The sequence below is a fragment of the Antechinus flavipes genome, chromosome 2 (assembly GCF_016432865.1).
Source record: "Antechinus flavipes isolate AdamAnt ecotype Samford, QLD, Australia chromosome 2, AdamAnt_v2, whole genome shotgun sequence".
In the NCBI taxonomy this organism is placed as follows: domain Eukaryota; kingdom Metazoa; phylum Chordata; class Mammalia; order Dasyuromorphia; family Dasyuridae; genus Antechinus; species Antechinus flavipes.
The window spans coordinates 366,137,172-366,281,350 of record NC_067399.1 but is presented as its reverse complement, the minus strand read 5'-3'; the positions used below and the strand labels follow the sequence as shown (position 1 = coordinate 366,281,350).

Genomic DNA, 144,179 nt, shown 5'->3' with positions numbered 1-144,179 from the left:
TGGATTTTCATTACTGACATAGTAAATATAGGTTATATCATTAAATTCTCTGACTTGTCACAGTTATCATTTTATTTTGAGAACAAAATTTAGAGTGAATGGATATTGTTTAAATAGCAATTTTCCCCCCAAAGAGTATGTTACTTATAGTTAACATAACTCTATAAAAATTTCATTAAAATACAATTAAAAACATTCAGATGTTCACAACTTGCTTCTATTTTATTCTAAATGACTCAAAGAATGAAGTCAATAAAGAAAAGTACTAAGCCACCCCTAAAAAATAATTCTGTGATTTTACAGAATAAACTAGCATAAATATACTTCATGAAATTTCTTTCTCCCTCTCAGGTTATTAATAATCAATTTATTAATTAGGCTAGCTGATAATAAATTGATGGTCAGTGGTTTTTCTTAATAGGCAAAGATGCCATGAGAAACTCTGAAATGTCCTAAATGAGAAATGTACTTTCTTTTCATATTTTAATAGCATTTTCCCCAGTTATATGTTAAGAAAAATTTCAGCATTCATTTTTACAAGATTTTGAATCCCCTCTTCCAAAGATGTTAGGCAGTTTGATAGAGTTCATACATGTGCTATCACATAAAGCATATTGTCATATGTGACTACATATTTTCAACTTTGACTACACAGTTGCTTCACAAAATTTCTTAACTGCACACTTTAAAAAGTGATGTTGAAACTATAACTATTGAGATTTCATTAACAGTAAACAGCACATTGGTTCTAATTAAAATAAGTAAATTTAAACATGTGACAATTACATTAATTATCTAATATTATTATTTTATACAAATTCTAAAAGACATTTAAAATCACTTTGATATTTAAAATGATGGTTCTAAATTTTCTTCATGAATTTTTCTAAATTTCTGAGTGTAACAATTTACTAATGTTCAATCTTTCCAACAATATGTTAGAAATGCAGCTATGTCTAACTGCACTAAGCACTGGTGAGTCTTTTAAATATCTTGCTTTCTTTATCAGATTGTTCAGACTTCTTACAAAGATAGATTGAATGTTGGGACTTTCAATACTAATATGTTTTGGTAAATTGCTTTCTTATCTAAATTGTATCTTTCTTCTTTTCTTAAAATTCTTCTAAAAGTGACTACCTGAATTAACCAGTAATTCTCACAATCAGAATTTAAGAGAATTCTTAACACACACTAACTGCATCATTGTTTTATGCTATACATTTCTACAGACTAGGGAACAAAGAGGGGACTATTTAGGACCAGTTGAAAAGAGGAACTAAGTTCATCAGCTTATTTTTGTAGAAGTTCAGTTTTGTTAGAAAGAGAGGAAATTATCTACAGCTAAAATCCTACTATACTGTACAGGGTTATATAAGTAATCCATTATTAAATGCAAAATCAACTGATTAAAAGACATAATTGATTATAATTTTACAAGATAGCATTTCCATCATCCAGTGTATTACTAGAAGTATCTTAAAGATGTTCTCAGTGAACCTTCAAAGATGAGTTTATATTCCAATTCTTTTGTTCAATTATAAAAATCAGTCGTTTTATCCTCTATACCAACAAGGTATAGAAAATTAAATATAATAGAATAAGAGCAGGATAATGACATCATATATTGCCTTATATTTTAGTGGAAAAAAATGAAGGCATTTCCTAAGAGTTCTTTCTTCTTTTTTCCTCTTCATCTTACCTAGATATCTTCTACCATTATTTTCTTTTTGACTCCTCTCTTATGCAGGGTGACCCTTTTCTAGATCAAAGTGAACTTCTCTTCATGTAATAGTGATCCCATTATTATCTTCTCTTCTCCAGTAGATTGCATCTCTTACCATCCCCACTGCCTCATTTATCTTCAAGTTCTCCTTTTCTTCTGGTTGCTTCTATCCTGTCTTTGATTACAAGCATGTCTTTCCCATCCTCTAAAATTCCTCACTTGATCCATCCAGCTAATCTGCAATTATTCTAATCTCATTTATTTCCCAGGTCATCATCACTGCCTACACTCTCCTCCCTCCCCCATATTGCCCCTTGGTGAACCACTTAACTCAACACCATCCTTCTTTCTCAATCCCTTGCTCTATTATATATATCTTGCTCCAAGATCTTGACTTGCTAAACTCCAGTCTTACATTGCCCCTACCATGTTGTGTCTTTGCTTTTACTCTCTTTTATGAGACTGAAAGAAGCTAGAGAAAATCAAGAAATCTTGCTGACTGGGTTCACTATAAATTGTGCTACATGATCCTATTTAGGCCATTACCATTACCACAGCAATCCTTTACATCTCCTTAATCAATTCACTATCCCACTCAATCATAGTACCTTTTCAAAACCTTTTTCATTCCTCCTCAAATGCCCCATTGCTTGCCTTTCCTCTACTTTATCAGCTGACAACTTTGCCTCATATTTCTTGGAAAAAAATGGATTCATTTGCAGAGATTTCCCTCTTCTTACCTTTTCATCTCACATCACTCAGTTATCTTTCTCCATGATTTCCTTCACCCCTTTCTCATATTAAAAGTTGGCCCTTCTCCATGTTAAAGGTAAATTATCTTCAACAACAATACTGTATGAGAATGTATTCTGATGGAAATGGATATCTTCAACAAAGAGAAGATTTAATTCAGTTCCAATTGATTAATGATGGACAGAATCAGCTACATCCAGAGAAGGAACACGGGGAAATGAATATGGACTGCTTGCATTTTTGTTTTTCTTCCCAGGTTATTTTTACCTTCTGAATCCAATTCTCCTTGTGCAACAAGAGAACTGTATGATTCTGTGTAACAACCGCACTAGCACCCAGGACAACCCAGAATCAGGAGTCAGGATAAGCAAAAGTACGTCTTTATTCTTGGTCTGAGACGCAGGATTGAACAGGATGGAAGCAGAATCTCCATGACTGCCTTCTCCCTCGTCTACCATCAAGAGTGTATCTCTGACTAGCTTTACTCCACCCCCTAATCCCTCTTTCAATCCTCTATACACCAATTATTGAGCCAGCACGGATTGTGGAAAGGACCATTTTCCATGCATATGCCCATAGAGTATTGTCCAATCAGTAATTAGTGTCAAGTGCTCAGCAGTCCTGATCTCAGTGCAATTCAATAGTTTCAGCCCTTTACATCTCCCGCTTTCTTTAGTTTTAGAACACAGGTGGTCACACCATCCCTGACTTCTCAGGAAGAGAAGTGAAAGCACTAAAAAGGAGATAATCACACCCTCCCTGACATCTCAGGAAGGGAGATGAAAAGCACCAAAGGGAAGTGGGAATTGCTAGCGGGTTTCTGGGCTGAAGGCTCTTATTGGAAACAAGTATGCACAAACCCATCAGCATGGGAATATTACACAAGCACATAGCAATAACGCATAGGCTATTAGTGATGACTCTCCCCACAACCAGTGCAGGCTCAATGTGGTGCAACAAACATGAATTGTATGTGCAAGTAGTGATATCACAAACAATATAAATCAATATAATATTATAAGAGATTTCCAGAAGTCCTAGAAAGAGGATATGTAAACAACAGTCACACATACGCCTTCTTCAGCAGCCAAGAAATAGTCCAAAACCAATCTATTGTCCATTGCTTCACATGTCAGGGAATCCAATGATCCCCACAAGTTTTTGAAGTCCTGCAACAGTCTTATCATTTCTCAGAAAATCCAATGATTCCTGAGGGTTTTCAAGTCCTACAACAATTTTATCCTTTCTCAGAAAATCCAATGATTCCTGAGGGTTTTGAAATCCTACAATAATCTTATCCTTTTTCAGAGAATCCAATGATTCCTGAGGGTTTTGAAGTCCTACAACAATCTTATCATGTCTCAGAGAATCCAATAATTCTTGAGGGTTTTGAAGTTTAACAATTTTTGATGTCCATGAGTCAAACACCATAACTGCCACGCTCTTTCAGTGGTGGGCACAGTCAGCAATGGAACCATTCGATGTTTCTTGGGTCTTCTCCTTTGTTTCAAGGGTCTGCTTTGTCTCCCTCTAATGGACAAGGCAAATATGGCTCATTGGCACTCATCTGATTCCTTCTCCACCTGTAGAGATACAAGCAAACCCTCTCCCCCAAGCAGTTAGCCTATCTTGTCCTTTCCATTCACCACTTTCTGGGTCTCTCCACATCACCCAGCGATTATCTAAAGATAGTGGAGCTGCTCGCACTGGACACTGCCCTTCCAGTGGGTTATAAAACCTGTCTGCCGGAGCCAGTGCATCTTTGTCAAAAATCAAAAAATTAATAGTATAAAGAACTAGATTTAGAAGTTCTCTAGAGTTACCTGTGGCTCCCCCTTTCTTTTGTTTTTGGAGGAGCATCTTAATGTTTCTGTTTCTCCTCTCTACTATTGCCTGTCCTTGAGGATTAAAGGGTATGCCAGTGGTATGTAAAATCTTATGCTGTGCACAAAAGTGTGCAAAATGTTTAGAAGTATATGCAGTTCTGTTTTTTGGCTTGTGGTACACCCATAATTGCAAATGCTTGTATAAGGAATTCAGTGACCACTCGGGCTGTCTCTTTTGCTGATGGTATTGCAAAAGTGAATCCTGAAAAAGTGTCTACCACAACATGGATAAAAGATAGACGACCAAAAGATTTATAATGGGTCACATCCATTTGCCAAATTTCACTGGGTCTCAAACCATGAGGGTTTTTCCCTGGAGGCAGTGTAGGAGTGGAAAGGAAGGCAAGCTATACAGGCTTTTACTATGCTCCTAGCTTTCTCTCTTGTTATTCCAAATTGCAAATGTAAAGCTTGAGCAGCCTGATGATATTTAAAATGAGATTCTTGGCTTCTTGAAATAAGGGAGCATTGGCCAGCATAGTTAGAAGGCTATCTGCCTTTGAATTATCATCAAAAATTGGATTTGGAAGTCCACTATGAGAGTGGCCATCCAAAATATAAATCTTACCTGGATGCTTTCTCACTTGCTCTTGAAGTTCCTTGCAGAGCTGATATATATTAGAGGCTACAAATTTTAATTGGCTGTGGCAATTCTTTGTACCACACCTACTGAATAGGCCAAATCAGGTATTATATTTATATCTCCTGGATAATAAGTAAGAGCTAGAATGATTGCATACAATTCATTCTGCTGAGTGGACTGAAAAGGAGTTCTGACTACTCTCTTTATAGTTAAGTCACGAGAGTATACAGCACAGATATTATGTTTAGATGTATCTGTAAAGATAGTTGGTCCTTTAAGAGGAAGTTTAGAAACCTTCTCTTCAAGAATCCATTGCCAATTGTGTAATAGTCTGGTTATCTTTAATGGAGACCATGTGCAAAATTTGGAGCCATAGCCAATAAAATTTGCCATTCTGGGATGGTCTCACAGCACACAATTTGTGCATCAGTATAAAAGGTGTATATCTTGTTAAGTCTTATCCCAGATAATTGTACTGCTTGCTTAATGGCCTTTAATAAAATTCTGGCCACAAGCACTTGGTAAGGAGTAAGGCTTTGTTCTGGTTGTGCTGGGAGATTCACCCACTCTATCACGCTTTCTTCTTGATGAAGGACTGCTATGGGTGCCTCGTGTGGAGCAAAAACTGATATTTCCAAGGGTTTTTGAGTGACTCTTTCAACTACATTGGATAAAGCCAGTTCAACTTCTCTCAAAGCCTCTTGAACTTCTTTTGTAAACTGGTGTGGTGAATTTAAAGCACTGTCTCTCCTTAAAATATCATATAATGGTTACAACTGATTGGTAGTTAAGCCTAACACTGGTCGCATCCATTGGATATCTCCTATTAATTTGTGAAAATCATTTAAGGTGTTTAGCTTCTCTGTTCTTAAGGACAGTTTTTGTACTGTAAGCACTTTAGAATATACTTTATATCCTAAATATTGAAAAGGAGCATGTCTTTGAATTTTTTTCTGGAGCTATGTACAATTTGTAGTTCCTTAGTGTTTCTATGGTCTTTTGTAGACATGCTTCTAGCATTTGTTCCTCAGGTGCACATCCCAATATATCATCCATATAATGTAATAACATAACTTTTGGAAATGCTTTTCTTACTGGAGTAAGAGCATCAGCAACATACATTTGACACATAGTAGGGCTGTTTTTCATTCCCTGTGGCAAAACTGTCCATTCACATTTTTTATAAGGCTCAGCTAAGTTAACACTGGGCACTGAAAAGGCAAATCTTTTTATATCCTCCTAATCTAGAGGGATAGAATAGAAACAATCCTTAATGTTTATAACCCAAAGACGCCATTCTCTAGGCAATTGAATAAGAGATGGAAGCCCAGGCTGAAGAGTTCCCATAGTTTCCATCTGTTCATTTACCTTTCTTAAATCAGTCAACATCCTCCATTTTCCAGATTTCTTTCTTACAACAAATTCTGGGGAATTCCAAGGACTTAGAGAAGGTTGTAAGTGTCCTCAGTCGCTTGCTCCTATACTATATCTAATAAGGCCTAAATTTATTGCTACCTAAGGGCCACTGTTCTATCCACACTAGTGTATCAGTTTTCCATTGGATAAGAACAGGTGAAAGTGTTGGCAGGCCTTCAACAGCAGCCCTGCCTAAAAAACTGAGGTACTCATTTTTAATCCTAATTGTTGTAAAATATCTCTTCCCCACAGATTGATGGGGATTTTTTCAACTATAAAAGGAGTAAAAACTCCTGTTTCATGTTCAAAAATCCATCTCAAAGGGGTAGCACTAACTTTAGCTGCTATTGATCCTCCTACACCAGACATGTAGGTGTTTGCCTTAATCTTTGGCCAGTGACTGAGCCAGTTGGGACCTCTAATGACTGTACAATCTGCACCCGTGTCTACCAATCCTACCAATGCCATTTATATAGATAGTGAGCATAGGTTGGTCAGCTGCTTGGAGTTAGAATCTAGGCAACTATCACCAGATTGCTTATTAGGAGTCTGTACTAGTAAACCTGATGCTACTACTTCTTCTGGGTGATAAGTCACACATTGTCTACCTGTATTAGTGACTGGGATGTTATCTACACATTCCCCAGTTTCCAGCATCAGTGTGTGTATGGATACTCTCAGGAGGTGAAATGGTCAAGTCTACTGTGCCTGGAGGCAAGGGATCCATAGGTTGGAGAGGAACGGATGTCACCTCTCCAGGGGTATTTCAATTGTCCCAGCTGCATACAACTCTATTCTCCCCAATTGTAATCCCTTTCTTCCATCAAATTGCTTCCTGGCTGATTGGTCATATCTGGGTACTGGACTTCTAGGCACTCTTTGAGTATAGCATCAGCTACCTTCATGCCCCAAATATTTTTTTTTGGGCCCTGGGGCTGGACCCCTCATCCCATTTCCCTGAATCAATCTACATTCTGAGGTCCAATGGAAGCCTCTGTTGCATTTTGGACATGGGGTTTTGGGTCTTATTCTCCCACCCTGTTTTCTCATTCTGTCTCTATGCCAACATTGAGCTTTCACATGCCCTACTTTACCACATTGAAAGCATTGACAAGTCTCTCTGAAAGTCCCTTGCCAAAAGGAACTCTGTCTTCCCATGTTGAGATTTTGGGAAGTCTGCATCATAGCCTGGCTATAAAAGGCATTTGTGCCCACTGTTGCACAGCATCTTATGATCTCCTCTAAAGGAGCATCCTTGTGTAGTCTTAGTATAATTCTTCTACAAATCTCATTAGCGTTTTCTTTAGCAAGTTGCCTTATCATAATGTCTGTTACATCACTTTCACCATTAGTACGTACGATAGCTGTCTGCAGACATCCCACAAAATCAGCAAAGGATTCATTTGGCCCTTGTGTTATTTTTGTGAAGGCTTCACGTTTGTCATTTTTATTGGGGAGCGAAGTCCATGCTTTGATAGCAGCAATTTGCCCAAAAGCTGCTATGGAGTAATTAATCTGTGCTGAAATTTCTGCATAAGAACCTACACCTGTTAGTTGGTCACAGGTGATTGGAGGATTAAGTCCACTTTGACTATTTTGTTGGGCTTGTATCCTCCAGAGCTCACTATATTCAGAAAGCCACAAGTAGTTTTGTCCAGGTTCTAGGCATATCCTTGCTATAGATTTCCAGTCATTAGGGGTCAAGATTTCAAAAGCCAAATTCTGTAGTAACATCTTAACATAAGCTGATGTAGCCCCATAAAGAGTGCAAGCCTTTTTCAGGTCTTTGAGGATTTCCATATCAAAAGGAGTGTATCTTCTATTTTTTTGACCTGAAGAGTCAAACTCTTGAATCACTGAATACATTTCCATTTGCAAATCATTTAAACTCTGGCATTCTTCCCTGGCTTTAACTACTGCCTTTTGCAATCTAGTCATAGGAGGGGATGAATTCAGGGGGGGAGGTGCTGGTGGTATCACCGCTCCTCCCATTATTACTCCTCCCCCCTCCATCCCGAAGGTAAAGTTGATGGGGGTGTGTCAAGAACCAGTTCCGGTTTAAATGGGGTTGAACTACTTTGTGAGATAGAGAATCACCACGCCCTTCACCACACCCTTCATCCTCACTTAATTCCCCATGCCCTCTGTTAATTCTGCCTTTGTCCTCCTCATTTTTTTTCACATTTCCTCATCTGGCCATTTTTAGAATTTTCCTTTTTTCTATAACTTGCAGGATTCTTTAAGGCCAATTGTATTATGTTGTATGTATAGAATGTCTTCTTGGAAATTGAACAAGGATCTTTATCATTGTAGTATTCGCATAATTGCTCTTCTACCAGCTTACAATTATCTAGCCCTAATCTCCTCTTTGTTTAAGAACTAAGGGAATGTACGTTTTAATGTACCCAACAGTCTAGCCATCTGCAACCAAGTTACAATTAATCCTTGTCCCTTGATCAGCTTAAGCATGCTTTCTATAGCACCTGATTGGGGCGGGGGTGGGTGTGGGGCTGGGGTTGGGAGGTGGATCTTTTCCCAATATCTGCCCCATTGTAGCTAGAAAAGGTTCCTAGTTTAGCCCTTAACAAAGTTAAGTTCCCTGTTTGTCTATTTAAATACGTACTTTATTTCCTGTCACCAGAGACTTTTTCAGTGAAGTTAGGGTCCTTGGTTCCCACGCTTGGGCATCAAATGTAACAACCGTGCTAGCAGCCAGGATACCCCAGAATCAGCCAGAGTTGGGATAAGCAAAAGTCCATCTTTATTCTTGGTCTTAGATGCAGGATTGAACAGGATGGAAGCAGAATCTCCCTGATCACCTTCTCCGTTGTCTACCACTGAGAGTATGTCCTTGGGTTGCTTTACTCTACCCACTAGTCCCTCCTACAATCCTCTATACACCAATCATCGAGCCAGCATGGATAGTGGAAAGGACCATTTTCCAAGCATATGCCCATAGAGTATTGTTCAATCAATAATTAGCCTCAAGTGCTCAGCAGTCCTGACCTCAGTGCATTGAATTCAATAGTTTCAGGCCTCTACAATTCTGTACACATATATTGTATCTAGGATATACTATAACATATTTGACATGTATAAGACAGCTTGCCATCTAGGGGAGGGGGTGGAGGGAGGGAAGGGAAAAGTCGGAACAGAAGTGATTGCAAGAAATAATGTAAAAAATTACCCATGCATATGTTCTGTCAATAAAAAATTATAAAAAACCCTAAATCATCTACAATAATAGTTCTAATCTATCCTGTCTTCTTCAGCAGATTTCCCCTTCTATCATCTCCCATCTCATTGATGTCCAATCTCTTCCTGTCTACCTGCTGCTTTTCTATAGTCTACAAACATGTCCATGACTCCCATCCTCAAAAATCCCTCACCTGATCTTTCTACCTCTGTCAGCTATCATCCTTGAACTTTTTGAAAAGCTATCTATAGTTTGTGTCTCTATTTTCCTTTCATTTTTTTGTACCTTTGTATTGATTTTTTTATCTCATTCCATTGAAATTACTCTCTTTAAAGTTAGCAATTATCTTTTAATGACCAAATCCAATGGCCACAGTTCTTATATTTCTCAATTTCTCTGCTTCCTTCAAAAACTGTCAATCATACTCTTCCCCTTTATACTCTTTTCCCCTAGGATTCTGTGATACTCTTTTCTTTTGGTTCTCATCCTACCTACAGGTAGACTGCTTCTGCTTAGTATCCGTTGGTGGATCTTCATCAAGATTGTGACTATTAATGTTCCTAAGTGCTCCATCTTGGACTATCTTCTCTTCTATTTTGTATTCTTTCACTTGGTGATTTCAATAGCTACCATGGGTTCAATTATCATATATATGCAGATGATTTTCAGATCTATCTGCCCAGTCCTAATCAGATATGGATATCAGAACAGAATTTCTTATAAACAATTTGAAACTTGTATGTACTCAAAACTGAACTCATGGTTTTCCCCTGTCTCCTCTTCAATCTCTTTCCTCTTTAGAACTTCCCTATTTCTTTTAAAGACACACTATTATCACCTAGTCTCTTACCTAAGTGTTATTCTTGATTCTTCACTCTCTCTCATTCCTTATATCCCAATGTTGCTAAGTCTTTTCATTTTTATTTTCATAATATTTTTATGACTACACCCCCTCTTCTTACACTATCACTACTTTAGTGCAGGCCCACATCACTTCAGGCCTGGATTATTGCAATTGTTCACAATCTATTCTGTCATTTTCAGTCCTGTTTGCCTCTTCATGACTCCATTTTGGGGGTTTTCTTGGCAAAGATACTGGAGTGGTTTGCCATTTCCTTTCCCAGCTCATTTTACAGATGAGAAAACTGAAGCAAATAGGGGTAAGTGACTTTTCCAGGGTCACACAGCTAGTAAGTGACTGAGGCCAGATTTGACCTCAGATCTTCTTGACTACAGGCCAATTTGACCTTCTTAAGTGCAGATCAATGCATATTACCTCACTAATTCAGTCAATTCTAACAATTTCCTATTACCTCCAGGATCAAATATAAATTTTTTTGTCTGTTTTTTAAAGTGCTTTAAAATTTAGTCCCTTCTACCTTTCTAGTCTTCTTATACCTTACACTCCCCACTTCCATGTATTCTGCAGCCTAGTGACACTGACTTGCTGTTCCTCAATCATGACTTTCATATCCTGTCTCTGAGTTTTTTAACTGGCTGTCCTCTATGCTTGGAATGCTCTCCTTTCTTGCCTCTACTTTCTGACTTCCTTTAGGCCTCACCTGTAATACTACCTTCTGTAAGATTTCCCAATTTCCAATCCCCCTATCTTTTCCAAGTTTTCCTCAAGTGTAAGACTTTCCCTCTGCCATTATCTTCAATTCATTCTGTTCTATGTCATGTTGTCTTCCTTCTACTTCTCTCAAGGAACTTACATGGGCTGTGAGTTCCTTGAAAGCAAGGACTGTTTTGGCTTTGTTTGTCTGTTTTTGTCTTTCTTTATATCCTCAGTCTATACCAATAATTCCTGGAAGATAGTCAATATATAATAAATGATGATTGACTTGATCCAAGAGTGTAATATATAATTTTTCCACCAGGTGGCACTATGTAAAAGCCACCAGTTCAAAAAATATTTTTTAAATAGAATCTATTGTGCCTTGGAGCAGCCTGGAGAAGCTTGGAGAGTACTGCGATGTATATTCAGGTGCCTTCCTGAAAATTACAGTATCCTCACTCAGAAGACAAACTATTTCTTAATCTATTTTCCTTTATACCTCAAGGAGTCTCACATAACCCATCAGATAGTGATGAACCTGTTCCAAGTTCAGTGCATGACACATTTATTAAAATGGCGATTTCTGTGCTTGCTCCTGACATGACTGGCTGGGAGATTTTCAACTTTATGGAAGTTGCCCCCATATGAAGTGTGTGTGTGTGTGTGTGTGTGTGTGAGAGAGAGAGAGAGAGAGAGAGAGAGAGAAAGAGAGACAGACAGACAGACAGACACAGAGACACAGACACAGACACAGAGACAGAAAGAGACTGAGAAACAGAGACACAGAGACAGAGACAGACAGACAGACAGACAGAGACACACACAGAGACAAAGACAGAGACAGAGAGAGGAGGGAGGGAGGGAGGGAGCGGGAGAGAGAGAGAACATTCTGCTCAATCAAATAATAATTAATATTATGATAGATTATGATAGTTAGAAAGACAAAAAGGAAACAGTCCATTCCCTCAAAGAACTTACATTTTTCTCTGGAAAGAAAACATGTATACATATAAATGAATACAAAATATGTATGTACAAAGTCAATACAAATGCTCAAGAAGCATTTATTACATCCTTTTTTATGTGCCAGGTGCTATGCTAAACTCAGGGAATACAAAAAAGGGAAATATATCTCCTACCCTTGAGGAGTTTACAGTTTAATGGTGGAGACAACATACAAGCAATTATGTACAAACAATATGTTTACAATGTAACTTTAAAGTCATCTCAGAAGAAAAGTGCTAACATTAAGGGAAGAGAGTAAGGGGTCTGGGAAAGGCTTCTTGTAGAAGGTGGGACTTTATCTAGGACTTGAAAGAAGTTGGGGAACAGAGATGAGGAGGGAGAGCAATTGAAGTACGGGAGACCATAAATGAATATACATAGAATCAGAAGGATAGATTTTCTTGTTCAAGGAACAGACAAAGAATCCAGTGCTACTGGATCATAAGTATATGCAAAGTGTAAGAAATCTGGAAAAGTTAGAGGAAAACATTTTTAAAAAAAACCAAACGGAAGAGTTAATATTTGATCCCAGAAGTAACAGAGAACAGAGAGACTAGAGCTTTATTGAGTGTGTGTGTGTGTGTGTGTGTGTGTGTATGAGCACGCACATGTATGAGACACACACAGACACAAACATTCAGACAGAAACAAAAACAGACACAGAGACACACACAAAGATAGACAGAAAGAAAGACACAGAGAGACAGAAAGACAGAGACACAGAGAGACAGAGACAAAGAGAAAGACACACATAGACAGAGACAGAGTAAGACAGAGATATTTCTTTTTTACCCTTTCCCTTTTTATCTCTATATTTCCCTTGGTGATCTCATTTGCTCCCAGGATTTCATCCATCATCCTTTTGCATCGAGGAGAACATTTGACTTCAGATAGTCTTGTCAGTGAGCATGAAGGAGCCTCTAGTCTCAGGCCCCTCTCACCTGGTTGCCCTTTTGGGACTAAATCTTGTCTTGATTCCTCTCCTTTGTTTTTCCTCAGAAGACCAATAGGCCCCGGTTGTGACCAGTCATTCCTAGGAAACTGGGAGAGTAGAGACTCTTGTATTGTGGCAAGAACACTAGAAGAGGAAACAGGAAACTTGGGTTCAAATGTGCCTTCTACTCCTTATCTACTGGTACCTAAGGGTCTGTTAAGGTCTCTGCACATCAGTTTTCTCATCTATAGGACTAGTATAAAAATTTGTACTACTTACCTCCTCAGGCCATTGTGAGGGAGCCTTGGAACTTAACCATGGTAGAGAGGGGAGAGGGGATATTTGAGGAGCTAGAAACTGGTGGTGATATTTGTGTGTGTGAGGTGGGGGAGGGTGTCTTCACCCTGAGAAGCTAAAGAGAAACACAGAAATTTTAAACAGATTAACCTTAAGTGCTGGGAGGGTAATAGCCAGTCTTCTTGTCCTTTTCCTTGTTGACTTAAGCTTGGGCCTGGACTAAAGGTGACTCAGGCTCCTTTGTAGGGCTCAAAGTCTGAGAGGTCCTAGCTCAAGGCAACACAAAGCTTGGCAAGAAGGATGCTGTGGGTGCTGGTGGGATGAACGTGAGGGAGAATCTCTCTGGCTGCAAGGGATAATTGCTAATTAAAAAAAACAGAAACAAACCGACAGTACCCTAATCCTAATGAGGACAGTTCTCTGGTTAAGTACATGACCAGAAGGGTGAACTTGTTAAAAAACAAAAGGAAACAAATCTCTTTCCTGTATCCCAGCCAATGGGCCGGAGCAGAGCTAGCTGGGACAGGATCTGATCTATTGCTGGATGACTGAGTTTCATAGACAATGGCTCACTGGGGGGAGGAAGGGAAGGGCCATACTTGGCTACCCACGTCTGTATCATTAATGAGTTTGCATTATGGAGTACATCTGCCCTCAGGCCCCACACCTGAACACTCCTTTGGACCTGGTTCCTATGTTACCTCCTCTTGGGGTTTGGCATTAGGGCGGCTCTACTCCTTTCAGGCTTATGTGAAGCTTCTCAGAGACTGTTCTGAGAGGCAAACAGCTTGAAAGCAAATCCCCAGAATTTGGAAGGGGTGCCTGCTGCTGACTCCCTAGTGGGATGCATGGATTTCCCCCTGCTTTCTATGTAAGGGCTGATGAAGTCAGAGGATGAAGAAGAAGGGGACCTGGGAAGGAAGAGACACTGAGGTCTTATGGTCTTTCCTTTTATGTACTAGATTTGAGTGTTTCTCTAAAAATAGAAACAGAGAAAACCAATAATTGGATTTTAAAAACTTGGGCAGCAGACAACTTAATCTTTTAAAATCAGCCTGTAAAATAATGATGTACTTTAAAAAATATTTTTAAAATTCTGAATTTAAACACAAAAAGAAGCATTTTTATAAACACACAAGAACACAGAAGAGAAATGTATATAAAACAGAGAACCTCTTTTTCATTGTGTCTTTTAAATATATATGCATATATATGTAATAAATTCTACTGATTACTTTCAAAGCTATTCTATCTCTCTCTTTGTTTCTCTCTTTTTCTCTTCCTCTCTCTCTGTCACTCTCTCTGTCTCTGTCTCTGTATTTCTCTATCTCTGTCTCTCTTTCTCCCTTCTGTCTCTTTGTTTTGTCTCTTTCTCTGTGTCTCTCTCTTATCTTTCTTTCTTCCTCCCCCTTTCTTCACTGTCTCCCTGTCTCTGTCTCCCTCTTCCTCCTGTCCTCTGTTTTTCTGTGTTGTTTCTGCTTTTCTCTGTCTCTGTTTTTCTATCACTCTCTGTGTTTTTGCTTCTGCCTCTGCCTCTATCTCTGCATGTTTCTATTTGTCTCTGTCACTCCCTCTATTTCTGTCTCTTTCTTCCTCCTCTTTTCTTCTTTCTCTGTCTTTCTGTTTCTCTCTCTCCCTTTCTATCTGTGATCCTGTCTCTTTTTTCCTCTTCTCCTTTCTTTTCTCTCTCCCTCTCTCTCTTCCTCTTTTTCTCTCTGTCTCCCTCTGTCTCTCTTCGTCTCTCTGTCTCTGTCTGTCTTTCTCTCTCTGTGTCTCTGTTTCTCACTGCCTCTGTATGGTGTCTCTATAACTCTTGCTCTATCTCTCTCTCTCTTCTCCTTTCTTCTCTTTTTTTGTCTCGTCTCTCTTATTCAGCTGTTTCTGTCACTCTCTGTTTCTTTGTCACTCTTTCTCTGTTTTTTTTGTCTTTCTCTGTGTCTGCCTCTCTGACTTTCTTCCTCCCTCTTTTTTCTCTTTCTCTGTTTTTGTCTGTCTGTCTATGTCTCTTCCCTTTGTCTCTCTCTTAATCTCTATCTCTCTGTCGCCCTGTCTCTTTCTCTCTTCCTCCTTTCCTTCCTCTTTCTGTCACTGTATCTGTCTCTCTCCCCCTTTCTTCTCTGTCTCCCCATGTCTTTTTCACTGTCTCTGTCTCTCTGTCTCTCTCTGTATCTCTGTTTCTCTGTCTCTCTCTCTTTCTCTCTCTTCCTTTCTCTTTGCTCTCATCTTCTTCCATTGTGTAAGGCCTGGAACAATCCACAGTAAGCTGGTCCTGGCTAGTTACCATCATGGAGCCAACTCAGAATCTTCCTCCAGCCCTAAGTGCAGACATTGGGAATGAGGAACTGAAAGAAAGTGGGGCTTTCTTTGGTTATATCTCTGGTGGCAGAGAGCCAGATAGTGGCTAAGACAGAAAGATGCACTGGTTTTCAGTCTTTAGAAATGAAAGGATCATAATGATGACAGATCTTGACCTGATCTTATTTTACAAGTGAGGAAGACTCTGAGAGCCAGAGGTTAAAACAGTTTGATCTAAGTCACACATATAATGAACAAAAGAGATAAGATTTGAACCTGGTTCTTTTGACTCTAAAAGCAATGCTCTTTTCTCATCCAGTGAGAGTTTATTAAGCTCAGGGCTCCCTTTAAGCCCAGAGATGTGGGAAGAGGAGCTCCTTCGGACCTAATAGCTAATAGCTATCTGGGTGAAAAAAAAGTAACAAAAAATGAAGACTCATGGATATTGATGAACAGAGATGAAAGAACAGGCTGGAGATTTCCCTATCGCCACCACGTGGTGTAGTGGGCTGAGAAAACTGGGAAGGTGCTATTAGTCCTCCCTTTTACATAGCCCAGTTCTTGGATAGCCAGAAGGGATATAGCTCCTGTTGCTGTGAAGCTTTTCTTCCTGTGACAGACAGCCTAGCCTCTCTGCTCTCTACTCTGGACCCTGAGACTTTGCAATTCTAAAACCAGTCTCAGTGCCTCCATCTGTGCAGGGTAGGAGCTCAGATTCACAATGCATTTTATGGGAAACTTTTAAAGCTCTTTAGCTAAAGGCAGTTAAGTAAATCAGGCTCCAAGTGATGTCTGAAATAGTTGACAAAGGTCCAGGGGAGGGAATGGTTTTAATTGAGCAAATCCACTTTCATGCCTGCCAGACCCAATTGGTTCATACCTGCCTACAGGCTGCCTATCCTCCCATAGCTGGAGTCAGGAGTGTTTTATTAATACTTTCTTTTAATGTGGAGTTGGTTCCAGGAGTGGTGTCCCTAAGGTGGGGGATCAGAAAGTAGTCTGATCCAGTAATGACTGACCTGAGGTTAAAACTCGCCCCAGTTTACCTGTTAAATTCTGAATGAGAACAGCTAGGATTTCAGAGGATAAATGGATGGTTGGACCACAAACACTTATCCATCTTTCCCACTGCATTTTTCTTCATCAGAGACTTATAGGATTCAGAAATAGCTTGTGAGTCCACAGAGCATGAGGAAGGAGAAGAAGGGAGGAAGGCACCATCTCTCACATGCAGCCTCAGGGCTGAGAGAGCCTTTCACTTCTGGGCAGATTTTGAATTTGTTAGTCAAACTAAACTTTTACCAATCCAATAATGGGCATTTATGAACCTGAGGGCTGTTGTGTTGTGAGGGCTGTTGTCCACATGTAGCAATGGGGGTGTCATTGTGTGACTCAAAAGGAAGCAGAATAGGCATCTCTAGCCCTTCTCCCCCCACCCTTCTCCAAGGGAGATTAATTACTGCCAGGCAGGGAAGAAGGAAGTTGGGGACCAGAAGCTGACTGCTTACTCTTTTCAAAAAGAGGTCAGTCTAAAAGTACATGTATGTGTTCTTTTAAATATTATTAGTCTAAGGGATATAATTTCATGTTAACTTCTGATCTTTTTTTTCATTACCTGGGGGGAAAAGAGGACTCCAATTTTTATTTTCAAAGATTGACAAAGAGAATTTCCAACAAATACCAGTTCCACAATGAACACACATAGGAATTCTCAAAGAAACTAATCTATCCAATTCAATAGCAAAACAGATATCAAAAGTATTATCTCTTAGAGAACATATACCAGACAATAGAGTGAAGCAGCACTCAAACTCAGCTCATCTGAGAAAGCGGTCCAGATTTTACCCTAGGGGAAACCCCTGGAAAGTTCTAGTATAGCAAGCTAGGAATAAGGGACTTGAGGAAGAATGTTCACTCCTCTCCTATTGGATTCTTCATGGTATTTTCCCTTAGAAGCCTCGAGTGGGATTCAGTAGTGCCTGAAGCCCAAAGAGACTTTGGTGACTAGAGCTCACCTCTCTCTCTGACTCTTGCCAACCTTGCCTTTCCCCTCACATGGATACAAGGCTTTGCTCTCTACCAGTGAAGTAAAAGCCCTACACCAATGGCTTTGGGATTAAGGTTACATGTGTTTTAAGCTTTTCAGGATTCTTTAAATGATCATATTTGATTCTTATAACAATCTTATGAATTAAGTGCTACAGTTACTATTATCTCTATTTTACAGATAAAGAAACTGAGACTGAGAAAGATTAAGTCACTTAGAAGAGTCCTTTCCTTCACATGATCTTTTTGGATCTTCCCAACAGCCTTGCAAAAGACACAGGGATTATTATCTCCATATTACAAATGGGGAAACTGAGGCATAGAAGAAAGAAAGTTACTTTCTGCAAGTCAGAGTGAGAAAACAATGAGTTCATGACAGAGCCATACCTAAAATCCAAATCTCCTGATTTGACTTTGGGGATCAATTTGTTATATTATTTGACCAATGGAAACAGGGAGATATTGGGAATGCTGTTTTCTAACCATCATCTGGAAGGAGCACCTGTGCTTTTGCAGTTGAACTCTCTCTCTCTCTTTCTCCAGGGACTAATTATATGACTTGTGAATTGCTCAAGCCTCTCACTGCTCTTCTTTTTTCCCATTTTTCCTCTTCCAGGGCTTGCTCGCCTTTGATTAGCTTCATTGTTGCCTAATGCATTTCCCTGGAGAAACTAGCACACTACAGACACCTGGGGTGGGGCCAGAGGGAGGTTTCTAAGGTGACAAAAGGAAATGAGACTTAGGTCAGGTTCCTCTGTGACTGGACATGAACAAAATATTAGTGGGGGAAGAAGCAGAAAACATTTGGAACAAATTAGACTCATAATTTCTGTAAACTTCAATTATTCACGCTCTTTTGCTAAATACAGTATTCAGTATAGACTACTGTCTCTGCCATTTATTTTACTATAAAGTTAGAGATTGCTAAGCCTGTTTACCACAAGCTCCCCCTGTTTTAATAATTGTATGACAGCGAGGATAGAGAGAAGTTTGAACAGTATGAATCTTTTTACCCTGAAATTTCCAGGGTTTTAAAAATAGAATAAATCTAGGATTTTCACATCCTTACTACCTAGTATGTCGTCTTTGAGGAGATTATGCTGGTAAACTGATCACTATGTGGTCTATGAATTTTTATGGGGAAGCAGAACTCCAAGGATGGAAGGTCACGGATAGCTTATTAATGCATTGTAGGAAAGAATACCTACATCAGTTACATTACAGATTTTTAGAGCATTGGAACTAGAATAACAACTCTAAGGAAGGAGCTGCTCTTTTCTGTTGTGTAGTATTTTGAAAAAAGCATGGGATTTGAAGTCAAAGAATCTCAGTTCAAAATCCATCCCTTCCAATTAATATTGATGTAATTCTGGGCAAGTCATAATGTTGAGGTCTAGCTTTGGGGTACCTAAATGAAATTAGGGTTAAGGTCTAGTGGCAGGTTTGGGGCACAGGTTCAGCGCAAGGGGGTCTAGTGGCGGCGCGAGTTCCCAATAAAAACATTTATTGGCCCGGAGAGCTAGATTGATAAAAGAGGTTTATTATTGGATAAGCAAAGTTAAAGTATAGGCGAAGGTAGAGATAAGGAGGGCACTGGACAGAGGGTCCAGTGATCAGAGGGTCCTCACATGGTAGCCATGTTTGGAATCTCTGCAAAGAGGGGTTCCCAGCGTGGCCTTTTTATAATAGGAGACTTAGCTCGAGGGGCTTTCGGGTGTAGCCCCAAAATTGGCTCACATCCGGGTGGGGCTGGGGACAGGTCAGATCTTCTATTGGAATTCAAAGGGACCGGGATTTGTGAGTTAAAGGGCAATTTACATTATTAACTAGGAGAGGGTGGGAATCTAGAAAGGAATCTTTCCCGCATGAATAACCTCTCCTGGTCCCAGTGTTTTCATCGTAAAATCTAGGGGTCAGACTCAATGGCTCTTCCAGGTCTAAATCTATAGTTCTGAAAAGGAGTAAAATTTTATCTTCTAGGGTTATTGTAGGAAAAAGGTCTTTATCAATCATAAAATGCCAAAGAAATGTGAGTCATCTTATTATAGACAAAGTAGAAGAGAAGATCAGTGAAGATGAAGATAATAGTGATTTTATAAATTGTTCTTGTTGGTTCTCAAGGAGGACGAATGACATCAGGAAGGTGATGTCTTGACTTGAAAGTGAATTAGATTTAAGTGAGGGAGGGATGTGCAAAATCATCAGCCTCATTCTTTCCTCTAGCACCATCTGGGTCCAATGGCAAGATATAGATTGGGATGACTGGAGATGGCCCTAGTTACAGTATGAGACGTTGGCCTTTTTAAAGCCTTTCTTAAGTCTCAATATGTCTAAGGCACTGCCCTTTTGGTGATTAAGACCAGGTAAGAAATGAGGTAAAAATAGCCTCTTTTATCTACCAAAATAATAATAATAATAATAATAAATTTGGTAGGGGAAGACCTTCAGGGTTTCTGGCCAAAACAGAAAAAAATTTTGCTTTTTACAGTCATTCTGAGCCATCAAAACTCAAACAATGATCAAGTGAGGCTTGGGCTGGACAATCAGTGAGAGCTAGAGTGATTTGGGTTTAAGGCATAGTCAATTAGCTCCATTTGAGTCACAATTGGATTTATTCAAATTTGGTTTTCTGCTGCTGTTTTTTTCAAATCATAAATGAAACTACATGAGACAATAGAATTAATTGCTCCAGGTTTTTTTTTTTTTTAAAAGATACAATAAATAAGTAAAGAAGAGGGGGAAAAGTCTAGCCCATAAACCCCCAAACTGCAAGGTTTCAGCAATAAAAATTCAGCAAAAAAATTTATATTCCTTTGGACAGAGCAGCTGCTGATAAAGATACGGTTTCCTATGTTGGGCTTTATGAAGAGATTAAATGAAGTGGTCTGGGTTACATATAGATATATATGTGTGTATGTATATATAATATGTATGTACATATATATACAACCAAAGAATCACTAAACTTCCAAATTTCTTTCTACTATGTGACTTCCCTTAAATTATTTTCATTCTTCAAGGCTCAACTACATTTTTAATGAAACCTTCTCAGGCTGTACCAGACTTCATGAGCTCCCCCTTTTCTTAACTCTCTTGTCTCTACTGGTCCATATCTTAGCTGTCTGAGCCTTTTTTCTCCAGGGTCAATCATCTGACTGGGGCCAAGGTTGAGTCTTCCTTGTATTCTCCACAGCATTCAGCACAAGAATAGGCAAGCAGTGACTAGGCAAGCAGTGACTTTATCTGCTAAATCTGATGGCCTTCTTTCCATCTCATCATTCTTGACTTCCATTCAGTTTTTGACTCTGTCAGTCATCTCCTTCTGGATTCTCTCTAGATTTTATGGATCCTGTACTTCCTTAGTTTGCCTGTTACTGAATGTTCCTTTCCAAGGTCCTTTCCCACTAATGTTAAGCCTTCCCCAAAGTTCTATGCTGCTCCCTCTTTTCTTTTCCCTCTATATTCTCTTGTTTGGTGATTTCATTAGGTCTCAGATAATTAGTTATCAACTCTAGACAGATCCTTCTAAGAACTATTTATCCAAACCTCACCTCAATGTAGAGGTAGTCTTACCTTATTAACTGACATCTCAAACAATATGTCTCATAAGTATCTCAAAGTCAGAATATTCATTACAGAATTCATTATTTTCTCTCCCAAATCTTCCTCTCTTCCAACATTCCCTATTGCTATAAAGAATATCACCTTTTCCCAACACCCCAGACTTGAAACCTCAATATCATTCTCAATTCCCCTCTCACCCATACCGCATATCCATTCTGTTGCTAAATCTTGTCATTTCTACCTTTACAATAGCTTTCATACATGATCCCTTTTCTTCATTCATGTTGTTGCCACCTTAATAGTCTTTGTCACCCTACACTTAGATTATTTCTTTCTAATTTGTATTATTGCCTGAAGGCTCTTCCCATTAATTCATCCTCCACTCAGTTGCCAAAGTGATTTTTCTAAAAGCAGGTCTAACTAAGTAACTCCTCCTCCACCCCCACCTTAAACTCTAAGACTCACTATCAGGATCAAGTATAAAATATCATAATATTATATTATATTATCACAACAAATATAATAATATAATATCAGATCAAATATATAACCTTCTGGTTAGCAATAAAAATTCTTTCCAAATTGGATCCTTTTTACCTTTCTAGTTTTATACTTTGTTCCAAGGCTGCCCACCATGGGGTGCCTTCGTCAGAGAAGATGCTGTGCTCTATTAGCAAAACAGAATCAAATTAGCTCAGAAGAAACCAAAGATACACAAAATTAGAGAATCCACCCAAAATGTTCATAGCATTCCAAGCTTATATTCAGCCTTTGTTAGACACACTAACTTGATTCTAACATAATAATGTCATTTTAGTCCCCTCTAAGAATGAAGGACAGCAATCAGCCATGATCAATGACAGTGGTTTTATTTTTTGTTTTGGGGGAGTTTTTTGAGAGGGCCATCATAGTTAAGTGACTTGCCTAGGGTCAAGTATCTGAGGCCAGATTTGAGGTCCTTCTTACTTCAGAGCTGGTGCTCTATTTCCTGTGTCACCTAACTGCCCAGCATTAGTCTTCTTGTTGATCAGCCCCTCAAAAACATTAAGTTTTCACTAAGGGTCAGGCATTGTATTACTCTTTGGGGATACAAAAAAAGTCAAAACAATCCTTCTCCAAGCACACAGTTATGTACAAGCAAAAAATATCTGAGGTTATTTTCAGGTAATCTCACAGGAAAGACACTCAGATGCAGGAGAACTTATAGAAGGTGAAATTTTAGCTGAGGCTTGAAGGAAACCAGGGAGGCCAGAAGGAAGAGGTGAGGAAGGAGAGGATGTCAGGAACAGGAACCCATGAGTAGAAATATACACAGAATCAGGAGATGATATTTCTTGTTCAAAGAACAGCAAGGAGATCAGTATCACTGGAGAGTAAAGTACAAGTAGATTAGAAGGATGGGCAGGGAGGTGGCCCCATAGTGCATAAACTGGCAAATCAATTAACCCTGTTTTGCCTCAGTTTTCTCATCTGTAAAATGAGCTGGAGAAGAAAATGGGAAACCACTCTAGTTTCTTATCCAAGAAAGCCCCAAATGGGACTCAACAACAACAAAAGACTGGAAAAATAGAAACGGGCCAGGTTAGTTAAGGTTTTTAAAAACCAAACAGATGATTTAGTGTTTGATAGTGGAGGCAAGGAAGAGCCACTGGAGTTTCCTGAGTAGGGTGGTGAGTAAAGGTAGCTGAATTGGAACACAGACTGGAGTGGGAGAAGACTTGTGGCAGGGAGGACAAGCAGCAAGCTGTTGCCACAGTCCAGCAGTGCAATGGTGTGGGTCTCCAGAACGGTCTCAGTGTCACTAGAGAGAAGGTGCAAATACGTTCTGAGATTTTGAACTGCATGTGTCTTATTTGTACAATTATTTGCATGTTATCTCCCCAGTGAGATGTGAGATTCCTGAAGGCAAGAGCCATGTTTTTGCCTTTCTTTGCATCTCTGGTGCGTCTAGAACATGCTAAGTGCTTAATACTGACTGACACAAGAGGGAGACATCACTTGGTCCTCTGTGGGCTGATCCTGATTCACAGTTGTATATTAGGGGAGTCGCATTATCCAAGCAATCTTTTCTTCTAGATTGTTCCTTTCACGTGGGGCATGTGCCAGGAAACAAAGTAAAAGGATCTGAAATGCCCCTACTTCCATTATCCTGCCAAAGTGAATGAGATCACGCTCCATCCTTTATTATGAGCTTTATTATGAGCAGAAACTGCAAGCAGGATGTAGAAAACCTTGAGATAATTTCACCTCTGGACATGTCCTGGAAAAAGCTGCCAATTCACATCATAGAGGCAGTAAATGTATCAATTGCTCAAAACCAAACAAGTTTTTAAAACAGTCCTGAGATAATCAGGTGGAAAATCTGATTTTCGAGAACTTATTTCTAAAGAAAGCCCTGCTGTGTTCAACCCTCTTTAGACATACTGCTCCAATTCTTTTTGACAACACAGCTGAGTCCCTGCCCAGGAGCCCACAGGCTGATTTATGTCTTAATAATATGTTATTAAATCACTGGATCCATGAAGCTGTTTATGGGTTTAAGGCGTGCCTCATCAGCAATAACTACAAAAAAAAATATGTGTGTGTGTGTGTGTGTGTGTATATATATTATATATATATATATATATTATATATATATATATATATATATCTTGCACCTATGGCAGGAAACCTGGGGCTTGGGCTGAGGGGAAGAGTCAGAGGGTGTGGTGAGATGGTATGGGGTGGGGTTCTCTGGGCTTGAATTAGAGAAGAAAAAAGAGAAAAAAAGGTATGATCTAGACACAAACTCAATAGATCTTGACACTAGTGGAACCAACTTACTGTTTCCTACTAGACAGCTATAATTCCCCAGGATCTGCCCACAGGAGCCTCTTTAAGCCTATGGGCTCTTCATAAACTCTGAAGAGACAAGGACCATAAAGGTTATAGCCTCCTCATAATTCTTAGAGGAGCCTCTACTTGAAAGGGTCCTTCTTCCTCCCCATGTGGGCTTTGCTTGTTTGAGAAATTATCTTTCAGTACCTCTGCTAACTTTCCCAAGCTACAGGAATTAAAAATCCTGGTTTGGGAAGTCACCAGGAATTTGGGAAAGAGTATTCCAGCTACTTTCCTCAGTTTCTTCTTTTCTGGGGTATCCTAGGAAATGGAGCCTAATCATGAATTAGCCCTACTGTGTTAGTGTTAGTGAAGCCCATGCTATCTTTATCGAGTCTTGTAGCAAACACTACTTCCCTTGCCCAACTCCCATGTCTACAGCTTCCTCCAGAGAAGCCTTGGCTAAACTAGCATAACTTGACAATCAAAAATCATTACATGATACTTTTTCTTAAACAAACTTCAGTGAAACAACAACTTCTCTGGAAAGGAGATTAGACTTGGCCTTGGATTTGGGGGACAAGAGGACCTCATAAGGAAATATAGAAATAATGCTTCCCCATGCTGAGGACTGGAAAACAAATATGTTCTTGTTCCAACGTGGGCCAAGAAGAGATCTTAGCTTTTGACCATTCTCTATGTGACCTGAAGGGCTCAAAGTAGTAGAGCTTTGCTATAAGATGAGCAGGCAAGTGATAGATCTGAAAAGATCATGAAAATAAGACAGTCACCTTATCTGTTCAGCTAGAAACAGAGAAGGAGGAGATGAAGCAGCCACCATTACCGACTTGGGATTTCTTGACATTATATTCTCTCCCGCTGTACTCCATTCCTGAAGATGATAGGAAAGTGCCTAGAAATACTAAATGCCAGTCAGAGGAATAACACTTTTCTGTCCAGTGAAAATATGATTTTCCATAGTGGGCGATGGTCCATTCCCATCAGGCACAGGCCACCATGACTGATTCTTTCTTCCCATTGATGGTTCCGAACAGGATGTGTGGGCTCCTGGCATGGCTCTACAAATGCCTACCATGAGCATCAGGATTTTCCTAGCAAAGCTTTTGCATACTTGGCCCCAGGCCGTGCATGGCCTGGGCCTTCTCTCACGCTCCAAAAATGAGTGAGCTGAATTCATTTACTGTGAACAAATCCCACACAAGCAAGTGGTATTCCTTTCCTGCTTTCTTTGTGAGTTTGGTCAATCATTCATTCACCTACTCACCTTCTGTCCCCAGATTTTGAGCTTGCTGAGGGCAGGTTTGCTTCTGTCCTGTCCCTCTTTCTCTTATTAGCTCACTGAAGTCATGGCCTAGGGATGCTCTGGTTATAGCTTTCTCAAACTGTGAACTCAAGGGTATAGTGTTGCCTGTGCTTTTTGACTTCTTCATCCACCAACCAGTGGAGTTCAGCATTGAGTTCAGCCTATCTTCGTGTATTCAGTGAGTACTTACTGAATTGAAACTGTGTTATGGTGTAGCAGATAGTTGTTTTTCCTCCTGCTGTTTCCTTCTTCCCTTCATCCTTGCAGTCTTGAAGGTCCTCTGACCTGCCTCCCCAACCAGAGTGTTGACGTTGCCCTGAAGCAAGTGTTCTCTAGTTTCCAATTACTCAAATTACTTTTTTATATTCTGAACTGTCTAGAGAATAGAACACGTCTCTGTTTCCCCATATGTCCACACCTGGTGCTCAGAAGTAATGGGCAGTGGGGTCCTAAGCAGGTCATGTTTCAAATGCACTCTTGGCTCTGGTCCTAGCATGTGTGAGAACATCTCTCAGCCTGGGATGGGAGGGGGGATTGGTGGAAGCTAGGCCAGGGAGTGAGTCACTATTTGGGACTGATGTTAGAATCCTTTGTGAGTTTCTTTGTCTCTAGGGTCTGGGCACTGGGTCGACAGTTTGCTAAGAGATCATAGAATCACTGAAAAAAAAACTTCTTTGTTCCCGTGTCTAGCAGAGCAGCTTCCCTTCTTCCTTACCCACATAGCCTCACAGAAAATCAGAATAGCTAATATTGATACAGTGCATTAAGGTTAGGGAAAAAACTTATAACAGATATCTCATTTTATCCTCCCAACAACCTCACTTGGGAAGTAGGTTCTGTTACTGTTCCTATTTTAAAGATGAGAAAACTGAGGCTCATTGAAGTTAAGTGGCTTACTGAGAGTCAAACAGCTATGAAATATCTATGGCTAGATTTGAATTCAGGTTTTCCTGACGCCAGATCCATACTCTTATCATCCTTAGGTATGGAATCATAGGAACTAATAGCTAGAAGGGAAGTCATCTAATCTGTTTCCTAATTCATTCTCTTCAAAACAGCCTTGACAAATGACAAATCCCCTTCCCATTTAGCTTTGTTAGGAAGTTTTGGCCCCCAGTACACTTCAGTTTCTAAGTCTTCATTAATTCTTCCCAACAATCCCCTCCCGGGGCACGGTTGCCTGCTCCCTCGTCATCGAGGTCACTTTCCTTTGGGTAGAATTATCTGTCAATATTCTTCCTAAAGTGTGATTCCCTTAAACTAAGCATAATTAATAACAGAGATGTTCTTCTGAGCAGGGCAGAAGATAGCAGGCTATTGCTTCCCACCTTCTGAAGAAGATTCACATGTGTGATGCTTGTCTTGAATCTGTGCAGATTCCGACTTTCTACTATTGTTTACCACACGTGTCCTCCAGAAGGGACAGTGTGCACCATGGAATACCATTTACTTCTCTGTCCTTGACTACTGTCTTCCCTTAGTAGGCAGATTTGAAAACCTCTCCCTGGATTTTTTGTCTCCTGCTAATTGTATGACATAGGCAGATGCTGGTTTTTTTTTTTTTTTTTTTTTTTTTTTTTTTTTTTTTTTTTTTTTTGCTTAAGTGCAGGAAGTCCCTCTTCCTCATTTCTGGTTTTCCACATTCCTTCTTTACTTGTGCCTCTAAGAACTCCCTTCAAGGTTCAAGCCATCTCTTTCAAGAGACTTTCCCTGACTGTCTTTGTTTGTAACTGTCTGGCATTATTATTTTGCTTTTGCATTTATATCTATCCCACATTTACTTATCTGTGAATGTGTAGTGTGCTCCCAGCTGAATTTAAGGTCTTTAAGGGCAGGGATCATTTCATTTTTGTCTTCATATGTTCCACATAACGCCTTGCACATAATAGATGTTGAACAATGCTAAATGATTAAAGGTGGTCACATCATTAGGAATACTGATTTATACTAAAGCATCAGCAGCATGTAACTCAAATCAGAGGAAGGAACTAAGGTTCCATAGGGTCATGGTTCCACCTGCTGAAAGGGTCTTTGGTTCAATGTGTAACAGAGGGTAGACATAGTTTCCCTTCCTTCCCTAATATGCAGTGAATAAAACTGGTGTTCGTGGTCTTAGACAGCCCTTTGGGAAAGGAAGGATGACTCCCCCTTCTGATACATCTTTGGGAAATGGGAGAATGTCAAAGTCTTGGACAGAAAGAAAGCATAAACTGGCAGTGAGCAGCCAACCTTTCCACTCCAAGAAGAGAAGAGTGGCAGCAATTGTTTTGTGTTAAATACCTATTTCTTCCTCCCTGATAGATTCGGATTCCCTCTCCCCTTACTTCTTATAGGAGAATGGTGCTTCTGGTATTTTGTCTTTTGTCCCTGGAAAGAAAAAGTATTTCCTGATCTTTTTAGCATGACTGCTACCATGTAACCATGTGCTTGATGATGAAGGACCGGAGACTGAATAGAGTTGGGTCTGCCTTCATTGGACTGGCAAGAAATGACGATTTGACATCTTAGATCTTAGATACTCAATCAGGGGCTACCAGATGGGCTGTCTAGTCTAATACCCTCATTTTACAGATGAGTAAATGAATCCCAAGAAGTTCAATGACTTGCCCAAGTTTCCATAAGAAATAATTATCTAAGATGATAATTGAATCCCCCTTCTGTAGTTTCAGAGCCAACACTCCTTCCAAAGTCTCTCATGTTTTATGATGAATAAAAAGACTTTAGAGAAACATGGAAGAACTTGTACAAATTGACATTAAGTGAAGTAAGAGCAGAATTAGAAAAAAACAATAAGATTACTGGAATAATGTAATTGCAAAGAACAAGGAAACAAAACTGAAAGATGTATAATTATAATGACCGAAAACGTTGGTTCTTTCTTTTCAAGGGTGCAAATATGATCATACTTAGCTTTTGTGTTGGTTGACTTTACAAGGGATGATAGCAGTGGAGAGGGGGAAGAAGATATTTGGTAAAAGGTGATATATGACAAAAATAAGAATAAAATAAAAATAAAATCGTATTTTAAAATTCAGTGCCACTAATTTAAGCTGATTCAAGTAGTTCCCCACTCTGATCTCTTGAATATATTACTATGCCATGAAAAGGAACTCAAAATACAGAATGCTGGTTTTATTGGTGACAAAGTAGAAAAGGCTTCCTATATTTACAGAAAGTTTGGTTGAGGCCAGGGCAGAAATGTTAACAAAAGCAGAAATTACAATATGGACAGGGAGCAGCGCAAGGAGAAGGAAACAGCTCTTCCATGGGGCAAACTTGATACCTTTCTTCTCCTGAGGGTAAAGGTATTTTACTGTGAAAGTGTCACCTACAAAGTTTGAGCCGTGTTACAAAGAATGTGATGTGTGTGTGTGTGTGTGTGTACATGGTTAGGACAGCCCACCCTGTCAAATGTCTGGGTATGGCTGAGCTGCTCTCAGACAAGTTCGACTTTGGCATTGGGGTAGACAGCTACAACGTCATAGCCCTCTGGAGGCTTCACCCGTGCCTTGGCATGGGTCTCACAATACAGACGTTCCTCAATAAAGAAGTACCCTCTCTGCTTGAGGTTGAGGCCACAGTCGCTGCACATGAAGCACTCAGGGTGGTAAAGTTTGTCCCGTGCCTTCACAATTGTACCCCTGGGGAAAGAGGGAAAAGCAAGAGGAGAAATCATGAAAGATGGTTTATAGAAAGATGATCATCCAGCACTAGCTTTCACCTGTTGGCCCCTATTTTTTAATCTTTATTAAACATACATTAAGATTTCAACTATGAAAATGAAAAGAATGATAACCGAAGCCAAAAATGCTGTAAGATTATAATAATCAAACTTGTTGCTTCTGAAAAGAGATGGGAAAATGTACCAACTTCCTTTCTTTATAGAGATAAGAGAATTATGAGTCTGGAACACTGCATAAATTATCAGATTTGACTGACATGATGGCTAGCTTTGCTAAATCCTTTTTAAAAAAATTATTTGTTGGCAATTCCAATAGAACTTATGATGAAAAGTGTTATCTGCATCCAGAGAGAGAACTGTGGAGACTGAATGTGGAGCAAAGCATAGTATTTTCACCTTTTTTTGGTGGTGTTGCTTGTTTGTTTTTCTCTTATGTTTTTTCCCTTTTGATTTGATTTTTCTGTGCAGTATGTTTAGAAGAATTGCACACGTTTAACCTATATCAGACTGCTTATTATCTTGGAGAGAGAGAAAAGGGAGAGAGAAGAAGAAATATGTGGAACACAAAATTTTGCAAAAGTGAACATTGAAAACCATCTTTGCATGCATTTGGAAAAATAAAATATTATTAAAATTAAAAAATAAAAGATTCTTTGTTATAAGAGTGGTTTGTTGGATAGGGACGAGAGAAAGGATGAAGGTGACATGAAAATATCATATGTCCTACCCCTAAATTTCCAGCAAAGGAAGAACTCAGCATAACAAATGGGGCTAATGTAGCTCACATTTGGGTCCCCAGAATCTGCCTCAATGGTTTTGGCACCAGCATTGTAAAGCCTGCTCCTCTGCCTAATGGTCACAAGCTAGCTATGGTCTGAGTCCTTTCATGAAAGTTCCTGGAATTAAAGAATCATATATGTCTTTCATAGGAAACAAAAATCTTTCTCATCATTGTGAGGGAACCTGGCATGCATTACCTCCTCCAACCCTGGAACTGACACAGAGGAAGAGGGAGGAAGAAGGCGATATGTCTATACTCACACGATGCCATTCCCACATCTGGTACACTCAGGAAGCAACTGCAGGCTGCCCATGGGACCACCCAGCTTGGAGACAGGAGACTTAAGGTTTCTGGGGCCACCTGCTCGATCTAGTTTCTCACCTGCCAAGTGAAGAAGGGATATATGTTGAACATGGACCAGGCTTGAACTCTGTCCTGACCCAAGTTTAGGCTAGGTGGACAGTGGGACCGAAGCCCAGAAGAGAGAGAGAAACAACACATTACATGCAGTCACTTGTACCACAGATGAGAACTCAGGAAAGATATCTTTCTGTCACTTGGGGACCAGTGTGTGCCATAGGCTCAGATAGATTGGGGCAGACATACCATGAGCCTGGATTCTGAAAAGGCACAAGCTTCTTTTTGAAAACCAAATTCCAACTTCTTTATGGTGAGCTTGTGCCTCAGAGAAACAGGGCTTTGGGATTCTTGGCTTAGCTCCTGATCCCAGAGATATAACCATGCCTGTATTCAGGTTTTATTTACTTCACTCATTATGTAAATGAGGGCAGAGCTATACCCCTGGAATCTCATTTTGCCCTAATTCTTCTCAATCCTCCGATCTTTCCAGCTCTCCATCCCATGTCTGTGAGATAACCGATAGATTCCCCAATGGTAGGAAGTCAATAATCCAGCCCAAATGTTTCAGGAACTACTGGTGTCTGACCTGAGTTCACATTGGACACACTAATTAGACTCTAACAAAGTGATGTCATTTTGGTCTTCTTTGAGAATGAAGAATAGTAACCAACTAGCCAAACAATGCTATAATGACAGGGCTGATGATTCACCCAGTCTGAAATCACTTTGTAGTTCTTTTGTGTGTATTCCCATCTCACTTCCTTGTGAACTCATGTGCCCCCTACAAGTCGGTAACCTCCTTGAGAGCCATATTGGCTATCTCACTCTCATCTTTTTTTATCTCCAGCACCTACTTAGTGTCTAGTACACAGGAAGTGCTTAATAAATGCTTGTTATTCTTATGTTTTAAAAAAAATTACAGAAAATAATACCCCCTCTCCATCTAAGTCATAAATCTGTATTCTGGTGGGAGGTCAGCACACACATATAACAGACACTGTATGTGGACATACATTCACAAACATGTGTGCACAGACACTCCTCAGAGTTGCCTTGAACATATTGCCATACACAAAAAGGTTTTATTCTCACTTGTGGGCAAAAATATATTTATAAGATTATAGTTTTGGAGTGGGAATGGACCTTGGAAATCATCTAGTCTAATAGCCTAATTTTATAGATGAGGAAACTGAAGTCCTAAGAAGTCAGGGAACTTCCCAGTCACTCATATCATAAGCATTAGAGGAAGATTTGAATCCTCTGAACCAGAATTGTTTTTCCCATTGTTTCTTTCTCCTGTTCCTTTCTAATAGCTATTATCTGATAATTATTTGTGATTATGTCTACCCATTCTAAGCTGAGACCCAGAAATGGGATAATTCTAAACTATACCCTAGAGTAGAGGGGCCTCTAAGGAAGTAGTTATGTGCATCTTTATCCCTATCCCTTACTTCTGTAGGTAAAGATAGATTCTCAGGTTCATCTTTTTATGGGTTAAGAAAACTAAAAAACAAAACTAAACTAAACAAAAAATTAACCAGTTCAAAATCCTATTACCACAAACTAAAAGTGTTGGGAGGCAATGATACTAAACTGACTATTTTGGCTGATTTCGGCCAATTACTCAAGCTGAGCATGTGGGAAGACAAAGACTACCTGGATGACCTTTGGCTATTTCCAGAGAATCTAGAAGTATGATTCACCCTCAGATGCTCTGCTTCCTGCCAACTCAACACTGGAGTTAGCTGTGGGACCCTATCATCTTTGGCACAGACCACAGGGTCTCAAAGACCATACCTGGTAACAGATTCTGCTGAACACAGGAAAAAAGGAAAGAAAGTTTTCAGATATGACATATAAGAGTGAGATAGCTTTTATTCTCAGTAAAAGTCAGAAGTGGATTCTAGAGGTTTCATTCCTTTCCTCTTTCTGGCAAAAGTACAGAGCCACAAAAGCAATAATCTCAAAATCCTGGCATAAATAAGATAAATATTCAGTTCTTGGGATTGTGTTGGCAGAATTTACTAGGGCAAACACCAGGTTAGGGTAAGGAAGGGTCATCCCATAATTAGCATAGGCTCTTTAAATCACAAGAGTTAAGGAATTAGCTCTCAGCTCAGCTGCTTAGCATGTCCTGTACAGAAAGATTTCTGATTTTCCCTATGGGATATACAGTTTCTGATTCAAGAGTGGATTTAGAGATAAGGCTGGATAAATAGATCTGAAAATCATCTGTATTAAGAAAATTTGAATCCATGGGAGCTGATGAGATCACTAAGTGAGAGAACATATAGAAAAAACAGAATCCAGAACAGAGCCATGGGAGGCACTCATTGTTATTCAGAGAAAAAAAGACTGAAAAGGAGAAGTAAATCAGGCAGAAAGAGCATCAAGAGAAAGCAGACTCTTAGAACTCAGAGAGAAGAGTGCATCCAGGAGAAGATAGTTAATAATGTTAAGTGCTTTATAGAGAAACTAAGGATGAGGATTGAAAAGAAGACAGCAGATTTGTCAATTATGAGATTTCTGAGAAGTAATTAGGTGGTAACAGTGGATAGAGCATCAGCACTGGAGTCAGGAGATCTCAGTTCAAATCCAGCTAGCTGTGTGACCATAGGCAATTCACTAACTTCTGATTGTTGAGAGATAGACAAACATAGAAATTACTGTTAATTGTGGGGGAAAACAGTTTCAGTTGAATAATGAAGTCAGAATCCAGATTTTTGTGTATTTAAAGATAACAAGAGGAGAGGAAGTGGAAGCAAATTTTTTTTAAAGGATGAGTGAAACTTGGGCAGGTTTCTAGTCAGCAAAAAAGATTCAGAAAATAAAGATGAGAGAAACAGAGATACCACAGAGAGAGATAGAGAAATAAAGTCAGAGACAGACAGAAAGAGACAGAGATAAGAAGAGAGAAGAAAGGAGGAGGAGGAGAGACAGAGAGAGAAAGAGAGAGACAGACAGAGAGAGACAGAGACATAAATAGAAAGAAGGCAGAGACAAAGAAAGACACACACAGAGAGATTGAGACAGAGAAAGTGAGAGAGATCAACAGGCAGAGCGAAAATGGGGTAAATATACAAAGAGAGAACAGAGACAGACATGAGACACACACACACACAGATTGAGACAGAGAAAGTGAGAGAGATAGACAGGCAGAACGAAAACAGAGTAAATATACAAAGAGAGAACAGAGACAGACATGAGATACACAGAGACAGACTGACATACAGAAAGACAGAGAGAAGACAGAAGACAGAGACAGAGGCAGGGAGAAAGTGAGAGAGACAGAGTTAGAGAGGAGAGAAACAGAGAGAAACTGAAAGAGACTGAGACAGAGACAGAAAGAAGACACAGAGAAGATATAGAGAAAGACATAAAGACAGAGAGAGATAGAAAGAGACCAAGATAGAAAAATACACACAGAGAGAAATAAAGACAGAAAGAAAACAGTCACAGAGAAATAGAGGCAGAGAATAGGGATTAACATATCTTTTGATGAAAATCCCAGAGGGGTCTCATCTCAGCCCCAGAGATATTGACCACCCCCAGACAGAAGAAGTCAGAGGTTTGGTTCTCTCTGACAAACCAATCACTCCAGTCAAGTCCTGGTGTCTGCACTGTCTAGTCCTAAAGTCTGCACTGATGGACAACTGTTAATTAATCCAAGATATTAGTCTTATCTCCTACTCCATCCCCCAGTGTGAGCTCTCAGAGGTCAAGGCCAAAGGCTGTGCCTCAGTCGTAAAAGAAGAATGTCTGGATCAGAAACCCCTTGAGAAATTCAAAACGATACCCCAAACACCCATAATCTCTCTCTTAAAATGCTTAGCACCCTTAAGTTTTTCCTAAACTCTTATCAATGGTCACAGAACCATTTTTAGGTAATGATACTGTGCTATCAATTTCGTATACAATTCTTCTTTTTAAAAAATGACTTTGATTATTAAATACTTGTGTTTGCTGGTGATTGTTAAGTTCATAATTGAGGAAAAAACTGAAGCTTCAAAAAAAAGAAAGAGAGAGAGAGAAAGAATGATAGTGTGTCGTTTCAGACAGGTTACTTAAATCTCTCTGGGCCTCAGAGTTAGGAAATGAGCTCAGAGGAAAACTCAAGATTCCTGGCTCTCAGTCCAATGTTGATCACATCGGATTGTGGCACTTCGAACTCAGAGATGAGTGATCCACAAGTATTAACTGTGTACAGGGAAGCTTATTTTTTGAAAGCTGTATTTTGAGCCCCCCCCGCCCTCCAGTCCCCAACTTACTGCTAACTTACTGCTAATGGGTGATCAGGGTTACTTAGAATTCATTGAATCCATCCTTCTAATGAGGACATTGAACTCAGAGAGGTTAAGTAACATAGCCAGTCAGCAAGGAGCAGAGCTGGGCTTTGAATACTTTATCCTAGGCAAGCATAAGGCTGAATGGAGGGAAAGGAAGGAAGGGGGAGACACAGAGCAAGAATGGAGGTCCAAGTGGAGAATCTTGAGTACATGAAGACTTCTTACCATTCTCTCCAGCTTCTAGCATTCCCTGTAGGTATCTGAAGGAACCAGACTGCTTGGGTTCTGAGGCAGGTTCCCCATATTCCTGGAGCATTTTGTACACATCAGATTCCACGTCAATGCCATTCCTGCTCCTTGGAAGAGATCTTGTAGAGTCAGCACTGCTGGGTGTGGAAGAGAGAGAAAGCACAGGTCCCATGTGGGAACCTTCCAGATGCTGCTTGCAACAGAGCAGTCAAGCAAGATGGCTCAGACGAGAGAGACCCACCTCCTTTTGTGCTTATATCAGAGCTCAGCCTGGTTTGGGTCTGTTAGTGGAGTGGGGAGGAGGTGGTGGTGTGAGAAGCAGAATGACCCCTTCTGATTTCTCTTTAGAGAGACTCTGCTTCCCCTCTAAGTCCTAGTAATGCTTCCTTGTATCTCTAGAAGAAAGGAAAACCTTCCCTATGCTTTCTTGACTAGAAGAATGCAAGTTGTTTAGAGATCAGGAGAAAGAAAATAATAGAAAAGATATATAAGAAAGATCATAGATTCAGAACTAGAAAGGAATGAAGGGGTTTTAGAATCCTACCCCTTTATTTTAAAGACAAAGATACTATGGTCCGGAGTGGTTTAATGACTTCCCCAAACCTAATCTGATTAAAAGTGTCAAAACCTTGAGATCTGAGCTCAGGTTCTCTGCCTCCAAAGTCAACATTCTTTCCACTGCATCTTGATACTGAAATGGGAGTGTTCCACTTATGTAGGATTTAAGAGAGGCCTCCCAAAGTGCACTTCTGGCCCTTTTCTCCCTCATGAGGGACTCGGTAGAGCTCAGGGCTCTTCCTAAGACAATACAGTCAACAACTGTGGTCTCTCCCATCCTGTTCAAATCCTACATGAAATCATGGCCAAGAGCTCCCCATAGTTTAAGGCGTGGAGAGCCAGGATCTTTATGAGTTCCACAAAATCCCTTGGGCAACCTGGGGGAGAAGCCAAGGTAAAGCAGAATGATTTAGTGCAGTGTTTTCAAGCTTACACAATGACTGAGGCAGTATGGTACCGTAGAAAGTATGCTTGTTTGAGAGTCAAATGATGTGTGTGTGATCTCCCATTGTAACTTTAGGCAAAGCACTCCTTTTAGACTACATGGCCTCTAAGCCCCTTTCTAACTTGTGATCCTATAATCACTACTTTGTGACCTTGATCAAATTAATTCACCCCTAGCCTTCAGTTTCTTCAACTGTAAAATGAGGAGGGGTGGACTAATGTAATAGTGTCAATCTCTTACAGTAATGGAACAGCCACATATTGATTTAGAAAACCACAAATTTAGATTTTCTATGTTTTATATTTATTTATTTTGTTAAACAGTTTTCAGTTGCATTTTATTTTAGTAAAGTCAGGGAAGTTTTGAAGACCTTAAATCTGATACCTCTGGACTAGAGAATCTCAAAGGCCTCTTTTAATCCTCAATCTATGATTCTATAACTGCAAGTTGTAACTGCAGTTACTACAGTTTACTGTAAAAGCTATAATTGCAAAATTATCTAAATTTTTTACAGATTCAACAGAGATTCAACATTATGACCTGATGCTGCAGAGAAGGAGACTTTATTGAATCATAGAGCTGGAACAGACCTCAAAGTCTCTAAATGATCTCAGAGGTAACTCATCTATTTAATTTTACAGATGAGGAAACTGAGGTCAAGGATACTGGGAAGAAGTGAGGAATTTTTAAAATATTAGAATTATAGCTTTTTAAGGTTTTTGATAATGAAAGTTTGGAACAAAAAAAAAGTTAATGAGAATTAGTACTGATGAATGGTGAGGAAACACTGTCTTAATCTGGAATACAAGGGGTGAGTGCCTAGCACAGTTTAGGGTCACAACCTCATGTACCTGGTAAAAATACAGACTCCAAACACCACACATGACCCTGGTACCTTTAAAGCCCCTAGAAACTCTGGCAGTGCAATCTGTCCCATGTACCTGTGGCAGAAAAAAGTAAATGACTGGAACTATGCTTCTAGTATCACCACCAAAGTTGGACCAATTGCTTGGGATTAGCCTTGATGTCCCTTGTCCAAAGAGAGATCTGCTTCCCCCATGCCCAGAGGAACTTGGAAGGAGATTACTTTTGTAGCTAACCTTCAGTCAGGAATTGAAGAGAGATCCAAAAAGCCCCACCTATCCTGTTTTTCTATGGCTAAATTAGTGTTTAGATTAAATTGACATTTCTTTCTCCCTCCCTTCTTCACAAAAGTGGGAGGATGATGAATATAGAATATTGCAAATACTGTCCTACTTGTTTTATATGTTGAATTTTTTTTTTTTACTGAATCATTTCCCCCCACCCTTTTTATTTATGTTATAGGAGTGGCTCTTTGGGTAGAGAAATAGGGAGGGAATTATTTGGAAATTAAAATGATGTAAAAATAAAAGATATCAGTATAATTTTTTTAATAAATAAAAGAATGTGTCTCATACCAGCCCAAGCCTTAAAGGCAGCCCTCTATCCTAGATCTCATAGGACAGCTGGAATCCTGGAGCAGAAAAAAATGAACACTGAGAACAGTTAAAAATCAAGTCTAGATATGTCTCCAGAGGGGCCAAAGAACATGGAATTCTGGAAAACATTTGTCTTTGATGGCTAAGTCTGCTAGATGATTTATTGAACATTTAGCACCTGTTTCTTTCTGTCTGAAAATAAAAATGAAGCAAGTTTTTGCCTTTCTGCTCCACTGGAGGTTTCAAGCTCCCTGGGCTTGTCCTAGAATGTATATTTTATTGGTATGTATGGATATTTATAGGCAGCATGTTGTAGTAGATGGCATGTAGAGCCAGGAAGTTCTGAATTCAAATCCCATGTCTAATACAGATACTCACTGATGGACTCTCAAGGAACCAGTAAAGATGTGTCCATTCCTAGCTATGCCCCACTAATTTATTGTTGTTGTTTAACTGGATGCTTAGCATCGATTTCTTCTAGTCCAAATATGCTTCTCAATTCCTGCCTGACTGGGATTGGGGGAAGCAATTTCTGCACAGTATCTGAGAAACAGACTTCTCAGAGGAGAAAGTTTCTGGAGCTGCCCATTCTCAGGAAGATGACCTTTCTTCTGCTTGACCAAAAGGATTTATTTTAGACTAAAGCTCTATAACTTAAAAGGTAGAGTCAATAAAAGTCAGGGTAGGTAAAATTGGTAATGGAAACCCCAGGAAGACACAAAAATAGGGCTAGAACTGTAGAGTTTTGAAAGAGAAATGAGAGCAGTGAAAAACTGCAGGCCCAGTTTGGGTTTGGTGATAGGGTAGGAAAGAGCTGGAGCTAGGGCTATATTTCCTGAGAAAGGTAAGCTTACCTTGGAGAGCATTAGGGACCCAAAAGATAGAAGTATTCATGGTGGACTCCAAGGCATTATGGCATGATGGGAGAGGCACTTTTAGGGAAGTGTTAAAAGTACAGTGAAGGTCAGCTGTTCCACTTACCTGTGGGGTGGAGACACATGGAGGTTGCTCATCTGTGCCTGCAAACTGGCTTCATTGTTGTGGGAATAGAGGCGGGATGGGGTCCCATACTGAAGGCCCAGGTTAGTCTTGCTGTCAGCCAGGCTCCCTCCTGAAGCTGAAGACCTTCTACTATGAGTGAATCCATTATCCTAGAAGAAAGGAAATGTTTTGACACTGAGGCAGCTCAGGAGAGGGAGGGTAAACTGAGACAATAGTAAAGGACACATTTATTCCAATCCTTCTCCCCCACCCCACCTCCCCATGTAAAATAGACTGCTACCTTTGGCAGCATTACTTTGCTGCTGTTTTCTAAATCCCTTTCCTTTTCAATTCAATCTGATTCATTTTGACAAATGATTATTAAGCATTTGCTATATGAAAAATGCAAAAATGTAAAACAGTCCCTGAACTCAAAGAACTTACATTCTGCTGGGGATAACAATGATATCAGAATATGTTTCTGGGGCTAAAGGTGCTTCATGAAAGAATTCAATGACTCTAATTAGGCTAATGTAGAGGCAATGTTAGGTATTTTCATGACTTAAACCATTTATTCCTCATTCGTACACTTGTTCACTTAACACTGATGAGTAAAATTACTGTAAGTAGGCCCTTTAAAAAGTCTAAGATGTGATAACATTTGTCCCCAAATTGTGTACAAAGGTATGTTATATTTTTCTTGCTACATGGGCATAAGTGTTTTACAAATTGCTTTAGGCAGGGGAAAACATTAATCAGAGTCCACTTTTAAATTTAATCTGTTTTTTACAATCAACAAAACAATAAATCAAGCCCTGCTAATTTCAGAGGTGTAAAAGCTCACACTGAAAATTTAACAATTGGCTATAATTGTTAGGGCTAGCTCCTACACACCGGGCATATATTGGTAATATAATAAGATGCAAGCACTTACTCTGTGCTTGGAATAATAAATACAAAATTAAAAGAAGCTCTGCCTCCAGAGGGCTCACATTTTAATAGAGGGACACAATGTACATAGGGGAGTGGAAGCCAAGGAAGGATGTCTTAGTGTATGAGCCACAGGGATTGTGAATAGAGCCACTGGAAAACAAAATGCCCTTTTCAGCTGCAGTGATAGTTCTGATTTAATTATCATTTCTAGAACACTTCTAGGCAAAAACAAGATTTTATGTACTTTAATCTATGTTCATGTTTGTGTGCATGCATTCATGCGTGTGTGTGTGTGTCCTGCTAGAAAGAATGAGATGCATGACTTGGGAATCATTATTCCTATTTTAAAGAGGAAATTGAAGCTAAGGAAGGGAAAGGGTCTTATCGGTCTACTAGCTATGTGACTCATCCAAAGGACTAGAGTTCACTCTTCCTAAAGACTTATCTATTGAAAATGGCCCCAGAACAACTGAGGGCCCTCTCCTTACTCCTTGAGAGTTCTCTTGGTTTATAAAACCTAAAATAAGGGCATCCAAATATGCAGCAAATTGGAAGATGGCAGAATAAAAACTCCTAGGTTTTGTACAGGAATTAGCACCAAAGAAATTGAACGAATCCTTGTTTAATCATGTTCAACTCTTCATAACTTCATAAATCATTCTGTCCAGTAAAGATACTGGAGTGGTTTGCCATTTTCTTCTCCAGTGAATTAAGGCCAATAGGTTAAGAGACTTGGCTAAAGTCACACAGAACTAGTATGCATCTGAGGCAAAACTCAGGACTTGCTGACTCCAGGCCCAAGGATCAATTTATTCACTGAACCATCTGGTTGCCTTGAATTAACCCTATAATCCTCTAGATTCTCAGCTCCAACTCCTAAGTGAGCCTAAGCTTCTAATTAATATAGATGTAATTTGTGAGCAGTTTTAGTCCCACCTCCCAATCTCCATTTGCTAGGTTCTTTTGAAGAGTACTTCCCTATAAGGGAGCTGGGTCAGGATTGGAGTTCTGAATCACATTGGATTAGTCCTTTTCTCTAGGCCTTATTTTCTACATAAAATGAAGGTTTTTAGATCAGCCAGGTCTCTTCCAATCCTGAGATTGTTTAAGCCTTTAGAAGGGACAAGAGGCTAGAGGATGAGATTCCTCTATGCTTGAGGGGTGCATTTCCCTTGTGGTCAAGGAATCTCTCTCCCTCTCTATGTACCCTGATTGTCTTTCTTCTGATCTCTCTGCTTCCTGAAATATTTCAATTAACTTCTGGTTAAGATGGCACTGTACTGAGGTTCTCTCAGCCTCTGCAATTTCAGGAAGGGATGAGGGCTTCCTCCCCACCTTCCAAAACTCTGAGTCACCAAATCCCTGTTTCCTGGCTGTGGGGCACCCCTAGGACTGTAAACCAGCAAAGGTTTGAGCTAGGGGGTTGGGAGCAGGATTACAATTACTGGGAGGGTTACAGATAATTCTGCTGCAGCAGCTGAGAAAACAAAGCCAGCCTGGGCATGACAGCCACCTGTTTGGCCCTTCATGATAACAGCCAGTTTTGCGGCTATCCTCCATCCCCACCCACCCAGAAACTGTAGAGCACCAATGCCTCAGTGGGTTGGTTATGAGGAAAATGGGTGTCTGGGAAGAGTGGAGGGTGCATGTGAGTACTGAGGGCACACAGGGAAGGTGGGAGAAGAGTAGCCTATAGAACTCAAGAGGGTAAAAGATTGGAGAAAATGCCCACGAAGAAAGCGCGTATATACACACACACAAGCACACATACAGGCACACCCACCCACAAATGCATGTGCACACATTCACCCACAGACACACTCAAAGGTGCTACTCCACCTCCTACCCCCCAAACTCATAGAATTCTCTTAGGAGATGATCCAAGTTACTGCAGTATCCAATGGAGAAGTTAGGATGGCAAAGACCAACAAATACCAGAGTTTTCCAATTGTCCACAGCTGGTTCACCACACACCAAGTGTGCCTAAAGCCTTCCTGTGATCTGGATCTGCATTTGTTTGAAGGGATTACTTAAAAACAACATTACAGGCCACACCAGGCTTCTGCCATCCAGGAAGAAAGCTTTCTTTGTCTAGCAGAGCCCCTGTGGACAGAAGATGCCCCAGTGCTGGCACCCACAGAACATCTCCCAGGGCCTCTCTGTCCCTCTGGAATGTGATTATTTGAAGATACGGAGCAAGAGCATGAGCTATCAAGCTAAGACCTGAGTCTCACCCAGGACACTGTGACTAATATGCAAAGCAGATGATAATGATAGATATCTGATACATCTCCCTTGTGAGGAAGGAATCTCTTTCTGTCTCTCCATTTACCCTGCATGTTTGGGTATCCACATTCTTCTTTTCTCTGTTTCCTGAAATATTTCAATTAACTTCTGGTTAAGATGGCAGCATTAAAGATTGTAGAGGAGTCTGACTTTCTCATACCCAATCCATTCAAGATCTACAAGAACATCTGATGGAATAATGTTCAAGAAATGCAAAGAAAAAACAAAGTATACTTACCTTCCTCCAACCTACAACTAGACAAAGAAATATTCAGAAGCCTATGTCACGGGGATAAAGCTCCTGCCTGGAATGTCAGTGGTCAAGTACACAAGAAAGAAAGAAAGGTCAATTGGGCAGAAATGAAATAACACTAGAAAACCAACAAATCAAAAACTCTTGACTAAACACTAAAATAGAAATTCTGAAAAAAAATCAAAGAAGTTAACAAAAGTGAAAGCAAAAATAAACCTATATTAACTAACTTATTTAAAAGAAAAGTCCAGGGTAACAAATTGACAAGTTAAAAATGAAAAAGGAAAAAATCACAACCTTTATTAAGAGGAAATAATGAAAATAATGAAAAAAAATTTTTTGTCAAAGGGTGGAGCCAACATGGCAGAATGAAGGCTCTCCCAAATTCCCCTCCAGAGAATGTTAAAATAATGCTTCAAAATAAATCCTGAAGTAGCAGGACCAACAAAAAAGATTTTCCAGCCCAAGACAACTTAGAATTTTGGCAGGAAAGATCTGCCTCACTAGAGTGAGAGTAAACTATAGTCCAGCACAGGCCATGCCAGTATAGGTCATCCTAAGCAAGCCAGGAATAGGCTTTGAGGATAACTGAACTGGCAGAGAGTGAGGAGGTCTGACAAATTGTCAGAAGGAGATTCCAGAAGAACCTTTGCTGGCACCCTCAGTAGGATTCTGTTGCCTTGCCCATATACAGTTTCTGGTTTCAGTTCCAGGGTAAGCAGGAGCATAAGCAGAAGCAGGTAATTAGGACATAGTTATAGGATGGAAAAGAGTGCTTGTGTTACTCACAGACATAAAGTTAAAAGTCAAAAAATAGGCTAGAAAAGTGACCATCCACAAAAAAAGAACAATTACTATGATGACAGAAAAAAAAATTAAAAAAAAAAAAGAAAAACAGCTCCCTGCAACGCCTCAAAGAAAAATATGAATTGGTCTCAGGTCCCAAAAGAATTCCTAAAAGAGCTCAAAAAGGATTTTTAAAAATCAAGTAAGAGATGTAAAGAAAAAAAACAGAAGAAATAAGAGTTAAGCTAGGAAATTATGAAAAAAGACTCAATAGTTTGATAAAGGAAGCATCAAAAATATTGAAGAAAAGAAATCTTTAAATAAACAGAAAAGGCCAAATGGGAAAAGGTGTATAAAAATTCATCAAAGAGAAGAACTCCTTAAAAAGTAGAAATGGTCAAATAGAAAAAGAAAGTCCAAAATCTCACTGAGGAAAATACTACTTATTGGATAAGATGAAGCTCATTGCTCCATAAGACATAAGACATCAAGAAACAATAAAACAAAGTTAAAGAAAAAAAAAAGAAAATGGAAAATATCTCATTGGGGAAAAAAATTGACTTGGGAAATAGATTGAGAGGAAGTAATTTAAGAATTATTGGACCAACTGAAAACCATGACCAAAAAAAGAACAAAGACATCATATTTTTGGTTAATAGATTGAGAGGAAGTAATTTAAGAATTATTGGACCAACTGAAAACCATGACCAAAAAAAGAACAAAGACATCATATTTCAAGAAATTATCAAAGAAAACTGCCTAAATACCTCCAGTTGGAGGGTAAAATAAAAATGAAAAGAATCCATTTCTTACCTCCTAAAAGAGATCCCCAAAATAAAACTCTCAGAATTATTATAGCCAAATTCCAGATCTCCCAGGACAAGGAGAAAATGCTGCAAGCCGTTAAAAAGAACCATTTAAATATCATGAATTCACAGAAGTATATCAAAAGATTTAGTAGCACATATGTGAAAGGCTCAGTTCTTGGCTCCTAGCAAAGGAGCAAATAATTGTAAGAATCCCCTCCCTAGAAAAACTGAATATACTCCTTCAGGGGGGAAATGATTATTTTATTAAATGGAGGATTTTTAAATATTCCCAATTTCCAACCAGAGTGGAAAAGAAAAATTGACTTTCAAATACAGGATTCAAGAGAAGCATAAAAATGTAAACAGGAAAAAAGAAAGCATAAGGGATTCAGTAAGGTTAAGCTATTTACACTCTTACATGGGAAGATGACAACTTGTAAGCACTTAGAACTTTATCATTATTAGAGCAGTTAGAAGAAGTCTATATAGGTAGAGGGCCCAGGTCTAAGTTAACAATAATGGGGTTATATCTAAAAAAACAAAATTAAGGGGTGGGGAAAAAAGTTTGCACTGGGAAAAGGGGGAAGAGTGAGGTAGAATAGGATAGGATATTGTTTTATATAAAGGAGACACAGAAGAGTTTTTGTAGTGGAGGGGAAGATGGCATTATTTCATTCCCAATTCACGAGCAATATCTCCATCAGTAAAGGCTGCTTTGCAACTCCTTCAACTATGTTATGATTCACAGCTGTGGGGGTTTTCTGGAGAACTGACCCACCCCTTTCACACTTAAGCATGGTCCTTAACAATTCCCCATTTTTTGCTTTATGGGAACACTATTATTTCTCCCCCAACAGCACAGTCAATTAAGTTTGTCCAATATTGTGAAGTGGCTGTTATCTGAGTTTGCATGCTGAGGGAATGCAAATAGCACTATCAAAGTCTTTTCCATCCTAATCTTCTGGGTGGTTGCAGGGTGAGACACTACAGCAGGTGTTGAATCTTGTGAGATGTCATGACAAACAGAGAATATGGATTGAAGTCAGATTAGACATTTTTCTTTCTTTTTTTTTAATTTTTATTTAATAGAATAGAATAGAAACACTGCTGGATCAAAGGGTATGCACAATTTGATAATTTTTTGGGCATAATTCCAGATTGCTCTCCAGAATGGTTAGATTCGTTCACAACTCCACCAACAATGCATTAGTGTCCCAGTTTTCCTGCATCCCCTCCAAAATTCATCATTATTTTTTCCTGTCATCTTAGCCAATCTGACAGGTGTGTAGTGGTATCTCAGAGTTGTCTTAATTTGCATTTCTCTGATCAATAATGATTTGGAACACTCTTTCATATGAGTGGTAATAGTTTCAATTTCATCCTCTGAAAATTGTCTGTTCATATCCTTTGACCATTTCAGATTAGACATTTTTCATAAGTCCCTCATAAGTCTCCTGGCTTGGCCCTTTGATGTGTTGGCCCATTTTAATACCCCAAATGAAAAAGTCTTACCAGGTCTTTTCTCCCTTTCCTTCCCCACAGGTTACTGAAAGAATTCTCCTGGGAGGATCCTACTGATGAACAGCTCTAGAGTGCTTCTGCTTCTTTATTTCTTGTGTTTCTCAGTTCTTTGTTCGAGTGCCATTTCTTACAGGAGCAACCAGCTAGTGAATACTGGCTGTTACAGGAGCCACCTACTAGTGGCTGCTGGGGGTCTAATTCTGACCAACAGAATAGATTCCTTCACATGAGAAGATGATGATGATACAAGAAAACTGAGGGACAGTTGCATTCTCTGACCTCTCTGCTCTTCCTTCTTGCCTCCAATTTATTTCATCCCCAATTCACAAGCAACATCTATGTCAGTAAAGGCTGCTTTGCAACTCCTTCAAGGGTATTATAATTCACAGCTGTGGGACTTGGTAGAGAACTTGACCCACCTCTTCACACTTAGGCATGGTCCTTAACAATAGAGAATGACATTAGCATCTTATTTGACATCAGCTGAAGAGGACAAAAAAGGTAGAAAAATGCTACTAGTATTGCTTGCAGAGGGAGAAATAGAATAATTCAATGGCAACTTGGCAAGGCCATTCAAACCAAGTCAACATGAATAGATGAGTTCAGGGGAGGAGATTCTTAATAAAATTTCTGATATAGGATAATTATAAGCTAGACCTGGTAGGGGCTTCAGAGTCAGTCTGTTGATAAACATATATTATGTTCTCACTACGCTCCAGGCACTGTGCTATGAAAAAAGAAAATGATCCTTTCAGTCAAGGAGCTTATAAGATGGGAGGAAAGTGGAGGGGGAGGGAAGTAGGGGGATGATGGAAAAATTCATAGAATCACAGTCAGGTGAAAAATGAAGATATGACCAGCTTGGGGGCCCTGTCTTTATTTATTTATTTATTAAATATAGATTTTATTTTATTTTATAGTAACTTTATATTGACAGAATCCATGCCAGGGTAATTTTTTTACAACATTATCCCTTGCATCGCTTCTGTTCTGATTTTTCCCCTCCCTCCCTCCACTCACTCCCCTAGATGACAAGCAGTCCTATATATGTTAGATATGTTGCAGTATATCCTAGATACAATATATGTTTGCAGAACCGAACAGTTCTCTTGTTGCACAGGGAAAATTGGATTCAGAAGGTAAAAATAACCCGGGAAGAAAAACAAAAATGCAGATAGTTCACATTCGTTTCCCAGTGTTCTTTCTTTGGGTGTAGCTGCTTCTGTCCGTCATTTATCAATTGAAACTCAGTTAGGTCTCTTTGTCAAAGAAATCCACTTCCATCAAAATATGTCCTCATACAATATCGTTGTCGAAGTGTATAATGATCTCCTGGTTCTGCTCATTTCACTTAGCATCAGTTCATGTAAGTCTCGCCAGTCCTCTCTGTATTCATCCTGCTGGTCATTTCTTACAGAACAATAATATTCCATAACATTCATATACCACAATTTACCCAACCATTCTCCAGTTGATGGGCATCCATTCAATTTCCAGTTTCTAGCCACTACAAACAGGGCTGCCACAAATATTTTGGCACATACAGGTCCCTTTCTCTTCTTTAGTATTTCTTTGGGATATAAGGGGCCCTGTCTTTAAACAGAGATTCTTGGAGGAGCTCTTCATCTTCCAATCAGAGTAAAAGGCAGAAGATGCTGACAAGGTGTGAATTTCAATTAAGTGAACATGCAGGATTAAGAGGTTCCTAGTTCATGATGAAAAAGTCCAGAAGAGTGAAGCTGGGTAGGAAATGAATTTTTGTTTAGCCCATTAATTTTTCAGATGAGGAAATAGAAATAAGAACTGAGACTGAATCTAGATTGTCTGACTATAGAACTAATGGTCTTTCCATGGTTCCATAATGAATTTCTGCAATAAATTGAATCAAAGGTAATGCTCACCCTGCCACTGACCCACTGTATGAGCTTGGGGTGGTCATATCCCTTCTCTAGAATTCAGTTTTCTTTTCTATATATAGAAATTAATTTATTTATTCAGCCAAACATTCATCTTTCCCTTCTATTTATAAAACCATGTGTTTGGCAGAGACTTGGAGATAAAGATGAGTAACTGTTGGTCTCTGCCCTGAGAAGCTCAGTCTTTTAGCAGAGTTTGGAACAAGTATAAATGCATAGAATAATTTCTCCCTCCTAGACAATTGTGAAGGTAAACAAGATAATGGATGGAAATTCTTTAAAAATTAGTTAGACTTGAGAAATTAGTGGAAGAATATGAGATCATTGTCATGGTCATCCCCCAGTGCCATCTTGGGGCCTATGCTGGATGAGATCATTTGTGCAACATGCCAATATACTGTTACTATGTCTATAATCTCTGTGGGAGAGGCTGTTGACACTGGTGTTACACAAGGAATATTTATAATACAGCATTTATTCAGTGTTTATTGTGGGCAGAGAAGGATGCTAGGTCTCAAAGGAGATACAAAAGTAACACATAGGTGGATAATACAAAGGCAACACAGAGGTAACATATAGTCCTTGCTGAGTTTCCAATCATTCAGAAGAAGTCTGCTTTGGCTCAATCTTTTGGATTGTTAGGAGCTGAGAGCCCAAGAGTATCCTGAATACTATTTTCTCGACTCAATTTGACCAAGTTTGTATTTTTATTCCTGTTTTCTGTCCCTGCTGATACTTAAAAGTCACATGGGGCAGTTGCTCATACAATGATTTCATGAGGAAGAATTCAAGATCATGACATTCATGTTAAACAGAGAGAACACTTTTGTCATTTTTTGATGTATAATGTTGTGTATATTTGTGTGTGTGTGAGAGAGGGATGTGTTTTGTAGCCAAAAAAAAGTTCTCTCTCTCTCTCTCTCTGTCTCTCTCTGTCCTCTCTCTCTCTCTCTCTCTCTCTGTCTCTCTCTCTGTCTATCTGTCTGTCTGTCTGTCTGTCTCTCTCTCTGTCTATCTGTCTGTCTGTCTCTCTCTCTCTCTGTCTCTGTCTCTCTCTTTCTCTCCCTCCCTCCCTCCTCTCTCTCTCCCTTCCCCCTCTCTCTCCTTCTCTCTGCCTCTCTCTCTTTTTGTCTTTCTCTCTGTGTGTCTTTCTCTCTCTCTCTTTTTTTCTCTTTCTCACACACACACACACTTTCCTTCTCATACAGACATAAACACACTCACTTTTTCTCTCTCACACACATACATGTAAATAATAGCTGTTTTCCAAGATTAGTAATTATTTCATTATTATTTTTTATTTCTTTGTTTCCCCCACTATTTATCCATAATATTTAATACATAGTAACTAATTAAATACTGTTGATTCATTAAAAAAAAAAAGAATAACAGCTGAAGTTTGTGCAATACCTACAAGCTACTAATGCATCTATGAGGTCATCTGAGAAGCTATTATTATCCCTACTTTATAGATGAAGACTCTGAGTTTCTAAACTTTAACTTTATAGTGTACAATTAATAAGTGTCATAACCAAATTCAAGCCTGATGCTGTTTGTGCTACTTCACTATATATGTATCCATATACACTCATGTATAGCTCTACCTCTCATGCCAAGATTGAGCCAAATGCTACCTCTATAGGGAGAACTTTGAAAGAAGATTAATGGATTTGAAATCCTCTTTGTTCTTTTGCTCAAATCACCGTTCTGGGATTCCAATTCCCTTATTAAGTGTCTACTATGTGCCAAACATTGTTTTAAGTAAATTGGGGTTCTAAGTTCCAACTGCAAATATGGAAACAATTCCACTCATAAAGAGCTTGTGTACTAAAAATAGAGACAATAAGCACATATATAGTGAATACACACACACACACACACACACACACACACACACACACACGGTGCTCAAATGCAAAGTATATTCAGTGCCACATTAATCAAACTTTCAAAGAATTATTTTATAGAGCTAGAAAAATAAGAACAAAATTTATCTTGAAAAGTAAAAGTTCAAGAATATCAAGAGAATCCATGAAAAAAAAAATGTGAGGGAAGGAGGTCCAACTTCATTAGATTTCAAACTATGACAAAGTGATATTCATCATAATAATCTGGTACTGGATAAAAAATGGAGTATTAGGTTAATGGAATAGATTAGGTGCATAATATATAGTAGTAACTGGCCATGGTATTCTAATGTTTAATAAATCCAAAGATCCAAGCTTTTGGGACAAGAGCTTATCATGTAACAAAAATTGCTGGGAAAACTGCAAAGCAGTTTGGCAGAAACTGGGCACAAATCAACATTCACACCACATGCTAAAATAAAGTCAAAATGGATAAATGTTTTAAACATAAAATAAAAATGCTATAAAAGTGCTATAAAAATTTACCTACCAGATCTATGTATAAGAGAAGAGTTAATGAGCTACTGAGACAGAGGATTACTGAGTAAAATGGATAATTTTGATCACATGAATTTAAAAATTTGCACAAACAATTAAAATGAGAAGGAAAGGAGAAAATTGAGGGAAAATTTTTACAAGTTTCTCTGATAAAGGCTTCATTTCCCAAATGTATAGGGAATTAAGCCATTAATTCATAAAAATAAGATCCATTATACAATTGATAAATAGTTAAAGGATATGAATAGACAGTTTTCAGAAGAAAAATCAAAGCTATCAATATTCACTTGAAAAATGTTCTAATGAGTGTGAAATACTACATAGCATTTCCAATCCTCTGTTTTTGTCTGCTTGCATTTTTGATTTCCTTCTCGGGTTAATTTTACCTTATTTCAAAATCCAATTCTTCTTGTTCAGCAAAATAACTGTATGGATATGTATACATATATTGTATTTAACATATACTCTAACATATTTAACATGTATTGGTCTACCTGCCATCTGGGGGGGAAGGATGGGGGGAAGGAGGGGAAAAGTTGGAACAGAAGGTTTTGCAAGGCTAGTGCTGAAAAATTACCCATGCATATATCTTGTAAATAAAAAATTATAATAAAAAAAGAAAAATGTTCTAAAAATCACTATCAATTAGAGAAATGCAAATTAAAACAATTTTGGGGTCCACTTTATATCCTTCAGATGGCTGACCTAACAGAAAAGGAAAATGCTGGAAGGAATGTGGAAAAACAGGCACACTAATATACTGTTGGTGAAGTTATGAATTGATTCAAACATTCTGGAGAATAATTTGGAACTATGGCCAAAGGACTATTAAACTATATATGCTTTGACTCAGAAATACAACTCCTATGTCTGTATCCAAAAGAGATCAAAGAAAGTAAAAAGGACCTACACACACATACACACACACACACACACACACACACACACACACACACACACATCAAATATTTATAAAAGCTCTTTTTGTGATGGCAAAGAATTGGAAATTGAGTGGGGATCCTCATCAGTTGGATAAGGCTGAATAACTTGTGGCATATGATTGTGATGGAATACTATTGTGCTGTATGAAATGATGATTAGGATGGCTTCAGAAAAACCTCAGTTTTATGTGAACTGATGCAAAGTGAAGTGAGTATAACTGAGACCATTGTGCACAATAATGACAATATTGTAACAATGACCAACTGCAAAACACTTAGCTACTCTAATTAATACAATGATTCAAGAAAATTTCAAAGGACTCATGATGGAAAAAAAATGTTATTCCCCTCTAGAGAGAGAACTGATGAAATCTGAATGTAGATTAAAGTATACTTTTTTCATTTTATTTTTCTTGCCTTTTTCCCCAACATAAATAATATTGCATTATTATTAATGTGTCAATATTATAGTGATTGTCTTCTAGATGGATAGGAAAAGGGCAGATGAGAGGGAAGGAAATTGAAACTCAAAATTTAAAAAAAAGGATGTTAAAAATAAATAATTAAATGCAAGGTAATTAGGGAAAGCAAGAGCAATAAGTGGCATTAACTTCATACAAAAGAGGATGCTTGGGCTCCATTTTAAAAGGAATGGGATTTTATGGTATAAAAGTAAGAAAGTGGTTAATTCCAGGTTTGGGGGCACAACTCAAGTGCCATATCCTGGTGGAAATCCTTATGTGAGCCCTGAGTTCTCTTTCTTTTCTGACTCCTCAAATTATGAAGTATATATTTATCTGGTTATATGTTATTGTATCCATCAAATGGAAGGTAAATTTCCTGAAGGCAAGAACTTATTTTGTCTTTATATCCCAGTACTTTGCTCATGTAAAGTGTTTTGCAAACCTTAAAGTGCTATTTGAATGCCAAGCCAATTATTACATAGTGAGTATTTAATGTTTGTTGAATTGGATTAGAGATGGGAGGGGGAGGGTCTTCATGGTCAAACAAGGAGAGGCAGGTCAGGACAGGACTGAGCACAAAGAAAACGTCTATTCCTTTTCTGGATCCCTCTAGACTTCATTCTCCACATACTACAGCAAAATCTTTCTGAGAACAGGGTTCATATCTGAGGATATGGAGCTAAAAGGGGTTTTTATAGACCAATCTTCACTTTCAAAGGTGAGGATTCTGACCCAGAGAAGAATTTAATTTAACACCTTAGATCCTGGTATCCCTGATGTCCTATCATATACAAGGAACACACATTTTTTTTTTATTATAGCTTTTTACTTACAAGATATATGCATGGGTAATGTTTCAGCATTGACCCTTGGAAAACCTTCTGTTCCAACTTTTCCCTTCCTTCCCCCATTCCCTTCCCCAGATGGCACATAGACCAATACATGTTAAATATGTTAAAGTTATGTTAAATACAATATATGTATACATGTCCATACAGTTATTTTGCTGAACAAGAAGAATCGGACTTTGAAATAAGGTAAAATTAACCTGAGAAGGAAATCAAAAATGCAAGTGGACAAAAACAGAGGATTGGAAATGCTATGTAGTGGTTCACACTTGTTTCCGAGTTCTTTCGCTGGGTGTAGATGCTTCTATTCATTATTGAACAAATGGAACTGATTTGGTTCATCTCATTGTTGAAAAGAGCCACGGGGGAACACATTTCTTTTGGCAAGGAGATTAATATTACAAAGCACCCACCAGAGAGACCAACTGAGATGCTTCGCCTAAACCCAGAAGATATGTGGCTTGGGAGAGATCTACAACCAGGTGGTTAGGAGAGCATCTTATTCATGATAATAGAGAAGACTAGGTCCATCCCAGAATTAGCCATCCAGATTTCAAAAGAAGAAATGAAGATTACATTGGTGTGATTTCTGGGGCCTGGGAAGTGATGTAGTCACATATTCAGTTTAAGCAGTGAAGATTTAACTACCTGCTGAGCACAGCAGGCACCTTGCTGTCTGCTCAGGAAGGATAGATGATTCACAGAGACATTCAAAGGTGTAATTAGGGTTTTGTACCTAAGCCTTATTTTTGGCAAGATGAGACATTCTCCTCTCTGAGACATGGAGATAGAAAATGCCAGGATGCAATTTTGTCTATCTTGGACTTGGATGGAGGAAACAGAGTCCCCCTGTGTTTGCCTCCACATCTAAAAGAACTTTGGAAACTTCTTATTCACTGGAATTCCAAATTCCTCCTCTATTTTAGTATTCCTTCCCATGAGGACTTTCTCCATATCCTCCCTTCCATCTTTTTGGATGGAAACTATTTAAATGAAGATAGGTAGTGGAGTCCAGACTTCTTCTGGGACTCTCTGCTTTCATATCTTCTGCATTAGCTCTCCCCCCTCTACCCCACTAAAGTCCTGCCATTATCCCAAGTGTGAAAACTTCATATGATTTAATGTAATGTTTCTCACTAATTACAGATCTTTTCAAGAAAGATCACACAGAAACCAATGTCCTGTACCTCCTTTTCTGAACTTTCTCCCATCAAGCCATGAGTTACCACAAAAATCTTCTGATGTTTCACTGGAGACTTGTCTGTAACATTGGGTTTTCCAAAGTTATATATACTAGAGGGAAAGGAATGGGGTGGGATGGAGACAAATCATGACAAATCATAGAGTCATAGGATCATAGAGTTAGAGTTAGAGGTCACATAGTTCAATCTCCTCATTTTATAGATGAAGAAACTAAGGAAGAGACTTATACAAAGTCATATAGGCAAGTAGGTGACACATTGGATAGAGTGCCTCCTGTATTTGAGTCCAAGCCTAAGCTGAGGAGACCTGTTCTTGCTTTAATAGGAAATTAGCATGCATTGCTTAATAAATCAATATACTCTACTTTAAAAAAAACCAAAAACTTTATTTTTCTTGAGGGTTTTTTGGGGGTGGGAAATCTGTTTTCTTTCACAACATGACTCTTATCAAAATGTTTTGCATAACTTCACATGTGCCTTCTCAATGCGGGGAGGCTGAGAAGGAAGGGAGAGAATCTGGAACTCAAAAGTTTTTAAAACAAATATAAAAATGTTTTACATGTAAAAAAAAATCAGTATGCTTGAAAGACTGGGGGAAAGCTCATCTTCTGAATTTAAATCTGGCCTCAGACATTTACTAGCTGTATGACCCTGCCCAAGTCACTTAATTCTGTTTGTCTCAGTTTCCTCATCTGTAAAATGAGCTGGAAAAGGAAATGCAAGCTTCTTTAGTATCTTTGTCAAGAAAATCTATATGAGGTCATGAAGAGTCAAGACACTACAGAAAATGTTAGGAAGTTTTTCCCAACTTGCACTGAAATTAGTCTTTGACTTCTACCTGCTATTCTTGCTTTTGCTTTCAGGAACCAATTTAATTTTTCTTTCATAAGACAACCTATCAAAAATTTGAAGACAATCATCATGTTTCTCTGAAATCTTTGCGTTTGAGCCATTGAAGGACAGTGTATGTCATCTGAGGTTTAGTTTAGACATGCAGAGACTGAGCAGAATATTTACCATCAAGTAATGAGTTTTTTCAGGCACAGTAACTCAAGAAGATGATTTAATAAGGAACAGGGTTTGGGAGTTTGTAATATTCATCAGTGAAGAGAGAACCTGTGTTGATAAAGTTATTTTGTTGTTGTTGTTATTTGTCTCATGAGGTTATTCCACTAAATTGTCTCTGGCTCTGTTTTCTTATTTTCCAAGTTAGCTTAAGCTCTAACCAGACTATGGTTTCATAGCCATTTTAATTTTTAAAGATTTGTTGCACTTCATGGTTGTCAACTTGCTTCTTCTCTCAGTTGTAATTGCTGCATCATTTTGGCCATTTGTACTGCCTTCCTGAATCCCTAGTCGTCCCCTTCTGTTAACTAAGCAATCTGTTGTCCAGCTCTAAGTCAGGTAGAATTTTTACAGGCACTTTCATAACACTCAAAAACTTCACCTTTTTACTTTCTTGTTGTCTTCCACTCTTAGGGTGTGTCTGCATATAGTAAGCATTTGTTGACTGACTAACCAATTGCTTTCTCCTTAACCTTCTACTAAAGTATCCTCCTAGAGTCAGAGTCCTGAACAATTTTCAGGTGGGTTGGGTGACCCTCAAATTGGGCAGAACAGGCTGATGTCTTTATGTGAAACCCAGTAATCATTAAAAGCCAGTCCTGCTTGAGGTTGCCTCTAAATGGGTTTTTCTGGGTTTCTCTGGATTCTCCTATAGATCAGCTCAACTCTTATTTAATCTGAAATGTAGTGGGCTTTCTTCAAACTCTCAGAAAAGTTTAACTGCTTGGTCAGAGTCCATGCTCGCTAGCAAACAGTAGGCCCTATAGACCTTCCCCCCCCTCCCACAGCCCGCTTTGATCCTGGCCCTGTGTGTGATAGGTGAATTATCTGAGTCCAATCAGAACAGATACCCAGTCTGGATTTTTCAGGTCCCAAGGCCCTTCCCCCTAGGTCCTAACTTTCACTCTTCTGGCCTAACTGCACACCTAACTAATTACATCCTCCTGCTTTCTCTTCTGATCCCTCTGCTCTCCTCTTGCCCACTGCTCTCTTTTCCTTGATAAACTCATCACCCTCCTCTTTCTCTACCTCTACTTTCTCCTCCTTATTTCCTGCTTTCTTGCCTTTCTATCCTATTGCCATCTCACATCAATTCCCATAGCATTCAGAACTTAAATACAGACAAACTGAGAATGCGAGTGAAACCAGGTCTTCAGCAACATACAATTGCCTATGGTCCTGGATATGTTTCTGGACATCTATTTCAAGAATCAAAGGTTCTCATTTCCCCACCCACCATAAGGGACTAAGAGTTTAAACCCCACAGTGTTCACTCTGTGGCAGCGTTGCTGAAGCTAATTAACTTTGTCCCAGAGTGAGGACTTGTTAGCCACAGACTGTTGGCAGCTCAGTATCAGGCAGAATGCCCATTAAAATCTTGGGAATTAATCTTCTCTTGCTCAAGTGTCTGTTAAGAGAGACGGGATGGAGGTATTTTCCACACAACCAGTTGAAGCCAGTGTCTTGTCTATCTAAATCGGGTGGTGGTTGTGGGGATTTAGAAGTCAGAGAGATAAAGACAGATCTGATCTGAGGTGGAAATCAGGTTAGAAATTGGGAAGAGCATGGAACTGAAGCAATCATCCACTCAGAAAAATGAAAGTCTAGATTACAGAGAAAGAGAGGGTTACTATGTGGTCCAGTTTGTTCCAATTCACAGTCATTCACCCTGAAGCTGGGGTCCAGGTCTGCTTCTTTTCACTTTCGTCTTAGGTCACTATGAACTTCCTGAGGGCGGGACCCAGAACTATTTCTTATAGGATTCCTCTCACAGTGTAAGCATATAAGGGATGAGCACATGCTGGGACATAGTGGTGCTAAGACCCTAATTCACAGGTAGAAAATATAAGGCCTTAGAATTTGATTCACAGATTAAAAACAACAGTAGCAGTTCTGGAACTCAACTGTTTGTTGAGTGTCAGGCCCCTCTGGAATAAAGTGGGATGGCCTTTCCCCATTCCTCCAATTTATACTTCCCCTTCCTCAGGTTTCCCTAACAAATAAGTCACTGAAGACTGTGTTCAGCTTCACATTTAAGTTTGAAAGGCTTTTAATTTCTTTCCTCCCTACCCCCTACCTCCATCACCTTTTATTTTGTTAACAAAAGAGCAGGAAACCTTCCAGTGAAACTTGACTCCTCTGGAGCCTGTCACAAGTAATAGGTCTGTATCTGCTCCTAATAAGGTTTGCTGGAATTCATCCTGAAAAACTTCTCCAGCTAACATGGAACAGATGGGGTCTGAGGCTGAGGAAAGGCAGAATGTCTGTCTGTGCACAGGGACTCCGCTGTACAGGGATGGTCAAATGTCTTTAACTTTCTAACAGCTAGAGAGAAGGGGCAAAAGATCCTGAGGTTTCATTTCTGTACTGAGGGCAGGCCTAGAGCTGGAAACTGCCCAGAAGCATGCTGGTGGTCCCCAGCACTTACTGAATTGCAGGAGTGATCTTTCTAGAGGATCAATGTGTGAAGGAACTGGAGACAGGGTGGGTATCCTCTAGGAAGATAATTTGGTCCCTACAGAAAACACGGTTCCTGTTTCATCCAATTCTTCCTCCTCCCTCCAAGGCTCACTGAATCTAGCCTTTCACACACCCTTGGCATTGTCAAGAGGGAACATCATTTTTTTCACTGAGGGTCTGATAAGAGGGGTCAGTTAGGAAATTCCCAGCTTGCCTTGGTTTTTAAGCATTTTCCACGAATCCAAGTCTTCCATGTCCTGAGTACTACCTTTGCCTTCTGATATCTAGTCAAGGCCAGCTTTTCATCCAAGACCAGAGTTAGCACCTATAAGGACTCTATCATGGAAAGAATTAACATTCAGTTTGCCTCTTCCCCCTCAAAAATCTCCTGGCTGTGTGTTTAAGTGGGTGATGGCAGTACCCTTCTTCCCCTAACACCATTCAAGAGGGAGTTCCTGACATGAGGTTTTTATTATAACTTTTTGATGGAAATACCATGTATTCACTACCTTAATCAGCTAAAGAACCCGAAGTAATTTTCCAAAACAGAAAAATAGCTAATTTTCCAAACTAGGGGAGGGGGGGAAACAATAGCCCCCAAACACAACAAAGCAAACTGAAATCACCAGAAATCCCCAAGCACCTGCAGGGAGTGATTTCTTGAGAGGCGGTGTCTTTGATATCATCAGCAAGAAGAGACTCTGACTAAAGAATATTCCTACAGGGGAGGGAATATCTTTGACTAATCCAATAACCTTAGGGAGAGAGGTATATTACTGACTGAGGATACAAGCAGTGCTATCAGATTTATCCTTGTCATAGCTATTTATAGGCACTGAGCCCAAAGCTAGCTATAAAAGATCATAGAATCATAGACTTAGATTTGGGAGGGATTTTGGAAGTCATCAAATTCACCCTTCTCATTTTACAGATGAGGAAACTGAGTCCCAATGAAATTAAGGGATTTATATAAGGGCAGAGTTCTCATATACATGATTATCCCTCTTTGATCCCAACGTAAGAAAGACATCATTCCAAGACTTCTCTGGGGGATCTGAGCTCTCTTACAGTCTATGTCTGCCCCTGTCCCTGTTCCTATTTCTTCCATCTCATTTCTTCTGACTCTTCTTGTAATTCCCTTGTTTCAATTTAGTGAACCTCCTTTGACCTCTTCTTTTCTTCTTCCTGGGTCTCCAAACAACTTCAACTCCTTCTTTCACCCAAATCCCCTTGTGCAAGGATCTAGGGGTAGATCAGGACAAGATACTCCTTCTTGTCCATTTAAGTTCACCTTTGGTGGTACATCCTCATAACAGTATTTGTATAATACAAAAATCTCCAAAAGGGACTCCTATCTGTGTCTTTATGCTACTGTGGGAACTCAAGAGATCCTTGTTCTATATAAAGGGTAGTAGGTACAGAAGAAATGTCCAATAAATAAGACTTGTCAGACAACCATAGACAAACTTATTGACCTCTCAGTAAGTTAGAAAAGTTGGGCCCTTAGATACTCAGATTTTCAGACATTCCTACATTTGAACCCCCAGTCAGTCAGACAATTGGAATGTCAGAATCTCCTCTATCAGTCAGGAGACAATTCTGAGACAATATTCCAGCCAAAAATAGATGTAATATTTGCTCCCAAGGTGGGTTCAGGCCAAAATAAATTTGTTCTCATGCAAGCTTTTGCCTCTCATTCTTGAGCAGAGTATTTTAAAGCTTCTCTGTCCTTATCAGGTAGTAGAACACTAACCCAACATTTATGCATAACATATAGAGCTGCCCTTTTAAATTTGAGCTTGCCTCAAATTTAAATTCTTGATTCTCAACATTAGACCTTACCTCATGCTGAAGCAGAGGGTTTGAGGAAGCAATGGATAGAAGTGAGTAGAGGGTTAAAGATTTAGATTAGAGATAGGGAAACTTTTTTGGAGGAATATGATAAGTTTTTAAAACAAAATTATGGACAATTAAAACAACTCAATCCCTCACATAAGTTTTTGATGATAAAAATGAAATATGACTGAAAAGAACATAAACACAGATTATAATAATCTGAATAAGAAATTTAATATTGTACATCAAATGATGTAACAAGATCAAAATAACCCAAAAAACACCTTAGCAAACACTTGCCTTATTTGTTTATCAAAAAGATATGACAACCAATGGTAATGCCAATTTAAAATATTAACATTTAGATTTTTATTAACTTAAATTTTTGAACTAATAAACACCAAATAGAAAGGGCATTTGCATATATATAGAACAAGGCAAAAAAGTACTTCTATTATATATAGCTAAGTTTTTTTTGAAGTATGAAGCTTACTCACCTTATAGCTTTCAAAGCTATCCTGCTTTAGCAGAACTCGTTTGTATAAGTCTTATAGAGAAGAATGTTGGAAGGTAATGAGCACTATTGCCTCATAAAATAGAGTGCAGTCATGGGGGTTAAAAACCAGTGTAAAGAAAATATGGCCAAATTCCGATAGACTTGTGATAGAAAGTACCATCTATATCCAGATAAAGAACTATAAAGAGTGAATGGGGATCAAAGCATAAGTATTTTCACCTTTTGTTGTCATTATTTGTTTGCTTGTTGTATTTTTTCTGGTGCTTTTCTCCCTTTTGATATGATTTTTTTGCACAGTATGATGGATGTAGAAATATGTTTAGAAGAATTGCACATGTTCAACCTATATCAGATTGTTCACTGTCTTGAGGAGGAGGAGTAAGGGAAGGAGGCTGAGAGGAGGAGGAGAGGGAGAAACATTTGGAACACAAAGTTTTGCAAAGGTAAATGTTGAAATCATCATTGCATGTAGTTGGAAAAACAAAATACTATTAAAATAAAACAACAACCAAGCTAAGTCATCCTGAAGGCATTGAAGAAAGAAAATGGAAGGACAAGAAATAGATGAAAAATGGCCAAGATCTACAAAGAAACTTTTCATCATCAAGATAAATGGAACCACTCCCTGGAACTCTAATATCACAGTCCTAGATTTGCTTATAGAGGAGGTAAAAATGACAGAAATGAGATAAAGATGGGAAAAAATTAATTATGAAGGTGTTAAGGACTGAATTATAAGTTATTTAAAATAAGAGAAAGGTAGGGAATAAATCTTAGACATTATTAATGCCAATGAAAAAGCAAATGAGAGTACATTATTAACCTCTATGCTTATATACCAACTCTATAAAAATTTTAGGAAAGTCATAAAGAAATTCAGTATTGACATTCTCAGTGAGGATGGTAATAGGGAACTGACAACTTCTATGAGCAATATTCCATAATAGACCATATATTTGTTATCTCACAATTGATTAAAAGATATAGAGAATATAAGATCCCATTGTGTTGCTTGTTTATAATTTTGTAAATTAAATTTTGTAAATTATTTTTTCTAATGACATGTAAAGATAGTTTTCAACAGTAAATTTCAATAACACCGAGTCACATAATTTTCACCCTCCCTCCTTCTCCACCATCTCCAAGTAAAATTAGAAAATGTCAATACTATCAATCAAAATTGAAAGAGTATTGGACACTTTTTAAAAAAAGAAATGGTTGTTAAATATTTGCCAGCACACCCTTGAATGTAGTGGGAATTCTTATTTATACATTACTTAGATTTAATAGCCTTAATGGTTCCTTCTAGGGCTGACATTCTACGACTTGGTGAAAGGTAAAAGGCTCAATTGGGAGGCAATGGGTTTCCTTTCAGTAGAAAACTTGCAACATAGCTGGAATATCAATTCATTGGGCATATATTAAAGGGCACCCTCGAGCACGTATGGATTGTGTTTGATAACCTCTGATATCCTTCCCATTTCGGATATTCTGGGGAACACTTTGGCTGGAAAGTACCTGCGGTGTGCCAAGTCCTTTGCTCATGGACAGTTCAGCACCTGGTTGCCAGTCTGGATTCTGAACCCAAATGGAACTTTCAGGGAGGGCTCTGAATGTCTCTCCAAAAGGCTGCCTGGTTTTTTAGGGGTCTGGGGGTGGGAGAGGAAGCTGGATTCAAAGTTGTGACTCCAGTTACCAGGAAAAGCCAGAGTGATTCAATATGTTTCCACTTATCCTGCCAGCCTGACTGCTGTGTGTGCTGGCCACGGCTTTCTTTTCCAAAGAATACACAGACCTGCCCCCCAAAGCAGAGAAGGAAAAGGGCTCCATGTTCCTGCTACCCTTCCCCCCAGGGTCCCAAGGTTAGTTTGAGTGTCAGTGTCCCTCCTTCCAGGATCTCTAATGTGCTCCTTGAACTATCTGCCGTGTGAGGACTTGAGAGCTGGAGACTAACTTACTGTACTTCTCCCTGGATCGGGGCCAGCTCTCCCTTTGCCCCACCTCCTGGAATACAAACATCTCCAAACTGCTGTCCGGGCACTTGGAGCTCTGTTTAGTCTAATTCTCCTGCAGCTTCCCAGGGGAGAATAGTCCTCCCTGCTAAACAATAAGCTCTCTGTTAGCTGGTAGCCTGGGGTGAGCCCTGATGGGTCCTAATACTCTGAAAGACACTTCTGGCTCCCAGGTTTTCTCAGGAATGTGGCACCAACTGGACCAAAGAGAAGTTTCCTGGGAAATTCTCCAAGGCTGTTTCTTTCCCTGGAGGTGAACATGAAGTCCCTCTATTGCTCACTCCATTGCTCAGGGCATCAGTGCCCACTGGGCACTATCCCAAAAGAAGCTTAATGTCATCAGCATTTCTGTGGTCAAATTTTATGAGTTTTTGTGTAAAAGCACAAAAAAGTCTAGTCAAAGGGCCAGTGGTAGGTGATGAGTTAATTCTGCGCCATCATTCGTGGATAAAAAAGGAAGAATGAGGTTGTCAGAGTAGCCTGAGTCATCCTAAGATGTCTCCATGGGGAGGAAAAACTGATGAAGAAAACAGTGACCTTTCAAGCTTGGCTGGGGACTAGAGGTGAGGGGGTGGGGAGGAGAGGGGGAAGGGGCCTGGGTTAGGTGTTACTGCCACCTTTGGAATGTAGCTAGAGGGAAGCTCAGGACCTAGTTTTCAGAGGGAAGGAATTCTCTCCTCAACACAGCTGTCATTCATCATTAATGATTTCAAAGCATCCTAGGATGACAACAGAACCTGTTCTGTTATTCTGAAGGGAAACCCAGGCTAAGTTAAGTTTCTAGATCTCAATTTTTTTCCTTCTTGGAGATCAGTATAGTTTATAAACATAAGCTCAGGAAACTTCCTCAAACAACTATGAATGTGTGTGTAAGAACATGAGAGACAAAGACCGAGAGGCAGAAAGAGTCAAAAAATAGAGAGAGAGAGAGAGAGAGAGAGAGAGAGAGAGAGAGAGAGAGAGAGAGAGAGAGATTTATTGACTATATCACTCTCTTTTGTGCAGTTTCATTTTTTTTTTTACTATAGATTAAACAGCCCTTGATGAGTGAGGGGAAGAGAAAAGAGATGTAGAAATGTGGGTCTCGAAGCCCTCTCCTACACAATACATAAACTCTCCAACAAAATATAATAGAGAGAGCATTGGACTTGCAGGCAATCAAGAGATCTGGTTTTTCATCTTAATTCTATCTATTACTAGCTAAATCACCATTGGTGAGTCCTTTGTCCTTCACTGGGCCTCAGTTTCTTCAACTATAAAAAAGTACTTAGATTAGATGACTTCAAAGACCTTTCCCAGCTCTAACCTTTTATGATTCTGTGATTTCTAGGAAAGAAATAATATTTGTACATCTTCAATAGCATGTTTTTACCAAAGGGGTGATTAAAAGTGGTGACAATTATAAAGATTCTCATTATCTTTTGGAGTCAGCTAGGTGGTGCAGTGGATAGAGCACCAGCCTTGAAGTTAGGAGGACTTGAGTTCAAATCTTGCCTTGGACACTTAACCCTTCCCAGCTACGTGACCTTGGGCAAGTCACTTAGCCCTGATTGCCTTAGCAACAAAATTAATAATAATAATAATAATATAGATTCTCATTATCTTAAGTTGAGAAGAGAAGAGTTTTCAAATATCGTTCAGCATATATTTTATTTATTAAGATACCTACCATGTGTTAGTCACTGTGCTAGGAAATGGTGATACAAAACCAAAATATTTGCAGCCCTAAAGAGGCTCTTATTTTTAAGATATAAAGTAAGCTTGGGGGAGGAGGAGGGAGGCATTTAAGCAGCTGGGAGATGGGGGAATGAGTTCACATAAGAGATGAATTATGGATTCTGATTCAAAGAGAATAGGAAAACATGCATTCTGGACAGGTAGAATTTCCAGGGCTAGAGAGATGGGAAATAGATCATGAGTGAAACTGCAAAGTTTGGGATGGTTGCAAGGAAGTCTGGAGACAGATTTTGAAGCATATTAAATGCCAGTGGAGTTTACGTTGCATTCTAGAGGCAATAACTAGTAGGATTTTTAGATCTGGAGAGTGTCATGGGTTAGATTCATCCTTTAGCAAAATCACTTTGGCAGGTGAATGGAGAATTTCTGGAGAGAGGAGACTGGAAGCAGATAGACCAACCAGAATCCTATTACTATGATTCAGTGGAGAGCTGATGACTAACTGATCTAGGATGAACATGATGTCAGTAAAGAGAAAGGAGAGAATGCAAGAGATTTTTTGGAGGCAAAATCAGTAAAATGTAATTTTTCTAAATGCCTTTTGTAGCCATTATGGATCTTCCCATTGTTTCCAGGGAGATATTTCTTCATTTGAGATGTGCTTAGTTATTCTCATTCAGCAAAGATTGAGAGGGACAAGATAAAGGAAGCAGCCACATGGAAGTAATTTAGAAATCTACATGGGAGCAGGGACACCATTTGGTTTTATTGTGCTGGGTGGAGCTTCTCCTGAGCAAAGCTGGTATCTCAACTTTTTATTCCAGTTATATAGTGACCTGCCTTGATGGTGTCTATAAACTACTGACATTTCTCCAAGGTCCAATGAATTACTTTTCTGTCATCATCACTCACAAAGGCAATGTCTCTGTGCCTCTGTTCAGATAGGATGCATACTATCTCTCTATTTACTTGTCCTGTGTTTGAGGTACATTTATTGTCACCTGTAAATCTCTCCTGGCTTCTTCCTGAAGTTCAATCTTCAAGATTGTAACACTCCCCAAAATGAAATATATATAAATATCAAAAGGAAAGGAAGAAAAAAGGATGGGAAACAAGCTTTATTAAGCTCCTTTGGCTGATATGTATACTTATACAACAAACATTTCCACAACATAGTATAATTTAAAAAAACTCACAATTACACATGAAACAACAAATCTACTATGTACAACTTTCTATTACTTTTAAATATATAATAATAATTAATATGTAGATTTCTTTTTCTTTATTCCTTCCTTCCATCCCTGCCCTAGAAATGGCTACCATTAGACACAAGATAAAAGTAAAGCAATTATAGGGAATTATTTTGCCCAATTATATGCCAATAAATTTAACAATGTAAGTGAAATGGAAGAATATTTACAGAAACATAACTTGTTTAGATTAGGCAAGAGAGAGTAGAAATAAAAAAGAAGGGAAAATAGAATATATAAATAAATCTATTTAAGAAAAAGAAATTAAAGAGGCCAAGCTTCCTAAGAAAAAGGCATCAAGATCAGATGGATTTACAAGTAAATTCTACCAAACATTGAAAAATCAATTAATTCCAATATTAAATAAATTATTTGAAATAATAGACAAAGAAAGGACGCTACTAATCTCCTCTTATGAAACAAATATGGTACTAAGATGAAAAATTATAGACCATTTTCTTTAATAAATATGGATGTCTCATTCTTTCTTGAGAGAATGTTTAAGAAGGCCAGATAGTAACATTGCAGGTTTCAGAAGCCAGCAGGTTTCAGAAGCCAACAGGTTCTGGGGGGCAAAACGCTTTCTGATTTTGACATTCTAGTGCTAAGTATTTTTTCCTCAAAAATGAAAATACAACAAGGTCTTTTAATAATAGTAACCCACTGACAATATGCTTCTCCCTCCATTCATTGCAAAGGTGGGGAACTACAAACATGCACTATTGTATATACTGTTAGAAAGGGTCAAAATGTCACTAGGTTTAATGAACTGTCTCCCCTTCTCTCTTTCTTTAGTCATCTTATCAAGGGATGGATCACTAGGGAAGAGAGAGGGAAGGGATGTATTTAGAATTGAATATATTGTAAAGATAAAAGGCATCAATAAAAATAAAAAAATTCAAAATTAATACCTCACATTCAATAGACTCATAGATTTAGAATAGGAAGAAATTTTAGAAATAACCTCATCCAGTCCCCTTATTTTCCAGATGAGGAAACTGAGGACCAAAAGAATAACGTGAATCAAGTTTGCCTAAGCAGTGAACAAATAGGGACGGGGTTTAAAGCTGGGTCCTTTGTTTCCATAATCAATGTTCTTTTGCCTATTTCACCCTCGATCTTATTTAAAGCAATTTGTAAATCTCAGACAGCCCTGGAAAATAGGTGGAACAACGGTTATTCCCCTGTTTTATGGAAAAGAAAACTGAGACTTAGAAAAGTTAAGGGTAAAATTAATAACAAATAGCAAAGACAAAGCTCCAAACCCAGAATTCTTTCACTACAGCTCTAACTCTAAATAATGGGCTGATTCTCCCTAGAATATTTCTCAAATCCAGTGTTCAGCAACTGAATCACCCACAACTAAAACTCCCAAAGAGATCATATATCACTCTTTGAAGCAGAAATGTAGGGAACTGTAAGAGTAGAATATTGTTTATACATACACACATACACATATACACACATATATATTTCTACATACAGATAAGAGATTATTAACTTGTCTGTGAACTTGTTTTCAATTTTTTTAAATTTTATATTTTATGTTTTATATGTGTTGATATATATAATATACATTTATATTATATATATGTATGTGTATATATACATATATATATGTGTGTGTGTATATATATATATACATAATTGAAGTAAAACTCCAACAATGCCCATCCCTCAGACCACAGAAAATGTAATTGTAATAATTAGGATAAATGTTCATATTAAAGTCAGCTCACACATGTCCTTCCATTTTCTATTTTTTCCTCTAAGGCAAGGCTAGTGACACGAGTTGTTGAATCCACACCTAGTAAATTCACTAACACTTAGTGAATTCCCATCTGACTTGTATTTTTAACAGTTTTGCGTTAGTTCTGACCATAAGGGTTGCCAGAACACTGGGAGAGAGACTCTAACTTTGGGCCAGGACACTCTCTCACCAGGGTTTCACCAAAGTGGGAACTGGAGTTTCTTTTCTGCCCCACAGCTCAGTCTGGTCTGCTTCTGTCTTGAGCCAGCAGGAAGCTTTCAAAGGCAGTGAGAATAAACCCTAATAGGGCCAGCTGTCCCAGTGATTGATGTGCTTCCCATCCTCCCCTAGTTGAGAAGGAAGGACAGTGTCTCAGTATCTTTCAGGATGTCCAGATACTGACCCAGCTATGGTGCCTGCCAGGAGAGCCAGGAAGCAGATCTGCACAATTTTGGGAGCTCTTGCTGCAATCTGCAACTCTCTGGGTCACAACAGGTTAGGGAATCATGCCTGACAAGTTCATCAATGCTGAGGGATCAAAGGTGAGAAGGTGGGACAGAGAGTAAGATCTGTGGCCTGAGATTTGACAGGCCAGGGCAGCAGGTGATGCCCAATGACAAGCCCAGGACAGCCAGGAGATGGAATCATTGCAGGACCCATAGGGATATACCAAACTGGGAATTTCTCAAACCTGCTTCTGGAATCTGCAATGTTACCATCTGGCTTTCTTGAACATTCTTTTTAGAAGGAATAAAGCCATTTACCCTTCTTTGGGATGCCTTTATCTTCCCTTCCACCCTCATCTCCCAACCCAACTTGTATTGTCCTGAAGATGTACTTTATCCATTCAAATCTTCCCCACATGTTAGGGTCCAGCTCAAACCCCATTTCTCCCTCAAAGCTCTCCTTGACCTTACTCCCTCCCCCAAGTACTACTAGGTATATCTTTCCAAAATTTACAAACTTTGCCTTTCGTTTAGAGTTTATCATACACAGGTTCACTATAGATCTGCTGCTGTTCAATGTTGCTCTTTAATTATTCTATTAATAATTGGCTTTCAGAGAATCACAGAACTCTGGAAGTAGAGGAAATGTTAGAGTAAGGAGATTAATTTTTCCCTTGGGAGGAATTCCTTTTACAATATCAGCAATGTATGGTCATTTTGTCCTTGTCTGAAGGACTCTAATTGAAGGACAACTTACTGCCTCCTAGTCGATGTGATCTAACACAGCTCTAACTGTTAGAAAATTTTTCCTTACATGAAATAGAAATCAGCTCTTTGTAACTTCTCTCCCTGCTGCTGGTTCTTTCCTCAAGGGCTGAGCAAAATTAAGTCTAATTTCCCCACGATAACCCTCTAACTACTTAGACAGTGATTATGTCTACTTCTACCCTTCTAAACATTTTCTTCTGCAGGCTAAACCTCTCCATTTCCCATCATCTGCCCCCTTCCTAATCATCTCACTTGTTTGTCAATTTTCTTTCTAAGATGGGGCCCCCAGAATCGATTGGTCTAAATGTAATCTGAGCAAGACAGAGAACTGTCACTTTCTCAAAGGTGAGTTTACTCAAGACAGACTGTGAGGCCTGTTTCATTTGTCTTCCCCCAAGATTATGAGTTCACGGAGGATGTGATCTGGATCCATTTCTTCACTGCCTAATCTTGAGCAATCATAGGAGATAAGCTTACAGTGAGGATCATTGATTAAGCACTTACTATGTGCTTGGAGATACAAAGGACAGAAAAAGTCAGTCCCTGCTCTCAAGAATCTTGAAATCTAATTGGAGGCTGTGTACCAACAAGATATATAGAGGACAAATTGAGGATGCTGGCAAAATGGATCCCCCCTTCCCTACCTTTGATATTTTCTTATTCTAAGAGACACCCCTTTTGATCTCAAGGACCTTGTGATCCACCACCAAGAACTTCCTTCTAGAATCCTATTCTCCCAGGCTTAGCTCCCAGATGCTATAAAATATATGGGAATGATCTAATAAACTCATTCACACTGTGCTTTGAGTGATGATAAATATTTCATATAATTGCCCTCAGAAGACTAAAAAGAAAAACCCATAGGAAGAAAAGTAAAATTCCAGACATGGGGGCAGAGTGCTAAGGGACATTAATTGGGGTGGCTGAGGAAGCCTCCAGCATGGCTTCATATCTGCCCAAGCATAGGACTGATCTTGAACTTTCTGTTTAATTCCCTTTTAAGGTAATCAATATCTACAAAACTATTTGCCCACTTGAGTCAATAGGAACATGAGAATAAGACATATCCCCTTGAGTTTCTTCATGGCATAAATTGTACTTAGGGTCTACCCTGGGGATCTGGATTTGCAGGGAAAGATTACGTATCTTTGGATACATAGATTATTTTTGGCTATAGTTTCATTAGGAATTAGGCATGTACTCATTCTACCCTGTTAGACTAGGTTTACACAATTCTTCACAAGGGGCTTAATCTTACTTTCCTCAAAAAGTAGAAAAAGGCTATTAGTGCACAATTTCTCAAATCCCTTTTCCTCCTTCCAATCCCTTCCCCACTTATTACTACCAAATACCTATGTGGGCTTTATGAGGACACAAGGAGGGAAGCCCAATTTTTCTTGGCCTCAAACATTATCTGTTCAAGACAAAAGGAAGAAATCTGGAAGGCACAGTCCTGTGTCAGAACTGCCCTCCTTAGACCAAAAATACAGAATATGCTTGTACTCTCCTGGGGGGGTTCTGGGTGAGTGTTGAATGCTGGGACCTACTGACAGCCTGATTAGAGAAGGAGAGAGAGGGAGCAGAACTGCTCTGATTTTCTGAACTCGGGCTCCAGTCTCTCTTTTTGATGTGGTGAAGAAAATTGAGATGGCGGAGGAGGGGAGGGATGTGGGAAAATCCTGAAACCCAAATGATCTGGAGCCTTTCCCCAAACATAAAACATGGTTTCCTCCTTCAAGGGCAATGTTTGAGGGAGGGGGATGCCTCCTTCCCCCAAATCATTTGGTCTCTCATTCTTCTTGGTCCCATAAAGAAGCCTATAATAATGACTGCTTTGCCATCTGGGGAGGGGGGAAAAAGAGTAACAAAGGTTATAATTTCCCAGCCAAATTCTTCTTTTACAATGGTCCCTTTCTTTAGAGAAGCTATGAGGGGCTGTGGTTAGCCAAGCAACAATGAAGCAGTATGTAATAGGGACTTTAAAAATTAATATGGAACCCTGGCATTTTCCAGAGGCTAGATCTTAATCTTAGCTGCCCCTGGGGCAAGTAAAAAGGGTAATTGAGAAAGCAGAATTTTTTTTAAAGGGAGGTGGGGTATGTGCAAAGAGCAACAATGCAGAGTTGAGGGCACAGCCTAGCATCTGGGAACAGCTGGAAGGTCTCAGATGGCATGTAAATGCTTCACCTCAGACTCAGCTGCCCTATACATGTCTTTGAGAATGCCTATATTCATATATACACAAAACAAAGCGGAAAACTTGGGGCTTTGAAAACTTCTAGTCTTCTGACCCTGTTTACATACCCATAAAAATTTTTCTGTAAAGGTGGAAACAGAACAAACCATGGGAGTGAGAGACAGGGTGTTGGAGTGGGAAACATTTATTGGCTATGCTTTCAGAGGACCTGGATTCAAATCCTGTCTCACTCATTCCCTACTCCTGTAATCCTGGGCAACTCAATTATCTCTCCCTTTTTTCCTCATCTACAAAATGAGGGATTAGGCTAGATGACTTTTAAGGTCCCTTCAAGAAGCTAAATTTATGATCTTATGAATGGTTTCTTGTTAATAGAGATGAGACCCTGCATGATCCTTATGAGCACCACCTGAACCGAAGACTGAATAGGAGTATTGATGCGCTTAGGACTAATTGGTGCTTTTAGACTGTCAGAGTGACACATGGGACACATGCCTATGTTTCATCACTGGGGTCTCTAGGCTCTGTGGAATGTTCATTCCAGAGCTTTTATGTTGAATAAAACATTTACACAATGGTTTTGTAGTCAGCTTAATACTGACTCCAGAAGCCTTAACAAAGTAAATGCAATTATCTTCTCCAGAATGCTAAGAATGGTTTCAACTTGTCCTTTCATAGTCCTCTCTGGGAACCTATTGAAACACCCATAAAGAGACAAACATATGTGCATCCAGGATTTGGGACTGAGAATGATGGACTTCCACATCCCATACCTGTGGCTCCGAGTCTATGTTGATTCTGTAGGCTTGTGCTTTACCATCATCAGGACTGCCAGATGACCAGGTCTTTCCTTCAGTTCTACAACAGAGAATTTAGGAGAATTAGTGAGAACTATCAAGAGCCCAAGTGATTTAATTGTTTAGACATGTTGCTTGTCATCCACTCAAAACCATAGTTCTCATGGCTCAGTGATGCTCAAACCTATTTAGGCAAAATAAGAGGCTTAAGGGAAAGATGTCAGAATACATAGGAAACACTAGTAGCCTTGGTTTCATTGACTTAGACATATATTTCACATAGGCAAAGCACCGGGAAACCACAAAGACTCTGCAGCCCCCTTTCAATACAATTATATGACTTCATTCCTGAGATTTCAGAATTAGATTTCCTAAGGGATTAGAGGTCAGGACAAAAGAGCTGTTCAGCATTCTCCTTCCACACCCCTCCATGTCATTGTCCTCATGATGAAACTAGTCTTTTGTTGGAAACAGAAACTGAGAGATACAATTAAATATGAAAAAACAAGAGAAGTAATAACGTGTAGTACTCCCAATGTCTCATCATGTCGTTGTCTATGGTATAGTTCAGCTTTTGATTATATACTGCCATATTTTGTCTTTAATATGAGCCCTCTTTTCTTCCCAGACAGTGCACAACTCTTTGAAAACAGGGTCTGACCATCGATTGGGCAAAGCTAAGTAAACTGTAGTGCATGAAGGTAGTGGAATTAGCATTGTGCTGAAACAAAAGGTGAAGACTACAGAGAAGCATGGGCAGACATTTATGAGCTGATTCAGGGTGAAGTAAGCCAAAGGGGGGAAAACAACATACACAACGATTAAAACAACAAAAACAGAAAGAAAGACCAACAAGAAAATTTTTCAAACTAATTGCCATATAGTTATACTAAACAGATTTGGCCCTCTTCTCTTTGCAAAGGTGAGAGACTCTGAATGTGAGATATCACATATTTGCCAAAACATATTTGGTTGATGTGCTGGTTTGCTTTTTTGATTTGCTTTTTTCCCCTTCTCCTTCTTTTTGTTCTCTTTTAGTCTTTGTTACAAGGGATAATTTTCTTGGGAGATAAGAGTTGAAATGAGAGGCAAGATAGGAATATATTGGAAATACAGATGAGTTTTAAAAAAGATAGCAATGTTGTTTTAAAGAAATAAAGTAGGAGACTGGGTTTCTTCTTTCTATCTCTCCAGACACTGAGCTTCCTGAGGGACAGGGCTAAAGTCTGCTCCTCCTCTGCCTTTCCCAGACTCTCATCTCTCTCTGGGGGTAGTTCCCAACTCTGATCCCCTTCTATCTCCTCTCAGACTATAGTCTCTACAAGAGCAGGGGCTGGATCTGCTCCCTTTTCTGTCTCCCCCATAGCAGAGACAGTAGAGCCTTTCCTGAGGAGGTTGAATGTGCATCAGAATACCACGTGTCAACCTTAGCAATGCTTTCTCAGCTCCTTCTGTTGCTAAAATTTGTCTTTATGTGGATTGTGCTGAGCACATTGTGTTGAGTGACTAAATTGACATTGCTGTTTATTTTTCTTCTCAAGAAGATGATTAGAAGAGCATGTTTTTATTTAGAAAATAAAAATTTTAAAGAGTTTCAAGGCAAAAACAAAGAAAGAAGAGGCTAAAGAGGCAGAAGGTATAACTGATAGAGGCTGGAGGGAAGAAAAAGGTAACACAGAGAAAAGAAAGGGAAGAAAGAGCACCATTGGCTGTTTGTAGTTAAGTAACAGATGAAGCTCCTGCCATCTTTTAGGAAGAGACAACTACTTGTGTCCCAAGAAGTAGTGATGTAGATTTGTGGGGGTTGTTAGGAGAGAGATCAATTTATAAGAAAGAAGAGCCAAACATTGGTGGTTGGTGGCTCCCTCTTCAGTGATAGTTGCAATGTAGCTATTTAGGTATTTTTGTCTGGACCTTTGATTTCCATCTATGTAAGGAACTCCCATTCTTAAGACAAATCAGAAACTTACATTCTTATAGAGGAAGTATTGATACATCAAGTGCCTTGCCTAGGACCACATGGTCATTATCTCATAATATCAGGTGCAAAAATTGAGTCCTCATCTTCCTGATTCCAAGATCAGGTCTTTAGCCATTACACCATGATGCCTCTTCAGCTATTTATTAATCTGTTGTTAATACAGAAAGGTCTGCTGTTTTTTTCATTGATTGTAAAATAAAATACTAACTTTTTATCTAAGCATTTAAAGCTCTCAAAAATATGATTCCAACCTACCTTTGCAGTTTAGTTTTATTTCACATTCTCTCTGTTCCAGCCAAATTAGATTACCAGCTAGTTCCAAAACTCAACCCAGCAAAGAATAGCCAGTGCGTGGAGTAGTCAGAACTCACACATTTATCAATTAAGTTTGCCATTTTATGGCTCCCCAAAATAATTACAACAGTAATATTGAAGATCGCTGATCACAGATCACTATAACAAATACAATAATGATGATACAATACTTTGAAATATTGTAAGAATAACCAAAATTAGAAAGACACAATGTGAGCACATGCTATTAGAAAAATAGCATCACTGAATTTCCTCAACTCAGGGTTACCATAAACCTTCAATTTGTTTAAAAAAATTATTTGAGAAGATAATAAAGCAAAGGGCAATAAAATGAAAACAAACAAACAAACCAAAATTCAACCCACCGTCTCCTTACACCATTCAGTTATAAACCATTTCTCACATCTGGAATGTACTTTCTCCTCATCTCTACTTCTCAGAATTATTCTCTTCTTTCAAGGCTCAGCTCAGCTTTCAAGACATCTTCTTTATGAGAGCTCTTCTAATTGTTTTCCTCTCTTAATATTCTTTTTCTCCTCAGTTTTTCTTGCAATATGCTATTTGTTTAAGTGCTAACTCCCTCCCCACTTCCTAGTCAAATACAAGGCCCCTAAAGTAGAAACTTTGCCTTATATCCCCTAGTACTATAATAATGCCTTGGACATGGTAAACATATAAAGAATATTTCTTGAAGTAAACTGACTTCCCACCACATATTTACCTAGGAAAATCTGTTGACCTTAACCCACTCCTGGTAATCCACATAAAGACAAATATTAGCAACAGAAGGAGCTGAGAAAGCATTGCTAAGGTTGACACATGTGGTATTCTGATCCCTGCTGTTGAGTTGCAGTGAGGCTTCACAAAGGAAAAGCAGATTTGCTAAGACAACAGCTAGTTAAGGTCAACATTTAGATTTTTTGAGCAAGGCTTAAAAAATAGAAATGGCCAAGATATAATATGCTCACTGGGGGCTGGTAAAAAATATAGCCTGAGGTCTTACAAAGCTGTTTGAGATAGTTTTAAGCTGAAAAGGGAGCAGAATATATATCTACAAAGTTTGATAATGATAGAGAGTAGCAGGTATAATATAAGGAAAAGGACAGCAGAGATACCCAATAATTTGCAAGAGGAAAAAAGTCGTTAAAAGAAATCAGTAATTAAACCAAAGGCCTAGAGAAATAGAAATCCTTACTTAAAGGGAAAATTTGACCTCATAAACATCATTATTCTTTGATAAATTAATATTCTTAACTGGAATATCTCTGGACAGGTATATCTTATTTAAAAACAATAGAAAGAACAAAGGATGATTGGTGGAATAGTATTAAGTTGAACTGAAATGATACATTCATGTGATCTAATTCAGTAAATAGAAGAAAAAAGCACTATATAGAAAATTTGGATAAAGATCAATAAAAGGGAGAGGCCAAGTTGAAATTGACAGGGAGAAATTGAGGTATACTTCAGAACCCTCTGGAAATAGATGAGAAATTAAGAAAATAGATCATAAAACTGGGACACAGTTATGTCACAGTATTTGTGAGATACTTTCATTATTCAAACATTTGTTGCAGTTTTCTCTCTGCCAAAACATAGGTGGCTGATAAATTATTGGCTTGCCTTGAGGATAAGTTCAACCTTCAAATTATGAAGTGGGTAAGCACCAGACCTGGATTCAGGAAGATTTGAGTTCAAATTTAGCTTCAGATACTTTCTTAGTTGCATTGTCCTAGGTAAGTCACTTCACTTCTCTTTCCCTCAGTTTTTTTAACCTGAAAAATGTGGAAAATAGTAGTGCCTACCTTCCAGAGTTGTGATGAGGATCACATGAGATAATATTTGTAAAGCATTTTGCAATGCCTGGCACATAGATACTATATAAATGCTAGTTATAACTATAGTTATTCTAGAAATGATTCTGATGAATGTGGATAGACTGGTTGCTCAAGTCAAAATAATAACTTTGGAGAGAAATGACTATTCCATGTTAGAATTTTTAGTAGAGGAAAATGTACCCTAGATTTTGAACAGGCATATTTCAAAGGATTCAGAGAAAGGATAAGTAGAATCCAATGATCTAAAATTCTACAAGGAATTCAGCCTAAGAAGGATAGAACATTCTTAAGATTGGAATTCTGATGATGGAAACAAAAACAGTTCTAGTGAGGAAGAAATATGGGAATTCTTTAAAGAGGGAATTCATCAACAAAGTTTTGTTTTGTTTTGTTTTGATGGAGAGATGGAGAGAAGAAAGAACTACTCAGTTTCTGTGTAGCTTTTCCCAACTCTGCCAAGATAAACGGTGTTTAAAATGGAAAAACAAAACAAAATTGGTTAATAAGGAGTTGAACTCCAAGATAATTAATTATGTGATGGTCTTCAATAATGGTTAACTGATTCTGACAAGATCCATTGTAAGATTTTGGAATAATTGATAGATGTGATTGTTCAGATGTTTCAAAGATTATGGAGAATGGGAAAGATACTTGGGATTGGAAAATGGAAAATATTCCAATTTTAAAGGGAAAGTAATAGAAATTTTAAACTGTAGTTGAGTGAGATTAGCTTTAATTCCGATTAAATTCTATATTTTATGGTTAAAGTTCTTTTCGTAGTGAATGAACTTCTAAAAAGATCAAGCATAGCTTCATCACAAGCCCCTCCCCACCCAAAAAAGCCCTTACTTTCTTTTTTCTTTATTACTAGATTTGTAGACAAGTAGAATGTTATGCATATCATTTACTTGAATTTTAGCAACTATCTTACTATATGTGGATTCAAGATATATGACCTACGCATAGTTGACTTGATTAGAAGGTAATGTTTAAATATAAAAGCAGTTGTTAATAAGTTAATAAGAAGGAAGGAGAAGGGTGGAAGAGGTTTCTCTTTAGAGTGTCTGAGGGATAGATTTTTGGTTCTGGGCTATTTGACATCTTTGTGATATATATAGATAGCAAACATCAAATCTGCAGATGACTCAAAGCATTGAGGGATAAACAGACATGTTTGAAGATAGAATTAGGATCTAAAAAGAGCTCAAGTAGACTTTAATGGTGAATCAAAGCTATTGAGATGAGACTGAATAGAGGTAAATGTAAAATCCTTTATTTGACTTTTAAAATGAACAGCTGAAATATAAAGTGGAAGTACAACTGTAGCTAGACAATATTTCTTTTGAGAAAAATAGGGTTTTTGTTGGAATGCAAGTTCAATTTAGTACTAATATATCATGAAAATAAGGGGAGCTTAATGCAATCTTTGTCTACATAGAAAGGGTTCCACAATGAGGTAAATGACAGTCTTACTCTACTCAACCCTGATTACACTATATCTGAATTGTGCTCAGGTCACAAAAACTAGTTCAGTTGCTGGGCCTGGAATCAGGAAGATCTGGATTCAAATCCAGATTCAGACACCTATGTGACCCTGGGCTAATCCCTTACCCTGTTTGCCTTAATCCACTGGCAAAGCAAATAATAAGCATTCCAGTATCTTTTGGGAGGCAGTTAGGTAGGACAGTAGATAGTGTCAGCCCTGGAGTCGAGAAGACTCATCTTCAGTTTCTTCATCTATAAAATAAGCTGGAGAAGGAAATGGCAAACTACCCTGGTATCTTTACCAAGAAAAGTCCAAAGGGAGTCATGAAATGTTGGACATGATTGGGCACCACATTTTAGGAACACATGTTAATCAGATGGAGAGCATCCCAAAAAGGAACCAAAAAAACAAAGTAAATAGAGACCATGCCAAGGAAGGATTAGCAACATGGTAGAGAAGAGAATGTTGGACTTGGAATCGAAGGACCTTAGTAGGAATCCTGACCCTGCCACTTGAAGCCTTTATGGCCCTGGTCTTTTAAAACTGGACTCAGTTCTTCTAACTTTCTGTCACTGATCTTATGAACCTAGATACTATACCCAGAGGACAGACTAATTAGGAGGGGAATATCATAATGTCTTCAAGTCTGAGAAGGGCCTGTCATGTGAAAGGATTAGAATTGTTTTGTTTAAACATAGAGAGAAGAATCAAGCACAGTAGCTGGAAGTTTCACACAGTCAAATTTAAGATCTATGTAAGAAAAGACTGGAGTGGAATGAATTGACTCTGAAGTCATGAGAGGTCTTCTAGCCAGAGATGTTATTTAAAGAATTCCTTAAATTCTCTTTTGATCTGAGATTCTAAACAGCAAGAAGAAATACAAGGTAGCCACATATGCTCACAAATGTCACTCTTTTAGGTGATTTCATTATAAGAATCTTGAAGTCCCATGTGACTTCAAATGTGATAAATATCTCAAACCCAGTGCAGAGCTCAGCCCTCTAGGGCAGATATACCAGCTGACTGCAATGTTGATATCAAGAAACCTGGGTCATTGTGGGGCAAATCGGAAATGTCTTGTAGATTTTTAAGGAGGATTAATTCACAAAGGTGACTTTGAGGGAGAGAGAAATCTGCCAGCAAAGAGCACATCCTTTCAAAATAAGAGCCAATCATTGTTAAAAATAACACTCGACGCTGAAAATCAGATATCAAGGAAAATTTATTAAAGAAGAATCTTAAGGAATCCTCTTAACGTTTCTGGCCAGAAGCAGGTCCCACTCCTCTTCAGGAAGAGGGAGCACTGAGTACAGAAATGGGGGAACCTTTATACTGGCTTGTGTGACATAGTTCCTCCCTTCAGAAAACTGATTAGTCTGTTTTATACTCTTTCTGATATGCCCACTATATGTTTCCTCTTAATATGTATAAAATATGCCTCCCCCTATCATATCCCATGCTCAAAAATAGTGGAAAACTCCTCCTCTGGGATGTGTTGTTTAATATTTAATTGGCCTATTAAGCAGGGTAGTAATGATTTGGTCAAGTCAGGTCATTGACCCCAACTAGTTTGGGCTGAATGGGCTATTATCTTAAATTTGTGGTTTTCTCAAAATCACAAGAGTTTTTCTGATTGGCTGAATCCACCTGTGCCTTCCTAGCCCCCCAATTTCTTGTTTGGTTAAGGCTTCTATTGAACACTTAATTGTTCTGTGAATCCTAATCTTCCTTAACCTCTCACATTCTGAAAACCTCTTGGTCAGTGGTACCCAGTATCTCAATCCCACACTACCTCAAAGCTTGCAACACTGTGGAAACCCAACTTTTCAGCATGTTTCATGGAGCTAAAACAGTACATAATTGGAAATCCAGAAAATTCCTGATTAGAAAGCTCATTTTGAGTAATACTTTCTACTTCTTCTTATATAATTTAAAAAGAGAGCAGGTGCAAGAGATTAAAAACAAGAAAGAATGAATCCTCAGTACCATTAGCATACTGAAAATTCTTATAAATATTCATAGAACTACAAAATGTCATGGCCAGAAAGAACTTTAGTTATCTCATACAAGTCTCTTGGAAGCCCAGAGAGGGGAAAGAATTTATCCAGTGTCACACATCAAGATAGTATATTTTTTATTATTCCATAATTGGAGATGAACATTGTTGAGGACTGAAAGACAATAGAATTCAGCTTTCATTGCTATGATCAAACAATCCCAGAGGAATGGGAATGAAACATTTTCCTACTCTTGGCATAGATGTAAAATGAGGCATCTTCTGATAGACACTAATGTGTCTGTTTGTGTTTCTTAACTGTGCTTTTTTGTTACAAAGCAGGGTGTGTGAGTGTGGGTGGGGTGGGGTGCAATGAAGGTTACTGGCAAGTAACATTGATGTAAATAAAGAAAAGCATCAATGAAACATTTTTTCAAAGCTGCTTTGTTGGGGAGAGTTATTGACGTTTCAACTTTAATATTCTCTTCGGGGAAATCCTTGGGGAGGTTTTGGAAATTCTCAAGAAAAAAAAATTCTCTATCAGAGAATGGCCCCAGTCAAGTCTTTGCCTCATAGGGCCCCCTTTGGCAGAGGATGTGTGGATGAGACGCTGAGATGAGGGGGCCCTTTCTTTTTCCCAAGCTCCAGCTTCCCCACAGACTGAAATATATATAGCATTCAACTCCATAGCATCCAGTGCTTGATACACATCAGTTAATATGGGCTTTTGTATTTAATTCATTCTTTAGGAATGTATCAGAATTACCCTTGGTATCAATACTTCAGTTGGCCAAATGGGCTGAATCCTGCATATATATGTAACTTGGCTTGGAGTCATCCTTTTACCACCTGGAACCTCAGGCTTCTTCCAGAGTAACCATTTTCTGTTTATCCATAAAAAGGAATTCATTGAGGGACATGTGTACTCAAGTGCTTTGAAGACAAGGGATTGTTTTTCTTCACTCTTTGTATACCCAGACCCCAGTCCAGAGCCTGGCACATGGTAGGTAGGAGCTTAATAAATAGATCTGGCCTGACTGATTCCTGTCCCAGCTCTCAGAATGCTGGAGCTGGAGGGAAACTCAGAGTTCAGCTAGTCTCAGCAAGCATTTTATAATGCTTTAATGAGTACTATTGATCTCGGAAATCATAATTATTATTATAGCTCATCATGGGAAAGAGGAAGATAACTCAGCATTCAGAGAAGTAGCCAAAAAGGGACGATTACATCTTAGTTACCTGATCATAGTTAAGTAGAAAAGAATAAGAAAGACCTAAGTTGAGATTCCATCTCAGATACTCTTCCTCTATAAAATGGGGGAGTGGTTATAATAGCATCTACTTCACAGGATTGTTGCAAGGTTCAAATGAAATAGCATGCACATGTACAGGGCTTTGCTAAGCTTAAAAACACTATATAAATGCTATTATTATTATTATTGCAGAGCAGCTAGCTGGTATAATGGATGGACTTCCAAGCCTAAAGTCAGGAAGACTCATCTGACACATACTAGCTGTGTGACCCTGGGCAAGTCAATTAACCTTGTTTGCTTTCATTTTATTTGTAAGATGAGTTGGAGAATGAAATAACAAACTATTCTAGTAGCTAAGTCAAGCCAAAATGGGGTCACAGAATGTTATATATGACTGAAAAAATGACTTAACAACAATTAGCAGCAACTATCATCTTTTCTTTAAGTTTTAATTATCTTATTTTTATAATTGCTTTTTATTTTTCAAAATACATACAAAGATAGTTTTCAATATTCATCCTTGCAAAATCTTGTGTTCCATATCCCTCCCCACCCCCCAAACATCCCCTTCTGTACCTTGACCTTTAACTTATGCTAACTTTGCTCTTACTTATATTCTTATAGCATGGTCCTTTTCTGGACACAATCTCTGCTAATGTGCATGGATAAGATTACCCTCATTTAGCAGAAGAGGAGATTATAAAGACATGTTAATGAAGGTGCCTGGGAAGGACATGTCTCACAAAAAAGCAATAGCAAGACTTGGGTGGTCAAATCCTTCTCTGTTGGGGTTTGTGGACCCCCAGGTCGGGTTCTGCCTGTGTCCTTGGGGAAAACTCAAGGAGGCTTATCTCCAAAGATGCCAACACTGAGGAAATTCCCAAAGGGAGGATTTAAAGCCCCCTAGCCTATCCCACTGCCTCCAGGTTAATGCCATAAACAACAAAGTCCCTAATTCGCTCTTATTAAGTGATAGGAAAGTCTACTTGTCTATTTCTGGTAGAAAGATTTAATTTTCTGGCTCTAAGGATGAAAATTGCTTTCAGATGTATATTCCAAGTTGGAAAACATTAAGCTCAGATATATGGAAATCATTACCTAAATAACACTCTAGTTTTATCTCTCCTTTCTAATTTAGACTGATTCCTGCTTTGTGGATTATGGGTGGGGATGTTACATCTTTAGTCAGTTCCAACCTAAGTCTTACTTTTCCTCCTGAGTCTTTCTTTTCTCTTGGCCCATTTAGGCCTCCTTGGCTCCAGACAGGCTAGTTTACTCACAGTTTCCCATTTTCATTCAATTCAGGCTCATTTTCTCTATATGGATTTACTCCCCAACAAGAAAAATCCCAGAATTGGGGCAAACTCATTAAACTTGGATAATTAAAAAGCTCCAATCACCACATCCTTCCATCAGGGATGGAACATAGGCTTTCAACAGGTTTGTTCTTAAAGCATGTTCTGGAAAACAGCTTACATACAAACCCCCATAGTACTTTACATCAAGCATCCCCATCTGGTTACAATTCCACTGGTTTGCTCTTTCTGATTTAGGGTTTCTCATCAAAAAAACCAAAATTCTGGTTTGTGTTTTCCCTTCTCAGGATGCAACACAGAAACATTTATGTGGATGATGGGGTATGTGACAACCAGCAGGATACTGTGAAGGCCAGAAACCTCTCTCTTCCCTGAACTAACTCAGTCTTAGTCTATCTTGAGCTCATCTCCTCCACCAAATTGAGATGTAGAAGCTGCAAAAAACTCTTTAGCCAGCTACTAATTTGTCTTGATTCAAGGGGCTGATTTCCTTAATGTGGTCTTACCTGGGGATCATGAATCACATTAATATTATGTGGACATCATCCTGGGCCACCAGAGGAGAAGGTAGGAAAGGTTAACACCCTTTCTGGCCCTCAGTGGTCAGGTCCTGAAAGGCTAGCCAGAGAGCAAAATTTCACAGCCTGTGTATGCCTACAGAAGGGGTCACAAGTGTTTTTTACAGCCCCAGCTGGTTGCAGCTGTCTATGTAATTTTCAAACTCTCAAACCAGACCTACCCTGCTTTGTATTCAGGGCAATGGCCACAGCTGGAAAGATCAGATGATACTTTCTTGTGTCCTTGATTCCTTCATCATTACAGTTTTTAGATTTAGAGATAGAAATTAACTTATTTAGTCCAACCTCTCCCTATCTCATTTTATAGTGAAGGAAACAGATGCCCAGAAAAATTAAGTAGCAGAAAGGAAATTTGTACCTGGAACCTCTAACTAGAAGCCCATTCTTTGCTTTTTGCTCTGTGTCACAGAATTTTCTTCTCTAGATACTGAGGAAACTGACTATCCCAACCTCTCCAGGAGGTAGCTACACATGCTTTATGCTTGTTTGTCCTTGGCAAAACTGAGTAATGCTGATAGCACAAAGACACCTCTCCCATACTGGATCACACATGCTTGAACACTCTGCTGTCCCAAGGAAAGCTTTCAAAAAGGACAGCCAGGGAGTTACACTGACCTTGGATGGTCTAGGCAAGATGGAACATGTACCAAAAATGACATATCATCTTTTCTTTTTTTTCATTTTTATTAATACTTACATTTATTTCAGGTATGCAACTTGCATGTATATTATTGAGCAAAAGTGAATCACAAACAAATATTCAAATATCATAAGAAGCATTATCAAATAACAAAACTGGCACTAGTGTTATAAGCATTTTGGTAAGGAAAAATCATTGAAGAGGACTTCAGCCCGTGGCATTTGTCTTTTTAACCAAGTCAAAATTCTTAGTAGCACCATAATGGCAATACAAGAAACAGAAGACAAAACATTTTACCACTTTTTTCTGCGTAACTTGCTTTGAATTTTAGTGAATTAGGCAGGAAAGTTAACATTGTGTGCATTTTGGTCCACAGCAGCTTCTTTTATAAGCAAAATGGAATAAATTTGGCCATACTCAATATCTGCCTTTTCTACTTGTACAAGCACTGCACTGTATTTTGATTCAATGATTGGAGATGGACATGTGTTATGGAAACTGCTGTTATATAAAAGTTGTCCCTAAACTTTGAGTGAGTCTTTGATAAACTAGTACTTATTCATCATCATTAGCAATAAGAATTACATGTTTCCTTATGTACCACAGTACTTCTGGGCTCTGTAGTTCTTCTTTATAATCTAAGGTGGACAAAGAGGATATTCTGGAAAACAACATAGTAAAATCTTCAAACAACCAGGTACTTAAAACCTGATCTATTCCAAAGGCACCAAGAATTAAGAGGGCACATTCTTTCTTTTACATATCATCTTTTTCTAATAACTATAGTTCTTGTCACAGAAGGTCTAGAAAACTCTTTATAAGATCACTTCAGGCTTGGAATCAAAGCTTAGAAATTTCCTCTACTCTACTGGACCCTACCTTCTCCTAAAATTAGCTCTTCCTAGAAGATCCTAGAAGGAGAGCACCATGGTCAGAGAAATAGAATTTCTTACCAAGGGGTACTCCCAAACTTCTCTATTGTGTCCCAGTCCTAGGTACCTCTATCGCCCTCCCCCCTTTTAGTCTTTCTTTATTAGAATGTAAACTCATTGAGAGCAGAGTAAGTGCCTTTGCGGGGGGGGGGGGGGGGGAACATTGTGCTTGTATTTCTATCCTTAGCACAGATCCTGGAATATAGTAAGTGTTTAATAAATGCTCACATGCTAACTGTTGAGATTTGCTGGCAATGAAAAATACTTTCTCAGGAGACTTTTGTAGCTGAATAGTGAGATTGCAATAAAGATCAAGTAAAATAATATTTGTAAAGTCTTTAGTATAGTGCCTATAACATAGCAGGCACTCAATAAATGCCTGTTTCTTTTCTTACTCTCACCAGAATGACTGCCAGTATAGGAAAGGATGGAGAAATACTATTTGTGTTTCCCACCATTCTTCTCCTACATCTCAAAATGAGCTGGAAGATACTTCAGTGTTGCTAAGTCCAAAAAAAAAAAAAAAGGCAAGCTATCTTACAGATTCAAATCTTGCAAGAAAGTTGAGATTCATACCCAAATGACAACCTGAGTTTCTGTATTTCTTAGTTGTTAGCTTGGCAATATTTCTAGACCTAGAATCAGGATAATTGATTAGGATGTAGCTGAAGAGGGATTCATATCTAGACTTCCGAACTTTTAAGTATATTGCTTTACTCTTTATGTCACACTGCCCCTCAAAGGACACCCCCTTTTCCTATAGGTTGTTCAAGTCCCCAGGAAAGAAAAAGGGGAAGTTCTCTAGTGACACCCGATCATACAGATATTAATGAGACTGAATCCACAAGGCTGTATTTTCCTGACTTGTTTTTCTCAGCCAGAAGACACAGTGGGACCTGCCTATAAATTAACATGAAAGAAAGAAACTGATTCTTTTAGGTGTTCCCATCTCATTCCCATGCTAGTCCCTGGACTGACTACCAAAGGAGAGACATCAGGTCAGAAACTTCCCTCCTAGTCCAAAAGAATACAGCTCAAACCACAGCTGTCTGTGTGGGGAAATTTGCTTAAGAAGGATAGAAAGAAATTATATTTTCCCAGAAATTTTTGGCAAAGATGTGAGGCCTCCACAAATCAGTCAGGCCCACATGTTGCCCATCTCTCATGTTTAGTTGGCTTATTCAATATTCTAGTCATTTATGAGTGACCAAGAATGTGGGTGCTTTTCCATGCCAGGTTCTGGATTTTTAGTGACATCCTAGTAAATGCTACCTGATCAATTCTTCAAAATGTGACACAGATGTGAACTGGGCAAGAGAAACAAGTTAGACTAATTGTCCCCTGATGCTCCTCCTGCCAATTCTTTGATAGGTTTTATCTAGACTAAAGAGCTTGAAATATCTCTAGGTTACAAATCAGGAAATTGTAGCCATCTGCACATCCCAGGAACCAACAGAAACAGGGAATTTCATTAACTTTGGACAAGCAGAAACTCTCCAACATGGCTAGAATGCTTGATGATTGTCCCTAAAAATGGCCAGAGCCCAACCTATCCTTTTGTGGAAGTGAGAAGTCCATAGATATTGCACATGTTTTGAGGCTTTTCCAATGTATGGACTGATTGATGTTTTTTTTTTTTCTTTTTTTGTCTTTAAAAGCTACTATTTGTTATATGGAATTTTTTTCTGGGAGAGGAAAAATAGGAAATACTATTGTGATGTTTTAAAAATCAGTAAAAACTTATTTTTTGAAAAAAGAAAAAAATATGGCCAAAGGTGGATTGGGCTGTGGGACAGATCTTTTTTCTTTCAGAGAAATACCTTTTCTTCCCCTTTCTGCTGAATCAAAAATTTGTTGAGACTTTCAAATCTCCTATCAACACTTTTCCCTGTGCATCATTTCCTCTCATCTTTGACTTTAGAAACTGAAATTTTTACTTTACTTACTGAGCACACCAAAAGCCAATATAAACAATGGACTTTGGCCCAAAAGAGCAAGGTCTTTGCTGTAGCTCAGGTGCTGCTCTGTGATAAAATCTGAAGATCTGGAAATATTTAATTCAAATTTTGGACATGGAAGGTAGAATATCCAGAAACATTTCGAATGCAATTTGTAGCCTTGTCAATTGGTTTTCTAAATGGACTCTGTTATTCTGAATGGACTTCATTTGAACTTTGCCCAATAGGTGGAGAATGCAGGGACTAAACTGACCAAATAAAAAGTAAATGTAGGTTTGTTAAACTAGTAGTTTTGTGAAAACATGGCTAGAATATTTGATTATCCCTAAAAAATGGGCAGAGCTCAACCTACTCTATTGTGGTTACTTGTTTTATATATGTGTGTGTGTGTGTATGTGTGGTGTGTGTGTGTGTGTGTGTGTGTGTGTTTTTCTGGTAAAGGAAGAATGGGGAATACTATAGTGATGTTAAGACAAGAAAGAAAGGAAAGCCTCCAGAAAGATTTTTCTTTCCTCTTTACTCATTTAAAACTTTGGTGGAATCATTTATCATTGAAAGTTTTAGAGATTATCTACTCAGGCAACTTAAATTTTGGCAATGTAACTAAGCCAGAATTAAGAATTCTTAAATACAAAGTTAGGAAATGAGTATTTCCTAAATGCTTTTTGTGGAAGAACATGGATGAAATTGAAAAAAAAATGGCTGCAAAATTGACTATAGATAGAGTTGGGAATAATTAGCACACCCTGGCTGTATGTAGGACCTTTATTTTCTGTAAAGGTTTAGAAGATTAGTATTTGCTTACTATTTTTTTCAGCTTTGGAAAGCACAGATCTCAGAAGAGGGTTGAGGCTGATTTAAATATAGTGTCTAAATTCTGAGAAGATTGAATGGCATTTCCCAGACCCTTGAGGTGATGCCCTCTGGCATAAATCTTCATTCATTCTTCCCCAAACAACTGGAAAAACAATATTCATCTCATAGTTAGAAGATAGTAGGGACTAAATAGAACTGTTTCATAGAAAGGGCACAAAGCAGGAAATGCTCAGAAAATCCCAAAGACTGAATAGAACAGTGAGTTGTAATGGACAATTTCTCCCATTTGCCCCACTTGAGGAAAAAGTGCCATCAGAAATTCCAAAAGTCTTAGCCAACATGAATGATATTTTGTTTTGCTGGCTGGTTTAGAGTGAAAGGAGTCAAAGCAGACCATCCATCCTCACTTTGGCTGGGAAGAAGCTCAAATCCAGTTCAGGCCAAACCTAAAGCATCTGAATGATGCAGTAAAAAGAGCCCTAGATGTGAAGGTTGAAAACTTGGAGTAGAATCCCATCTTCCCTTTACTGCTATCTAACCTTAAGTCTGTTAAAACCTTTAGATCTTCCCTTTTTCTTAATCAGAAAATTTAGGGTTTAAATCAGATAGTTTTAGTCCCTTCTGACCCTAGAGTCATATGCTCCTGTGATGCTCTTTAGGGAGATAGCTTCATCTAAGTGCCTGCTTCCTTATCTAAACTGACTAATCCCAGAGAGTAGATGGGACTAAAATGGTGGGATTATGAATTTAGAATTAGAAATCATATAAGCAATTATCTAGCCCAACTACTTCATGTTAGACCCAGAGAGTTTAAGATTCTTATCCAAAATCATACAATTAGTAAGACTGAGCCAAAATTAAACTAAGATACTCAGACTTTGAACCCAATACTTTTCTGTAGCACTTTGAGCACAAGTAAAATTCTGCTGCTCTTCCTGGGGGCTTGAGTCTTCATGGAATGGCACCCCTGAAGAGATGTAGTACCCTTTCTCCCTATTTCTCCTTTCTCTTCCCCTTTTCCATGGAGATGCAGGTAATTGTCAGAATATCAGTCTCTGATATTGATCAGTCCTTAGGGATACCAATATGGTCAAATACTGACTCATTTCAATTCCATGTTCTTACTTTTAAAAGGTGCAAAATAAATGATAGCAAGATCTTAGAATGGATTTTTAAAAAATGATTAATGAATAATTATAAAAGGTAGTAATAATCACCAGAGTTTCATCAGGAATAAATCATGGAAGACTAATCTCATTTCCCTTTTTTTTTTTTTTTGACAGATTTGTAGATAGGATGGTGTGTGTGTGTGTGTGTGTGTGTGTGTGTGTGTGTGCTTGTATGTGTAATGGTTGGCCTCGATTTAAGCATTGGTTTGACAAAGTATCTCATGTCATTCTTGTGGAAAAACTAGAGATCTGAGGACTAGGATGATACTGCAATTAAATAGAGTCAAATAGCGGGATGAATACAGAGAAGACTGGCGAGACTTACATGAACTGATGCTAAGTGAAATGAGCAGAACCAGGAGATCATTATATACCTCAACAATGATACTGTTTGAGGATGTATTCTGATGGAAGTGGATCTCTTCGATAAAGAGAGCTAATTCAGTTTCAATTGATCAAAGATGGACAGAAGCAGCTACACCAAAGAAAGAACACTGGGAAATGAATATAAACTGCTTGCATTTTTGTTTTTCTTCCCGGGTTATTTATACTTTCTGAATTCAATTCTCCCTGTGCAACAAAAAAACTTCGGTTCTGTATACATATATTGTATCTAGGATATACTGTAACCTATTCAACATGTAAAGGACTGCTTGCCATCTGGGGGAGGGGGTGGAGGGAGAGAGGGGAAAAATCGGAATGATTGAGAAGTGAATGCAAGGGATAATGCTATAAAAAATTACCCTGGAATGGGTTCTATCAATAAAAAAGTTATTAAAAAAAAAGTTAAGCTTCACAAAAATAAATAAATAAATAAGTAGAGTCAAAACTGAATCAATGGCTTGACTATTCTTCTGTGCTTGAATATCAGTTTGGCAGAATTTTTTCAATGAAATCTCCCTGGGGTCTGTGCTAAGTTGCACAGTACTCTTTGATATTTATAAGGACACAGATAGAGGCATGTTTATCAAATTTGCACATGACTCAAAGTTAGAGAGATAGCCAATAATACACTGGAAGAGAGTCAGGATCCAAAAAGATCTTGGCAGGCTACCACATAAGACCAAATTTATTACAATGGACTTCAACAGGGACATGTGTAAAGTTTTAGATTTGAATCAAAACAAACAACTTCACAGATGCAAAATGAAGAAGCTATAGAAGGTATAATTAAAAGCAGCTAGGTGGCACAGTGGATAGACCCCTAGGTATGGGAATCAAAGAACTGAATTCAAATCCAACCTCACATACACACTACCTATGTGATCCTGGACAAGTCACTTAACCTTTATTTGTCTTTGTTTCTTCATCTGTAAAAAGGGGAGAATTATAATACCTACTTCTCAGAGTTGTGAAGACAACTGACATAATAGTGGTAAAGTGTTTAGCCTGTTATTTGATATATTGTAAGAACTTAATGAGTACTTATTTTCTCTTTCTCCTTCTCCCTATCTCTCTCTTTCTTCCTCTTTTCTCTCTCTCTCTCCTTTTCCCTTTTCCTCTCCTTCTTCCTCCCTCCCTTCACCCTCTGTCTCTGTGGAAAGACATAATAGTCCTCTCTTATCATTTGAAAAGATATTATACAGAAGAGGGATTAGAACTTGGCAATAGAAGCCAAACTTAATAAAACAAATTGCTAATGTTCGAATTAGGTTTGATATCAGGAAACAGTTTCTAACAATTAAAGTATTGAAGGTGGAATGAACTGCCTTTGAGGACATGAGGTTTCTGTCTGGCCTGCCCCACTATTAGAAGTCTTCTAATAAAGGTGAGGTGACCAAGTTATTTTGCAAAAAGGATTCCTATTTCGGTACAGAATAGTCTCAATGGCGTCTGAGATCATGACATTAGAGCTGACCTCCATCTCTATGATTCTGTGATCTCATCAATAATCAAAAGAATAGAATTACATACAAAGATGTAGCAAAAGCACTTAACAAACTATAACATGCATTAAAGATGCACATTTAACATGATTAAAAAATTATCTGAAATCAAGAACTAACATTATTTGGAATAGAGAAAGACTAAAAGCTTTTTCCACAGGGATGAAACAACCTAGGAAGTTAGGTTTGACTGTTCTCATTTGTAACTTCCTATATTCATTATGATGGCATTTCAAGTTTATTCTGCCTCCATAACTTCTCTTGCATCTTTCCCCTTTGCTAAAACTACATGGCCACCACCTCAGTTCAGGCTCCTTGGCTTTTTAAGCTCTTTCCATCTTTTAGATATTATGACTTCCAATCTATCCTCCACACACTTGCCAAAGTCATTTTCCAAAGGAACATGTCTGAGGTGTGACCCCCTGTTCATAAGTCTTCAGTGTCTCGCTACTGATGATAATATAAACATTAACTTCTTTACTGCCACTTAAGTAAGGTTGTTTACAATCTGCCTCCCATCAACTTTCATTTTTTTCTTTTCAACTTTATTTATTTTAATTTGAACTTAAGAAATAAAGCTAGCATTTTCATAATAGAATAGAATAAACAAGAAGCCACCAATCTTTACAATTTTAGCTCATGCTATGGCTCCACCCTCCATTCTAGACAAACTGATCTATTAGATATTTCCCAAGATTAGGGAGTCAGCTGTTTTCCCATCTCCATTCTAGTCTACCTCAAAATCCTAGAAGTGATTTCTTCATCTCTGTTTCTCCATATCCTTAACTTGCTTCAAGATTCAGCCTGGGTGCCACTTCCTCCTTTGTGAAGCTCCCCTCACTTACCATCATTGTTATTACTCTTTCTCTCTCTTTAAAATGATCTTTTATTTATTTATCTTTGTATATGCTGAAACCTCTCAATTGAGAATAAGTTTTTAGGCACAGAAGCTGTTCCATTTAATTCCTCACATACAGCATCATGCCTTGGACATGATAGATTCTTAGTGCTTATTGATTTGTACTGAATTGAACAAAAGATCAGGATATAAATAGAAATAATAATAAAATTCAATACCAATATTATTTTGGAAAAATTGATGTCTATTTACAATATTGCTCCAACCTTTTTGAAAAGCTATATAGAACTATATTAGAAGCAGTATTGCTTAGTAGTTGAAAGCTGGGAGATTGATCTAGGTTGAAGTATCACTTCTGACACTAACTGTATGATTGGTCAAATCTTTTAGCATTTCAGGGCTCTATGCAATTTTTCAAGAGTTTGATTTACAGACGAGATGTTTGGGAGTCCATTACTAGTAAAAACATGGTCTCTATCCCTATATGAAATTACACACACACACACACACACACACACACACACACACATATGTATATATACATACACAGAATATATTCTTAGCACTGCTATCTGCAGTTGCGAAACAAAACAAAACAAAAACTGACACAAATAGTAACTAATAACCAGTGGAATAAATGCTAATGAATTATACTTTGTAAATATAATGGGATATTACAGTGCCACAAAAATATTAAATATGGAGACTTAAAAGAAACACATGAAGATATTTTATATCATGAAGAATGAAGAAAACAAAATTTTAAAAAACAACAATATACATACTGACTACTAGTATGGAAATAAAGTCCACACTGAACAGTAACAAAGTATGTGCCAAGTACAGTAGACAATGTTGATACCACCACTATCAAAGTTAAAACACACATCCTTCCTGTTAACAATCAGTAAGTTGTAAAAATGCAGAGTGACGTGTGCTATCTGTCTCAATCTTGCCATTAGGCAATTTTGTTTAATTGTTTTCAGGAAATGTACTTGGTAGGGTGAGGTTATTTGGGTTGGGAAGTGTCCCTTGTGTCAAAACAAAATGCAGTATAATTAAAGAAATGAGAAATATGAATAATTCAAATGGAAATGGGAAAACTTACCTGAAGCAATGAAGAGGGAAGAAAACAGAATCATAAGAACAATATAAACAGACCACAGCTGTACAATGAAAACATTAACAGGGGAAGAATGTTTCCATGGACTACAATGGACATTTTGTTATTATCCTGTTTGAATTAATATACAGAGTGTTTCCTTTAATAATTGCTACGTGATCAGTACCTGGTCATTGAAGCATTTAAAAAAATACTCAGAAGAGAGCAGAAGAATGGTCAATAGGAAACACAGACAGCAGGACAGCTTTGAAAATAGCATGTTGAATTTGTCATACTCTTGGAGGGAGAAACAAGCATGGTACAAATTCCTGGCTGCTGGTGTAATTCACTTTTTCTGTTCTACTTTGTTTAGGGAAATACTCGTCTTTTTTGGAGTTTGTCAAGGTCAGAATAAAAAATGAAATTAAAAAAAAAGGAAAAAAACCAACTAGTAAACTATAAGAAAGCATATGGTTACATTTATAATCACTTTTTATTATTTTATTAAAATTTTCTTGTCTTTCTTTCGTTTCTAGATAGATTAAAATCAAAACAAAATTTATTAAAATAGAAGTTGCTGATCTGATGGTCCTAGATTTTAGGGTGCTGGGAATAATGGTGTGTTTTTTTTTTTAACAGTGCTTGCCTTTTCTTTTAAAAGAATAATAGGCAGCTAGGTGGTACAGTGGATAGAGTACAAGCCCTGAAGTCAGGAGGGCCTGAGTTCATATTCGGCCTCAGACACAATATTTTTGAGTTGTGTAAAACTGGCAAATCATTTAACCCCAATTGCCTCAGAGGAAAAAAAAAAAGAATAATACTTCCAAATGTGGATTTGCATTTTGGGGATATGGAGGAAGTGCCAGCTTCTAGCCCTTCCTAATGGACCACTGTGTCTCCAGTTCCTACTCATCCTTCAAGGACTACTCTCTAATTTTTACCTTTGATAGAAAGCCTCTGTTCTTTACTGTAATCTCTCTCTTCTCTGAATTTTTGAAGAATACAAGAGGTTGTAGCATTAAATGTTAAATTGACTTGTTCAGACTCTGTTGCCTGTGGTCATGTTTTGTGATTCCCAAACTCCTACAAGATGAGAAGCTCTCTACTCAGCTTTTCCACAGGAGAATAGGAAGTTGGACATAAGGTGTTGGGGCTTGTTGGTAAGAAGTATTTGAAAAACTTTGCTGCTTTATTGAAAATGTCAGATCATGAAAACCAGTCGAGGCCCACTACCCTAGCCCAGACAAGCTATGTGGTCTAATCAGATGTGACCAGTTATGGCTACTTCTTACTGCTGCCTGGGGAACTTAGCTTGCCTTTTAATATCCTTCTCCTGCTTCTTATACTAATAAGCTAACAAGCTTATATTAATAGATTAATAGCCAAGAAACCTGCCTATTTGGGCAGGCAGACTAAACCCATGATGCCCAATTCTGTTTGTGATTACAAGAGAGACTATTTTTTGTAGTGGCAAGGAACTAGAAAATTCCCCATAGGTTGGGGAATGGCTGAATAAGTTATGGTAAATGAATGTAATGGAATATTATTGTTCTATAAGAAATGATGAGCAGGATAATTTCAGAAAAGCCTGGAAAGACTTACATGAACTGGTGCTAAGTGAAGTGAGTAGAACCAAGAGAACATTGTACAGAGTAACAAGATTGTATAATGATCAATTGTGAAAAACTTGGCTGTTTTCAACAATGAGGTGATTCAAGGCAATCCCAATAGACGTGTGATGGAAAGAGCCATCCACATCCAGAGAGAGAACTATGGAGACTGAATGTGGATCAAAGCATAGTATTTTCATCTTTTTTTTGGTGGTGTTACTTGTTTGCTTGGTTTTTTTAATCTGATTTTTCTTGTGCAGAATAATGAAATATGTTTAGAAGAATTGTACATGTTTAACCTATAATGGAGTGCTTGCTGGCTAGGGGACAGGGGAAAAGGGGAGGGAGGGAGAAAAAATGGAATTGGAAAATATTGCAAAGGTTGAACACTATCTTTGCATGTATTTGAAAAAATAAAAAGCTATTATTAAAACCAGAGAAAAACTGTACCTCAGTGTCCCCAAATTATAGAATATCCTTTAGAAGCAGTAAATGTGTTATAGAAAGCCTCTATTCCCACTTCCAAAGAAAGATGGCCCAACAAATAGACCCTGATCTACAAACAAGAACTATGTCAATGTCTGAGGAGTTTGGTGTGGACAATCTGATTCTATCTTCTCCTGATTATTATCTTCTTCCTTCACTACTCTCTCCATGTAGTCTGCTTTTATGATGGCACTTTCTTTTGTTAGTCCCTACTAGATTTGGGGAACTTGACTGACAGATGGACAGATCAGAAGTTTATAATCCCTAGACTGAACCTAGATACCTTAAGTATTTAAATACCCTAGAAGACATTTAAAGAGGAAAGAAGCAGGTAGGGGTATGGCACCATATCCCTATCTTTCCTATCCCCTGTCTCTGGGCATATTCTTTTTTTAAAGAAAATAATAGATAGCATTTATATAATATTGTAATATTTACAAAGCATTCTGCTAAAACTAAGAGGTTCCATGAGTGTTTGAGGCTGAATTTTAACTCAGCTCTTTCTTACATGACTAGGTGATGCTCTTATCTTATACCACCTAGTTCCCCTGATATGGGGAATTAAGTGATACGAGGACTAGTTTAAATAATCAGGAACTAACTATATGTCTTCAAATATATACATTATATATACATATAGAGAAAGAGAGAAAAAGAGAGAGAGACACACACACAAACACACACATTCTTGATGTTCATATTGAATATCTATCCCATGGTGCAAGAGAGTACTATGGAGAAATGAATATAATACTGGTTGTGGAGTTGGAAAGATTGTAGGTCTTTCATAAATATTTTTGGAATGAAAAAGCATTGGACCTGTATCACATAAGTTACGACTCTCCTAAGATGTCTCCATATAAGTCCTTTCATTGGTCATTAAAACATTCCCATAAGGCAGGCAATATGATGGATTCATAAAATCATAGATTTGGAGATGGAAGGAATCTCTATTCCCATCTAAACTTAATCCCTTCATTTTTCAGATGAAGAATTGAGGTATAAGGTCATAGTTACTAGGTGTCAGGTGGGATTTGAACCCTGGTACTTGCATTCCCAAATCATTCCCTCGAGGCTCAGAGAGGGCAATGACTTGCCCATATTCATCTTGTGAGTTAATGGCAAAGGCAGGATTTGAAGCCCAAATATCCCTAATTTTGGTTAATACCTGACCCTTTCCCTCCCCTCTCCCATATTCCAAAGGGATCTAGATTTTGGGATCTTCTCTTCCCAACAATCCCTGATTGGATACTGGCAGCTGATGGTGCAAACCACTTTGTATCTGGTTGAGACCAAGGATTTGAAGTAAGTGAAACACAAACCTGGTCAAGAAGAATTCTGGGGTGTGTTTCTTCCTACCCAGTGGTTGGAGGAAATTGTGAGATTCGGTGCTGGTTCTAGCTGGTTCAGTGAGGTTTTTGGTTTGGTTATTATTACAGTAATAATATTTTTCTTTGGGTCTGGATTGGTGTTCAGTATCAGAGCAATTCCTGGCTCTAATTTGCTTTGGTTCAATCCCCTGTTCAGTTTTATGTGCTCCCTAATAACCCTCCTCCTCTCTCCAACTCCCTCCCTGCTTTTTGCCACAGCCCCAGGGAAGGAGTAGCAATGTGGTTCTAATTAAATAATGGTAACCTAGCAGGGACTCCCTGCCCCCAAGATTTCACCATTTCTTTTGTTCACCCTCTTTCCTCTCTTTCTCTGCTTTGCTCCCATAAATACCCACCCTTTTAGTCCCTGAGCTGAGCCAGAAACCTGGAGTCTCTGGGCTATAGCCAAAGATTGAGCTCATAGAGGATTTTTTCCTTGGGTGCATGAGGGCACAATACCCAGTCACAGCTGTTTGCCTCTGGAGTGGTTTTATGTGGTGATCCTCTCTGCCAGCTAGCTCTGGTTTCACTGAAAAGGATGAGTAATGTATGGCCAGATTCATTATTCAAGGACCTTGTTATAGCCACTGCTTACAACCTGCTGTTCCCAGTTCCCATAGAAAATTTCTCCATGACTCATCTGGTCCTGAAGGGGCTAGGTCTCCATGGCTTCCTCACCCTATTTACTACTTCCAGATAGTAGACCATGTACCACTGCAGTCCCACTGTCATCCCTCTGCACATTGGACTGATTAGCTTCCTTCAAGTCCAAGGATCATGTACATAAGTTCTCCTTACATATAAGCAGGAGGATGGGGATACTTGAACGGTCTCTATCATTCCAATTCTCTCTCTGTGATGCCTGAAAGTTGACCATTTGAGCTTTAGCTATCTCTTCTGGGAAAGGTAACACCAGGATAGCAACTAGAAATTTTTGGACCCAGCATAGCACAAACCATGTCCCAGTGTAAGTGATACAGAATATGCTCTCAATGTCGTTAAGCTTGAACACTGGGAAAGCTGCTATGGTTTGTCAAAAAGTATAAAGAAAAGGAACTTGTGGGAGATGTGAATGCCAGATTGTAAGGAGAAAGTGGCTGCCAGGGTAAAGGAAGGTAGAATATGGAAACTTCTTATTTTTTAATATTTATTTTATTTACACATTTTAATGGATAGCTTTTGTTTTTATATCACCTGTATTTCCCCTGTATTCTTTCCAATCCCCTTCCACAGAATCAGATCTCATAATAAAAAAGAAAATCCAGCAAAACCAATGAAAAAGGATGATGTTAAAATATAACACTCTATACCTGAGCACTCTCTCCTCTGCAAAAGAATGAAGCAGGGAGTGGGGGCAGTGCCTTTTCATATTTCTTCTTTGAGACCATGTTTGGTCATTATAATTTTGCAGCATGCAGTTTCTATTGGTTTGTTTTTATTTCTCTTTCCATTTGCACTGCTGTCGTCACTGTGTATGTTGCTTTCCTGCCTTTAATTACTTTACGTTAATTTGTATGATTTTAAACATAGCTTTCTGCTAACTCAATAAAATTCTGTTGATATTTGGTAAGAAACTTCTAGTATACCATAAGCAAATCAAGAGAGCAAGGAATTATTTATCTGTCATAAACAGGACATAAACAGGAGAAGAAAAGAATGAGCAAATAAAATATAGAGAACATTATGAAATGCAAAATAGATCATTTTGATTACATTAAAAAGATTTTGCAACCAAAAAATGCCCCAAATACAACCAAGATTAGAAGGAAAATAGAAAAATGGGAAATAATTTTACACAAATGTTTCTGATAAAGGCCTAATTTCTGAAATATATAGAAAAATGAATCTAATTTATATGAAGACAAGTCATTCTCAATTGAAAAATGGTCAAAGATATAGACAGGCAATTTTCAGATGAAGAAGTTAAAGCTGTCTTTGATCATATAAAAATGCTCTAAATAGTTACTGAATAAAAAATGCAAATTAATACAACTCTGAGGTACCACTTCATACCTATCAAATTGGCTACTATGACAGAAAAGAAAAATGATAAATATTGGAGAAGACATGGGACAATTGAGATACAAATGCTTTGTTGAAGTTGTAAACTGATCATTATGGAGAAGAACTTGGAACTATGTCCAAAGGGCAAACTGTGCATACCTTTTGATCCAGCAATACCACTACTATGTCTATATTCCAAAGAAATAATAGAAAAGGCAAAGAACATACATATACAAAATGTGTATAGCAGCTTTTTTTTTGTGGTGACAAAAAAATTGGAAACTGAGGGAATGCCCATTAATTGGGGGATGGCATATGAATATATTGTGCTATAAGAAATGATTAGCAGCTAAAGATTGGAGAAATGCAAATTAAGACAACTGAGGTACCATTTCATACATCTCAGATTAGCTAAAATGACAGGAAAAGATAATGCTAAGTAGAAGGGATGTGAGAAAACTGGGACACTAATATATTGTTGGTGGAGTTGTGAACTAATCCAATCATTCTGGGGAGCAATATGGAACTGTGCCCAAAGGGCTATCAAACTGTGCATACCCTTTGATCCAGCAGTGTCTCTATTGGGCCTGTATCACCAAAAAGATCTTAAAAGAGAGAAAAGGGACCCACATATGCAAAAATGTTTCTGGCAGCCCTTTTTGTGGTGGCTCAATTGGAGAATGGCTGAATAAATTGTGGTATATGAATGTTATAGACTATTATTGTTCTATAAGAAATGACTAGCAAGATGATTTCATAAAGGCCTGGACTTTCATGAACTAATGCTAAATAAAGTGAGTGGAATCAAGGGAACATTGTACACAGTAACAAGATTATGTGATGATCAATTGTGATTGACTTGGTTCTTTTCAACAATGAAGTGATTCAGGCCAATTCCAGCAGACTTGTGTCAGAGAGAGTCATCTGTATCCAGAAAGAGGACTATGGGGACTGAATGTGGATCACAACATAGTATTTTCACCTTTTTGTTATTGTTGTTTCCTTTTTTTTCTTTCTCATTATTTTTTTCCTTTTTTGATCTGATTTTTCTTGTGCAGCATGATAAATGTGGAGATACGTTTATAAGAATTACATAAGTTTTAACCTATATTGGATTTCTTCCTGTCTAAGGGTAAGGGAGGTAAAGAGGAAGGAAGAAAAAACAAAAGTTTTGCAAGGGTGATTGTTGAAAACTATCTTTGCATGTATTTTGAAAAATAAAAAGCTTTTATTTAAAAAAAGAAGCTTGCCAATAGTAACAAAAAGGAAATGATGCGCAGGCAGATTTCAGAAAAATCTGGAAAGACTTACATGAACTAATAATGCTGGGGGAAATGAGCAGAACCAGGAGAACATTGTACATAATGACAATAATATTGTGGAATGATCAACTATGATTAACTTAGCTCTCTTCAGCAATACAATGCTCTAAGACAATTCCAAAAGACTCATGGTGAAAAATACTTTTCAATCTAGAGAAAGGTCTATGGAGTCTAGATGCAAATGGAAGCATACTATTTTTACTTTTGTTTGTTTTGGCTTTTTGTGGCTTTTCCCTTTTATTGTGTTTCTTCTTTCTCAACATGACTTATGTGAAAATATTTTTATATGATTGCACATGTGATAACCTATATCAAATTACTTGCCATCTTGTGTAGGAAGGATGAAGGGAGAAAAAATTTGGAACTTAAAATCTTATTAAAAACAAATGCTGAAAACTATCTTTACATGTAATTAGAAAAAATTTAAAAATATTTTTTAAAAATGTTTCACAACTTCCCTGGACAAAAAAATTATACCCATGACATATATTAATGTTTAAACTGTATTTTTTTAAATCTTTCAATATATTGAGTATCCTCTAAATTCAATATCCTGATTGTCTGATGATAGCTGAGATTCTAAGTGATAGCAGTGATAAGTTTCCAGTACTTCAGTGTTATTGAATCCATCAGCCCTTCTTCCCAATTGCAAATCTAGGGATACAGGTTAGATGGAAAACAAACTGCTAACTTTACCCCCTTGTCAAGACCCACCTTGATCTTGATGCTGCATATTTGGTTCCCCCACATTCCAAAATCCCTTCCCTACCTGTTCACAGAGAGTGTCAACTGGTCCAGACATGCTTTGATCTTGTTCTGGGCTTCCAGATGAGTCATGCTATCTGCATTCTCCCCATTAATGGCCTGGATCACATCTCCTGGACATAGGTTGGCCAAGGCTGCCTTACTGCCAGGGTTTATCTGCAGAAGAAGGAAGATGGGTCATTCATTTCTTGGAGCTAAAACATCACAACCCAACCTCTCAGATCTTACCTTCCAGAAACTGGATTTGGTGGCTCCTTCTTTTATACCAATGACAGTAAATTCTTTTTCCTGGGATATTTTGCTTTTTTACTCCCTGAAAGTTATCATCATAGAGAAACTTCTTAGAATGGTCCTATACCTTTTTGTAGAACAGAAAACTAAGGTGCGGAAAATACTTACTCCTTCAACATCACTCACAATTAGTAGCATTTCCTGACTTCCAAGCCAAGCACTTGCTTCACACGCTCCCAGGCACATGTTTTCTAAACTGAGAACATCCACAGAGATACTCAGCTGAGTTCCTTTGATCAGCCCTTCCCTTGTGTAAACTGTTGGCCTCAGGCAGGGGTCTGTCTGCTCAGCTTGGGGAGAAAGGCAGACTGGGGCAGGAGAGGACAAAGATAGTCTCCATATCCCTAAAGATCAGTCTAATCCCATAAAGCAGCAACTGTCTTCTTGGTTTGCAGAAGCAGCTGGTGGTCTAACTGGAGACACTGTTTTTTTATTTCTCTATGGATTCCTCACCCTGTTTATTGCTTCCAAACAACACAGAGTACCTCTGTTGCCTTTGAGTATATTCCCCATGCAAGACAGTGATGTACAGATTCTTTCTAGACCCTAATGGTTTCTTTAGCAGACAGCTCACAAAGAAGTGAGAGAGTCATGATTAATTAGACTGCAGGTGGGTACAGATATACCCCGGGGGAAATGGAGAGTGAAAATAAAAAGATCAGACCCCACAAAGAATTGGGACAATAGCAACAGTAAATGGCACAATTCCATCAATTCTCGGAAGACAGAGAAGAGAATAGGCATTAACATGGCTCCACTACAGGCTAAGCATTTTTTTTTTTTTACAAATGTCTCATTTGATTTTTGTCTAGTGAGAAAGGTAGGACGGCTAAGTGGTGCAGTGGAGAGAATGCAAGGCTTGGAGTCAATGAGGCTTGAGTTCAAATCTAGCCTCAGACTGATTTCTTGTTAAGTGCCCTTTCCATTCTGCCACCAGTTGCCTCTAAAGCAAAGACAAAGACAATATTCTATTGATATCTTGGAAATTTCCAAGATGGATCCCATGAAGAGTTTGGATGTATAGAGCTTTTCTAAAACCTACAGTCAAATCAGTGAGGACAAAGCAGGATTAGAAAGCTATTTGTTCGAGGGGTGGCTAGGTAGTGAAGTGGATAGAATGCTGGTCCTGGAATCAGCTGGTCCAGGATTCATTTTCCTGAGTTAAAATCTGGCTTCAGACATTTACTAGTTGTGTGATCCTGGACAAATTAAAAAAAAAAAAAGACAGAAAGCAAGCAAGCTGTCTCCTCATATCTTTTAATCTTTAGCGTTGCCATATTTTTCAAGACCATTACTATTAAAAAATGAAAGCATAACACGTCAGACATGAATCTAGAGTTAAAAGGAAACTTAGAGGTCAGCTAATCCAACCCCTGAAGTAATAGTTAAGAATCAAAGAAGAGATCTGAATCCAGATCCTCCCTTTTCTGGAACTAGCTCTCTGTCTGTTATAGCACAGTCTCCCAGTCTTTTCGTTCAAAAATACAGCTGTATCTCTCTATTCCTCTGTTTTGATTCTTGCTTTCTTTCTGCCACAACAAGCCTGCAAAGTAGGCATTTATTTGACAAATCATAGAATCATGTCTGTCTCTCTGCCACAGCAGCTGGGCCAGATGGTTTAGAGGATAATTGTTTGATCTGAATTAAATCATGACTCCAAAAGAGAAAAAAGTTGAGACTCCTTAATCTTAAAGCTTAAGGAGCCCAAGGCTCCAAAGCACAGGGTTAATTATTGTTGAAAAACTCAGCCCTATGTAAAATGAGGAAGGGGCTTTTATCCTCCTTACCTTCCCTCAACTCAGAAGATATCCTTGCAAAACCATTCACTGACATACTTGGGGTGAGGAACATGCATGACTTAAAAGCTGAAACCAACATCTATTGTCTAGAACCATAGTCCTATCTCACAGAAAACACTGGGAACCCAGGGTTTAGGGAGAATGAAGATGGTCTTGGTCTAAAAAGCACAGCCTCATTGAGACTTGTCCCTTGTCTTCAGGGACTGACTGATGGCATAGGAAAGCCCAACCCATGCTCATGTTCCTTGGAGAGATTTTAGAGGATGATGTAGAAGGGTTTGTTTGAGATGTAGCCAGTCTGGACGTGGATGCAGGAAGTGGGTCTTTCACCATTTTTCTGAATACTAACAGCATGTGAATCAAACCTCTTCTTCTCCCACATGTCCCTCACATTTGTGCATGTACACGTCAATACATATACTCAGTTTCAAGTACATTTGGTTGGAGTTGGGTTGTAGGATGAAATTCTATAAAGGCCATATCAATTCAACCTTTGGACTTTGATCTTGGGGTAATTTATGACAGTGTGACATGCTTGCTCAAAAGGCTAATATAATCTTACTTAGGTCCCTCAATACTCTATCCTGGTCAGACCCCAAATGAATGGAAGGATGATATACAGAAGGCAACCAGAAAGATAAAGAGATTGAAATCTCAAGACTATCATCAGTCAGTTAATCAGCAAGCATTTACTAAGTATCTCTAAGGATAAAGCTCTGCAAATAAAACTGACTTGCCCTCAAGGAGCTTCTATTTTATTATGGAAAACAACATATATAAATACAAGTAAATATACACAAAAGAAAATAGGGAGAGCTCTAATAGCTGAGGGTGGGCAGGAAACACTTCACACAGAAGACTGATCTGTGTTTTGAGAGGTGCCGGAAATCCTAAGAATCTCTTCAAGGAATTAAGAGAATGATAATAGTCGACATTTATTGTAATATTCTTCTCTATAATATTTTCTGGGAGTAGGTTTCTTGGGGGGCTTCTGGAGGCAGCCTTAATTTCAGTTCAGTAATCCCCCCAAATGCAGCCAGGAGTTAAAGTCCAAATCCTTTATTGTCTCTTTCAAAGTCTTGTCTCCTTCACTTGGAGCTCTGCTAGTTTTTCTGGCAGCCTTCTGTAGTTTTGGTCCTGAGAGTTTAAGCAGCCTTCTCTGGCTTCTGAATGTCCTCGACTGAATCCTGGCTGAGGTTCTGAGAGCTTCTAGTGAGCTTGTCCTTTCTGGCCCTGACAGCTTCTCCTTATATGCTCCACACTGAGTATACACCAATCATTATATCACTAGGAAACCATTATTTGTTGTAGGATTTCTAAACTAGATTTAACCACTGTCTCCTCAATTCCACTTAGTACCTTTTTTCAAATTCTGGCCCATAACAATTTATATGGCACTTTAATATTTGCAATGGTTTTTTCATATACATTATTTTATTGGAACCCTACTACAAGTGCCTATAATGTCCACTTTACAGATGAGAAAAGTGAGGTTTAAAAAGGCTAGATTTCTTTATGGTCACACAACTAGTAACAGAGGCAAGATTTGAACCTAGGTCTTTCTTACTATCTTCTTGTCTACTGACTTCCAGGCTGTCTTTCTGGAGAAGAGATAAAGATTTATAGGGAGCCATTAGTACAGACATTATAGTATTTAAAGGGATGTCATCTATAAGGAAAGTGAGATTGATTTTTCTTGACCCTGAAGGCTAAAGTAGAACCAATATTGAAGAAATTACAGAGAAAGCTAGAGACAGAGACAGAGAAACAGAGATTCAGAGAGACAGAGACAGAGAAACAGATGTACAGAGACAGAGAGAAAACCTGAATAATGAAGAGTCTTCCAAAAATGGAATGGGCTATCTCGATAGAGAGCGCACCATATCACTGCAAGTGCCTGTATGATTACTTCCCAGGTATACCGAAGAAGGAATTTCTGCTCGGGTGGATTCTTGGTTCCTTCCAACACTAACATTCTGGGAAGTTCTATTCTGAGCCTTTTCTGAAGGATGGTTAGATCATAGCAGGAAGAGACCTCTTAAGAGAGGATATTTTTCCTTTCCCTTCTTGTGTTAATGGGTAGCATTCCCTCTGATATCCTTTCCCCATCACCCTTCTACCCCACCCCACCCCACACACAGCAAAGAGGGAAAGTTAGAAATGTTAGCAACTTAATAACTGTGCAGAGGGGCAGATGAGGTATAAATGACTTGCTCAGGTTCACACAGTTACTAAGTGTCTGAGACTGGATTTGAACTCAGGAAGATTAGTTATCCTGATTCCAAACCCAGTGCTCTGTTCACTGCAACACCTCGCTGCTCTATATCTGATACATAGGAAACAATTATTAAATGCTTGTTGATTAACTCATCCCTTTGCATCATATATCTTATAGTTTATATTTCATAAACATAATAGACTTTCAGCAAAATCATCAACTAAATTTCTATAAATAATATTTCCTCAATTTGCTTCTTCCTAAAGCAGTCTGCTCAGTCCTGATCAATGACCCTGATATGCCTCAACTGGCTTCTAGTGTCCAGATACTGCTCTCCCCCAATATTTTCTCACCTCAAACTGCACAAATTCCTCTGATAAAAAACATTATTGCTGCTTCTCCTCCCAGGAAACTTAAAGCATCTTGTTTTTGCAATCCCTGTGACAAGGAGAGCTTTTCCTCCAACCACGTATGAAGGAAATCTCCCATGTGGCCTCATGAGGAAGAGATTTGAATCTGTGATCAATGCAGGGATCGATCATGATTTCAGAAGACTGATAAAGAAGTAAACTTACCACCTTGTGACAGAAAGTTGATGGATATAGAATGGACATACATTTTCAGACAAGGCAAATGTGTTATTTTAATGTCATATTTCTTCTATTGAGAGAGAGGTTAGTCAGTAATAATACAGTTGTAAAAATAAAATAAAATAATTCAAGAAAACATTTAAAAATACATAGAAGAAAAAATTCAGCAGGGAACATAAACAGGGAAAGTTTGTTATGACTATATTAAATTTAATATAAAGTTTTTAAAAAGCAAACTGCACATAAGAGAAGCTTATAGTTTCATGTATTAATATTTTATAGTTTATCATTTCATATACATAATATTTTAGTATATTAGTATAGAGCCTGTGGTTATTTGTATATTAAATATTTATGCTTGATTATGGAATCAAAATCTAAAAAAAGACAATTAATTTAAAAATAAAAGAGCCCAAGACTAGGAGGCTGTTGGCTTCCCTTTCCTACTGATTTGCTCTGTATGTGGCCTTGGATCAGTCCCTTTCCTCCTTTAGAATTCAATTTCCCCATATGGAAAATAAGGGCATTAAGACTATGTAGTGAACATATTCCTTCTCTTCCCTGGTAATTTATTTTTCTTTAATAACTAATCATAGAGTAAGAAGCTATGCAATCTCACAAGGCAGAAGGATTACAGCAGATCAGTTATCCCTTGTGAAGACAACTCATTTCGTGATTTTTCCAGCAGAAGTGTGGTGGTACGGAGGAAGGAGTGATAAGCTTTCCTGCTAAACTTGGAATTCTGAGACCCAAATGCCAACTCTGCCATTTATTTTGTGTTACCTTGAGAAGATATTTCTTTCTGACCATGAAAAGTCATGATCTCTCTAAGGCTCAGCTTCTTCATAGGGAATACTGGAAATGACTTCTGAATCTTCTTTCACTTCTTAATATAGTGATCTTTTATTTCCCTTTATCTGGGTGAGGATTCTAACCTTAGCCAGGTTGTAAGCTATAAGGTGTAGAAGCTTCACCTCTTAGAAAATGGGGGCAGGCCCATCTCAAAGTGACTTTTGACAATGGCTGTCAAAAACTGGATCTAGATGTTTTTGGTTTTTCCATTGTGACAGATGCTGCTGTTAGAATTCAGGGAAGCAAGGCAAGTCTGGAAGATGGGGGTTTGGTCCATGATATAGTCAACTAGCAGTGAAGGGCAGGAGCTTATATGGCTTCAAGCAGGCAGGTAAAGGAAGTGAGATATAGAATGATGGGGACTCCATAGTGACAGAGTCACAGACTCTGAACTTCTTCTGATTGCAAGAACCTCACCAGAATAGGGGATTTTTCTTTTAAAGCTATAGAACTTTAGATTTAGAACTGGAATGGACATCAAAACTCATTTAATTCAACTCATTCATTTTTAAGATGAAGAAACTGAAGGACAGAAGGAAACAACTTGCCCAGAGGCACACAATTGACAGTAGAGATAGGAGTTGAACCCTGAACTGTTGGCTGTTCCTCCATCCTCTCTCCCTTTCTTCCCTGTCTCAACTCAGGACCTGAGCTGGAAAACTTGCAGAACCTGCTCATACATACAAACATAAACACATACACATGCATATGTACACACTTGTACCCCAAAGAAGTGAATGCATAGTTCTTGACACATTGAGAGAAGTGACAATATCCACGCCATGGGGTCATGGATGATCAATGAGGCAATATGCGTCACCTTGGACAAGTCACTGAATCTCCTGAGAGTTTTTTTCATGTAAAATAGAGAATGACCTCATTGGCTAGTGAGGTCTCTTTCCATATCTAAATCTGTGATGCTTTATTTTTCTAGGAACAGGAGAGAGAAGCTCCTCCAACTAGTTACTGGGGGAAGATGAGGACTTGAACATCATCCTTTGAGGTCCATGGAGTCTTCTTAATGGGAAGAGTCCTTATTTTTGTCTCTATTTGATCCAGTAAGTGGACTTCTAATATGTCACAGGTGGTAGGCTCTCCAAATGATCTTGACTTCCTATCTGTGCTTCAGTTTCCTCATCTACCAAACAATTGCCTAGATCATAAGGATGTTGTGAATATCTATTCAAGTAAGAGTTGAGAATATACCAAATGATGTGAGAAAAGAGAAATAAACAGGATGTCCAGCTTTTCCTAGGACACTAGTTAGTGTCCTAGGGCAACTCTTACTATAATGTAGACCCCATCAATGTTAAATTGTGGCTAATCTGAATCAATCCTCAGGTATGGCTTAGCCCCAGGTCTAATTCTGCAAGAATCATAGGACTAGTTGAAAAGGACCTTGGAGATCAAGTAGTTCAACTCTCTCATTTTACAAAGGGGGAAACTAAGATCAAGAGACAGAGCTAAAACCAGCCCTGGACCAGTGGATTTAAGGGCTAGGACAGGAATGGGGAATATTATACCTAAGCCTCTATCTATTAATTGTGAACAGTACAACTGCTCCCACAGTTCCATAACTATCCCTTGGGTGTATTTCCTCAGCTCCCAAACCCTTCAATGGAAGGCCAGAACTTTGACTTCCCATGACTTCCCATAATGACTCACACATCATTGCTGTGTCACACTTTCCCTCCCCTTCAGATTTTCCTTCAAACTCAGTTCTAATCCTACCTTTTCCATGAAGCTTTACTTGATGACCTCAAGCTAAAAATAATATCTCCTTCTGAAGACCCAAAGTATTTATTTAAAAGTCTATACTACTAATATGGAGTTTACTATATATTCTTTTAACTATGTCAAGTTGTGTAGAGGTGACTCTGGGCTCTGTCACAGTAGAACAAACTTTGGCAGGACCTACTACGCTAGAAAGGTTTGGAGAATGGGCAGGAGTCTCAATTGTCCCAGCATTTAGGCTAGCTCCCTGTAAAGGAGACACTGGACCTAGCTAATTATGGAGGAGGGGATAGGCGAGGGTATTCCTGGTCACAGCCTTCTTAAATTAGGAGGTTTGTTTTAAATCTTCCTTTATAGAAAAATGGAGGAGGCAAGGGAAAGGGAGACTTTGGTTACAAAAAAGGCCAGGTTTATTTTTCTAAACCTGTCCAACTTTTCACTACTTATTCCAACTGAGAAGTATTTCTCTTCTAATAGAAAAGTCAAAAATAGCACAATGTGGGATCAACAGGAGTTTCATGGTCCTTCACTCAAGAGTTTCAATTATGACCATGAAGCTTACTCAATCAAAATGCCTGAATTTTCACCATTTCATCATCTTTTCTGTAAACAATATCCTCTCTAAATGCTTCTTTTAAAATTATTATTATACAATAAGATGGTCCATCAGGTGAGGGAGGAAGAGAGATATTTGAAAATGAGAGTAGTGTGAAAACAAAAGATATAAACAGAAATCAGATTTTAAAAATAATTCAGCCTTTCTGACCCAGAGGATATACCTAGTCCCAGTACTAGGTACTAGGCAGTGTGAGTTTATTAGCCACTTTCCTCATCCTGGATAGGATTGTTAATGTGAGAATCCTAGAGTGGTGATACAGGTAATGGATATGTAGTCACGGAAAGGAATATTGAAAAGAGAAACAGGACATGAGCAATCTATATCAAATTGCTTGCTTTCTCAATATGGGAAGAGAGAGAATTTGGAACTCGAACAATTTTAAAACAATGCTAAAAATGCTTTTGTATATAATTGAGGGAAGATAAAATATTAAAATTTTTTAAAAATCAGGGAATTTGAGAGACAAGCAGAAATAGCTTTGCCAACTACGCCAATCCCTTGTCTGTACCTGCTCAGCTGTAAAAAACAAAATCAGACTGAAAGGACTTCCATCACCTATCCACCTGTACCTGGATGAGGACTGTCTAATATAGCCTTCCCCCCAAGTGGCTGTATCATATCTACCTGAAGACCTCTGGGAAAGGTTTTTTTCTCTTCTTATATCTAATCTAAGTCTGTCTCTTAGCAATTACCAAGCCATTGCTCCTAGGTGATTAGGTCACTAATAGTGACCAGCTGGAAGGCTCTAATTCTCCTTTCACACGGCATTTAGTTACTTTAAAGTTGGCTACTTTCTTTTCCTTGTGCCCTCCAGGCACTCAGCACACACACACACACACACACACACACACACACACACACACACACACACACACACACATCTGGGAGAAAGTCTCTCCCTAGTATGGCATTTATGGCTGCTCCACCAGCTCAGCTGGTGTTAATCCATGATTTAATAAAGTAAACAAGGAAATATGTAACTAAGTCTGAGGATATTTCAAGGGCATCTTTTTTGTACTAAATGTCTCACATGTATGAATAAGACCAAGTCTCTAGTTCCCTCATAATACTAACAGGCCGCCTCTAAACATACACTATTTGGCCAATATCCTTCCTAATATGTATTGTTTAGAATTTAACATGTTTCTTACTCCAGAAATGCCCTAATCAAGGCCAAGTTCACCTGGACTAAAGCCTACCTCCTTCTAGACATCTACCTCTTTTAATGAAATTTAAATTTTGAATAGTGTTTTTTGGCTGCTTTTTTTTTTAATTTATATTAAGTTTACAATCAGAGATGTGCTGATAAATATTTAACAATCAGCTCTTTAGAGAAAAAATGCACATGACACACTTTAAAGTTTTATCTTTCTTAACATTTTGATCATAGTTTTCTTAACTCTAAACAACAACAAAATAATAAATCAAGCCCTGATCTGTAGTTTTGCTGATCCCTAAGGTATAAATAGTCACAGTGAAAATTTAACAATCAGCCTCAAGACTCAGTATGAGCTAGATTCAGCAAACGCCTATTAGATCTTTCAGATCTTTTCTATTTTAATATTCTAGCCATTCTATCACCATCTTGAACTTATGAAATCTTTTCTTTCTTTTTCTTTTCTTTTCATTTGGTATTTTAAGCTCAAATACCAAAAAAGTATTTCCATATGCCTAGCAGAACACAAGGAAGATTCCACATGAAACTGCGATTCAATCAACTTTATACTCCTTTATTTTCTTTGAAACATATAAAATATTCCACAAAATACTTTCTTGTTTGTACTTCCTTCTATACTTTCCTCTGTTCTCTTCTAGACATTGTTAACAATGTTTAAATGACCATCTTTGGGGGGAAATTACTATTGCTAAGCCTCCATTTTATTTTCTAAACTACTTTTTATTTTTTTCCATTTCCTCCAGAGAATTTATTGCATTTGTTATCTCTTGCTTCTTTTCTTCTAGGTATATATATAGTTCTTCTAGAAAATACTTTTTTTTTTCCTTCTTTGAATCTTTGCTTACAGTTATTATGAAGGTAAGTTTGCAATAATTTCTGATATTGCTCAGTGTTTTTCTTTGACTGACTCATCTTTCCAGTTTGAGTTCCTGAACTGGAGCATTCATATCAGGGCCAGACTCCTCCTCCTCCTGCTGCTGTACTTTTGGACAGGATGGTTTGCCCTGCCTCAAATCTCCAGGATTCTTGTGCTGACCGCCACCTCATGGGCTTAGGCTTTGCTGGATCTTTGAGGCTCCAAAAATGGAATTTTAGGGCCCTCTTTGGTATCTTAGAACAGAGAATTAAGGACCTCAACATCCAGAGTGCCTGAACTATCTGGGTCTGAGCAATGAAGCATTGTACTTTCTGGAATCAAGATAACTGTTGCCATGCCCAGGGGCTTCTCCACCCTACTTGCAGCCTTCTGACCATCATGGGGTCTTCTGTATTTGCTGTATCTGGACACTAAGTCTTAATGACTATATACCTTTCCTATTGCCCTTGAGCTTCTGACTGACTTTTTATTCAGTTTTGGGGTGGAAGAAATCACTTATTTTAGTTTTCTCATTGGATTTCTTGGCCATTATTCAGTATTTTCCTGGACTAAGTATGTGAAAGCTGGACAGTGCCTGCCTTCTGTTCAGGTAATTATCTTGGCAAGAAAGGATGAAATTGTTGGGGTTTTATTTTTCCTGAGTATAGAACATTGCCTATTGGATATTTTGAATTGAATATCCTCTCAAACTCAACATGTCCAAAACAGAACTCATAATCTCTTCTCTTAGACCTAATCCTTTCATTAAATTTCCTTTCTCAGTCAAGGGAATCATCATATTTCTAATTCCATAGGTTCATAATCTTCATGTCATCCTCAACTGTTCAATCACCCTCACTGCATATAGTCTCAACATTTCTACCATCATATCTCTCAGGCCTTCATTATCTCACACCTGTTCTACTGCATTTGCTTCCTAACTGCATTCCCTTTCTCCCTCTAGGATTTACCTTCTCAAATCCATCCTTAATACATCTGTCAAGGTAATTTTCCTTATACACAAATCTGGTCACGTCACTCATTTACTCAATAAACTCTAATGGGTCTATGTTACCTCTAAGATCAAATATAAACTCTTCTGTTTGTCATGTAAAGCCCTTAATAACATGGCTCCAACCAACCTTTTCAACCTTTTAAACATTATTCTCTTACACACAGTTCAGTCAAGCTAGACCTCTTGCTACTCCTTATATTTAGCACCCCATTTCCCATCTCTATGACTTTACAATGATTGTCCCCAGGCCTGATATCATTCTCTTCTCATCATCACCTCTTAGAATATGGGTAGCTTCCTTTAAGGCTTACTTCAAGTAACACTTTCCACAAAAAAGTCTTTCCTGGTTACCCCAGCTACTAATGCCTTTCCCTTCAAAGGACATTGTATTTATTTTGTAAATATCCATATATAAACATATGGTTTCCCTGAGCTAACTTGTAAACCTAAAGACAGAACTTTTTACTATGCTTTTTCTATGGTTAGTAGATATTATTACTGACTTATTAATCCCTATTAAATTTCATCTCCTTAAGCTTATGCTAATGTCCTAGACTGTCATTTTGGATCTCATGATTCAATGTGTTAGCATTGGATCCTAATTCAGTCTCAGCTGCAAATTTGATAAACATGCTCTCTCTGCCTTCATCCAAGTTACTGATAAGAATGTTAAACAGAACAGAGCCAAGGACAGATCCTTAAGCCCTTCTCTAGAAACCTCTCTCCAGGGTGAATGACCCAACAATGACTACTCCTTTCAGTCAGTCAGTCAATACCAAAACACCCTAATAGGCCCACAATTCACTTTGTCAACAGCGACAAGATAAAAGACTTTGTCAGGTGCTAGGTAACTATTTTCTACATTTCCTTATCTATTGATCTAACTAGCATCTATTGATTTAACCCAAGAGAAATAAATGAGATAGTTTTTGCCAAGACTGATTTTTACATCATTCCTCTTTTGAGATGCTCATAAAACATGCTTTTAATAATAACTTTTATGTGACAAACATTTTTGAACATGGACTCTATGAGAATGCTTAGTTTGCTTATCTTTGTTACCTGAAGTTTTTTTTATTTAATTGAAGGGGTCTGAAAGAGAAAATTAAATGCTTATTAACTAAAAAATAAAAACAAAAACCCAACAATATGCTCTAGGATTTTGCTAGGAATTATAGTCAAGTTTAGCATCTCATACTTTGTACATTCATATCATCTTCTCTTTTTGGAAAATTAGGAATCTGATCTTATCTATCAGGTTACAGCAATTGTCATATTCTCCATGGTTTTTCAAAGGCAATAATGATTCAGTCATTATATCCCAAGCTCTTTCAGTATCTTGGAATATATTTCATTTAGGACCAGATATTCAAACTAATGAATGTCTGCTTAGGGTTCACTTAAATTCTCCTAACTTCTCTATAGTTGCAATCGTTTACTAATTTGTTTTTCCCTTGGCACTTGGCCTTGAGAGGGCACTAGCAATATGAAAGCTAGGGAAAAGCTTCTTCCAAAGCGGAAATTTTTAGATGAGGCTTTACAGAAGTCAAGATTGGTTCATTTTGCTTAATTTTGTTGCAAAGGACTGTTCTTTCATTTTTAATTTTTGACAGAGGTGTGGAATTGGGAAATAATAGCAATGATTTCTTAAAAAAGCATCAAGACATGATTTCTTATATTTTTTCCCCCAGCAATCACTTCCTGGCACATTTGTACTCCTCCCTGTGCTTTTCATTGCAAAGGAAAAGAAGCCAAATATTTGGAGGTGAACACGAGGTTACCAGGGCCAGGGTTTCCGAGGTTCAAGTACCTCCCAGCAAATTCCATCCTGATCCACCTTGGATGAACTTTCCTCTGTTTATATAGCCAGTAATAATTGAATTTAGTAAACTTTCTGAATGTTAAGTGTATATATATACATATATACTTACACATATATGTATATATGCATATATATATATGTTCATTCTCACCCATTCTTTCTATTTCTTCCTTAATCATGTTCTCACAGCTCTGATTTTTCTTACCTACCTTTTCCTTCCTTCAGAGCGGGAAGGCATTATCAATGAGTCTCTCCACAGAGGCTAGCTGCAGCTGCTAAAGTGTGGATTGGCTCATCTTAACTATTTGTCCCTGAAACAGAACACATTTTCTTCTGGAGTTCTGGATAGTGTGGGGCGGGGGGAGGAGGAGGGAGAAGGGGGTGGAAGTAGGGGTGGAAGGAGGACGTGGGGAGAGATTGCCTTTAGAGGTCTCTAGTTTAAAGGCAAGGCCCTTGCTGTGTCTGCTCCCATCAACCTGGCTCTTGTTACCCATGATTTAATAAAATAAACAAGGAACTCTGTGAACAGGTCCAAAGATAAATTGTCAGCATCTTATCTGTGTTCTGCCATGCCTTGTCGTCAGTCCCTTTACAAGGAACGTTTGTCTCTTAGAGTCTGAAACTTAATAAGTCTTGCTTCCCTCAGCAACTACACCACAAGCTTGCTGGGCCTATCCTTATAATAGGGGAACCTTTCATGAGGAAGATTATTTAAAATCAAAACACTCATCATGAGCCCACACAGGGAGAGAGGACAAGCCACAACTCAACCCAGATTAGCCTCTGAAGCAGGCTGACAAACCTCTGGGAGGATGAGCTAATGGCCAGGTAAGGTTGTCGTGGGGAACTGAATCCTCTCCCCTGAGAATACTCTAATTCGTAAAATAAAGTAATCAGTGCTTCTTCTTCCCAACACCTCCCCCTCTGGGCTGCCATGGAAGGTCCATAAGGTGAATTTTAAAAAGGTATAAAAAAGGAACTCCAAACATTAGTGATGGAGGGAGGTTGAAGCTCTCAAATAGAGTAAATATAGTTAATGAGGCAGGGGTTCATTTTGGCTCCACTGTGGTTCAGGTTACAGATTAGAAAGTACTTTGTCTGATAAAAGGGTCTCACCCAAGGACAATACACTTGGAAAATCAGTAATTCCTTTTTCCAGATTTCTGAACTACAGCTCCTTGCCCTGAGAATCCCTATTATAAATACTCTTCAAAAATCCTGGGTTCTGCTCAATCCTCATGCTCCCAGGTTTTTAGTGACCTTGAAGGTATTTTTTAAACAATTAGATAGATGATGTGTCAGAATAATTGCATTTCTACTCTCTGGCATTAGGATGAACTCTTCATCAAGGGTACAATGTTTTCCATTGTATTTTGAGATTGAAGGGCTTGGAATCAAATTCTGACTTTCTGTGCCTGTGGGTCAGTCATTGAAACATTGTACCTCCTTTTTTTTACCTCTACAAAATGAAGAACTTGAACCATCTGATCTTTGAAGTTCTTTTCAACTCAATATCCACTACTTTATGACTCTAATGAGACTGTCTTGTGCTAAGGCAGTAAAGGGAGAGAGTACAGAGAGGCCAGCTGTACATGCAACAGGAGTCTCCATGCTGCCTTTACAATGACAATTCCATTTAAATCCACATAATTCAATGCTGTCATTGGATTAATTTTCATTAGAAATCTGGGATGGGCAGAGCTTGAACTTCATTCTAGGGCTCATGAAAAAATCTCAAAGGGTATATACAAATCTGAGTCCAGAAGCCAAAAATGGTCTAATAACAAGGGGCATAAGTAGGTCTGTGACCATCATTAGACAACCAGATGGCCCAATGGATGGGAAGACCCAGCCTCAACCATTTACCAGCATTATGATCCTGAGCAATCATGTAACCATTTTCTGTCTCCATTGAAGAAACGTCAACTATAATATATAGTAATAGTAGCATTTATCTCTCAGGGTTGTGAGGATCAAATGAGGTAATATTTATAAAGGGCTGGGCATAGTTTGGAATGTAGTAGGTTTATAATAAAAACAATTATTTTTCCTTTTTCCTTTCCTTCCTTCCCTCTTCCTTCCTTTCTCTCTTCCTTTCTTCTTCCTTTTCTTTCCATCCCTTCTTCTTCTTTCCTTCTTTTCATCCTTTTTTCCTCCCTACTTTCCATTATGCATCATAGCTGGTAGGTGCTTGGGAATAAAATACTGCTTCCTCAGTCTCTAGAATCCTGGGGTTACTGAAACTATATTCTTAATATTAAAATCATCTGGGCCTGGAAGATGAGAGCCACAAAAATGGCAATAAACAGAAATCTTAAAGAATTTTCTTCAAGTTTAGAGAAAATAATGTGGGACGAAATCAGTATTTTACTCTGTAGGTTCCAAGAAGATAACAGTGATGGAATGAAGAGCTAGGACTGGTAACCAAATACAACTGTACATTCAGAAGACTGGGAGATAGAAGGCCTAAAAAACATCGATAGCCCAAGGCACCAATATTCCCCAAGACTATTTGATGTCGCTAAAGGCATTTTACGAGACAGTGTGGCACAGCGAAAATGCCACTGGCTTGAGTCAGAGGATGTAGTTTCACATCCTACCTTTGACATATACTATCTTTGTATTCTTAGGCAAGTCATTCTTCCAGGGAACTCAGTTTTCTCCTCTCTAAAATGTGAAAGGATTAGGTGTGATTTCATCAGAGTTCACAATTGCATCATTATGGTTTTTTTTAAAAAGGTCAGGTTTTTTGTTTGTTTTGTTTTTAATCTTTCCCAGAGTACTTTCACTCTGGGTTCCAGAATTCAATTGAATTCCAACAAAAATTTATCAATCATCTTCTATATTTCATCCTTTCAGGAATTCACCAAGGACTCCATTTGTCTAAAATGCATTTCATTGTAAAATCCTTTTGAACTGTGATCAGGAAAGCAATTCAATAGAGAACATCTTGCAGGAAAGTGGATAAAATGATGTGGACTTTGGAAGAGAAATAATTATGTTGGATCTCAAATCTATGTTTTCAAAGTAAATTTTTCAATATTAAATGACCATCCAACTAAAATGCATTTAAATGTGTTTCCCTCCCCCCAGGAAAGGCAGATAAATGTAGACTCTGAAGGTGTGCCCTGAATTCTTGATTTCTTCATTCCTACAGCAAAAGTAAATGTTGTGCCTTGTACCTAATGAGTACTGGGTAAATACTATAGATTGGTTGATGGTTGATAAGATTGACCAGGAAAATTTGTGACTAGCTAGTGAATTAGGGAATACCATGTCCTTGCCCTCCATTCCCATTGTTTCTCTTTCTAAGGATAAGTCCCATGACAATTTACTAGCTATATCACTGAGTTCAAATGCCCTTTTGGTAACCGTAGGACAATGTTCTCTGGGTCTCATTTTTTTCATGTATAAGATGAAGGGATTGGGTTAGATCAGGGCTTCTTAGACATTTTCCACTCATGATCTCTTTTTGCCCAAGAAATTTTTATGTAATCTTGGGCATATAGATATATAAAATAGAAATGCAAATTAAACATTTATTGATAATAATCATGATTTCATGACCCCACATTCGGTTATGAGATCTTTTTTGAGGTTGTGAACCACAGTTTAAGAAGCTGGGGGCTAGAATATGTTAAGATTTCTTCCAACTACATATCTATGATCCTATGACACTCCCCCCCCCCCCTTGGAAAACACCACATATCGAGTTTCCTTGCCTACTGGTTCAAGGTCTGGGAAGGAGGTTGGAATGAAACTCCGTATTCCCCCTTATCACCATGTGAGTTCAACAGTGTCATAGTTCCAGCTCCCAATCACCACACTACACTGAGAGATGGCTCCCCAGAGAGGAAAGGGACTGCATTAGTATGGGGTATGCTGACTCTGAATAAAGTGAATAAGAGAAGGGAGGACTGGATCAATGAACCCTGAAGTGAAGGGAGCTGTGTAGTTCTATTCTCACTTACAAAGGAGAAAGTGAGAAGTCTGGAGTTAAGTAGCCTTGGCATTAAGTCAGAGGATTCATCTTTGGAAAATGAGGCAAAATCCCTGAAGAGAAATTCATACACTGTCTACTACAGAGAGAAAACAAACAACTTCCTGTTCAGCCTGTACAAGTAAAATAAACTGAGTGAAACTGGTTTACAGAAAAGAAGGATTTCATTCCCCCTTTCGGTCCAGCTTCTAACCATCTGTGAGCATTGGATTAGTACTCTGGTTAAACTTCCTTAAAAGTCAACTCTAGAAGGTGTCTTTTTAGACTAATCAATTGGCCAAAAAAAAAAAGAGTATCAATTATTATTTTTCAAAGGGAATTTCTAAATGATATATAACAACATGTGTAACATGTGAGTTGTAAACTATAAAAAGTCCTTCATGGATCAACTGAAGTGTCATCTTTCTCAGGAAATCATTCCTGATTTCCCATACCTATGTCCTCCAAATTTCCCAGATAAAAGTGATCTATTTCTCTGCTATTTTTTTTATTGTACATTGTTTGACACTTTATTTGCATTTCCTTCACTCTCGTATCACAGTTACTTGGTAACATGTATATACTCCCATATCTCAGACAACTACTATTAGCTCCTTGTGAATAAAGGCTTGTTTTCCTTTTTATATCTCCTCTACCCTACACAGGGTCTTACACAGAAGGTGCTCTGGCACAACATTTGTTGATTTAAATTGAATTATTTTTTAAAAATTTGTATCTTATTCTAATAAACATTGTTTTGATAAAAAGCCTTAAGTTCCTGAAGTACCCTTTGTGCAGAATAGATAAAGATGAGGGAACCTATACAAAAAAATGAATTTATTAATTTGTGAGGTTAAAGTCAGGAACCACTTTGGTTTTCCTCATCTTGACAATTGTCTTGCCACTGGACTGGGATTTTATCCCTATCCCTATGGAAAATTTCTGCCCCAATATAAGCTGTTAATACACTGAAAAAGTGGCCTTAAAGTTATTTGGAGTATGAGATGATCTGATATTATTCTGAGTTTAATTTCAAGTGTGATTGTTTGCATTGTCATGAAGCTAATAGTCTCCCATTCAAGGGAAATGCCACATGCTGCCCCAAACGTGTGCATTTTGGAAACAATTATTACAGGTGGTAATGCCTGGGAAAGGCTAAAAGGACAATCCTGGCATTTTGAATAGGAATGTTTCTCACTCAGTTAAATCCTGAGACTGACTTTGGTACCCTATAAATGGAAGTGGAACTTTGTAACATTGTAAGATTGGCTGTTCCAGAAACTAAACTATGAATCTTGTCTCTTGTGAAAGTACAATTCTATTATATTCTATAGTACATTCTATAGAGTATACTCTATAACAGCTAATACATAAACTTACTGACCAAGCTGTGGGGGAAAAATAATTGCATTTCCATAAAACAAAAAAAAATGGGGAATTCAAACAGTTAAGGATGCTTTTTAACCTTGTTATTCTGTATTGAGTCATTCTGTGTCCTTAGATGTGAACCTAGAAGATCACTTTTGATGCTATTATGACCATATCCCTGCTTCTTCCTCTTATTGCAAATTTCCTTTATCAGGGAAGGGGAACAGTGCAAGTTTGTTACTGCAATAAATATTAGGTTAATACTAATAATATCTGAATTATTGTATTAAACTGCAAATGGAAAAGATCTTGCTTTTTTACCTGAATTTGTAGTCATTCCACAATCCAAGCAAGAGTTAAATTACAGCTTGAATTTGTCATATGTATAAGATTAATTCCTGAAGTATCTCATTCTTTCAGAATGACATGGAAATAATTAGATAAAGATGAAGGAGCTTGTGCAACAAAGATGACTCTATTAATTTGTGAGGTTAAAGTCGGGAATTTTTTTTTGGTTTTCCTCATCTTGACTATTGTCTTGCCACTGGATTCTAATGACTGTAAGAAAGAGTGAGGTTGATAATGTTTCATAGTCCCACCTCATTTAAATCTGACTCACTTGCAAGTCAAGGTCATTCTCACGATGTCATTGGACTTCTCTGAAAATGAAGAATGAAAAACAACAACTTAGGGCACAGAGAGATTCTATAATTTGTAGTGTCACTCAGCCAATAGAAGTCATATATTAGATTGGAATTCAAGTTTTCCTGATTCAAAGGCTGGTCCAATATCCACCAGAGGCTGCCTCTTGGCTTTTTTTATATAGACTTTCCTTATATTTTAAATATCGCGGTATTTATTTACTAACTTCAATTACCCAAACTAGTTTGAAATCAGGAAGAAAAAAATTAATTCTTCATTTCAAGAAACTAGGATAACTCATACATCTTCTCTGCTTTGGAAGCTGAGACATGATAGTATTTAGGAAAGGGGGATAGGGACAGGGAAGTCTCCAGCTGTAGTCAACGGTCCCAAGCTTGAGCAGATACTATGTAAGTGGCATATAGAGGTTCTTGGGAACACTTTTGCCTTTAACAAGAACTCTCCTAGCTCCTGAGCTGAGCACAATGGCCAAATGTGAGGTTTAGTTAAGCAGGCTTCTGGCTCCATCTATTTCTCCCTCCCCCCGCCCCAAAATACAAATACAAGCACTAGAGGGACCTTTCAGGTGCTACGAAGCTACCAAATATTAAACTAAATTCTCTATAGGGCAAAAGTCACTGAGAAAGAGGGCAGATTCCATGTGTAACCAATATCTGCAACCACATTAGACCCATAGGAATCAGTATTAACTATTAATGGTTTAAGAAAATTCATAAGTGTCTTCTGAGCAAGCTTTACTTCTCATCAAAAGCTTTAGTCGCTCCTGCTGCAGTAGCATGCAGAGCCATAGCTAAAAATTGTCTTTATTCCCTGCAAGCAGAAAGCTAGTGGGAGCAGTTTCATGGCAAATGTTTTTGCCACTTGTGATATGAGCAGAGAAAGTCTATGTATGTACATATGTGGCTATGGGTATGGATATATGACAAGTTCTGTTTGGTCCCAGAGCACAGAATTTGGAGCAAAGGGTAGATGGGGATTGCAGGGAGGCAGTTTTAAAATCCATATATGGAAAAACTTCCTAACAATTAGAACTGGAAGAATGTGAAAGGGATTGTCTTTAGAGGTAGTGTCCTCACCATTTACAATCTCCAGTTGAAGGCTAGATGATTAGATGGCTGGAGATGTTATACATTTGACTAAACTTTTAATCTTTCCTATAGCCTAATGGCATATTTGCACACAGTGGATACTTAATATGTGCTTTGTGATGTGAACTGCCCATCCTCCTGACTATTCCCTCCTTAGACTTCCCATACCTGATTCCCATCTCAGCTTGGGACATTCACCCCACTGTAATGCTGGTTTCATCTGAAAGTCAAGTCAGTTAGCTCATGGATGCCCATACCAATCTAGGCAAGGAAAGAGTGGCTGACGGTGGCTATACCATGGAAAACAAATTATTGCTAAAATTTAACGGGAGCTATTTGGGAAAACCTGAAACCCTGACTCACAGACTGGCAAAAGCCCCAAACCAAGCCTCAAAGCCATTTCCTTGAAGTTAGCACTAACTTGATGGGGGTGGCAGTGGTGTATTTTTTTGTTTCACATCAGCACCAGGCAGGGTGCAGACTGTGAGTAAATAGGAGCTTGCAGGATGTTAAAACTTACATTCCATGGGGAAGTTGGAGAAGCCGCAAAGGAACTGGCTTAATCAGAAAACTGCTCGGTAAAAAGAATTAGCAATGAAAATCTGGTTTGTGGAGGGACAAGGAAAGCCCATGAAAGGAGAATAAAAACAAGGATTTTTCTAGATCTGATCATGGAGGACTCTGGGTGGAGTTTCATCTGACTCAGCAGCTCAAAATAATTTAGCAGAGCTCTGGCCTCTACCCCTGATCAATGAAGAAATCAATCACCCTGATTGAAAAGCTTGCATTTAGAGACAAGATTGGGTTCAAATCCTGACTCAGTCACTTGTTAACTGAATAACTTTGGGAAAGTGACTTCACCACAATGCATCTCAATTTCCTTATTTGTAAAATGGGGGGCGGGGGGGAGAGAGAGGCAGGAGTTTAGAGAATCTCAAAGGTCCCTTCTAGCTCTAAATTTTTGATCCTATGATCCTAAGTGATTTGCTCACGATTATGGTAATCAATCAACAAACATTCACTTGCTGAGTGAAGGGAGCAGAACCAAAAACACTGCACACAATAATAACAAGATTATGTGATCTTGTTATTCAGCTATGATAGACTTGGCTTTTCTCAGCAATTGGTAATCCAGAACAATTTCATGGACTGGAGATGGAAAAGCCATCCACACTCAGAGACAGAACTATAGAGACTGAATGTGGAACAGAGCATGGTATTTTCATTCTTTTTTTTTTTTCTGTCTTTTCTTTCTCTGGTTTTTCCCTTTTGTTCTGATTTTTCTTTCACAATATGACAAATATGGAAATGTATTCAAAATGATTGTACATGTTTAACTATATTAAATTGTTTTCTGTCTTGGATGAGGGGGAGATAAGGAAGGGAGGTAGAAAAATGGGGACTTAAAATCTTACAAAAATGAATGTTGAAAACTATCTTTACATGTAGCTGGAAAAATAAAATACTATTGAGGAAAAAAAAAAAAAAACACCAAACCAAATTCAAAAAACCCCAAACACTAATGTCTTATTTTACTAGGCATTGGGCTAGGCCTTGGGGAAAGAAAGGCAAAAATGATAATTCCTGTCAAATATACAGATGAAATATACTGTGCTTAGAGAGGAGAGGGGATTCTCACTAATTGCTGGTTAAATCAGAGAAGACCGTTGAAGGAAGTGGTCCTTAACTGGGCCTTGAACAGAGGACCAAAGAAGCAGAGGAGGTCAGGAGGACCAAGAGGCAGAAGTGAGAAGGGAGAAAAATTCTATGCATAGTCATAGAGGCTGATGATAAAATATTTGATCAACCTCCAGAATTAGTTACAAATAAGCCTAGAGCAAAGTTCAGTCCTCTTGTTGCCAAGTCCAGATACACTGAACTAGATATAAGACAAGGTTCTAGTGATACAAAGATAAACTGATAAAGAATTCCTGCCAGGAAAGAAAAAAGGAGAAAGGATGGAAGGGAGGGAAAGAGGAAGGAAGGAAGGAAGGAAAAAGGGAAGGAAGGAAGAAAGGAAGGAAAGGGAGAAATGGAGGGAGGGAGAGGAGAGAGGAGAAGGAAAGAAAGAAGAAAGGAAAAAATATTAAGCACCAATTATGTGTAAGGGTATTAAACTCTTTACAATAATTATCTCATTTGATCCTTTCAATATGACTTCTGGATCATATAGCTAGCTAAAAAGTGTCTGCGGCTGGATTTGAATTGAGGTCTTCTTGACTGCAGACTCTGTGGATTGTTCCTAAAGAAGCCACCAAGCTAATTCCTTCTAAGTAGGAGTGAGAACGATGAGAGAGAAAACACAGAAAGCTAGGGGCATATGAAAGATTTTCAATAAGAAGTAGGCACCTTAATTGAGGAAACTTGAAGGAAACTAAAAGTTCTAAAAAATTTAAGTTCATAGAGAGAGAGTTCATGCAAAGGCCTAAAGGAAGGTAAATTCTGAGTTTGGGGAGAAGCAAGAAAGCCTATTAGCTAATAATAAAGAGTGTGTAAAGGGGAACAAGGTGAAATAAGTCTGAAAAGGTAGGCTGGACCTAGAATGTGAAGGGCTTTAAATGAAAAGCTAAAGAAATTTTCGTTTTATTCCAAAGGCACTAGGTAGTTCCTGAAAATTTTTCAGCAGGGCAGTGACTCAATGAGATTTTAGGAATCTTTAAGAATCTGTAACAGAATGTAGGCAGTGCCCTGGTCTTGCCATTGACTCACTGGGTGACATTATCAGTGTCAATCTCATTTTTCTCTTTTCAGTCCTTTATTTTCTGCTTTTTCAACAAGGAAGAAAGAATGGGATGGGAACTTGAATACTGGGTGGCAGCTTATATTTGCTTTTCCTCCCCTCTGTAATTTTTCTTGATCCAGAACTATGACTTCATTCATTGTAAAGAGGACTCTCAGGAAAGAAATTCCTCCTACTAGGACAGAGGGCAATTTGTCCCACAATTTTTAATCTTAAAAAGTTTCCCAAAGAGGCAAGGTAGGTTCAATTATTTGCTGGCAGTATTATAAACAGTGTGTCTAAGAGCCAGGAGTAGAACCCAGGCCTTCTTTGAAACTCTGAAAGCTAATTTACTAGCCATTCTGACCCGGTGCCTCTCCCAAACTTTTTTTTAAGCAATTGGGTTAAAGGATTTGCTCAGCTAATAAGTGTCACCCCAGTTAATAAGTAGACTTGGATTTGGGTCCTCCTGACTCTAGGAAAAGTTCACTATCCGTTCATTTCACTTCCCAGCTGCCCTCCAAACTCTTAACATTAAGTGCCATAGCTGAGCATTTCGATGAGTTTATGAAGCAAGTCCAAAATGCTAGGTAGATGTGGCCCAGATGCCCAGGAGGTCCACCTGGGCTGGATCAAGCTGTGCTAGAGAAACACTGGAGCAGGGCCAAAGAGACAGCCTTGGTATGTTAGCTTGGAACAATAGAACAAAGAAATGTAAGTGTTTGTTTAGCACTGACTTAAATCCACTTTAGATTAGAGTCTATAAAATATTTTTTCACCAGGAATGGAAGTCACACCTTTTTACCTTCCTTTTGTTTTTTGTACCTGACATTCTTTTGAGAAATGATTTGGCCAAATTGTGCCTCAGCTTCCCCACCTGAAAAAATGGGAAATCCTGGTAGGGAAAAAACTAAACTAAACTAAAAACCTTTACCAAGCTCTCCTCTGGGGACACTCACTTTTGAATGGTACAGAGTTGTCTCATCACGAAGAGAGAGGGACACCTGGGCCTCACAGACACAAGTTGCAAATTTATCCAAAGATTATTAAGGAACCTAAAATAGCCAATTCAACGGGAAGCAAATCCTTCATGAATATGAGCAATGGCTTTCAGCAAGACACTAGGTCCTAGCTTCAAGGGCCTCTAGAGTTTTGAGAGAAATGATGAACAAGTTGATTTTAGAAAGGCTTGGAAACATTTACATGAACTAATACTGAGCGAAACAAGCAGAACCAGGAAAACATTGTACATAGTAAGAGAGCAAGATTGTGCGATCATCAACTATGACAGATTTGGTTTTTCTCCAAGGCAATCCAAAAAAATTTTGGATGAGAAACACCATCTGCATCCAGAGAGAGAATGATGGAGACTGAACATAAATCAACACATGCTATATTCACTTTTTTCCCTTTTTCTTTTTTTTTTCTCTCATGGTTTTCCCCTTTTATTCTGATTTTTTTCTCCCAACATGATTTATAAGAAAATATGTTTTAAAAAAATGAATGTACATGTATAATACTTTTTTTGAGAGGAATAGTGAAATGAAAAGGATGATGAATCCTATCACTTGTCCTCTCTGGCCTTAATTTACTTTTCTGTACAATGAGACACTGGAACTACAGAATTTCTTGTTTATGTCCTAGATTTAAATAAATTCTACTATTTTGCCTGGGTCTGACATTGCCTACATCCAACCAGAGGGACTAAACACAAAATCTTCGCATCCTGGCCACACCCTGCTTCTAAGGTCTAAGCTCTGAAAAGCACCCATGTGGATGAACTTAAAAGCCAAACCTCCCCTTTGCTCCCAGAGCAGCTGATTTACACTTTCCCATTTGTGTAATAGGTAGCTTCCTCTGAAGTGGATTGAAATCCTAGAGACAATTAAAGTCCTGAGCATCTCACCAGCTTCCTCTCTGAGTAACTGTATGCTGAGACAAAGCTCAGCATTCCACTAATATTAGTAAATTGTTTGCTTCAAGAGCCACTTCACAATTGTGGTAACCTAGCAGCACCCACCCTGTGCCAAAACCCTAAACCCTGCTTGGTCACAGTAAGCACATGTGTACATCCAGCACCAGGAGCCTCCGATAAAGCCACAGCCCACATGCCTTTGGAGAGTACTCCTGCCATTAAACATTCTATTAAAGGAAATAAGTGTTGCATAGATCTTAGAAACTGCCCTATTTGCTAGTGACTCCCCCTATAATCTTCCAGTGTTGATCCTTCTTCTAGGATACAGATGAGTAGCAATAAAGCGGACAATGAAGCTCCAGAAGTATTATTCATTTCTCAGTCCATATATGGCCACTCAGACTGGGGCATAAATTCATGAAGCATAAACTCAGTGTTTGGCTGATCTAAGCTACTTTTAATACAGGCAAGGACAATTTAAATTAAACTTACTACTGGGGAAAATAGAGTGCTGAAGATTTTGTAGATTTGTTGATTCCAAATGGAGCAGAAAATAATCAAGACCTTTGAGACAACCTAATTTCAATCCCCTCACTTGACAGATAAGGAACCAAGGTTGCACAGTTATACAGAAGTGGATTTGAATCCAGGTCTTTGGACTTTGAGTTCAGTGCTCTTCCCATAAAACCATATTGCTTGCTTTACTCCTTGACTATTGCTTGCTTCCTGCCCTCCGTTTCATATTTTCCCAGAGACAGTGACTCTCTGGCAGTGTACACAACATTATAAACCTAAAGACCAAACAGATCAGAGATTAAAGCTGTGTAATTATAATGACAAAGTTTTGGGCTGAGAAAAGTAGAGAAAATGCACCTCCTCTTGGTCTTAGTAACCTCTCACTGATTTCCATTCTGCCATGAGTGATAAGTGTCATAATGAATGGGCTCATCCAGGAGGTAGTACAAATAAGGTCACAGGAGCAGAGATAGGGAATTCCAGGCCCCTAGGCACACCTGGCTGAGGCCTTCTGGACCTTACTTTATCAATGATGTCAGAGCCAGTTGCCACCTCTTATCCAGAACTCCTCTCTCTACCACTGCATATAAGTGGAGTTCAATCATTTGAATCCTCCCTGACACAGAACATTTTTTCTTGTAATGCAAGATCTACCTACCTGAAATCAATTCATTTAATTATGAACCATTGGACCTTCCTGATTTACCTGATATTTTTTTCCTCTGTGAGTGAATGTAGCACTTACAAATCATCTCCACTCTTTTTGGTTACAAAAATAAAGGGTAAAATATACCTCCCTGTGTTGCAGAAGTGGGGAACAATGGGTATGAAATACTTCATATATTGCCAGACAAGGTACATGTGTCTGTGTCTGTATATCTGTGTGTTTCCTCTCTTTCATATTAAATTTTGATTGCTGGGTATTTGAAGGGGAAGGATACAATTGAAAATGATGATGTAAAAACAAAATATCAACAAAACCAAGAGTTTTTAAAGACAATTGAGCTAGATTTTGAAGGCTTCCAAGTCCCACAAGATTTTTGGAAGTATTTTCATGGTTTTTTAGAGTGAAATAGCTTCTTTCCATGCAATTCTTTCCAATGGGGCAAATTCCTAAGATCATACCAGAATGAGAGCCCTCTAGGCCTTGCATCCCCAACCCAAGCAGTCTGTGAAATTCCTTAGTCTAAATGTTGATGCCTGGAAGGCCAAGGACTCCCCCATGGGCATATCTAGTTTGTGTTGTTTTAACAGATGTCTGTGTTCCTCAGCTCACTCTGCATGAGCAGCTAGTCAAACTTCATCAGCTGCCTTGAAACCTACTCCCCTACACCACAGATCTTTCTGCTAAAGGAGACTAAGGGCTCAGACAAGACCAGCACAACAAGCAGCTTGTTTCCAAACTGCATTGTGTGACCCTCACTCAGGCACTCTGGAGCCCTTTACCCTTCCAGCCGGTGTAGATTTCATGAACACTCTTCTGTTTATAGAAAAAGGAAAACTCCATCCTTTCACAGCTGGGTTTTCTCTCGAGGCTGATGGCAGTTTTATGGGCCATTTTATTCCCTCTGTTCCAATGGATTAGAAGCCTACAGAGCTCCAAGGACACAGGATTTTCCCAAAGACAAAAACTCTACAGCCATCTCCAGCTCTGGGCCACAGTCCAGTCCCTGCCTCTCTCAGAAACAAGGCAAACACTGCCTCCTTCCCACTGCCAGCTCGTAAGGTCAGTGAAGCTGATTAAACAGGAGCTGACATGGAGATGTGAACACCTTCTGCAAATGTGTGACCTGCTCCTGCCCTCCTGAGCAGCTGGGGGTGGGGGGGTGGGGGTGGGGCTGCGAGGAGGGGGAGGGACAGACGTCGTCTTCCGTGCAGTTGTCCTCACTTAACAGGGTAGGAGAGGAGGCTTCAGATTTCTCACTGCCCTTCGCCCCGCCAGACGGGTAGAGCTGCAGCATCGTCTCCACCAAAACAAGCAGAATCCCACTCTACACAAATTTATTAAGTACTATTGTGCACAATTTTGTGTTTGGGACTGGAGATCCAAAAAAAAAAAAAAAAAAGGGAATAAGGAAAAACGCCCCAGCCTCTGGGGAACTTGCGGAGCGGGGAGGAAGAAAGCCCCAAAACCAAGTGATTTCTTTAACATAAATTTGTAGCAAAGGATTTAGGGGCACGGACCTACGGATTGTAGGCCCAGTGTTGTTCTGCATCTTCCCCAATAGAAAATATTCGAAAAGTGACCACTTACATTAGAGGATCACCTGTTGCCAAGGCTGCTGCTGGCCCCTTCTCTCTTCCTAAACAAGCAGCCCCGGGGAGGGGCACTGTTTCCCCATCGGCTTACCAGCTTCCTAAAGAATCAGGTCCCTTTCTCAGTTTCCTTCCCACCACCCAACAGAAGGCCCGTCACCCTGTTGGGCGCTATGATTCTTCTAGTAGCTAAGATTGATTGTGTGAGGGGACTGCACTGTAAGTAAGGCTGTCTGTTCTTCGCAAGAAACAAACTGCAGGCAGACCTCACCCGCCAAGGGCACATTCCTCATCACTTTCTCCCTGGGTCCCGGAGAGGTCAGGGGGGTGCGCTGTGAGAGAGACGGAGAAGCATCCAGCCAAATCCGGAGGGAGTTTGGGGGATTAGGGAGGGTACTCCTGTGAACCCGGACCTCAAAGACCCCACGAATGACAGTTTCAATGCCACTGGGAGTCCAGTTTGGTTAGGACCAAAAAGAGTTGTGACTCCTTTGATCCAATTACACTTGGTCAGAAAGGCACATCCTGGGAACTCAAAGTGAGTTCTGTAGGCGTTATAATAGGACGGAGACGGGGACAGAGGCTGCAGACCTCCTTGGCCGGGCAGGGTTGGCGGGTCCGACTGGCTCCGGGCGGGGCGCAGCGCGGAACAGTGAGCGCCTGGAGCATCGCGCCCAGCGCGGTCCTTAAGCTCCGCAGCTAGAATCTACACAGACCACGGACACGGGTGCCTCCTTCCCCCAGCAGGCGCTAACCGGGCAGAAATCCTGGAAGAGGGTTTTTCGCGACAGAGGCTCAGAGGCCAGCGGTGGACACTGGCAGTTTTTCACCTTCCCTCACTACAGCGGCCCCAGCCACAGATCGCCGCTCTGTGTTTGTCCCCCATCCCAGCTAGGTCTGCAAGTGCCTTTGTCTCGGGACCCTTCCCAGGGAACCCCTCCTAGAATCCCCCTCCCCAGGATTCCCTCTCGCGGGCCCCGGACTCACCCGGGAGATGGTGAGCGCGGTACTAAAGTCCTTGCCGCCCACCAGGCGGAAGCCCCAGGGTGAGGGGCCTTGGAGAGTGACTGTGTGGGGCATGGCGTCTCCGGGGGCCCGGACACCGGGGGGCAGTACACTAGGGGCCGCCGCCGCGATCCCGCCACTGCCGCAGCTGCCGCTGCTGCCTCCGGGGCCCCTTGGTCGGCTCCGGTGCATCCCCTGCTTGCTCCAGCCCCTCCCCTCTCTCCTCCTCCTCCTTCCCTCTCTCCTCTTTCTCTTCCCTCTCCCCCCTCCTTCTTCCAGCCCAGGGAACGCCTCCCTAGCCAGTCACTCCCAAAGCCTTGATTTCAGATTCTGACAGGTCAGACAAAATCCGGGGAAATTTCGGGGAGATTTCCCTCTCCCGCTGGGATAGAAATCAAATTGAGGTAGCGGGGTTTCAGAGCTCCCCGAACTTCCCAACTCATCTGTCCCAGGACCCACTTCTTTCTCCTTCCCTCATTTCTCCATCACCTTCCCCCCCTTCCTTCTAATTTAGTCGGGATTCGAAATGGCAGCCCTGGGATGTCTGGATTGCACACCTGCGAGACGCAAGGTTACAAGATACTAGGAGGAAGTCCTGGGCACCCCTTACCCCGCAATTCCTCAGCCAAAAAGCCAAGTACCCTCGAGGAACCCGCGACTTCGGGGGCATCCTTGCTTCACCGCCCTCAGGGGCAGGAGTGCAGATAATCGAAGCCTAGGTAATCTAGAAACCATTTAAAATGAGCATTGCTCAGACAAGTGATTTCCAGTCTCCGGGAAAGTCTGCATTTTTGGAAAGTAGGAAGTCCCGAGGACAGTGACTAACTCATCAACCCACCCGGCTTCCTCCCGGCATATTTGGATGATTAAAGGCCCTTGAGCTGACAGCTACTTTTATTTGCTCTATTCATCCGGCTGCCTCTCCCCTTTTGCCTCCTCTACCTCCCCACAGCTCGCAACTCTAACTATCCTGTGTAGAAGACAAGAGATAGAGCTGATGCCAGTTTCTAGGGGAAATTCCCCAGGAAACTTCAGGTTAGGAAATCCCCTCTTCCTTAGGGAGTTCCACGGGTCATTGTGTTTCCTACCCCACCTCTTTCCATAGGTACTTTTTGCACCCTGGATTTAAAGGACTGGATTCCAGACTGCTCCAAATAGCAGTGAAGAAGTTTAGGACGGGACAAAAGGCAGTGCTCTGGGATCTTAGGTGGCTGAGAGCTTTCTGGATATCTTGGGGAAGGCTGGGAGAGTAGAAATGAGGAGGCTAGGGATGGTCTGGCCACAAGGTTCCTGGTTAAGGGCAGATATAGTAAACATACATGCACACATACCTATGTATATATTGGAGTCATCTAAGTGGCTCAGTGGATAGAGGGCTGGACCTGGAGTCAGGAAGATTCAGTTCAAGTCCTACCTCAGAAACTAGCTTTGTGATCCTTGGCAAATCACTTAACCAGTTTACTTTACTCCATTGGAGAAGAAAATGGCAATCTACTCCAGTATCTGTGCCAGGAAAACCCTATGACCAATATAGTCCATGGAGTCAGGAAGAGTCAGACATGATTCCACAATGTACATATATGTACATGATATCTATATGTATATGATATGTTTAAATTTTACTAAACAAATAGTTTTTAACAATCTAATGGATATCAGGACTTTTTGCTCTAAGGAACTTACATTCTTTTGGGCAAAAACAGTTTGTACATGGAAAATTAGATACAAGAGAAGTTGGTGTTAGAACAAATGGTTCCTGGAGTAATAAAGAAATTAACTTTCCACTCCTAAGAACAGAAGAAGCATTCATAACTAAATTGACAGAGAGAATCATAAAAGATAAAAGGGACAAATATGATTGCAAAAATGTTAAAAAAAAATTTTGCATGAACAAACCTAAGTGACTGGGGAAATCTTTACATCAAGTTTCTCCGATAAAGATCTCATCTTAGGTACAAAAAAATTGTTTCAAATTGATAAGGCTAAGATCCTTTTCCCAAGGGGGTAATTTGGCAAAGAATATAAATAAGCAGTTTTCAAAAGAAGAAACCTAAGCTATCGACAACCATTTGGGGAAAGAAATACTCAGATCATTAATATTTAGAGATATGAAATTTAAAGCAACACTAAAGTCCTACTTCAGAAAATGGAAAGGTGACCCAAGAGGAAAATAAGTAATTAAAGGGTCTCACTGGTGCACTGTTGGTGTTCTTGAAAGTAATTTAGAAATATACTTTCAAAGTTATTAATTTTTATATTTCCTTTGATCCAATTCCACCACAGGAAAAGGACCTAAATGTACAGACATCTTTAGCATTTTTTTAAGAAGTAATAACTCCAAATTAGAAACTAAGGGGGAACTTGTTTACCTAGAGAATAGATAAATAAATTATGTTACATAAGCATAATATACAGATCATATCTTTGATCTTACAATTATCCACAAGAGTTCTACTTCCATGTTCATGAACTCTGAAATTCCCTCTATTTAATCATAATGTTATATTTTCATCTTTGTCTTTGCCTTACAATGCCTCATCCTCACCATGAACTTCAATCCTTCGACCTCTCATTTCTTTCCCACATCATCAATACTGGCAACACTTTTTCCTTTTCCATTTTTGTCAGTTAGCAAAGCAGTTTAACTCAACAGTATCCTCTTCTCTCAAAGTCCCTTGTCTCTTATTCTATAAATGATTAGACCTGTCAAGCACCATCATGCCTTCTCTCTTACTCATATGCTACTGAACAAAGCGGTAGAAAAATTATGAACGAATTCTGATCTGAATTCACTAAAAATCCTGTTACATAATTTCAACTAGGCCCTCACTGCAACAAGGTAATTCTTTTTTTAAATCTTCCTAATTGATTCACTATTCTACTTATATCAGTTTTCCAGACTTTTTTTCATACATACTTAAACTCTTTCTTCCCTCACATTACCAATTAAAAACCCCTTAGAGTTCCTTACCCTTTCCTCCTGGCACTGTCAAGGAAGGAGTGGGATGAATTCAAAGACAAAAAAGAATTAGTCTTTGCCTTAAGGAGCTTACATTCTATTTAATGGAAATATTTTACCCATAGAAAATTAGATATAAGAGTAATTTGTGTTAGGGAACAAGAGTTCCAGAGAACATGATAGAAAGGTAGAGTAGAGTAGTAACCAACTAAAATATCCCATTCTTTTTAAAGTTGCTGGGTCCCACAAAAAGGGAAGGTCCTCTGTTCTCTGTCATTCATTTATTCTGGTCATAGTATTCTGGGGATAATTTTGTCAATCATAAAAACCAGAATTCTGTCATCTTGTAGAGTGATTCAGAGTGGAAAATTAGGACCAGAGTTTGTCTTCTCCCATTCTAATTCTTTTCTATTACTTTTCCTTATCCCAGCCTTTCTTTCATTTTCCTTGATTTCTATTGTGCCCCTTCAATTATTTGTTCTCCCTCTCTTTCTGTCTCTCTACCTCTCTATCTCTTTCTGAATCTCTTTGAATCTGTCTCTCTTTTTCTATTCTACTACTTGTCTCTCTCCTCTCTTTCTTTCTTCCTTCTCTTTTCCTTTCTCTGTCTCTTTCCCTTCTCCTCTCTCTGCCTGTCTGTCTCCCCCCCCACCTCTCTATCTGCCTGCCTGAGTGTCTCTCTCCTTCCCTCCCTCCCTCTCTCTTTCTCTTTCTTTTCCTTCTCTCTCTTCCTTCCCTCCTCTCTCTATACCCCCCTCTCTTTGTCTCTCTCTGTGTGTCTGTGTCTGTGTCTGTTTCTGTGTCTGTCTGTCTATCTGTCTTTCTCTCTCTCTCTCCCCCCCCCCCCAGCTAGAAATCATAGTTGATAGTGCCTCTATAGCTCTTTTTCTAACTATGGAAATCTCCACATCTTTCCCATACAATCATCTATTGTCCTAATTCACAGGTCCATCTGTACAGAAATCAAAACTATATCTCTGGTTCAATCTAAAATCTCAGAAAGCTACTATTAGACTTTGCGTCTAATGGGGAAACAAAAGGTAAAATTGTGCCTGCCCTCATTGACCTTATTCATCCTTTGGAAATGTAATATAAATCTACGATACTATACACTTCCTTCTGGGAAGAAGGAACTTCAGTATCCCAAAAGTCTCAGAGTCCATTCACCTTTCTGGGTGACACAAAGTCTAATAGCAGCTGTATAACAAATGTTTGTTGAATGATTGGTTGGTTTGGAATTGAAAAAGACTTTAGGGGTCATCTAGTATAATCCATTTATTTTCCTGGTAAGAAGTGAACTAACTTGCCCATGAACACACATTCTTATGCTAAAAATCAAGATCCGGATTTATCCTTAGAGAGTGCTATCAAATCAACCATCCCCAAGCCTTAAGGTAGAAGTACTCACACAGGAAGTACTCTGAAATAACTTGTCAGCTCTTATTCCTCCTGAAAACTGTGGGGGATATTATTAACCTTCGTAGGTCTTGGCATCCTAAACTCTAAGAAAGGATCAAGTAAACTTCATGTTCTCCTGGACAATCTGTCCTGTTCTCACTCCTGGTGGAAAGTAGCCATTAGCCAACAATTTTGTACTTTTCTTACAGCGTTATGTGGAGCTACTGTGAGGCAACAGAGAAAGATTAGGAACAGTCCCTTCCTTCAGAGCTCTCCCCCAATATAAGGGAATCAAAGAGAGACAGGTCCAGGCCAGGATCTTAGAGAATTCTCAGGCATGTGGAGCCAGTTTAGAGGTCAAGGGGAGGTGGATAGATATCACTCTGGAAATAGTGAGAGAATGATATAGAAAAGATAGGGTTTAGAAGCTGGGCTAAATCTAGCTGACATTGGGGAAGAGGAGAATGAATGTGTCACACATGGATTAGAGCTAGGAATTCTGAAAGAATTCTAAACTCAAAAACTGGAAACTGAGAGGATGCCTATTAGTTGGAAAATGGCTGAACAAGTTATGGTATATGGATGTTATGGAATATTATTGTTCAATAAGAAATGATGAGCAGAATAATTTTAGAAAGGCTTGGAGGAAGTTACATGAACTGATGCTGAGTGAAGTGAGCAGAACCAGGAGATCATTGTACATGGCAACAAGATTATACAATGATCAATTTATTGGATGTGGCTCTTTTCAACAATGAGGTGAGTCAGACCTGTTCCAATGATCTTGTGATGAAGAAAGCCATCTGCACCCAGAGAGAGAGGACTGTGGGAAGTAAATATGGATCACAACATAGGATTTTCACTCTTTTCGTTGTTGCTCGCTTGCATTTTGTTTTCTTTCTCATTTTTTTTTCCTGTTTTGATCTTATTTTTCTAAAGCAGCATGATATTTATGGAAATATATAGAGAGGAATTGTACATGTTCAATATATATTGGATCACTTGCCAACTGGGGGAGAGAGTGGAGGAAGGGAGGAAACAAATTAGATCACAGGGTTTTGTAGGAATGAATGTGGAAAATTATTCATGTATATATTTTGAAAATAAAAAGCTCCATTAAAAAAAAAAAAGAATTCTAAGCTCATTGGAGTGGTTTAGGGAAAACAAAGAAGATATTGTGGGGCTTCTTACCCTGCTCCCCTTTTGTGTCTTTTTCTAGACCTCTGTGATGTCTATATTGCTCTGTCTTTCACCACCTCTATCTTTGTCTATATTTTCCCTTCATCCCTCTTGAGCCACAAGCTTGACTGTCCAGTAGAGAGAGGTGAAGAGAAGCTTTCCGGCAGCTTTTCCCAGTTCTCCCTGCTCAATGGCTTGAAGGCCTTATCACCAGCTGCTTTCTTTGGATGGAGAAGGTGTGAGAGGCTCACAGCCAGGAACTGACTTTGAGAAGAATGACTCAATCAATCTTTCATCCCAATCATTTTCTGGCCAAATATATGCTGGACTCTGTTTCTGCTCCTGAACCATGGGCAATGAAAGAAAGACCTGGGCAAGGTTAGTTTCCCAGAGTCAGTGAAATAAGCTTGTGCCCTCAGAGTGCCCTTGTTTCTGCAGTAATGGATGGGGGAAATGCCACTGAACTGGGTTGCCGGAGTTCCTCCCTCTTCTTCTCTCTGGAAATCATAGCAGTTTTGTGCAGATTGGCTGTACAATGGGGTATTCCTGGAAACTGCCTGACAAGTCCCTCATAAGAAGTCCTGGGTGGGGAATTAGTGAAGGGAATATCCATGCTGATGGAATCACAAATCCTTGAATCTGAAATACAAAGTGCTGTGTGTGATTCAAAGAAATAAAAATCATTTTTGCCCTGGAGAGGATAACATTTGAGCTACACCTTGAAGATTGGAAGTGTAACTATCAGTAAATACTGGATAATAATACAAACCTTTTAACAAACTATTTTTAGGAGGGAGGAAGATTTCACCGATGTAAGGAATTCCCTTTTATAAAGCAGATTCATCAATTGCTAGGCAACTTATTGTCTTAGAGAGTTACCTGAAGACCATGAAATTAAATGCTTTAGCCAGAATTACAATCAGCTGCCTCTTCCCTTTCTTCCCTTTTTTTCCCTTTCTTCTCTTCCTCTCCCCACCCCACTCCTTTATCCAAGCCCAAAAGGTATTAAAGGAATGTAACACTCTAATAGTGACTTTCTCAAGTAAGAAGTAGTACTCCTGTAGATTACTTCCCCAACTACTACTAAATTTGGCAAGCCAGGACAACAGAAAGGGGATTCACTACTACTCTCCTCAAAGTTCTAAAGGAAAACCTTGAGGGACTTAAGATTTTTCTTATACTCATGAGTTTCCCTGTCTTCCTTCCCCTGATTATTAGACATACTTAATTAGTTTTTAGAAGAGGCATTTAGTAAGCAGGTATAGTCAGGATCACTGATACAGAAACAATCCTTTCAAATTTGAAGCATATTCTTCCCTTGCATATACAAGGTCCCAAACTTAAAGTAAGATAATAGTGAAACACACATGTAGGGAACCTGTAAGAAAAAAAGGTGACTCTTTCCTTTATGGAATCCTCATAAAGTTCTCCTTAGATGTAGCTCTTCTGGGCTCTAAGGGTTGAGCTCTTATAAAATTTAAAAGCAACCTTTTCTTGATATGTCAAGTTTGTGCTTGGTATGTTTCTCAGCTCTTAATGCAGATGCTACTGAAGGTCACAGCTACTTTGGGGACACTATTATTCACACCTTGAGGAGTTCACAAGACCAATATTTAATCAATAGGAGGCAAGAGAGAAAGGTGAGAAACATACTTCCCCAAAGGCAATTCCATCTCAGAAGTCCTTCCTTGCTACATACAATCACCTTTCAACTGATTCAGTCCTGGAAGAGCTTAATGTTCTTATAAATAACCTTATAGAACATGATTGATTCTCTTTGGTCAGTCACAAAACATGTCTTATGTAGCATCACATCATATACTCTCATTTAGGAACCCAAACCCATTTCATTAAGGATTTATTCATACTTAGCTTACTTTTCATTGATTCAATTGAGATATCTGAGTTTTCTGTGATCATTTTACTTGGGGTGAAGGTGGAAATACTCACCCTCACAAAGGCAAATTTCCTCTTTGTAATGAGAACTGGATTAGGTACTGGGCAAAGGGAAGCACCACCATTTCCTACTCCAGAAAGTTGATGAGTTGAAATACATCATATTGACACATGTAACAAACACACAAAACAGGACCACTTCCCACACAAAGTAGAGATCCCTGGATCAGGAGGCCTGGATCTGTTACTAGGAACAATTTTAGGTGCATTTCTTTTCTGTTTCCCTTTCTCTAAAATGGGAAGAGGGGAAAGTGAATTTGATTTTTTAACAGCTTTCCTGGCTTTAAAATTCATTGGTTGTTTTTTTTTTTTTTTAATTTCAATATACTGTTATAGTAAATAAAATGTAAATGTTACTGTGGTTTTGAGAATGAGGGAGAGTACTCAGAATTTGGTGATTGAGATAGGGAGAAAAGAAGAAAGGAGAGCCAGTTCTCAGCAGATTGGTTGAAGAGAAAAAACGTCCCCATTCTTTAATTCTATTTCTCCATGATTTGTTCAACCCTAGCACTGGTTGATTTCAGATGATTTCCAGTTATCTTTGTATTCATGGACAATCCAAAAAGAAGGCTTTCAGTGATGAATAATCCATCCCCAAATGGTTCATCTGTCCCTCCTGACTTTATTCCTGCAAGAGTAATTAAAGAAATAACAGTCAGCCTTCTAGCTTTAAGTAAATTGGGATGGTTGGGATTGAATCTGCTCCAAAAATACTTTAGAAGCCCTCCCTAATCGTGGTGAGACTCTTTGTTCTTCTAACATACTTTATTTGAGTAACTTGCCCAGAGTAAACTGGTTGAGTGTGATGGTCCCAAAGAGTTTATATGTTTTTAAATTTTTATTTTTTAAATTACATATTAAAACAATTTTTGCATTCATTTTTTAAAATTTTGAGTTTCAAATTCTTTCCTTCCCTCCCTCTTTGTCTCCCTTCTTTTCTCCCTCCCCCCTCCCACTGAGGAGGCAAGTAATTTAACATAGTCTATATATGTGCAGTCATTACAAGTGATTCTTTTTTTTTTTTTTGAGAGTCTAAGTGACTTGCCCAGGGTCACACAGCTAGAAGTAAGTGTTAAGTGTCAGAGATCAAATTTAAACTTAGGTCCTCCTGACTCCAGAGCTGGTGCTCAATCCACTGTGCCATCTAGCTGCCCCACTGCATATGATTCTTGTGGAAGAAATGCTCATTTTGTTCCAAATAATTGAGAAAGAGTATAATTTGGCTTGAGGCATAGCTTACACTATGTAAGAAGTGGAGAGGCCAAAGAGTGGGCTCTTTTGAAAAGTAGTTTGCAGCTGAGAATGGAAATTGCCTGCCTAGTCCCTTGTAAGAAGCAATAGTGGACAGATGCCATAATAAATTCAAAATGGGTATGTGATTTTGATATTAAAGATCCTATCATTAAAAAATTGGAAGAAAAGCAGCTAATAGAGTTTTCACAACTATTAATGGTAAATAAATTCTTAATCAAACAAGGGATAAAAGCAATTACAAAAGTTAAAATAGTATTAATAATGTGAAATTGAAAAGCTTTTAAACAAACAATTGGTATATCTGGTTAAATGGAAAAAAAATATTGGTATCAAATTTCTTGGATAAAGGCTTGACATTCAATATATATAGACAACAGAAATTTATAGCTAAAAGCTATTCCTTAATAGATAGGAGTCATTGATTTAAAAAAAATCCCCACATACATCAAAATATGAATAGTACCATGCTTTTGTGGCAAAAACGAATTGGAAACAAAGTAGATGCCCACTGATTAACAAATGCTAGTACATGAATGTATTGAAATATTACTGTGCTATGAAGAAATGACAAATATGATGAATACAGAGAAGCAGGGAAAGATTTATGTGAACTAATACAAAGTGAAGTAAGTAGAGCTAATAAGCAATGGAAGATAGAATCACAATGGAATAGCAGGAAATACTACCTCTCCTCCTCCTCCTCTTTCTCCCCCTTACAATAAAGTAACTGTTCCAAACATATCTAAAAATGTGTTTTTAGCCTAGTTGGAAAATCCAAGAAAAAAATCACATTGAGTCTTTTTCCAACCAAAATCAGAACAGGGAGACAGAGAGATCTGTGGACACTAGGGATTGGGTCTGGCCAGGAGCAGCTATGTTGGAGAATTCTAATCCAGAAAAAAGTCATGTCCTAAAAAAAGAAGAGATCCCAGATGCAGCAGAAAGGGGCTTAAATTTGCCTACAGAGTGGGAACAAGTACCAATTGGGAAGTGTTTGCTCCCTACTTAGTTTCTGTTCCCATTTTCTCAACCCAGATCAGGGATGAATTAAAGAAGAAACCTGTGCTCAAGGGTGATGTCCCAGCATAAGAAGTAGATACAGCAAACAAGTTCAGAAGAAAACAGCTGTCATAAAAACAGTAATTCTATAAATGAGGTGCAGAGGAAGAATAGACACAGAGACATTAGATGGAGAAATAGTTCTGAAAATCTATTCACATAATGAATGGGTTAAATAGGCAATACTACATATATATCATGAAGGGTATAACATTCTTCAAAATCTATAAAGAAATAAAGGGAGGGAGGGATGGGCAGACCAGGAAACAAAGGGTGTGGGAAGAAGACAAGGGAGGGATCTATGGGTGGGGGGAAATTAAGTAATAGCAAGGCAAATTAGGAGCAGAATTAAAGCAATGAGTCAGGAGGAATAGGAAAGATATATATGTATGAGGGAGGGAGGATAAGATGTGTGTGTCTATGTATGGGTGTGTATATATTTATATATGTAAACATAAATATATTCTTTCTTAACTACTAGCCTGCTTGAAGGATGATGGTGGGAGAAGAAAGGGGGAAAAAGAATAAAGTTAAAAAGGTGAGCAACAGAGAACAAAAGAATAATTTGCAACGAAGTAAAGAAAAGATGGACACTCATGAATATAATTTCTTCTATTAATATTTATACTTTCTTGATCTGGAAATTTGTTATTATATATTTTGAATCCTCCCTGATGTTCTGCTAGGTATGTGTCAATGTTCTTTTTTGTTTTGTATTGCTTTTCGGTTTTCCTTTTTTCTTATTCTGTTTTTTAAAATAAAACAAATAAAAATATTTTTTAAAAAAGGAAAGCAGTTGCTATGTGGCTTGAATCCCAGAGTTGAAGCTGGATTTCTGCTTAAGCTTCCAGTCAAATTGGAACTCTGCAAGGAAATAACCAGAGCATATATCAGGTCAAAGAGAAGTCTACAGTTGTGTCTCTCTAAACAATTAGACATTCCCAGATGGTTTATAATGACTGAGTCCCACAACAGACAGTCTGTTATAATAAGCTTGTTGCTCAGACTAAGGTCAGGAACTTGCAGAGCTCAGACCAGGAGGCTAATGATAAGACTTTACCCTGGTTCATACCATTTGGGGAGCACTGAAAGCTTGCAGGTGCTCAGTCTGAGCTATCCCTAACATTCAGGAATAACATTATACTCAATACCCCAAGAAAGTAGCATCAGGACTAGCCCAGACATTCTCTCCAGAAATGTGCAGAGCTTGACCCTGAACTTACTGTCTGAAATCAAGAAGTAGGCTAGAAGAATGAATAAATAAACAAGCAAAAGAAACCAAATTTCACCATAAAAAGCCATCATATTGAGTATAGATGATTAAGACACAAACTCAGAAGAAGGGGATTACTCCAGTTAGTGACTCAATAAGCATTTATTATGTACCAACTATGTGACAGGCACTGTGCTATGTATTGGGGATACAAAGACTATTGTATCAACCCCTATTGTATTGACAACCCCTGCTCTCAAGAAGGTAGCAGTTTAATGAAAAAGTTATGAAATATCTGTTTAGGGAGAGGGAAGTTGGAGATAAGAAGAAGGGGTTGAGGTTGTGAAATACCATGAGAATCATACAGAGAATTTTTAATTTTATCATAGAAGTGATAGGGAATCTTAGTTTATTGTCTAGAGAGATGACAGTCAGATTTGTCCTTTAGGAATACCAATTTGACAGCTGAATAAAGGATAAAGGAGTGAGGAGAGCCTTTAGGCAGAGAACATGGCAATAGATTAGATAGAGACTTTGTAGTTGGGAATGACATTTGGGTTTCAAGCCTGGTGAATGGGATGATGTTAGTATTAATAGAGAAGTTCATATGGGCAGGAGAGTTTTCAGGGAAAAAATAATGAATTCTGATTTGAGATATTCAAAGACAGCTAGAGATATGAAATTGGCCAGAAATTTGGTTCAGGCTGGAAAAATTATTCTGAAAATAGTGGTGATAGTGGTGATTATTAGCATAGTGGTGATAATTGAAATCATGGGAGTTGATGATGTCACCAAGTGAAATACGAATATTTATAAAATATAGAAAGAAAAGAGAAAAACTACAGGATGGAAGTCTAGGGACACATGTGGTAAGTGGCAGTGACATGGACAAAGATGCAGCAAAGACTTGAGAAGGAGGTGATCAGATATATGACAAGAGCCAGGATAGATAAGTGTCATGGGAAATCTTGAGAGAAGATGGTATCAAGAAGAGAACTTATCAACATGTCAAAGGCTGTAGAGAGATTAAAAAAGATGAGATTAAGAAGGACGTGACCTTATTTCAAGATCATTAGATTTGATAATTAGAAGTCATTGGTAACTTGGAGATAATAGTTTAAACTTGGAAAGATGACTGTTCCTGACTCCAGGTCCAAGTACTATTCACTGTACATAGCTGCCCTATCCCTCCTTCTTTTTTTAAGATAATTTTTAAAAGTTTATTTTTAATATGCATTGCTTTATGAATCATGATGGGACAGAAAAATCAAAGCAAAAGGGAAAAACCATGTGTGAGATTAAAAAAACAGAAGAAGTGAACATAATATGTGTTGATTTACATTCAGTCTCCTTAGTTCTTTTTCTGGATGCAGATGGCATTTTCTGTTCAAAGTCTATTGGGATTGCCTTGGATCACTAAACCACTGAGAAGAACCAAGTCTTTCATAGTTGATCATCGCACATTTTTGCTTTTATTGTGTGCAATGTATTCCTGGTCTGTTTATTTCACTCAGTTTATGTAAATCTTTACAGGCCTTTCTAAAGTCAGCTTGTTCATCATTTTTTATAGAATAATAATATTCTATTACCTTCATATATCACAACCTGTTCAGTCATTCCCCAATTGAAGTAGCTGCCCCATCCATACTTAAGCAAAAAACTCCCTGAAAATTAAAATAGTCCAAATAGAAGCTAATGACTCCAGGAGACAAGAAAAAATATTAAAATAATCAAAAAACTGAAAAAAAGAAGAAAAGCTAATATATCTCATAACAACAATAGCAATAGCACACAAACCTGGAAAATAGGTAGAGAAGAGAAAATTTAAGAATTACCAATCTAAGATCTAAAGAAGAGCTTAGATATAATGTTTCAAGAAACAATAAAAGAAAACTGCCCATATCTCTTAGGGTGAGCGGACAAAGTGAAAATAGAAAGTATTTATCAGTAGCTTACAAAAAGAAATGCATGAAAATTCCAAGGAACATTATAACCAAAATCCAGAAGTTTAGGTTAAACAAAAATACTGCAAATAACAAGAAAGAATTCAAGTATCAGTTTATCACAGTCAGAATGACACATGATTTAGCACCTATCATCTTGTGGTATAGAAGAGCTTAGAATATGACATTCCAGAAGCCAAAAGATACAGGTTTTTAATCAAGAATAACTATGTCCATTAAAACTGAGCACTCTTCTGTGGAGGGGGTGGGGAATATGAATTTTATTATGAAAAAGAGAACTTCCATGCATTATTGATGAAAAGATCAGAGGAAACACAAGGCAAGAAAAATAAAAAGGCAAAGAAAAAAAGAATAATTATAAAGCAATAAGTAAGGATCAACTGCTTACAATATAAAATGAGAAGGTAATATGTATGCCTTCTGAACTTTATCATTATCATGAATCTTCGAGGAAATCTAATTAAACAGGTCTGGAGTGGCTCTTAGTGATCTTTAAAGAAGAAGGAAAAGGTGGAGAAGAGGACTATCTATCTTTGGAGTGGAGGATAAAGAAGAGGAAGGTTAAGGAAAATTATTTCACCTAATCTGTGTGCACAAATGGAAGTCTATGCAAACAAAATTGAACCTTACTCTCCTTTGAAATGATCAAAGGATGGAAGAGTGCACACACACACACACACACGTGCACGTGCACACACACACACACACACACACACACATTCATTCTATAATTGACTGAATTGGAAATAGGAAGTGGACTGGGATACATATTGCCTCCAGGGCCACAGAGAAGCACGCTAATGGTAGCCTAGTGGGCTAAAGCAAAGGAGGAGGATTGTTCTATATCATATAAGATCATAAGGCCTAAGTATAACAACATCTGGAGATGGCTCTCGCTGGACCACTAAAAAGAGGAAATGCTCTCAGAATCAGGAGGAAGCATATCCCTCTTGCTAGAGCAACCAAAGGAAAAGGCCACAATTGCCCTATTCTAGATATAGCTGAGAAGAAGTGTCATTTTAAGGAAATTTTAATATTTTATTTAATCCAATGCTATGCCAGAATCTGGGATAATATTCCCATTGGAACTCAAAAGATTTAGGAGAGAATCTCTCCTCTAGACTCCATATTTATCAAGTTTCATTTTGTTTGTTTTGGTTTTTTAAAGGGAAGGAGATGATGAACAGCAAGCTATATATACTTTCTGCAACAAGTGACTTAATTATGATAATAACCTGAACATTCCCCAAAGTTATTCACAATTTTAGCAGGAAGAGACCTTTTAATAATATCTATTCTGTCTCCAATATTATGATAGTACATCAAGGACAGTACATCAAAGACATTACATCTACTTTGCTGAACTTCCTCATAGAGATTTATCCCAATCAGTGACACCCTGGTTATTTCCCACTCCCATTAATAGCTTCTTTAAAAAAGATAAATTTTACTGGTATCATTTGCTTTTACGTCTCCTAAATTCCCCTTCCATCTCTTTCTTTCATGCTTCTCAAAGAGTCATTTTATATAAAACAGAATGCTTTGATAAATATGGAAATGTTTAGAAGAATTGAACATGTTTTATATCAGATTGCTATCTAGGGGAGGAGGAAAGGGAGGAAAGAGAGAGAAAAATTTGTAACACAAGGTTTTGCCAAGATGAATGTTAAAAACTGTCTTTGCATGTATTTGGAAAATAAAATATTATTAAAAATAAATAAATTTTTTAAAAAAGAATGCTTTTTTAAATAAAAAAGACAAATTGATCAATATTTTCCCTCCCCAAATTAAATATTTCACTCTCATAAACTTTTCATTTCTGCAAAGGAGTCAAGGGTGGTGTCTTCTACCTCTTCTTTGCAATACATTGTAATACTTGTTCTTTGTAATTTCACAACATTCATTTTCAGGAATCCTCCCTTAAGGCAATTGAGTGATGTTGTTTCAATCATAGAAAGAAAAAAAAAATACTGGAGTCCCATGGTTCCTATACAATGGATGAAACAGAGAATCCTGTTCTCCCTGGCCCTCTTCCTGAAATCCTGTAGCTCTTTGTCTTCTCTGATGCTTCTTCATCAGGCTTTAGCTGACCGCATCTCAATTCAGGAATTTGCCAGCTCATCTTTGGCATCTTCAACCCTCTTTGGTTTCTCATTTTTCCTATAGAAAAACTACAAGCTCTGGAGACCTGTGGAAATCCCCTCTGCCTGACTCCTTCTCCCCACAAAAAATCACACAATCCCATCAGAGAGAGAGAGAGAGAGAGAGAGAGAACAAAAACAAACAAAAACACAACAGTTTTTCTTTTCCCTGGTTGTCTCTGGGAAAGACTCACCTGTGAAACCAGATACTGTTTTCCCATTTTTATTTACTTTCAGTTTTTCACTCTTTGTCCAAGTATCTGCAATCAGGGCATTTGGTTTCTTTTTGACTCAATTTTAAAAGTAGGAAAAATCATTTCTGTAGCATACAATCATCCAAAGGACTCTGAAAAGGGACCCTGGGAGCCTCTATTCTTCAGTTGAAGGGCTAACACATTCCTTCTTGGTGTGTGGGTATGTGTCGGTTTGTACTCTATGCTATCAGAGTCTTTCAGAAGGTCTGAGATTGGTAGTCAGTCCATTACTCCTACTGAGCACCATAGCCCAGTCTTTGGAAAATACTACCTTGGCAGATGGGTGTTGTTACTAACTAGTCATTTTTATCTTCCCTCTGTAACCTCAGAGGGCTATCTGGGATACTATAAACTGGGGGTTATGCAGTATTGTTCTTGGTGTGTTATCATAGTTGGAGAAAGATTAGATGTTGAAAGTTGTCTTCCTGTTAGAAATGTGAGTAACTTTGGGAAATATCCAGTTTATTATTATGTCACTTGTTGTTGACATTATATGTAGTTTGCTGTTCCCCCCCACCATTCCCTGAAAACAAAACAAACAAACAAAAAAGAAATCTTTATAAGTCTGGAGTTTAGAGGAAAGTTTCTCTCCTAAGTCTTTGGATTTCAGTGGAAATATTATCTCAGTATCACCTCTTCAATTAAAACCATTTCTAATCATATGAAAAGGTGCTCTCAATCACTATTGATCAGAGAAATGTAAATCAAGGCAACTGAAATACCATCACACAACTGATTGGCTAAGATGACAGGAAAAGATAATGATGAATATTGGAGGGATGTGGGAAAACTGGGACACTGATGCATTATTGGTGGAACTGTAATGGATCCAACCATTCTGGAGAGTAATTTGGAACTAAATTCAAAAAGTTCTCAAACTGTGCATACCCTTTGATCTAGTAGTGTTTCTACTGGGCTTATATCCCAAAAGAGATCTTAAATGAGGAAAAGGGACCCACATGTGCAAAAATGTTTTTGTAGTGGCAAGAAACTGGAAACTGAATGGATGCCCATCAATTGGAGAATGGCTGAATAAGTTATGTTATATGAATGTTATGGAATATTATTGTTGTATAAGAAATGATCAGCAGGATGATTTCAGAGAGGCCTGGAGAGACTTACATGAACTGACGCTAAGTGAAATGAGCAAAACCAGGGGATCATTGTACATGACAGCAAGAAGACTATATGATGATCAATTCTGATGGACATGACTTTTTCCAACAATGATGCCAGTTCCAATGATCTTATGATGAAGAGAGCATCTACACCCAAAAAGAGGACTGTGGGAACTGAATGTGGATCACAACATAACATTCTCACTCTTGTTTTGATCTGATTTTTCTTGTGCAGCAAGAGAATTATGTAAATATATTTACACATATTGGATTTAAAATATATTTTAACATGTATAACATATATTGGATGGCTTGCCATCTAGGGGAAAGGGATGGGTGGAAGGAGAGGGAAATCTGAAATACAAGGCTATGCAAGGATTATTGTTGAAAAATTATCTGTGGACTTCCGGTTAAGATGGCGGAGAGGAGGCTCACAGTTGCATAAGCTCCGCGCTTTCTCTCACTATCCACTTCATTACAAGCCTCTGAATCAATGCTTGACTGAAAAAACCCACAAATAGTTACCAAGAGAAGCCATCCTTGAGATCCGCCAAGAAAGGTCTGTCTTTACTGGAGGGCTGGGGCGGTTTTAGATCGGGCGCAGGCGGCGGGCAGCGGCAGTGAGAGCACGGGAGCAGACTGGAGAGGGGGTGGAGAGTGATCGTAGCCGTTTCTGCGGGGAGAGCTTCGCTACAGGTTTGGATACTTTCCTCCGGCAGCAAGTCAACAGCCCAGCAGAGAAGCTAAAAACACCGGGGCTGAAGAATACAACCCCAAACAGCTGGAGTCCCTCAGGACCTGGCTGCCCCCCCTTCCCCCCCCTCAGTGACTCAGCACGCTCTGGGATCTCAGAGCGCAGGCGCAGCACAGTCCTGCTAGTGCCTCACTGCTGCCCCCTGCAGTCTGTAGAGGAAGCTCGATAACACACCCAGCCCCCCCCCAAAGAAAGACTCCAGTTTTTTCTGTTTTTCTTTGGTAGTTTGTCCCTGATTAATAGACAGAATGAGCAAGAAGCTGAAGAGGACTTTAACCCTTGACAGCTTCTACACAGATAGAGAGCAGACTCTAAATCCTGAGGAGACTAAAAACAGGCAGTCCCCAGGTGATTCCCAAAGGAGGAGATTGTCTGTTCCTCAGCACAGATGAACCTCATAGAAGTGATTAAAAAGGCTCTCACAAGGGAGCTAGAAGAAAAATGGGGAAAGCAGAGTGAGGCTTGGGAAAAGGAGAGGGAGGCTTGGCAAAAGAGCCTGGAGAAAGTTAAAGAGAGAGTGGATAAAGAAGTAAAATCCTTGAAAAATAGGATTAGTGAACTGGAAACAGAAAACAGCTCTCTAAAAAACAAAATTGGCGAAATGGAAAAAAATTCCACAGAACAAAAGAACTCAATGGGACAATTAGAGAAAGATTTTAAAAAAGTGAGTGAAGAGAATACTTCACTGAAAATCAGAATTGAACAAGTGGAATTGAATGACTCGAGGAGACAAGAAGAATCAGTCAAGCAAATCCAAAAAAATCAAACAATGGAGAAAAATGTGAAATACCTTCTGGGGAAGACAACAGACCTGGAAAACAGATCCAGGAGAGACAATCTGAGAATCATTGGACTCCCAGAAAAACATGATGAAAAAAAGAGCCTGGACACTGTCTTCCAGGAAATTATCAAAGAGAACTGCCCAGAAGTCATAGGAACAGAGGAAAAAATAAACATCGAAAGGATTCATCGATCACCCACTGAAAGGGATCCTAAAATCAAAACACCAAGGAATATAGTGGCCAAATGCCAGAACCCTCAAATGAAAGAAAAAATATTGCAAGCGGCTAGAAAAACCCAATTCAAGTATCAAGGAGCCACAATAAGGATCACCCAGGATCTGGCAGCATCCACATTAAAAGATCGAAGGGCCTGGAATATGATATTCCGAAAGGCTAAGGAACTTGGTATGCAACCAAAAATAACTTACCCAGCGAGAATGAGCATCTTTTTCCAGGGAAGAAGATGGACATTCAACGAAGTAAGCGAATTTCATCTATTTCTGATGAAAAAACCAGAACTTAACAAAAAGTTTGATCTACAAATATAGAACTCAAGAGAAATCTAAAAAGGTAAAGATTAATCTTGGGAACTATATTTTGACTATATAGATGTATAAAGAATACATGTATACCTTGTTCTAGA

At 38.6% G+C, this 144,179-nt stretch overlaps 1 protein-coding gene and 1 long non-coding RNA gene across 3 annotated transcripts; both read right to left on the bottom strand.

Moving 5' to 3' along the window:
- Positions 1-28,514: 28,514 nt before the first annotated feature.
- PDLIM4 (PDZ and LIM domain 4) lies at positions 28,515-125,727 on the bottom strand. Of its 2 annotated transcripts, none has more exons than XM_051978226.1 (7): positions 125,488-125,727; positions 97,028-97,179; positions 69,318-69,402; positions 38,200-38,369; positions 34,732-34,892; positions 30,121-30,241; positions 28,515-29,038 (listed from the first exon to the last, which is right to left on the bottom strand). In XM_051978226.1, the coding sequence occupies exons 1-7, from the start codon at positions 125,695-125,697 to the stop codon at positions 28,834-28,836; spliced, it is 1,104 nt and encodes a 367-aa protein (XP_051834186.1). In that variant the 5' UTR covers positions 125,698-125,727; the 3' UTR covers positions 28,515-28,833. The 2 variants fall into 2 exon arrangements, with proteins under 2 accessions (XP_051834186.1, XP_051834187.1); XM_051978227.1 differs by having other exon boundaries at positions 34,732-34,889.
- Positions 125,728-133,440: 7,713 nt separating this feature from the next.
- LOC127546313 (uncharacterized) lies at positions 133,441-141,066 on the bottom strand. The gene is made up of 2 exons (XR_007950026.1): positions 140,823-141,066; positions 133,441-133,625 (listed from the first exon to the last, which is right to left on the bottom strand). It is a non-coding gene; the product is annotated as an uncharacterized LOC127546313 (long non-coding RNA).
- Between the last annotated feature and the right edge of the window lie 3,113 nt (positions 141,067-144,179).

Coding starts and splice junctions, on each gene's coding strand:
- PDLIM4 (XM_051978226.1), bottom strand. CDS start 125,697: ATGCACCGGAGCCGACCAAGGGGCCCCGGAGGCAGCAGCGGCAGCTGC. Junction 69,403..97,027: donor TTGACACTCTCTGTGAACAG/GTAGGGAAGGGA, acceptor TCTCTGTTGTAG/AACTGAAGGAAAGACCTGGT. Junction 34,893..38,199: donor CATGTGTCTCCACCCCACAG/GTAAGTGGAACA, acceptor TTCCACACCCAG/CAGTGCTGACTCTACAAGAT.